The sequence below is a fragment of the Rhamphochromis longiceps genome, linkage group LG7, assembly GCF_057381845.1.
Source record: "Rhamphochromis longiceps isolate RC_006_pf linkage group LG7, R_longiceps_female_GT1.1, whole genome shotgun sequence".
Taxonomy (NCBI): Eukaryota; Metazoa; Chordata; class Actinopteri; order Cichliformes; family Cichlidae; genus Rhamphochromis; species Rhamphochromis longiceps.
In genome coordinates this window covers 6,325,064-6,469,242 of record NC_140563.1, presented here as the reverse complement: position 1 = coordinate 6,469,242, position 144,179 = coordinate 6,325,064, and the positions used below count along the sequence as shown (strand labels likewise).

The window sequence follows — 144,179 nt, the reverse complement described above, 5'->3', positions numbered from 1 at the left end:
TATAATGTCCTCGTAAGTGGATATCAGGTCCTTGTAGAGCAAAATTTAGTATTTTGGTGTAAATAACCCAAAATGTGATGTCCACATATGTGGACGCCAGGTCCTAGGAGGTTAAAGCCCACAAAGGTGTCAAGTTTCCAATTATTCATGAACCATTCCAGTTTGGGCACAGTGTTGTAAAAGTGATATCTCCCACACTGATTTTCAATGCTAAAATAAACCTCTAAAGTTACAACATAGTTAAAGAAGTTAAATAACTCATCTCAGACTTAACCCAGACAGCATAAACAATTCTACCTTTCTAAATGTTTTGATTATGCAAGGTGGTGTGAGACCTTTTTCTGAAAGGAATAAAGAGTTAAAATGTCAGAAATGCTAAAATAAAATTCTCCTATTGATTCCATTGAAAGACAAGACATTATAGAAATATAAAGTAAGTAGGTCAATATTTTACTTTCACAAGGCATCGTGACACATCCTCAATTTAATGTTTTTGCCTCAGTGTAGCTGATAAAGACGTATAGTTACAGTGTTCCAGACCATGGGCTATTAATGATTCTGTGGGACTGTCAAACAGCAACCTTTCTCACTCTGGAATTTGAAAACAGATTTTTCTTAAACTCTGTCTTTCTGTTTATTTATCAAGATTTCTTGCTTTCATGTACAATTTTTAGGGTTTTTTTTTTATTTAGATTTTTTTTTCTTTGCTCAGCTTCAACAGGACTCTATGAGAGAAGGCTTTTCACCCCTCCATAGGTCTGGCTTGCCTGATCGAGTACAAGTAGCATATTTCAAACATGATGTCAAAAACTGGCTTTGTAACAAGTTTGTTTTCAAAGCCAATGAACTTTCAAAATTCACTGGCTACAAAATACCTTTGAGATGAGTTTGCGATCAATGGACTGATCTTTAAAGAGTGGGATTTGACTCATGAGAGTGCTGTTTGCATGCTGTTTCCTGTCAGTTCAAAGCCCTTGAAATCCATAAATCCCCTTTAAGCTGATCTGTTAGGGAATACTCTAGTTTGAGTGGGGACATAGTGATGAAGCAGTGCTTAAGGTTACTGTTTCTCTGACAGCATGTGATAGATCACACTGAATTATCATTGAAGTTACTGTACATTTAGATAAATATGGTCTTTGCATTTAAAGCTTATTAACCTCTTAAGCCCCAATGCTCCCTGATACGGGGGGAAAAGGCAGGAGATGAGTTAGGCTTGAGGCTTAAGAGGTTAAGCAACAAATAAGTGCATGTGGCGTAATGCAAGAAAAATCCCAAACGCAGAGTGCTGACCAAGAATTGTCAGGTATGAGGGGTTGGTGGAGCACTTTTTCAACTGATTTGAAAAAGTGCTCCACACTTCTGCACACATGACTCAATACAATGATTGCATGTTTTCAGTTGAGGGACCCTTTCGGTGTGTATGCAGCAGCCCACTAGCTTGGAAACAGAAAGGCATTTGTGTGAGCAGCACTAATTAGTCTCTACAAATTCTATTTGCAGCTTTGCCACCATGGATGTGGAAAAGTAAAGACTAATTGAATGGAAATAACAGAAATACATTTTTGATTTTTAACACAGGTAGTCTTAATTTTAATGTTTCGCTTTTCACATCTTCAAATTGAAAAGTTTAGGGAAAACTGAAGATCAAAAAGAGGGATCTGCTGGAAAATTCAATGTAAACCAGAAAACCATCAAAGTTACACCAAGACTGTATCAGTATTATCTCTTCTATTGTGTAGATATAAAAAAGAGAGAGCAGACAAGAAAAGAAAATGTGTCTGGGGTGTCTGATGAGCAGCACTGCTGACAGGAACAGAATGAGCGGTATGGACAGGGTGATAGCTTTGAGAAAAATAATAAGAAGCTTGTCTCTTTGGGAGAGCCATTGATGATATTGACAATCGAGGGGCTTACCGCAAGAAACTCACCAATCTTTCACACATGCATCATGTAGATTATCTGCAATATGGTATTCTTCCTTTTGAAATTAGCCCCACTTCTACTAGCTGTGGGCTGTTGGTTTCTAGGAATGCCATTTATTTGAGTTATACCTATGTAATGTAGGAAGGCATGACAGTGCATAGAGTAAGGGATTCCTGGCTTAAACTCACTAGCCAGCTAATGCCCATCTGTGTGGCATTGCCAGTTATCTCCAGGTATTCAAGGTTTCTCCTTTAGTCAAAGATATGCATGTCAGGTTAACTTGTCCATAGGTGTGATTGTGAGTGCAATATACCTTATAGAAAATAAACAAACTCAAAGGCTTACTCAGCATTAGGAATGGCCCAAAAATTGATTATCCCGAGTCATATTTGGTATGGTTATCTTTTTTCTTGACACAGCCTAAACTCTCTTAAGCAGGCTTTCTTGTACTTCCTTAAAGTATATGAATCGTTTCCAAGTTTTTTGAAGAGAGCCTTTTTGCTGACTTTTTTTCCGTTCTCTGTCACGATGAAAACATGCTGCTTCAATAATGTACTATTGAAAAGGTTCCTAACTCAAGGAATGAACCAATGTTGCTTCAGCCAAATCTATGAAAAATGCTAATGATGACACAATTAGTCCAACATAAAATATTATTTTTGCATGAGTGATGTGATTCCTAATAATCTATTATTTGAAAACTTAGCATATCTCAGGATGGAGTACTGTTGTGTCCTTAAAATCTTAAAGGAAAGTGGACGAGAGCTTGGAATTAAATTTTTTTCCTTTGAATGTCTCTTGTCCTCTCAGCCTTCCCACCCTGTCCTTTTAACTTGTCTCAGTCTGGGTCTTACATTAAGAATTTCTTAAGCTGCTTGGTTTTCACGTACAGATATTTCTGCACAAATCTGTTACCCAAGATTACTCGACTGTGACTTCAGTGTGACCTCAAGGAATGACATATTAGCTAGTTTATGGAACAGTTTAAGTAATTTATTTTTATTTATTTGTATCATGCTTTAAACACAATGATTTGTTAACTACCCTGTACACAGTATTGTATTGACCATTTAGGCTGAAGCTGAAATAAGATTTGATAGAGATAGCATGGTAAGTTGTGAAGTGCAACATTGAGTCAATAAGACAAGTAAGCGCAATTCAGCTTTCCATCTTTATGCATCTATTATTGTTACAGATACAATAACAAAAAACACAGAAGTTCAATGTTTGCACTGACTGACATGTAACTGTTGTAGTGTGTGGACACTGCAGTTTAGACTGAGTAAATCATAAATACAGGTGGAAATTACGGTTTAATTAATAATAGTGTAACATTAGCAAGATTTGTTTTAAATATTGACAAACATTTTTCAAATTTACCTTTAGTACCAGCAAATAAGCTTTATGACTGAGAGCTAGGGAGGTCTATGAGAAAAATGTGAGGAGCAAAGCTTGAACTGTAAATGCAGAAGACATTTCTGGACATTACAGAAGAAGTCCCATTTTGTTATGACAACAATGCTAACAGTGGAGTATGTGGGCATCCTTTTCAGCTCAAAGGCTTCCTCTCATGCTGAGAAGCAAGCACAGAAAGCTCATCAGCCTAACTGGGAAACTGGATCAACACCTAAACATTTTCTTTAAGTCTGGTGTTAAGTATTTTACCCCTCCGGCTCTCCAGTGTAAACTATTTTCTCATGGTAGCATTTTCTCATCATTATCCCAGTACTTTGTTCAGAGCTACACCTCTGTTCCCAGGCCAGTCAGCTTATGGTTCAACGTTGCCTGTGTCTCTATTGATGATGCCCTGTGAGCTTACAAGGGCCTGTGAACAGACGGTCTCCCAGCACAAGTGGATAGGACTGTCCTCTGGGAAACATGGGACTATTGCTAAGCTGTTGTTCAGCTTTGGTAAATGGTTGAAGAGAAAACAGAAAGTCTTTGATAGAAGATGTTCCTGTGAAGAGAAAAAGGGAATTCCACCAGTTCGGCATTCCAGTTGTGACCTTGCATTATTAATATCTCCTGTTGAACTGTAAAAGGCCAAATAGTTTTTGAAAAGTAATAAGTAGATGTTATACTAAACACAAACGTGTTTGCTAAAACATTATATTGGGTGGAATGACACAAAGCAATTGCAGCCAGCTGGAAATGAAAGCTCAGGTCATTTTTGTCTATGCTGTAAGACTGCAGTGTTTCACCAGCTTCCACCGTGTGCATAAATGGAATAAAACTACAGTAATGCATTGCTTACTGTCCCGTTTTCTAACTCATTATAAGCTGCAGGTCTTTTCTCTATGCAAACTCACTTGGAAGTTGTATAATGGAGAAAAGTCACAATGGAGGTAATTGATTTGGGAAATGATCTGTGAATAACTTGTTATGTTTATGGTTGTGAAAATGGTGCTGCTCTGACCCAGATTCATTCCATTGTGTACTTCATGAAGCAAATATAAGGTGCTTTTTCAATGTACCCGAATCTGTCTATGGAATATATTTGTCATAAAGACTTTTACACCGTGTGAAAGGATAAGAATAACCAGTCTCATAAGCTTCACCACACCAACCTTTCCTTTAATAAAAATGTCATGATTTTTCTCTTTCAATAAAATATGTACATCTCTGGAGTCACTTGAATTGATATAATAATTCAGTACATTACAACATATATACATAACAGAGGTTACAGTCTAAACCATTAACAGTCAAATACTCAGATGAATGATTTTCTTATCAGTTTCAAGTGTTTAATCTCAGGTTGAAAGACCTGAACACTAAAGTCTTCAGATAAAGGACCGATGCATCAGCACATCTAATGTGCTAGCACCCCCTTCAGTTTGAGCACTGTGATGTCCAGTGTTGGTTCTGCGTTTAGTAGGAAAATGCCCTTGTGCATAAAAATAGATTAGACAGAATGAATTCACTAAAATAGAGATTAAGCAGAGGAGAGGACTATAAGATGTTTATTTCATATTGCTCTCAATCCAGTCTTTAAAGCTGGCTACATGTGTGTAGACTGTGTAGAGGTCAGGATCACACTCCCCTTGGTCATAGCCAAAGCTCACCAGTCCCAGGAGTCTCCACAGCCTTTTGCTCTCCCCTTGCGCCTGTGTATAACCAGGCTTTCGGTTATCATTGACTTGATTCTCAGAGAGGGCAGGGAGGACAAGAATTCCCCCAGTGTCAGAGGGACATATGTTAGATGGTCCATAGTCGGGCTTTTGGCTGGCACACAGCATATTGTCTGTTACACTGACTGGCACACCATTACGAGCATATTGCTGCTCACATGGGACTACATCAGCAAGGTGAACGAGCCCAACCCTAGCCTTCTCATCAGGGCCTAAACTTGACTCGGGCATTGGAGACCAGCCCGTCACAAGTCCTTGAGTTGATGTCAAATCTTCTTCCTGGTTTTCTGACAGGCACAGAGGCAGGACTTTTTCTCCAATCCTTGCCTTGTCCAGTAATTTGATCACAGCAATGTCAGAGTCAAGAATATTGGGGTCATAGTTTGGATGAATAACAATGGAGGCCACCTGAAAGGAGAAAAGACATGCTTAGTTTTATCAAAAGGGATTGTGTGAATAACAAGACTTCCAAGTGCTTACCCGCAGGTGTTGAACACCTTTGGTTTCCCTGTCATCATCACGATAGTGCTTCCCCACAACCACCTTTATTGTGGCAGTGTCCAGGGGAAAAACCTTGCCCAGATCTGTCACACAGTGAGCAGCTACGACCAGAACCCTTTGGTTAACCAGAGCTGCACTGCAGACCAGCTGCCAGTGAAAAGCCTGATTGTGTTTGCCAGTTCCTGCTCCACCATCCTTCTTCAGGGACCCTGTCTGGCTGTCTGCCTTGGTCACCTTGGTCTCTGTACCCTTGGTGGAGCGGCGGTAGATGGCAGCCAGCCAAGGCCAGTGAGCCTCTTCTGGCCTCTCTGTGTCAAAGGTTGGATGCTTCCCACACACTGCCAAAGAGGATGAGAGGTGAGACCATTAAAAACAAGACAGGAGAAATTGAAATTGCACTGAGGTTAAGTCAACATTTTGAGCTGTGGGACTGCTTTTATTTAAAGTAGTAGCATTGATGGAGCAGAATATAAAACACTTAAAGGCTACAGAGCCATGTGAAATGTGACTCCCTGAAAGAAGAAGTGAGAAAACGTCATCTTTAAGTACACAATTTGCACATAACATAGAATGGTACCTTGTCTGTATACACTTAAACACTAAACACTAATACCAATTCACCAGAATTACAAAATCAGACCAAAGAAGCAGACTATTCAAGGATTTTATTCATTGATCTGGTGTTGTTTCTTAGCTCAGTACCATATAGCACCATATAAAAATGAACCTTCCTCCAGTATTTATTGATGTGTTTTATTTAACAGTGCTCACAACATTGCTTTTTTTCACATTAGTAATAAGGAAAGTTGTTTTAAAAAAAGGGCAGTCCATTTTGTGATTGTTACCGTACAAATCTCATATCCCATAGAGAGGGAATTCAATTTAAGAATGCAGTAAAGAAAATAAAGAGTAATAATCTTGAATAGTAAGATAATAAGTTGTTTATATAGGCGTATATTCACTATATTCAGTATTTAATTAACAGCTAGAAATATTAACAACTTTAATAATGCATGATACATATATATATATTTAATATAACCAGCTCATCTTCACTGTTTAATATGATGAAATAATAATGTGTAGATAGCAACATTACATCAGCTGTGTTTTAACTTTGCTGTTATAGTCTTCTCCACTCTAACTGTTTATGGAAACAAGAGGCATTAGTGCTACATCTGACGTCTTTTATTGAAAATTCTGTCATTGCACCGATGTCACAGCTGTGCTGTACATACCAGCTTATGAATTTGAGCTTAGCTTCTTAGCAAGCTTTCACTGAGGAGTAAAAAGGCTGTGCAAAAATGCTTTCATCAATGTCAGCAATTAGAGACAAGAATGCTTTTAGAAGGTGCTTTTGTATATGATCATCAAATATTACTTCATTATATAAATTGCCATCAAAACGCTATGTCTAAGTTACCACATCATCATTTTTAATGTCTGCACAGGATTGTTATGTGGGTGTAAATCACTGTATTAAAAATGTCTGACAACTAGTGGTCCTCTGCTGCCCTCACCTGGTGAACAGGAGACATGGCGCCCGCTCCATTTCCCTGTCTTCAAGCAAGTCCGACGTGGACTGCCAAAGTGGTGGTAGTACTGAGATGCACACTCATATTCTATATGTGTGTAAAGATGATGGAAACCCTGGGGCAACTGCGAAAGCACCAGGGGGGCTTTAGTGGGACTGTGCAACTGTGGCTGCTGGCCCATGACTGAGGAGTAGAGCTTGTGCACGGGTGTCTTTCTGAGGGGGAAAATATGCCAAAGGTATGTAGTAAATGCATTATATGAGTCCTTAATATTAATTCTTCAGCTAAATGGCATACATACCTACACAATACTATATATTTCTGGTTGTCAGTTATTCTATATAAGATGATGTTTTAATAATCATACCTGGATGGTACCTGAGGGGGCAGAACTTTTTGTTTCACCAGCTCTGAGACTTTGGGCTCACGACATGCTGCAAATAAACAAATATGTTTAAAAAACCCATTCATATGAAATATGCACAAAAAATTCGGAAAAGTGACACTACATGCAAGCCAACCGGCTGCTGGTTGCAGTATTTTTTCTGCTAAAGATGCATGTGGAATCTATCTGTATATGTAACACTTAGCCAAAAATAAAATAGGAGCTTTTCCCACAATGTTAAACCATCTTCTTAGAAATTCATTTCTAAATGCTTTTCACCTAAAAGCCTTTAAATCGTATTAATAGAGGCATGTTTTGCATGCTGTTTCACATGGCCTACTTTGGCTGTGCTTGTTTCTTTAATTTATTCATTAAAGCTGTGCCAGTGGACAGTTTCTCCACTTACCTCTTGGCAAAGAGCTACAGGGCACCCAGGCCAAAATCTATTAAGAACTAATTAATATTTACAGCTCTAGCCCTGATGGATCATTTTACTGCCAGAACCCTTTCATTAATAACATTTAGCATTAGCGTTTATTCAGCATTTTCAGATTATTGACATACAAGCCTGTATATCTACAACTTTAATAGACTGATATAACATCCACAACCATCTATTAACTGTTCATTTTGTTCTCAAACACTACAGTGTCCTCTAATGCTTCAATATGTCTGAAACCTACACACCAGTCCAGTAAAAAAAGAAAGAAAAAATGCTGTTTGTATATGCTTAAAATTTTTTTTTTCACAAATCTCCAAACAACAAAATCTTAATAATTAATTCCATAAAAAGGCAAAGCAGGCACTGGTACCTCTGACACAGAGGGGCTGTTTGCCACTCCATGTGCCATCCGGCTGGCATGTGCGTCGGTCATCACCACTGAGCGCATAAGATTGATTGCACTTGAACTCTACTGTTTCAGGCTCCAAACCTGGCACCACCTGGTGGTAGCCATGGTAAAGGCGAGGTAGAGTTGGGCAGCTTTTTTCTGGACAACAGAGAGTGGGTGAGAGTGAAGGCCAAATAAAAGCAGATAATCATTCACTCAATTATTCATAGTGTCGTCATTGGTTCTCTTACCGGTGAAGCTTTGGTTGTCTTCTCGCTCCCTTTCTTTCTCTTTTTCTTTCTTCTCTCTTTCCACCTCCTTTGTTTTCTCAGTTGAATCCTTCTCCTTTTCATCCTTCGCAGTTGTTGATTTTTCCTTCGGTTTCCCACTTTCGGCTCTGTACAGGGTGATGTTGACACGAGTTGGAATTATTTTCCTCCCTGGCGGTAGAGACCCTATGGTATTATTTTCTTTACTTGTGCTCTCGGTATCATGTGAAACAGTGTTGTTCTTTGTCATTTCCAGTTCAGGCATTTCCACTGTGTTTTCACCCTCAGATATGACCGTCCTGAGCTTGGTGTCATTGGGGCCCACTTTGTCAGGATCTCTTTTCCCATTCACCTGTTTTTCTTTTCTTTCACTTTCTTCCTGTCCTTTGTCTTTTGTCACAGGGACCTCTGTAACATCTGTCTTTCCCTTGTCAAAGTTTGTGTCTTCTTTTTTTTCAGGTTGTTTTGGTTCTTTCTCTTCAACCATGTAATCTAGGCTGTTATCTGGGCTTTCGCTAGTCACTTTATCTTCCCCACCTCCAGATGGCTTCTCTGGGCCAGTATTTCTCTCATCTACCTCTCCTTCATTCCTGCCCTCAACCACAGTTTTCCCAGGAGTGGTCCCATTATATTTATCTTCCCCGTCGACTGCTGTTGTGTTCTCCTGCTCAGTGTTTACATCTTTTCCGGCAACACTTTCGTTTTCGCTAGTTGTGTTCTCTTCTTCTTTCTCTTTAGTTTTACTTTTATCTTTGTTACTGTAAATATCTGTCTCTTTGCCCTTTTCTTTTACTTTGTCCTTTTCTGCTTCATTAAGAGTGTTATTCACTGTGAAGAAAAACATAAAAGAGATTATTAAGAGCTCATAGTCATAGCTATTCATTGTACATTGGCCTGTACAATGAATAGCTCTAAGGCATTGAGTCATTTTCTCTCATCTATTAACAGCTTACTATTAAAAACCCCCAAAATGACTCATCCATCTCCAGTCTACAGTTATTAAGACATATTTTCCAACCTTTAATGCAAACAGGAGAAGTCCCACTCCAGGTGTTATTGGGGAGGCAGGTTCTCTGAGAGCCCCCACTGAGTTCATATGGCTGGTGGCACAAGTACTGTAAGGCGATGAGAACATCATTGGGCCCATAAACCAAGAAGTGGTCCCCATTGGCTGGCTTGGGTGGCAGAGCACAGACTCTTTCCACTGGAACTGAAGGAAGAAAGGAAAAAAAATCATATTTATTTTCCATGAGCTAAACCATTTTTGAGGCAATATGTATGGCATCCAGATGCAAGCTAAAGACACGCATACTGTATGACTTTCCCAGATATGAAATTGTAATTATTTTGAAGAGGGAAAAAACCTATTTGTATTATTATCCTACCACAGTCTGGAGCAGGCGCACTCCATGTTCCGTCACTCAGGCAGATGGCATGACGAAACCCCTTCAGCTCAAACCCAGGGTCACAACGAAAAGTGATGCGTGCACCAGAGTGATGAAACAGACCCTCTGTAGATCCGTGGGTGGGCACCGGAGGCCTGCGGCAGCCCACCACTGACGAGTAATACAGACATGTGGGGTTTATTTATATACACACAAAGTTTCCCTTTTTCCGAACTAAATGTCCAGTCATCAAAATTACAACGCATAGGAGGCATCTCAAACATACCTCAACAATCAGTTAAGACCCCACAAACAGTTTCAGCAAGTTCTTTCTTTTCCTATCTATTTACAGGTCAGACAGGTAGTCCATAAAGCAAAGACTCAATTTTTCTAATTCAAAAGTTTCCTGAGATTTAAAAGCACTGCCTGCTACCTCAGAGACTCATTAATAAATAATTTCACTCATCATCGCAAAGTGCGAACAGTTAACAGCATGACTTTAACACATGGCTTGTAAATAAGGAAGAAATAGATGCAATAAAAGCCCTTTTAGTCAAAATGTTCAATTTTCCACTGCCGTAAAAGAGATTTTTAGGAAGTCGGATAGTAGAGACTGGTAATGTGTTTGTGGAATACTGTGTGCAACTGTCCCATAGAAGAACCTCTTGCAAAAATAAAACAGTCTGGGGAAAACTCTTCTGCATGTGCACTGTAATCCTTAATCATTAAGCACACAAATGTTGTGATAAAGGCCTGCGAATGGGTTCGCAAAGCATGTGTTAAGACAACAGTTATCATATCTCTATGAGGCTGTCTTGGGAGATTTGTTATGTTGTTGACTTTAAGTGGGATCAGATCCATGAAAGGCACTGTCTGTGGTTTTTAAGCTCCAAACCAAAGAACCCTCCCTATAATCTTTATAACTGAACGGCATTTCCAACCTTCAGTCTTTTAGGGGATAAGGAATGCGCTTGGCAAACCAAAAGTAGAGAAATAAACTGTAGCTGACCTCTTTTGAATATGTATAACAAACCATGAAGTGCCCAGAGGTGCCGTGTGCATTGTTGCTCTTTTCCCATGTCTTTTATATACGAATGTTTTCAAAGACAAATCAAAATAAATGTGGAGTCATTAGAGTGGAATGCTAACATATTACACATCACAACATGTACTGTAAGTAAATCATCGTTTCTTTCACAAGTTCTCTGGAAACTGAGTTACTTACTGCATACTGAAACTGATTATTGTCAAAGATAAATTCAACTGACGCTGAGAGGGAAAAGAAAAAGAAGAGAAAGCATTTCCTGTTTTTTATGATAAAGTGTCACACTGTCTCGTACCAAATGAGTTTTTAGCTTTCGACAGATGACAGGGTGATTACAGAAGGCATAAAATATGGCTAAGGTCAGGTTCATATTTGAAATTCTCCATCTGACTCAGGCAGAAATACAGACTACATTATCACCACAAAATGTAAGGCATTAACGTTGCTGCAGCTCTTTTCCATTCAAATTAACAGCTGAGGATTCCTCGTGAGAATACAGATGAATGCATGCTGTGTGAAATCAAACAGCCTTTTTTTTTAAAAAAAATGGGTGTCTCCTCCAGTGGAAAATACTCTCTGTTGTTATATAAGTCGAATTGTTTCACCATTAGTTTTATGGACTTGAATGTAGCCCTGAAAAACAACACCAAAGGAAAAAATGTGGAATTCACCAAGTCTGCTTTTGCAGAATCTTAAAAGAGGTGTATTGAATACAAAAACACACCAGACATCTATAACTAAAAGACCTTGTAGTGCCTTGTAGGCAAACTTAAGGTTTGGTAACTTAGGTGGTATAAAGTGGCAGTACAGTAACAAAATGTCTTGACAATAACCACTCGACAAAACCTATTCTGTGTTTCTTCTCCTTGTCCACTTCCTCTTGCTGCCTTCTTTCCTCAGTTAGTTTCTTGTCATTTACCCTATTTATCTGTCAACAGAAGAAAATTGCTTAATTTTGCACATCTATATGTGTTAGGTGGCCATTTGGGTTTTGCTGTTTCTTCCAGTGAAACTTGAAATCAACACATATGAACACAGACAGTCCTGACCGTATGACTGTAGCAGGCAGCTGGCCTGATCTCAGTCCAGACCACAAACCTCTCCCTTGTGAAAATGAATCACTGCCTGCTTTGGGGCAGCAACAACAGTAAAGAAAAGCCTCAGGGAAGAAATCAATTCTCTGTAAATTTGTTGTGACTAGGCGTGCCGATTTTCAGATGAAAATTACTGAAATAATTTAGGGATTTTGTAAGCCTCAGTACATTAAGACGCATGTCTTTCCAATGCCTCATAAGATGGAAAATAGACTGGTTTAGTCTTTCCTGTGATTAAAACATGCATGGATTTTATTTTAATTTCCAACTTTAATATATTTTCTCCAAAATATCAGTATTTTGCTCACCAAAGTCCCCTATTATGTTACAGACTCACCATTTTCACACCTCTTGCCTGTGTAGCCAGCCAGACAGGCACAGTGGTAAGAGTAAGAACTGTCTAGGATACATGTCCCATCATGCAGGCAAGGGGAAGAGCTGCAAGCTGTGAACATACAGACAACATTAGGGTACAAACAGAAAGACTGTCTTTATCAAAATAAAAACATAGAAAGCTGAAATGTGTGGCTGCAGACGTCAGGCTACATCCAGGAATCATACTCAAAGCTGAAATAATTAAAACTTCATTTCCAAAGCCCACTGTTTACTTTTACTACATCTGGCTTAGGCATTGGTAACATGTGTGTGTGTCTGTTTTTGAGTTCTAGACCTTGAGAACGAGGGCATTTCTGTGAAGTGAGGGCATTTTGGTTTGTAAACAGGCTGTTAACAGACTCAACACCCATGATAAAGTCTTTTGCCAGAAAATGTAGGTGCTAGTCTTGCACTATTAGGAGCTTTTATTAGGTACTGGACACTAAATACCATGGAAACGTCTTTCTTGTTTGTATTTGTTGTGATTCCAAAGAACCCCATTGTTCATGAAGGGTTTATAAACAACTTCTTATCTATTCCCTATACAAAAGCAAAGATTCCAGGTCAATCTAAATATCAAGATTTTGTTTTAGGTTTAAAGAAAATAGTTTTCTTTCATGACGACTCATTTAAGAGGGCTTAAGATTTGCAGCTGGGAAGTATGGTACATTGGCAAGGGTACTTTAAAGCAAAGGAGAAAAGCACTGTTCTTATAGTAGAAGAGATATTACTTTGTTATGTAACCTACCTGAGTTCTCTTGGAAAGTGGCAAAGAATCCATCAAAATTCTTGTAACCATCAGACACAAAGAGAACATGCAAACTGTTGCCAGAGCTGTGAACTGGTGCAGGTCTGTTATTCCCACAGTATCTACCGATAACACGCGAGTGGATACTGTCTCCATCTCGGACTTCCACATAGTCATAATGACAAGAATGGTGAAACTCCAGACTCAGCATCATGAACCTGCAAATACAAGAATCGTGGCAGATTGAAATGGCAGAGAGTAGAACAAATGACCCAAGGCTATCCAACCATCTATTCTCTACTGCGTATCCAATCAAGGGTCGGGATTTGCTTCAACATTAGACTTAAAATTTGCTATTCATTATTTTTGTCTTGATGCTATTTGTGTCCACATGATGCTGATGATGTGAATAAAGTTAACAAAATAATTACAGTTCTTAATGGTTTTCCTTTCCATCTCACTGAATCTTATATTTACAAGGTAGCACAGCATTTAGAAAGCTAGATTTCTGAACTGTTTTTGTTTTGTTTTTTGTTGTCAGATGCAGCTAAGTCAGATTAAAAAGCTTTGTTGTAGCCAGTGTTGGATTTAACGTTTTCCAAAGTAACACATTACTGTGTTTTACATTTAACTTTTCATAAATACAGTAATTTAACGCATTGCTGTACTGAATTCAGTAATCACATTACAGTTACAAATCTTGCTACTTGTGTTACAATCTTGTGTGAAAAATCTTCTTCAGTTATTTGCATGCCCGGCAGATAGAAAGAAGAAAAATCAACCAAACATGCTTTTTTCTCCCTGCACATTTTTGCTACAGTCAGCTGATATCAGGACCAGAGTACAACAAAAATAAAGTGCAAACCACATCCAGGGCAGAAGCAACTGCATTGTACTGCTAACAGAACTTCAGCTCTTTGCGAGCTTCTGTACAGACAGCATGCTAACACAAAGCTAGTCAAGAACCCAGACTGATGATAAAGCTGAGTGCGTGCTGACCCCAGCCCAGCAGCCAGAGCCTGAACTTCAATAGGCAGCAGAGGCAGCAATGAGCTCACAGCCTACATTTCTTCCTGTTCATTTTTATACAGTAGAATCACTGTGGCATTTGCTTTGAATTATCTTTAGGCTAGTTTTAAAATTTATTTTTGTGTTTTCATCTTTGTGTTCATGCATAATAACTAAAAAAAGATTTTAAAGTAAAGGGATCACTAGAGGTCATGTCGGATACAGGCAAAAGCAAATCAAATGAGATGCCTATTATTAACTTTGTGGTTTGGGTGAGCCTTGAAACCTCTAAAGAATGTTTGAAATAGTAAAGTTCAGTGTATTGTGAATGCTCATTATTTGCATATATCAGTGCCATTTCATTATTGTAATAGGCAGGATGTATTGCTAATAAACAGTGTAACCCATTCCATTTCAAATCAACATACTGTTTTGGTCAGGCAGAAACACATTTTCCAACAGTCGGTTTAAAAATAGAAACGCACTTTGGTTAAAGTTATTAAAATGTGACAATGGCTGCACTTATATTGCCCTTCAAGAAGGATTTGGCCCTTCTCTTTAGTTTGTCACATGCATCATGGCTGTAAATTTTAATGAAGCACTTCATACATAGCTTTAAAAAAAATCCTTGCAATCATTAAGTCTCTTTCACACACACTTCAAGCCCAGACATCAGGAACTGCATGCTCGGTCTGAACCTAGCTGTATGGAGCTTTTGTTCTTCTAAAAACCTGCACAAACACTTGCCCATAAAATCTGTATGTGTAATGGAGAAAATAACAGAAATAGAAATTTATCACAGGACTGAGAGGCCATAATCTTACCAAAAAAAATGGTGTTATGGTTTCCAAACCTCCAAACTCTTTGCCATCAATCCTCAACATACATCTTCCAGCTGAGTGGAAATTTGACTTAACCAGGCCAGTTGATAATATTTACTGCAGATGGACAATGAAGATAACTGAGGATTGAGAGCCAATCAGACTTGACTTGACAGACTCAAAGCTTTTCTGTATTTATAATCAATGGTTAAATTGATATTAATTATTTTTTTTACAAGCTGGTGTGCAACAGTAGGATGGTTTTCCAAGGACTTTCAGGTAGGAAGCACTTCACTACTGTTGACAATCTGAAAATTATTCATAATAACTGGGTCATTGTTTTTTGTTTTGTTGTTTGCTATTTAACACCTTTGCTTTTGAGCCCTTAAATTTATTATTGTAGCACTGCTGCAGGCTGTCTCTAGGAAGGGTAATTATGACCCACCAACAATCATCAATTCTAAAGAATTTCATTTAAAATGTATTACTGTGCTTGGCACTAATGTTGGCACATCATACAAATTTTAACTGCTTAAAATCAACATATTAGCATCTTCACGATAAAAATGTCACTATATTTATCAGATACAGTATTTATGGAAGTGAAGCTAAAACCAGGGCCACCGGTGGATTTACAGGTCATTATTTCAGATGAATAAGACTGCCATCACAAAATATAATCACAACCTATCTGAAAAAGTCTCGAGCCACCCTTTAAGTGGCTAGAAAAATGGAAAATAGGTGCTGCAATTTATTGAAATTTGTACAAGTGTATAAGGAAATACAGTGTATAAGGCAAAAACAATGAGAGTAGTTCTCCAGGCTTCTTGAAAGACACTTGAAAGCTTTTATTTTATTCATATATATATTTTTTTGATGTTGGCTACCTTTCTCTGTCAAGATGATCACATTGCAGCAATAAAATTGAGGTCTGGGCCAATCTGTGACTAATAGTGTTTCTTTGTGTTTTATCCAGGTATGATTTTACTGTATTGATTCTGTTTAGGAAAAATGCTCAAAACAATTGCCAGTCAGATGTTTTCCACATTCTGTTGCACGTGTCTGGTCTTTAGTGGATTTGTTCTTATCCCTTAAGACATGGACTTTCCAGATACTTTTCATCTGCTGCAGAGAGATTTCTTTTTAGGCCTGCCACTTCTTTTGCTGCCCTCCACTTGTCCAGTTTCCTCATTTTTTAGGACACACTGCATCATGCTGAGGTTTGCCAGGTTTTCTGTAAACATCTCATAGTTGATTCTCAATGAACCAACTTCTAAACCAACTATAGTTGGTTCAGAAGCTCTAGCTTATGACTGGAAAACTGTGTTATCTTTGACATTTTTCATATATTCAATTAAATAAACCAGTTGTGTGTTTTTGCAGCAGGTTGCTAGTAGGTGCCATAAGATACGATTTAAAAATGTTTTCTTTGCTAAGTTGTCTGTTATAGATAAACACATAACAGACAACTTGAGAAAGGCACCAGACGCATCTCTCGAATCTGGTGCCTTTTTATACTTGAATGATTCATAAAAACATTCCTGTGAAAATTAATCCCTGTCTCTCTTCCGCAGCATGTCTTCTATCCTGTCTTCCTTCTCTCTCCCCAAATGGTTGCAGCAGATGGCCCCGCCCCTCCCTGAGCCTGGTTCTGCCGGAGGTTTCTTCCTGTTAAAAGGGAGTTTTTCCTTCCCACTGTCACCACTCTCATATGATTGTTGGGTTTTTCTCTGTATGTATTATCATAGGGTCTATAGGGACAATGTAAAGTGCCTTGAGGAGAATGTTGTTGTATAAATAAAAACTGAATTGAACTGAAAATAGTTAGGTCGAGTGACTGGACCGAAAAAATGAAAAAGTAGCCAATGTCAAAAGAAAACATTGAAATGATCATCAGAAAGCCTGAAGAACTTAGCCACAAAATACAAAGAAGAGTAGCTTAAGGCTTTTGCATAGTTCTATAACAAAGGTACTACTAACTATTCTAAAATAACACAGAGGAAAATGAACACCAGTAACTACCTACAGAGGAAAGTATCTTAATATCTTACCTGAGTTCAATAGTAAATGGCCTGTCCACCTGTATGGTCCACTCACACCTAGCATTGTTGGGGTAGCTCTCCAGGACCAAGTGGCCCTGTCGTTTATGGATCACCCCTCCACACTCTGGAAAACACAAAGTTAATTTTGAAAATATTGATTTGGGCAGCTACTTCAGTTGCTTTAATTATTGTTTTGAAGAGCCACTTTCAAATGCTTTGCTTAGCATTAAGACAACAGTAATTGCATTTAGACTTTCAAAGTCACTGCAGAGAGCCTACAAGCAACATAAATAAGGATGATCACAACACACACACACACAAGTTGAACAAAGGCATTCAGCAGCTTTGGAAGGTTTCTGCTTTTAATTAAATGTATGTTTGTTGTGCCCGCTGGTAGAATATTTGCATTTAAAAGCTAGACCCAGTGTCCAAAACCAACATCGTAAATAGTTCTATAGGATTCCTGACTTGTCATTTAGCTCCTTATGGAAAACCTCCTGGGCATGACTGCATTCCAAGTTGGCACAGCTTTCCCAAGATGGAGATAAATCAGCAGAGATGGAAAAACCATATAGTACGTGGTATTCATTTCACTTAAAGTAAAACAAATGATTTAGAGTGAAGCCGTAGGATCTGTTAATGGGAAGGATGAAAAAACTTACTCATGCAGTCTCCACCAGACCAGCCAGGTCGACATTCTGCGCAGTATTTGCCATTAATGAAGAAATCATCCCTGGGGCCCCATGTCCCATTGTTGCAGCGTTTACAGTTCTCAAATATGCTGCAACCTGAAAGACGAGAGCCAGAAACAAAACTACAGTAAAGTAGAAGATAAAGGTGGATAAATGAAAGCAAATAACATTAATTATCTCCCGAAGATGTGTTTGTATGTAAGAATAAAGAAGCCTTTATCTGAATGGCTTATGCTGTATTGTTGAATTTTAACAAACCCACCAACCCCTAAAATGTTCCCTTTGCATCAACTCTGCTGAACTCGTTAAGGTCCTCTTTCACTGCAATAGAATGTGAAAACATATCGCTGCTTCCTGAAATAGAAATGTGGAGAAAACCTGTTGAAACAGTTTTCTTTGAGGCTGGATTTTCACTTAAGAAGCTGTCCCGTCCATGGGGTTGTGAAGAGCAACATCTGACCCAAGCGGAGGCATGGATTTTAACAACGCACGGGCCGGGGATGTGCATGTGGAGATTTATGGTCGTACGCTGAGGTTGGAACAGTTTTTGTGTGTGTTCAACAGTTAAAAAGTAATGTACAGGCATCCATTTAATTCTGAACAGCTGCTTTCTTCCCCATAAAGGAAAAACTCTGCATGCTTGAACTATGAAAAAAGGCATGACATACCTCTACAGGCAAATGGCATGTAAGGAAAAAAGAGGATTTGGAGCTGCAGCAAATGCAAACTCATCTATGTGAATAAAAAACAAAAGGCTCTAGTCTGATTTCATTCACAAATCAAAGCTTTGAGTGTGCTCATTCACTCCTGAATCCTGTCAGCTTTCAGAGGATTCTGCCAGTCAGTCAAGAGAAGAAGCCAGTGTGAAGCTAGCCTGGAAACAAATTATTTTACACACAAATACAGAAGTTCTTTTCAGTCTTTCTGTCACGCTGTCATGCTACAGTGCAAACAGCTGCACAGATGATAGATAGCACTTGGTCTTGCACAAACAACATGGCAGATACTCAAGATATTCACGAAGGTCGCTCCAACAGATGCATACTTATAAGGCAATGCTCGATATTTTAACAGCTTCTTTCAGTGAAAAGAAATAATTCAAGATTTTATTAGATTCATAGTATTATTTAATCAGAATGACATTGGTTTTACCTGGGTGGATAATGCAGGGATCACACTCGTTGATGGCATTCCGGCAACAGGGTACTGCATAGCCTACTGGAGTCCCTTGGAGGGGACACTTACAGCGAATCACATCATACTCGCAGCATCCTCTGCACATAACATTCCACTCCGGACCTGGACAGTGGTTGTACAAGTGCCTGTAATCTAAAGAAGACGATATCTCAGCAAAAAGCAATTTGTTTGTGTAACCTTCATTTCATTAGCAGTGACGATGAGTCAAAATTAATAGTTCACCTTTTTGCAAAATGTGAGCAGAAAAGGGTTACTGGAAGGATTCAGTTTAGTGTTTATTTGAGCCACTGTCTCTCTAGTTATTTCCACTGTCACACGGTTTCTCGCTCCTTTTTAGGAAACCACAAAAGTCTCAGCAGTTTACCACCACTGTGTGTTATTACGTCAGACGACATGCCAAAATGGTTAAATCACTGTCATGGAAAACAATACCAAATCATTAATCAGAAAGTGATATATTAACTCCAGTGTAAACAACAGCCTTCTTCTTTGTAAAGTTTTTACCTAATAAATGTGACGTTTTATTGGACTGGAAAACACTGATTCAAAGACCTTTGAGTTAGAGCGGTTATGATTATGTAATAGTGGATTTAAATGCTGAAACAGACAAGTGGAAATTCTCTTGTGGCAGATGTGGAGAACAAACCAAAGCTGCACTTTAAACTTGGCACATTGTCACTACAACATTTTGTGCCCTCTCCCCAGCCTGCAGTCATAATAGCTTCTTTGCTCTCAATCACTGACTTTTTATTTATAAAGTGATAGCTGAACACTGGCTCTAATTGTTGTTTATATGTCAAACCGGGACTCTAATACACAGACCTAAGTGCACAGACACACAAAAGCAACTACAAGTGTTTAATCTCTCAGTGGCTGGCAGTCGAGAGGCAAGAAGCACAGATGTTTAGACTCGTCTCTACTTTCTTTTCTCTAATGATATCATAAAATGTCGCTCTGTCCATCACCGGTCTGGCTTCCTCTCCAACTAGAAGAGATATGGCATACATGGTGATATTAATCAAACAGAAAGCAGGTTGGGCAGTGGAATCCCAGCGGACGTTTTTAAAGGACAGAGTTTCATCTTTATAAAGCCATTGCAGTTTTTTGACTCTTTTATGTTTTAGTATATGGGCTCAGCTGGATTTGTGTATTAGAAGTGAAAGGATGTTCAAAAGTCCTGAAAGAACATGGTCTTCTGAGGCCTACTTAAACTGCTACAGATCTAAAAACAAAGATAATAAAAATGTTTGGGCCACTGGGCTCATTTTCAATCAGTCCTTTGATTGTGTTACCACTCCAGCTACCAATAAAGCTTTCTTGAGGAAAGAATGCCAAGTTCCATCCCTTCAACACTGTCCTTGTAAATCAAAGCTGATGTTTATGCGTGATCTTCTTTGTTTAACTTGGACTGTCACCCAGAGACAAAAAGAAAAAAATAGAAAAGGGGGAAAAAGAAAAAGTCTCCTTCTTTCCTCTCAGACTGACATGTTTGTGGATTTCTTTTGACCAAATGTGAGACCACAAAATTCATACACTGGGATTTGTCAAAGTTTAATGCCTGCCACGTGTAGATTAAGAGTTGCTGACACTATCACTCCCTCTTACAGGACAGCTTTTCTGCTTTCATGTTAAGGACAGTGGCCAAAAAGACCATGAAATCTGATTCACAGGACATAAACATAAAAGACACAGAAGCACTTATGAGTGGTCTTGGTAATGTCATTACATGGATCACTGCCATTTGTCTTGCCTTTGATATACTGTAGAAACGTCCGTCATCTGCCCTTAGCGCACTTTCACAAGAATACAATCATTTACAGTGGAATACAACAAAAATATTTTTTTATTTCTTCAGCCAAGTCTGGAAAACATTACTCCCTCTCACCTCAGCAGTCCAGTGACATCACTGTGCATGCATTTATGACAGGATCGGTTCCCAGATTTCCATAAGCTGTGTTCTTTCTGTGCCTACTTGAGGAAACTAAACTCGGGCAGCCATGTTTTCAGTGTTTATACACTGTGACTGAATTCAGTTTGCTGACCTCCAGCTCTGTTGATAAGGCTGTTATGTTTTCACTGAACCATGACTCCGAGGAATCTCCCGCGGCGGTAGGACACATGCTGGAAAGCATCGATATTTTTCTGGACTGCTATGTCCTTTCTTTAAGATGCATTTAGCAAAGCTATTTTTTACATGGCTCTGAGATGAATTTGTTCATTTTAGCAGGGAACCAAAGACTCAAGAGTAAAAATTTAATGTGTTTTTTTATTTTTTAACAGCAGTTTAGGAAGGTCTGAACAGGTTTGGAAGGGTTTTACTAATGTCTTCCATTGCATAATCCTGTCTCCTCTAGCTGTTTTACACAAACACAAGCAATGCATGTTGCAACATGCAAAGACCCCTATAATTAAACCCAAGACTGTGGTTATTTTATCTACCCCTAGTCTCTAATCACAAACTGTAGGTGATGACAGTAGTTGTCAGAGAGGGTAGGAAGGCTCAGAAGAAATCTATCTGAAAACAAGGTTTGCTTTTGTGTAATGCTTTAAGGCTGCCTTCCACAATTTTCATCCAGCGTGCCAAATATGTATTATGGTATTTTCGAACATTTCTACATTGTTACATATTTTCCCTGTGCATAACTAGCATTTTCTGTGACAGAAGATATGCAGACATAGAAAGACATTTTAATTTGTCTTTTCCATCCCATATGTTAGGCTCTTAAATGTACTCTCCAACATTTAGCGATGCTACAGAAATAAAAATAGTAATAGTTATAACAATAAACAGTCATAACTTTATGCGTCATATGGCACTTTCAAGTGCTTTGCATTTTCAAGGAAGCTGACTCTGCTGCTCACTGTATTTATGTGTATCCTTACAGTGACAGCAGTAAGATCAGGGGTAGAAAGCCTTCCTGTGACCTTGCGTCTGGACTTAATGCCCTGCTGGCATACTTACCTGAGGCTTATCCACAACAACCTGTGATTATTGCCACTTAGAAAATATATAACTGTGATGATATTGTTCAGTTTCATTCTATGTTTTATATTAAAAATATATTCACAGATTTTAAAATGCAGAACCAGCAAGACTGATGGCTCGCAAGTGACTCAGAAACCAGAGGTGGGACCAAGTCATTGTTTTGCAAGTCTCAAGTAAGTCTCAAGTCTTTATCCTCAAGTCTCAAGTCAAGTCTCAAGTAATGTCAGGCAAGTCAGAGTCCAGTCTCAAGTCACTGGTGTAAAAGTCCGAGTCAAGTCACAAGTCTGAAACTTTGAATTTCAAGTCCTTTCGAGTCTTTAAAAAAAAAAAAAAGAAAAAATAATGTTGCAGTTATGCTAAATGTAAATATTAGACCATGTAATTTTAAAATCTGTGTTTTTCTCAACACATGACAAAATAGTGAACTTAGAAAATATACACAAATTGTGAAATTGCACCTCTTTAAAATGCAGCTCAATTAAACCTAGCTCCAAGAATAGTTTTCACCGACAGTTCTGAGATAAGCTGCATGTTATTCTTGGATGCGGTTGTAGGACCGGCTTTAAAATCGCATGACAAAAATATCATACACATTAAAAAAAACTGTATCACCAACATAGCCTGGACAACATTTGCTAGTTAGATGAAGTCAGCTATCTCATCGTAGCATATTTATATGCATATTTATAATCATACGGTTCTTGGAGTGAGTGCACACACTCATGAAGTTTAGTAACTTCCGGTCACTGCAACAAGCCCAGGTACAGTTTACCGACAGATGGGTGCAGGACCTTGAAACGCACCGTGTCGAACGAAAGACCATCGTACGTATTGTAACGTGAGGGTTCACTAGATGGTTGGGAATCTCTCTGAATAATTAGGAACAGCAAGACGGAGACGGATAACTTTTTATGTACTGTCAGAAGTCATTGGCTGGAAAGCTAAGGGTCAGAAACCACCCTACTCTAGACTTACCTTTCACAATGGCTTACTCTGTCGTAAAGCTTTCAACCCGTCCCAAAAGTCAGTGTTGCATCAGTTGGTTGTTCCTGAATCTTTAAAAGACACTGTCCTACAGCTGCTGCATGGCAACCCAGTGTCCGGTCACCTATCAGCAGATAAGGTCCTGAAACGTGCTCAGCAGCTATATTACTGGCCATTCATGTCACGTGACATCAGAATATGGTGCACACAATGCACTCCATGTGATGCCAGACGGAATCCCACACCTCATCACAGAGCTCCAATGAAAACAATTGTTGCTGCGGAGCCATTTCAAAAGGTGGCAGCTGACATACTTGAACTCCCCATTACGAGTCGTGGCAACAGGTACGTGCTCGTTGTTCAAGACTATTTCTCGAAATATGTCAATCTCTATGCTATCGCAGACCAACGTGCCACAACAGTTGCAAAATGCCTGTTTGACAACTTCATCTGTCAGCACGGCGTCCCTGAAATGCTACACACGGACCAAGGACGTCAGTTTGAATCTGACCTGGTGAAACATCTGTGTCAGCTGCTAGGCATCCAGAAGACACGGACCAGCCCATATCACCCTCAATGCGACGGGATGGTCGAGAGGTTCAATCGAACACTTATTGACCAGTTAGCTAAGTTACTCCTTCAGCAGCCTGGCGAATGGGATGACTGCCTCAATCAAGTTGCTTTGGCTTACAACACCAGTCCTCACTCTACCACGGGGTTTACGCCATTTTTTCTCACACATGGACATGAGGCACGGATGCCTGCTAATATGCTGTTGCCTACCAACATGTCAGCATCATCTACTTCTGCTTCTCCTGCTGACTACGTCACCCAGTTGACTCAGAGACTTCAGTCTGCCTTCAGCACTGCTGCATGGAACAGAGATTGTGCCCACAACCAGCAGAAACAATTGTATGATAGGGGCATCAAACACACTCCTTATGTTCCGGGTGACTTGGTGTGGTTAAATGACCCCACTACAGCAAAGCAGAAACTTGCTCCACATTGGAAGGGCCCCTTTGAGATATTGGAGTGCCTTGGAACAGATGGAGAAAACCCTGGTGTCACGTACAGGATTCGCTACCTCCTGGACCAATCAGACAAGACTCAAATTGTTCACTACAATTGTCTCAGGCCGTACAAAGCACCTGTTCCTAAAGGTGGAACCAACTCACCTGCTGGTGACATACCTGTACAGCCCCAGATTCCACAGTTGACTGCATTATCAGGTGCGTTGCCCTAAGCCAATGTGAAAGGTCCTGCAGGCCCGCCCAACCATAGTCCCTGCAGTACTGACCAAAAACACATTCCATGCAATGACCTTCCTGATCCACGACTGCAGTGTGCAGCGCTATCTGTTTCATCCACATTTGTGCTTGAGCTGCCTGAAGATGATCTCAAAAGTGAACAACAAAAAGATCCTGTACTGTCAGAAGTCATTGGCTGGAAAGCTAAGGGTCAGAAACCACCCTACTGGCGTATGAAAAAATGCCCACCTCAGGAAAAAGTGCTATGGCATGAGTAAAGTGTAAAGTGTAAAATGTAAAGTGTAGAAGTAAATTTAAATCTATTTTGATATACAAAGAGGTGTTTACAAAGGTTATAAAGCTAGTTATGTAGCTATTTGGTGGTTACGTGTTTTGATATTTACATGTTTACATGTTTGAATGTTTAGACATGCATGTTCAAACCAGTAATAAGTATGTGTTATATCTACCTGGTTGTTTTCCCTGTTTTGATCAGATGTAACGTGAGGGTTCACTAGATGGTTGGGAATCTCTCTGAATAATTAGGAACAGCAAGACGGAGACGGATAACTTTTTAGCAGCCTCTTTACTTTTAGCACCCTGCAACAACAACCCACACTTCCTGTGTGCCGCCCTCATGAATACTTCACTGGCCTCTCAGAAGCCAGGAAATCTTATACTCAGATCAAAACAGGGAAAACAACCAGGTAGATATAACACATACTTATTACTGGTTTGAACATGCATGTCTAAACATTCAAACATGTAAACATGTAAATATCAAAACACGTAACCACCAAATAGCTACATAACTAGCTTTATAACCTTTGTAAACACCTCTTTGTATATCAAAATAGATTTAAATTTACTTCTACACTTTACAGTATCATAAGTTTACCAGTCTCACAAATCGTCGTCATAAATACACATTCCTTAACCGTTTATTAATAGGACCTTTGAGCTCAACGGTAATTAATTAGTAGTGGAAATAATTTCTGGTAGCATCACAGAAATGTAGCAGTGACAACAATATTGTATGCTGTAATCGTACTGGGCAATTAGTGATACAAAAAACCTGTTTTATCCTGTGAATAAAAGCATATGTTTTTGTCAATGTACCATAATAACAGAAGCGAAACGCAATATTGTGTCAGGACAATTCACTATTTATGCACAATAAACAAAGGAGCATAGCGCGACAATTTCTGTTCAGCGCCAGACTTGCTTGTAACCTATATCACCAATTATGTTATGAAAATAACGTATTAACTACTAAAAAACACTGACCTTCGTGGAAATGCTTGGAGCAGACTAACCTGTGAGCTGGAGGGTTCTGGGACGTTATATTTGATCTTTGAATGGCTGCAATCCAGTCGCCTCTTTGTTACTTCGGAAACATGGCTTGAACAATTTCTCTTCAACGACGTAATCCGATAACAACCGATCTCTTTACCCGTCGGCTTCCCGTGGCTGTCATGCGACCGGCTATTGCAGTTAATAATACAACAGCTTCTTGACATTTTTGTGTTTCTTTTTATCGCTGTATAACTGATTTTAATTGAAAGCCTGCGTGCGCTAGTACCGCTTGCCACGAGTTCCCAGAATCCTTTGCGGTTCTACCCGTGAATGACGTCACATTTTCAATCTCTATATAATATGCATGTTAAATTTTATATTTGGGGTAAAATATCAAGTCTTTTCAAGTAAACCGGTTCAAGTCCAATTCAAGTCCCAAGTCATTGGTGTAAAAGTCCAAGTCAAGTCACAAGTCTTAGAACATTTTTTCAAGTCAAGTCTAAAGTCATAAAATTAATGACTCGAGTCTGACTCGAGTCCAAGTCATGTGACTCGAGTCCACACCTCTGTCAGAAACCCCATCTGCTCTTAAACTGTTCCATGGTTTTGGAAGCATTTTCCTTTGACTTGAGCTAAAAATAAAAGCATCTGCATTTGTTGCATTAAAAGCGTTTCTTGCAGCACTTTTTTATACTCTCGTTGACATGAACAAATTAATTGCTGCCTTCAGAGTTTCAGATAACTTATCCAATAAAGATTTAATCTGATCTCAAGACACTATCATAGATGCAACTGGGCACAATGCTAGCTGTGGAATTTAAGCCAATTACTGTCTATTTTTTTCTTTTGTTTACTACTCTGGAACTCTTATCAGCTTGAGTCTTGCTTCACTCTGTTTTCATTCTAAACCAAGCAGGACCACAATACAGACGGGACACCAGTTGGGAACTTCAGGATGAATCTGACATGCTTAGGAAAATCATTGCATAATAATATGGGTTAGTCACATCTGTTATACATGGTATATCTTTACTCTCATGTTTTGACAGATTTTTTTTTAATAGAATAGTTTAACATTTGAGAAAATGTAAAGAAGATAGAATGTGCTGATTGTGTTTAAGGGTGACAGTATTAGAGTAAATAGTTAGTTTCCTCTTGACAAAATGGAGCTTATTTCACACGGTAATAACTGTTGTTTCTACTTCAGCTGTGAGTGTATGTGTATGTACAGTATTTGTGACTGTGTAATTCATTTCCTTACTGCCCACAGCAGCTGTCTTTTTTGTATTTTGAGGTTGGATGCATTAAGCTATCATGGAACAAGGAAACTCCCTGGGGAGCTCTGTGGTCGCTGTGACCTTGAATACATCCTGATCCTGGAGTGCTGATCCCAGTGGTCATTCTGGAAATAGCTTTGAATAAACTTTCCTATAATTGGAAACCACAACCCCAAAGAAATACACTATTATTCTATTATCAACAGTAGTTTCCTGAAAGTTCAAAGACATTTATAACTATACAGTTAGTCCTTTTTTTTTTACTGCAACTACAAAAAAAGATTTGACCATTACTTACCTAATCTAATTTAGCCCTCTCTGACAAGCCCCACTGCTTTTATTCTTTTATCCAGACAGCTGTGAAGGCATGCACAGGCAATACAGTTGTCAGGCAACCACTACCACACACACTGTATGGTACATGTGCAAAAAGGGTGGGTGTTGCTCATTTGCTCCCCAAACTTGCCCATCTCAGCCTGAGAAAGAACCACTTAATAGCCGACAGTGACACGTTTTGAACACGCACTTACGAATAGATGGATATTCTCCTTTTTCCAAATAGTTTTCTAAAATTGGACTCCTTGGGGTAGTTTTGTTGTAGTTTGACCTTTTCCAGCATGATGTAATTGGTAGTTTGTAGCACAACTCGTGCACTATAGCCCAATCCTGTCATCAACTGTGGTGAATGGAGTCTGAGGTGTGCACATTTGTTTTAAGCATTTAACTATGAAACTTGAATCTGACATGTCACACTAATTTTCCAAAGCCAGAGGCCAGTGTTTTTCATCATGTAATTTGAAGTTTGTGCCATATCCCCCCCACCACACCCCCACCCCTACACACACACACACACACACACTAATATGAGTTTTACAACTGCTTGCTTTCACCATTATGTCCTACTGCCCAGTACTCAGAAGCTCTTAAATGTTGTATGTTTTAGCTTAACACACAGTAAGGGGAGGGTGTTTGGTGGGCAGAAGATCCTAAACAGGAAGCCTTGCACAATTCAGAAACATTCAGAGGGAACGCCAAAACATGCGAAAATAAAAAATACACTCACGCACGCATGCGAGCATGAGTGTAAACAAACCACAAAGACAGGACTTGCATGCAAAAATCTTGAAATTATTTTAGGTTTCTCAGTAGAAAACATCTCTCATCAGCTGATTAGACACGATTATATAACAGGCCGTGCTGACAATGATTCAGCTGACTGACAACAACAAAGTTGGTAAATCAGTCAGTGGAAACTCTTTTAATCACTACAGCAGAATGCAGTTGCACTCTGCCAAGCCCTTTGCCACATTTACCAATATTACAAATTGAAGGGAGTGTTTTACTGCATGAGCCACGCAACGAAGAATCAAACAGAGGGCAGAGGTTTGGTTTCGGAGCCTTGGAGACGGCGTATGGTATACACATTACCACGGTCAGCATGATTGTCTCAAACATGACTCATGTCTTCCTGCAGCAGTTCAAGGGTAAACACGCAGAGTAAATCTCAGTCTCTAGGAGAACTCCCTCAGATAACACGTTAAAGGGAAGCTTTTGCACAAAGGAGAAAATGTTGGCAAGATTCAGCTGCTCTATTAGAACTGCAACAGTCTCCCTTCACCACAAGGAATGTGTGGCAACATGCAACTCTTGTTTTGTTTTGTTTTTATTTAGTAACAAAACAACAACCACAGTGAGAAGGAAAATATATGAAGACTCCTAGAGTTTCCCATTTTTTATGAGACAATAAACAAAGCCACACAGGACAGTGCCTTCCTCTGTATTTCATAACAAGAACTTTAAAAACAAACATTACACAAGCTGATCAGCTGTGTTTTTCTTTGCTTGCCTAAAAAAACGGTATAAATCACTGGGTTGCTCTCTGTCACTGTTCAACAAATGTTGCTGAGCGCCGCTGCACTCGGAAAGGAAGAGGGGATGGCAAGAGTGCTGATGCCGGCTTTTTAAGAACAAAGAGCCAAGAGGCTGCGCCAAACACAGAGATAGGAGAGGGAGTAAAACGGAAGAGTGGTGAAGGTAAATTAATTGCCATTCTTTACCGTAGGGCCAGGCTGTCCCTTGGGGCAAGGAGATGGAAATGAAGACAGAGATGAAGAGAAGCCAGTGCCCCTTCCCAAAGACAAAGATGGTGATCCAGGGGATTGTTTGGATACCCCCATAGGTTTTCCCCAGCTGCAATCTCCGTCCCGCAGAAAGCATGCTTCAGTCTGGAACTCTGTTTACTTTCTGAACTCAGCTGACATCACCTTCTCTCTGCCCTTCATTCCTCCCCCTCCCTCCATTCTTCTCTCTCTCTTTTTCTCTTAACTTTCTTTCTTCCTCAATTTCCCTCTCTCACTTCTCTTAGGCTTCAGGTTTCAGCCCAGCCTTGCAAGGAGTTCCACTACCAGTGGTCTCCTGAAAACTCCCCTCGCCGCACTTGGGAGATGACGTCACTGCTCATGAATGAAAGTGAGCGTGTTTTGCTCTTTCTGGTGGCATGAAATGTGACAAACAAAGTAGTGATCAGTTATGTGCTACAATTGATGTCAGCTTCACTCAGGCTCAGGCTTAAAAAATGTTGATGTCATTATTATCACACCTAAATAAATGGGAAAAACAGGGAGTGTGGGATTGTGAGTGTGAGGATGTGATTGAAGGGAAATTTCACTTCTGTGACACAATAATACCCTAAATATTCCAAACACAAGCATCCCATTTCTATGTTGTTTGGAATATTGGGCCCATATTAATACTGTTTTTGGGCAGGATAAATCTTGTTACACATTCCATACTTTAAACTTTCTGATTGTTGAAATTATTCGGAGTCTACTGTTCTTAGTTTCATGTGTTGTTTGGTTTTACATTCTCAGTTATTCCTAACATTTTGAGTTTTCAATTCTGATTATATTTTAGTACCATTTGCATTTGTTTCCTGAGTGTTTTCAGTCTTATCATGTGTCAGTTCCCCTAGTTTTAATTTATGCATCTACATTTCCTCTTTAGTGCTATTCTCACTCCTGGTTTTATTTTGATAGTCTTTTGTATCCCACCTCTTGTATTCAGTTTTACTTCCTCCAGTGTTTGATTGTATTAATTGCCTTCACCTGTGCTTGTTTGCCGAAGCTGTCTCCACTTCCATTGTTACTTTTATTAAGGTTTGTGGACATTTGTTAATGTGCAGCTGTCTTAATGTCCCACCACAGCATTTTACACAGGTTGAGGTCTGGACTTTTTCTTACAGAAATTCTCCTCCAGATTTGCTGGTGTGTTTCTGTGGAATACAGAAGAGTTAATGGTCAACTCAGTGACTACAAGGTTCCCTGGGCCTGTACTACCAATTCAGTGACACTCAGGTTATCTTTCTGTTATCAGGATTCACTTACCTTAACATTAGCAATCAGGAAAAACAATCACATCAAGCTCGTTACTAATGTGCTAAGTTGGCCCTGCGCATTCATATGAAATGGGTGGTGTTAGCAACGTCTAATGTCTGACAGTTTATACGACTCTTCTTCAACACAAAATTATACCTTTGAGTGCCACCTACTCCAACTACTGTCAGAGACATTGTTAGATGATGATAAAATTGAGATAAATAAAAAAGAGCAAAATGCGACAATGTTGCAAAAAGACACATTAATGCTACTGAAAATTAATAATCTGATTATTTAACGTACAGACCTGTTCAATAAACATTTTAATGAATTACTTATTTTATCACTGAGTGCCCTCTTGGCGCCGTTGTTTATTTCTGCGATGATTAGAGCTTTTAAATCTTTATTTTTGGATACATTTAAGCATCAAGGTTTACTATCCTCTGCAGTTTGAGAGTAAAGTTTAAATATAAAAACAGGTTTCAAAAATAGGCTTGGTGTACATACAAATTTGATATGAGGTATGCAAATACAGTATAGGTGCAGATACTTACAAAAGAGATCTTACAGGAATGGTGATGCTATTATCTGGAGAACTGAAGGTTATTTCCCATCTGGAACAGAGCCTACTCTGGAGCAGGTTAGGTTCACAGTATAATGACAATATACCTCAGTTAGAAGTGAACTGCCTTCTTCAGAGTTAACCCAAGTTACTTGGATGAGCCAGGCATCTCTACTTTTGTCTCATCTGGTTAAAGGACTTTGTCCCAGAAGTTTAGTGGTTTGTTCAAACTCAACTTTGTAAACTGAAGCCATGCTTGCATGTTCTTTTGAGAGACAAGAGGCTTCCTTCTGGCCACCCTTCCAAATAAAGCATACTTCTTCAGGCTTCTTCTAATTGCACTACAATGAACTTCAACATTTAACATAGTAATTGATGCCTGTGGAGTCTGAAATGTAGTTCTTGGGTTTTTTGCCGTTTCTGAGCTTTGCACGGTCTGACCTTGGGGTGAATTTGCCAGGAAATCTACTCCTGGTAAGACTGTAACATTGTGTTAACACACTTCAATGGTCCAGACCAGCAAACTGCCAAAACCTCTACTTTTACAGAGGTGGTCACACTTGCTGATGTTTAATTAATGGAGTGTATTTGATTAGCAAAACCTTGTTGTTACTTATTCTCTTGCTTCCTATAAAATCAGTAAGGTTGTAATTTGTTTTTTACAGGATTACTTAAATAAACTTTATTTAAATCAGGTTGCAAATACCCTTATTTGACACTTGAAAACAACAGAAAGGTAGCCAATGAAAACATTTTTTGTGTCTGTTTACCATTGCTTTTATTTTGTATCTATTTGGGTCTGCTGGGTGGGTGTGTTTATTTCTGCTGGATGTGACACTGGAATTAATTCATTTGTTGTTCTTTTCCCACATGGAAAGCTGCATGTGAGAGCCCTTGGGGAGCACAGATCAAACAACTCAGAGAAAGTGAATCAAATATCTCTGGCAGTTTCCTGAAACAGCAGGGCTTAAACCACAGAGTGCACACAAACTGTAGTCTATGTATTTCTTTGGTAGGAAAACTGAATAAAGACTGAAATGGAAATAGTTTGTGAAGAAAAAAGTATAACGGCAGTGGGATGAAGAGGGAAAAGTAGCAGAAGGAGGAAAGCAGGAGAAGAGAGTAAAAGGAAATGTATTTGCCTGAGTGCAGTTTCTATCCACCTTCCACCACCCCTCTTCTGTTTATCCAGATGCATAATAGTTTATTATGTGAAACCCAAGGCTTTGATTGTAGAGACCTACTACAGCTGCAGTCTTCTCTCTCTAGAGAGCACACACTAGATGTGGTATTTAAATTACTATTTTTTTACATAAAGAAAATAACTCAAGTCTAATACTGAATAATACTGATTCTGCAAATCATTATAACACTTTTGTGTGTTTAAGACTCACCCAGCAAGAGTTATGTTTGAAAGCTGTGTATTATTTTAGTTATAACTCTGTATTTTTGTAGTTTTTTGTTTTGTTTTTTAGAACAAACTATATATGGGTAGGTAACAGATAAACAGATTATCTGTGTTCTAGACAGTAACCTGTTCTGTGTCCACCGAATCCAAGTGACAAGTAAACGGGCTGAGATGGTTTAGATATGTGCAGAGGAGGGATAGTGGCAAAGTAGATTTAGTAGTCTGTCTCAGCTACCGCTGCTAACTCAGTCAGCTAATTTAGTGAAGCAGCTTCATTAGCTTATTCCATGTTAGCTTATTAACTGTTTGCTAACCGTATGAGAATGAGAACTGCTTTGCTTTGCTTTTCACCATAATGGCTTGGAAAAAAGACAAATCTAAAGAAAATTAGAATATTTACTGTGATACAAACGATGTCATTATTGGTCAACAGTGATGAAGACTGAGCCACCTGACAGCTGGTGTTTCTGGCTTTTCAATGAGTCTTTAATCCCACTTGCTCACATTTCAAAATCAAACCACGTGCAGGGCGGATCTTCATATGTGACTGGACATGAACAAAATTAAAAATCTAAAGGCCAGTTGATTGTTTTTACAGCTTGAAAATAATGCAGATTTTGTAATGTTTTTTTATTTTATTTATGTAATATTTCACAAAGAAATAAAATCAACCAAAAAGAGCAAAAAGAATTTGTTAAACTTTATGCATAATATTAGTGCAACAACCTGTGAGCAACCGATAAAAGACAAGAACATTTTACTTTTACTCTGTTGGCTTTTCTCAGAAGCTAAATAATGTCAGCTGTTATATCAGATCAAAGACAAATATCTTTTATGTTTGTTTATGATTGTTTATGTTTATGAGTAATAATATTTTTTAAGTAGTAGGTACTTAATATGCAAAATATTTGAAATTGATCAAAAATAATAAATTGAACTAACTCAAATGAAAGAAAATGTAAGATAAACTTAAGCTAATTGAGTTGGTAAGACTGTTTTTAAAAAGTTACATTACTTAAAAGTACTCTGAGTGTTTGGGTTTACAGTGCAGTAGAAAACATTTAAAATGTTTCCTTCTGTGCTATATCCTGTATAAACGTTTTGGAGTCTGAAACCACTGAAAAACTTTCAGTAAAAAATAAAATAAAATAAAATTTGATAAGGTGATATGTTTAATTTCATTTTGGTCACACTGCCTGACAAACAGAAGCCTGCTCCATCCGTCATGTTACTGTAGTCAAGGCATTTTCACAAAAGTAAACAATTTCTCATGACCTAAGTTTATTCTGAGCTGCATTTTTCTCAGGTAGCTCCACAGTGATTGTTGTTTATGAATGCCCACAGCACATAGAAAAATCTCATTACCAAGTACATAAAGGAAGCAGTGTAATGGGGGTGCTTTTTCTAGGGGGCATTACGAGAATTCCCATGTTGGCTGCAGTTATGTTACTAAATCTGTTCAATGTTATTTGTAAAAGTTCAGTCTCAGACTGGTGTCTAATTGGTTTATTAACAGTAGCATTAACTTGTGTTTGAGGTCTGAGGGTTCTCGTGAGGTCAGACATTAGGAAGGTGTCTGACTACGGAGACATGTGGTTTTAATATGAGCTGATTTAATCATGACATCACATTTCATTTCTATGGTTACGCAGTGGACAAAGACAGCCCTCCCATCCCCCCAACAATTAACTGTCTGGCCTTATCATGTCCCAGCCTGCCATGTCCATTACCTTACTTTCAGTATGTGGAATTTAAGCCATCTGCTTCGCAGGTAGGCCAAGATGCCAGTAGGAGCTTTTACGCAAAGCTAGTGACAATGTTTTCCAGTAGAATGTAATAATAAGGTGCAGTTTAGTAACTTAACGCAGCAGAACAGTTTGAGGACATGACCTTTTAAAAATACACTCTCATGTATTTGCTGAACTTTTTGTGAACTCTTTTAATGTTAAGCACTCTACTCTTCACAGCTGCTGTGAAGGAGCAGTGCCATTTCTGTTCTTTTCACTTATCGATCATTTCCTTTTTTTATATAATATATATTCAGCTAAAGAATAGGTGAAAAGTAACCCATGGATATTATCACTAAGAGGATGGATGGATGGATTAGTTAGCATTTTGAATGAATGAAGTGCCCTACCCATTTATATATGCTTATGTGTACATTTTCCTGATTTCACTCTCTGCTTGCATGAAGTCCATAAAGCCAATACTCTAATATCTGATCAACTACATGTGTGTCATACCAGATTCAGTGCTTTAATGTCTGTCAAAGTCTGATTCATACTTCAGCATTTTCCATGACTGAAATGCATACAAGCTATGTTAGACACATCTAACATACCTTTGACTCACACATTCTTACTTGTTGCGTTTAAGTCACTCTCCAAATTGTCACGGTCTGTTTTTGATTTACTTGAATCCATATTTCAGGTCAACATTTACACACGACTTTACATGAAGCTCTAAATCTGCCCTCTTTAGTCTCCACCCAGTGACGTTATACAGCTATAGCTGCTCTGTCTGTAAATGACAAAGACTTGGATTTCATCTTATTAATCCCAGAACAAAAGATCCATCTGTGGGATATTTGTAATAGCAAGGAACTACATTAAAGTTAATACCATTACAGCACACTTAGAGTCATCTATAGACAGAATGCTGGAAAGGTGGATGCCTGTCTGAGCATATGCATATGTTCCCATATGTGGGGGGGGGGGGGGGGGGGGGTGTTGATTTTTTTTGTTTTACTGAACGAGAACAAAGCTGAGCCGTACTGGTGATGTTTTTAAAAGAAGCAATTTATTTTAATGGAAAACAACACCATCTAAATTGTGGCATATGAAAAATATCTGCAAGCCTCAGCTTTCTGTGCTAACTCACGCAGAGCAGAATATAAAATCTGCTAGTAATTACTTATAAAGCAGCATTAAACATACTCTTTCGATCTTTAACTATTTATTCAAGATTTAAAAACTTGAAACCAGATGCTGTATATGCTCAAATAAGGGAAAATCTGGTGCAGCCTTAATAAGCTTTGGCTTTGGCTGAGCCCATTCATGTCCTTGGATGTGTTACATGTCATTAGATTTATATTATGTGAATATAGTGTGTGCTTGTGTGATACTAAGCATTAATTTTTATTATTATCCTTATTCCCCTCTTTTTTTAATAACTTACAGAATTCTATCAATCAGATCACCTCATCCCTCATTTTAATTACTAAAGCAAAGATGCTTCTTTTTAATAATAAATCTTTAGCTGACTAGGTTTCCACAAGGTCACCTTGTCTTTCTGCGCTCTGAGAGGGAGTTGTCTCTCAAAGGGCCGTGCACCATCATCTAAATGGCTCTCAAGATCATAAATCCTGTCCGGTTAAGTTTATAGGAAGGCTGAAGACGCTCTCTTCTGATCATAGTTTCATGTCGTGACAACTGAATTATTGAATGGGGAAGAACAACCGGAGCTGGTGGCAGTAGCACTGGAAGCTTATCCAGTAATTGCAGACAAAGCTCTCCTGCTTGGAGAGCTGGGATAAAGAAAAATAAATAAATTAAAAGAAATCATATAATGGAAATCTCAGAGGGACATGCAAGGAGAGAAAGAAGGAAAGTTTGGCATGCCGAAGGAAGGAATCTATTCTGGGCTCCAAGTGGGAATTTTGAAGTCTCTCTGACATCTCTGCCTTTTGCATTAGACAACTGCATTTCCTTCCCTTCATCTGTGTTTCCCTGGAGTGACCTTTGTCGTGTCATTGCCACTAAATAATAGCCACACAACTGTCTCACGCTGAGAGTTTGTTTTGGTGTGCCATGGAAACAAGGTTTCTGTTTTTATCCCCTTCCTGTCAGTGCACTCAGTGGAGCACCAAGTCTATGCCACTACGGTGGAAATAATTTGGTCAGCGAGATACAGGGGAGGCAAGAGAAAGGAGAGGCCAGACTCAAAATGTGAGGCTGAATGAGGTCAGCATGAGACACCACAATTGGAACCACTAAGCTACTTTAAAGTGAACCACAGCAACCCAGAACCCATTAAGAGACAGCCCAACATTTAACAGCACCTCCTCTCCAGCTTTGCTGCTTAGAGAGCAGTTTTTCCTTCTGATCTCTCAGTGTTTTGTTGTCGGTTTCCATTGGTTATAGTGCTTGAAGAGTCTCCAGACAGGAGCTCGTGATGTCAACATCTTCTCAGTGGCATAATTTGGATTTTATATAAGGAAAGGAACAACTGACAAGAGGAATTTAGATTTTTATAAAATATAACCTCTTATTGGGAAAAAGAAACAGGTGCTACCAGTCAGGGGGTGAGGTATGGACATGAAGCTATGCACTCTCAACACTTGATCTGTCGTGTGTATTTATAGAGGTATTAATTTGGCATTATGTTTTATGGGCGGGTTTGTTGCTTCGCAGCCATCATCATAACAGTGGACCAGGTTGGTATCTTTTTTCACTGAGCTAAATATGAACCTACCATGTATCATGCAAGAGCACACTTAAAGAGATTTAGCATAGGGAGAAAAATATTATCTCTGTGCTTACACACAGATATTCTACTATTAAACCATAAATTATGACTTTCATCCACCTAATCACTGTTGCAGTCCAAGCACATCACAAACAATAGCAACAGCACACCTTAATGGGAGCAGTCTCCTTCGGCAGGTTAATGAACCATGCCACGTCCCAGAAAGTGCTCCGAAGCACCCAAGAACATGACACAGAGCACAAGGCGTTGACCCGGCTTTCAAATGCACCAAATTTCTGATGTGCTGGAACAAGCCTGATCCAAAGAGGGCCCACCCACTCCAACACCTAGCCCAAAGGATCCATTAGCAACATCCCATTCCCAAAATCATACACAAGAAGAAGTGTTCTTGTTGCCATTGTTCTTTCATACAATATACATATATACACACCTTTTCATTTAATGTTTTTTTTTTCATGTCTATTTACTTTGTAGATTTTCACTGAAGGCATCAAAACTAAGAATGAACACATATGGAATTATGTAGTAAACAAAAAGTGTGAAATAACTCAAAACATGTTTTATATTTTAGATTCTTCAAAAAAGCCACCCTTTGCTTTAATTACTGCTTTGCACACTCTTGGCATATCTCGATGAGTTTCATTAGGTCGTCACCTGAAATGGTTTTTCAACAGTCTTGAAGAAGTTCCCAGAGATGCTGAACACTTGTTGGCCCTTTTGCTCTTGATTGGGTTTAGGTGAGGTGACTCTGGAGGCCAGGTCTATCTGGCACAGCACTCCATCACTCTCCTCCTTGGTCAAATAGTCCTTACACAGCATGGAGGTGTGTTTGGGGTCATTGTCCTTTTGAAAAATAAATGATTGTCCAACTAAATGCAAATGGGATGGGATGGCACGTTGCTGTAGGATACTGTGGTAGCCACCTTGGTTCAGTGTGCTATCAGTTTTGAATAAATTCCCAACAGCAAGGCATCCCCATCACACCTCCTCCTCCATGTTTCATGGCGAAACCATGCATGTAGAGTTCATCTGTTCACCTTTTCTGCATTGCATAAAGAGGTGGAACCAAAGATCTCAAATTTGAACTTATGAGACCAAAGCACAGATTTCCACTGGTCTAATGTCCATTCCTTGTGTTTCTTTGCCCAAACAAATCTCTTCTGCTTGTTGCTTTTCCTTACTAGTGGTTTCTTAGCAGCTATTTGACCATCAAGGCAAGATTCACACAGTCTCCTCTGAACAGTTGATGTAGAGATGTGTCTGCTACTGGAACTCTGTGTGGCATTTATCTGGGCTCCGATCTGAGGTGCTGTTAACTTGTGATTTCTGAGGCTGATGACTCGGATGAATTTTTCCTCAGCAGCAGAGGTGACTCTTTGTCTTCCTTTCCTGGGGCAGTCCTCATGTGAGCCAGTTTTGCAATGTTCTGGACTGACTAACCTTCAGTTCTTAAAGTAATAACGAACTGTCATTTCTCTTTACTTTGATCATTGGTTCTTGACATAATATGAATTCTAACAGTTGTCAAATAGGGCCATCAGCTGTGTACCAACCTGACCTTTAAACAACACAACTGATGGTCCCAACCCATTAAGAAGGTAAGTAATTCCACAAATGAACCCTGACAGGCACACCTGTCAAGTGAAAACTATATCAGGTGACTACATCATGAAGCTCATTGAGAGAAGGCCAAGGGTTTGTAGCGCTGTCAACAAAACAAAGGGTGGCTACTTTGAGGAATCTAAAATATAAAACAATTTAGAGTTATTTATCTTTTTTTTTTTTTGCTACACAATTCCATATATTTAGTAATATATATATTCATATATTTGATGTTGTCAATGTAGAAAGTAGTCAAAATAAAGAAAAACCATTAAATGAGAAGGCATGCCCAAACTTTGACTGGTAGTGTATGGACATGTCCACTCTTTTTCTATACTTATCTTTGCAAAATAAATAAATAAATAAGGAGCACAATAGCTTAAAGAGCAACTGTGTTCTTTAAATCAGTTTCTTGAGATACATGTGTGCAGCGGCCTCGTGTGGCCAGACAGGAAAGTGCACAGCATGCTTGTACTCGAGGGAAAAGTGTGTGTATATTCAGTGTGTACGTTCAGTTACAATGTAGTAATTCAGGAGATGAACTAGTGCCGTGTCTACACGTAACAGACAACTTAGAAAAATAAACTATTTTAAATTGTATGTTACTAACAGACTATAACCTAAACATAAAAAAACTCATAGCGTTTCCGATTTCTTTAGTTAAATCATCTAATAGAATTTTTGGACAATGAATGTTATTCCCAAAGACCTAGTAAATAAAAATCTATATACATAAAACATAAGAAAAAAAATTGTGTCAAATAAGTCCTTAAAAAAGAAGAAGAAAAAACCTTCGGAAACTGGAGGAGTGGGGAACAATAGGCTCTCCATTCTCCACTCAGAGAATTAAAACTGAATATGCAGATGAATGAACAGGGATAAAGGGCTGAGCTATACAAAGTTCTAGAAAAACCTGACTGAAAATCAGTCATGTTGACTCCAAATTAATACATTTGGAGGTCATCAAGAGAGAGGCACAGCAGTAACTGTCTGCATGTATCTATATAACATGGTGGAGACTCTGTCATATTTTGGGACAGCATTTCAGCTAGTCTCTGTCGTTGTGTCCTTGGGCAAGACACTTCACCCGTTGCCTACTGGTGGTGGTCAGAGGGCCTGGTGGCGCCAGTGTCCGGCAGCCTCGCCTCTGTCAGTGCGCCCCAGGGTGGCTGTGGCTACAATGTACCTTGCCATCACCAGTGTGTGAATGTGTGTGTGAAGGGGTGGATGACTGAGTGTGTAAAGCGCTTTGGGGTCCTTAGGGACTAGTAAAGCGCTATACAAATACAGGCCATTTACCATTTTACCATTTTGGTGTTGGGGATCTTGTGAGAATTCATTAAATTATGAAACTGGTGGAATTAAAAGTACTATTAAAAGTTAAAAGTACTATCATGGATTGATTGACAACAGCTTCATATGTTTTTAACATTACAGTCATCCCAAACATACCTGCATACCTGGGTAGAAAAACACATAATGGCTTCCCCAGAAAGTGCACCTCAACATTGTACAAAAAGTGTGGGATTTTGACTGAAAATGGAATCAAAGGCAGCCAGTATCCAAGGAAGAGCTTTGGAATATTCATCAAGAAGCCTGCAGAACTATTCCTAAATAAATAACAACACACCTCAGGCCTGAACTCAGAGAGTTCTCGCTGTGTTGAAGAATGAAGGTGGCAATACCAAATATTGACTTTCAAGCTTGTTAGATTTGTACAAACTGTTTTTTGTTTTCAGTATATACTGTATTTCTACTTATGTTTGCACATCTTCCAAAAAATTACTGCACGTATTTCACATTATCCTAGTAAAATATGAAGAATATGAAATGATTTCAAGGCCACCATTATTTAAATAAAAAGCAAGGCACATTTGGAGCATCTGTATTATATTTGTAATAAAACTGACATAACAGAAAGAGACAGACTGTGCTTGCGAGAGAGAGAGCCTGGTCAATTAAAAAAAAACAAAGGATCTGTGAGAACAATGAGGCATAATTAACACATCTAAAATCTAAAAATGAATCTAACAAAGAACAAAAAGTGTGAAAACGTGTGTAAGTTGCTGAAAAAAATGAAATTGCACTTCTATTTTCTAACGTTCGTACCTCTGCACTTGTAACTGTTGGTGTCATTCTACTATTTAACTTCAAAAGACCTTTGATCTTCACATGTGTTGTCTCTCACTGCAAACTTTGGAGAGAAAACTCCATAATGTTAAAAGGCTAGATCTAAATGAGTAAAATATCAGAAGATCACTTATCTATCATTGATCTTGGATCAAAATATTTTAAGACTTTTAAGACTTTAATCAAAAAAAGCACCATGATCCTGATAAACCCTGCTGATAGCTGAGGATCTGTTTCTCCCTAAAGTTATCCTTACAGACCTGTTACATCATGTGTTGCTCATGCGGCTGTCTAAGCTCTTACAGTGCAGGCAGCTGAAGCACAGAGCGTGCAACATCGGCTGTGGTCTGACTGAGCCGTCTGATGTTGATGCAAATATATTGTTTTCTCATCACTTACTCGGTTGTGACTGTGACAGCAAATTGACAAAAATGCTGCAAATAATCTCAAAGCATGACCATAGAAAAGGACATTTCAGATGTCTAAATTGTGCAAATTGAGTCACCAGTGTGGATGAGACTTAACTTATTGGTAGAATGCCACTGTGTCACTGAAAAAGTGTTTAAAATTAATTTATGAATACATTTTAAGACAGAAGCAGCTGCAAAAGTAAGCCAAACCCCCCAGAACACCAAGCCAATACTGAACTCAGCAGTAAACTGATATATTTTTTAAAGCACTTGAATTCTTAGCAACAGCATGTTAGTGTGTTGATATAAATATGAGTACAAAATAATTAATGTCCATCACAAAAATGTGTGTGTTGCTGTTAATCATCAGGGCCTCTAGAGGGAGTCAGAGCCTGCAAATCTATTTATTTCTTCTCCAAGAAGATGAGATCAATCTCAAGTAGCCCATAATAGGCTAACAGGAAATGTAGGGTGTTTTATTCTATTTATTTATTTTTTATTTTATTGTAACTTCTGCAGCAACATCACAAAAACCAGATCAAGGAGAGAAGAAGAACCAACATCAGCTTTTGCATTACACAGAAAACACATCCCATCATTCCTACTTCCATCTGTTATGGAACATATTGATTTGCCATTGCAGGCAGAAAAGCAGAATCACAATTTTGACTAAATGTCAGAGCGAGAGGGATGTAAGCACTAGGCACTGGACTGGAACGGGGCACCTCAACTAATTACTCTGATCTTATTTTCTTATTTTTATTTCCAAGCCTTGCGTGAGAGCTGTTTGATCAGTTCTCCACTTCTTTATCAGCAGCGAGCCACTGTGAATACCCACTGTGCTAAATTATTCAATTGGGCCTGCTTTGTTGTTAATAGCAGTGATCATTCTTCTTTAAACCACATAATGTATGTGCTGACAGCCAGCAGTGATACAAACCTGTCCTGAGGGACACAAATCTATCAGTGGTGGGTGCTATCAGCTACATTAGTGATTCCCAGCAGCAGTGAAGCATAGGCAAGTAAAATACACTGAGCATCAAGGCCTGTGGAAAAGACTCGCTCTGCAAGGCCACAGCCATAAATGATCAGGCTTTCACTCCATAGCCAGCTTCAGAGAAAATTGCCAGCATTTTGAGCCTTCTCTTCGTAGTTTAAAATGACAAAAACTATCTAACATCTCTTTCAGTTCTACCAAATATTTGTTGATGCAGCACATGTAAAAATATAGAACAAAGATTACAAGATAACAGTAAAGGGATTATTCCTGATTTAGACATCCTGTGCTGTGAAAAGTCTCACAAAACCAGCCAGTCCTTTGAGTCAAGTTGCAAACAGCCTATAATGCATGCTAATTTAGAGCAGAGGACTGAGCCAGCTTTGAGAAAGGTTTTCCATAGTCTTGTTGGCCTTGCAGCACTTGCCTGCTAGCCTTTTCCATGTGGCTTGTTTGCCTACCCTCCCCCACTAGCGTCCTGTCAACACTACCAGCCTCATGGGTAGAAAAAAAAAGGTCAAAATGCAAAGGGGTCAAGCTCGTGCCCGGGTATTTGGCCTTTTCCCTCTCTTAATGCCCCAACAGTACTATTACTACAGCTGAGGAACCATAAAAACAAGACTACCACTGGGAAACGCAAAACATAAGGTTGAAATAACAGAAGCTTTTTCAGATGTTACTGACCACAAGGTTTGTATTCAACTAAAGTATGTGCCTAATGTGCCTTCATTGAATCTGGCAGTTTGTGATCAGCAGATCTGTGGCAACCTCACACATTGGTAGCATATTGCAATTTTTCTTTCTGCCCAATGTCCAGCTGCTACATCTAATGTGTATTTTGAAGTGACAAGATGAAATAAATGTGCAAGCTATAGTTACTGTGTAAGTGTGTATGTGTGTTTGCAGTGTGCTCCATATGGTAAATTAATAACATTACAGATCTGCACTGTCCTGTGGACTTTAGCCTTTGAATTTGAGCTTAAATGTAATTGAAAACACTGTTTGTACTCTATCTGGAGTACAAACAGCTGAAAAGGTCCCATGTTTTTCATTAGTGGTTGCTTTAAACTGGTTTGAAATCCTGGGAGGGTGGGGAGGAGTTAGGAGAGAAGATGCATTTAGACCGCTGCACTCTTCCCTCACACATGCAGCAGATTCATTCCAGTGTGATATGAGAGCAAGCACTTCACGCTGTTTGCCCATTAAATTTGAAGCTGCTAAATTTTTCGCTGAAATGCTAGGAAGACATTCAACCTCCATCTCTAATCTTAACTGACCATATGACCCCCTCGAGCACTGGGGAGGGGAGGGGAACCAGATCGCAGCATCACATGCATTTCATCTGAAAAAATACCAAGGCTTGGAAAGTCATGACTTTGTAAATAATGATCAGATGTTCCTAAACCCTCCTTTTAGCCAATTGAAAGGCGGACCTCACCACAAGGCACTGAGCACACTTGAGTCAATAAGCCAGTTATCAGAAAGGAAAGAAAAAGAATTCAATTCTTGACTTATTTAATAGGGGATTTGGCATGGCAGGTCAGAGGGTGTAATCCAGGAGATTGGACACTGATTCTTTAATCAAGTGGCTCCACAGTACATCTCCTTCCTCCCCTCCTGATTTCACTCTTGTAAGAGGGTCTCCCTTGTGTAGCGCTGAATTTCAATGGCCCACTCCTCTGCTCGTTCAAATCTCCCCTCTCTAACTTCTGCTGCATGGAAGCCGGGCGGAGACAAGGGTGCAGTACATGAATAACCCAACCATCTTTTCTTCTGTGACTACTGGATAAATTCAGCATTTATTAACAATAACCCATTCATTATTAGCAAATGGCAACCAACCACTCTTTTAAAAACCTTGGGCCTGTGTATCAGGAAATTGGCAAAGGCAGGCTAGCGAAACTGCAGTGAATAGTGGAAAAAAGGCAGCCGTTTGGTGGCTGTGTGCCATGTTCAGCAATGCAGTGGATCGCTTGTTGTAGCAACAGCTTCAGTTTGATTCTGCACAGGCTACTTGTTTCTGCTCACTCCCTGTACTTCTGTCTAAATGAAACCACGAGTGAAACTGCTTTTAAAAATGGCATGATTCTGGGAAGACTCTAGCCGAGAATTAAGACCAGCAACATCTGCCGGCTAATTGAAGTCAGGATAATCTGCTGACGATAAAATCAATTTTGGGCAATGTATGCAGAATTCCAAAGCATTACTTGAACCAAGTACTGAGAAGATCTGTGTCTCCAGTACATAAAATAAATGTGTTATGTCTCTCTGAAGTATTCATTACAATACTCTGCAAAAATATTCTATATTAATGTGATGGGAGAGAAAGAGAAGACCATGTTGGGTTTCTTGAACAGATAAAAATGTGCCTCCTCCTGGATTCAAAGCTAGTATTGACACCTCACATATACATATACATTACATAATCACGTGAGCCTCTAATCCCCTTGGTATTATCTGCTCCACTCTCTTCTTTAGAATAAACACTTGTAAGCATACATCCACATGCAGACATCTCTGCACATACATAAACCAGGAGACACAAATTCATCCCCATGGATCTCCTCCGCCCTGTCCCCAAATCCCAGAGCATGAGTAATTGTAAGGCCTAGTGAAATAATCGTAGCTTTCAACACTAATGGAAGTCCTGCACATTCATTATTCAGTCCAGGAAACAGAGTGCCACAAAGTGTCAAGGGACCCATGAGTTATTACTCAGCATGAACAACCTAAGACTACGGGGGAAGTGATAGAAGCTCACTGCACTCTCTCTTCCACTGTCTCCGTCCCTTAATATCTCCTTTCCCTCCCTGCGTCCATCTGCGCTGGCAGACAGGCACCACACAGGCACCACGAGATTGTATCACAGCTGTGGCGTTGTCAGGCGACTAGTGATGGGTGTACTGTGTTGCTGCAGACAGAATGACAGACGGTCTGAGCTCTCCCGTGTCACTGCGGCACTTGACTACGGACAGCCATGACCAAGGGGAGAAAAGGTTTCCATAAGTTACAGCCCCCCCGGGACTGGTGTGGGAGGAATGCAGCAGCAGGGGGCATGACAGCAGTGGGATGTCTGTGTGTGCGTGTGTGTGGAAGAGGGTGGGGGATGGGGGTGTAATGAGGAGAGAGACATAGGGGTTAGGTGACCTGCAGATAACACATAGCAAGAAAACAGATAGGTTTGATATGTGAACATGCCCACACTTGTGCTCGGGAAAAGCGACACCAAGAGCCAGCCATTACTGTTAGTCCACACTCCTTTTAAGTAACAGCCATCAGACAAAATTCCAGCAATGCACTTAAGCCTTCTTCATTTTCTATGTCTAGACACTGAAAGTCTTAAATCTTGCTGTTACTCACTTTTCACGTGGAACTGAAGGGAAGTGGCAAGGTGGTGAAGGATTGTTATGACTGGAGATCAAAGAGAGAGATATTTCAAACTACTTCAAGGTACCCTTTCAACGTAATTATAAAGTTGTATATATTTAGCAAACCTGCTGAGTGCCCTAACTATCTGCAATCTCGAGCAATTGGCGGCATGCAATTAAGAAAGGCTAATTTGTTCTACACAGCAGGTGGAAAAGCCTCACTTTTACCAGGAGTGACTCTTTTGTCAACATGTCAGAAAAAACAGCCTCGTACCACTCACCGCTACACAACCATTTATTGAGACTGTTGCATTCATTATTTCCTCTTTGCTTGCACAGAATCGAGAGGTTTTTCAGTCTCTCTCCACACTGCTCCATCAAGCTGCAATGCAGAATCAAACATGCTCTCAGAAAGGAAATTATCCTGCTGATGTTAATGAAAGCACACAAGAAGCATGTCCCAATCAGAATCATTTCGCCTGCCTGTCTGTAGGAGTTTTTCTTCTATATAGGATTATAAAAGATAAATTAGATTTATTTATTTTATTATTTTGTAATTCACTATTTCTCTGTTCAAGCTATGATATAATATGAATGTCAGTGGAGATAAGAGTTTAAGCGCTCTGGGCATTTCGAGCATACATTAGTGGACATCAAGTTTACTGGCTGTAATTGAGTATTCTTGTCCGTGGCTGTCTTTTCGACTCAGGCGATTTAGCATGCCAGCATGTTGCTATAAAAATGACCCAATTAATTTGATTAGGAAACCAAGGTTCAAGATACAGAGAGTGAGAACATGAGTGGAATGGTATAGGTTGCAGTGGGATGTTAATGAGAGAGAATATTAGTGAGGGAGAAGTGTATAAAGGAGTTTATGTTACATCTGGTTTAACAAAAACCATGAACAAAGAGCAAACAAGCAGGGGTTCACTTTAGTGTGCCTTTGGTGTTCATAGGAGAATGGTCAAATGCTTAGCAGCACAAATTGAAATAACTGTGCTCTTTTTAAATATTCATCAAGAGTGGAAATTATTAAAAATACTGGAATAGTGTATTTGTATCTGCTATGCATAACTGAGCAAGTCTCATCTGCTAATAAGGACTTGGCCTTCTCTTAAGGGAATATTGTTAAAACTGTATGTTATAGAAACTGGGGGAACTGTAGCACAATTGAATTAAAACAGAATGTAAAAAATAGGCTCAAATTGTTTATTACTTGTGATTGCATTGTTCTTAAAGAAGGAGACTGCATTTGGCTCCCAACAAACTGCTTGAGTCAATAAATTGGAATATACTGAATCCTTTGCCAGGCTTTTCGTTTAAGTATCTGCTTTTTGTGTTACTCTGGCTCTTGGCAGAGAGGCAATCAAATCATCCTGATCAGATCATTTGGTTTATTTGTTCATATATTGTTGCTTAGTTTGTATGCTCTGGAACAAAGAGTCTTGTGGCCAATGTAGATATAGATACTCCAAAAAAAAAAGCGTTAAAGCTGAAATTCAGTACTGCCTTGACTTTAATCTGAAATCTGCTGAAAAATACAAAGTAAAACAACAAAGTAAAATATGATGACACGACTTAGTGGTTTCTCTTATTCATAATGACTCCTTAACGGACATAAATTAGAAGATAAATTCGAAAACAGTGAAAAATGCTATGCAAAAAGAGTGAGGTCTGCAAACTCTCTCGCCTGGACTCCATTCTTGTCTGCCTCGCCGATGCAAGCACAGCATACGGAATACGAATGTATTAAAATGCGGAGTATTTATACTCTGGATATCAATTATCATAATGGCTACCTTTTTTGTAATAACACACAATCGTCTGACATCACACAAACACATAAAACGCACAGCGGTGCACTTGCTCCGCTCCTCTTGGAACCCTCCTTCCCACGATCCGCCCACCATCTAGGGACTAAAGTCACGTGTCTCACCGCCTAGTGTGTCTCTGCTAACCGACTCCACCACAAATCAAACTCACCCAGCGCCCGGTGGAGAGATAAAGGCAGATGGGAAAGAGTGTGGCGTGCACGCACAGAAAGCCCTTACGACGCCAGTGGACTGTAACGGAGAACGTCCAATAGCGGCTATCGGGGTGAAGCGAAATGCGCTCATTTTTTTCCCACAGAGTAGGAATATGACAAGGCGTGTGAACAGGACGGGAGATGAGCTTCACACAGTTTCGGAGACCCTCTTCTCCTTGTGATCTTACCCAGTACGCCTTTGAGCCGCAGGGCTTCGGGCGTGTAGAGGACAGAAAGCGCACCGCACAAAGCCGCTCCAGCTCAACTGCGGATCGGAGAATTTTTTTTCTGCCTGTATCTTATTAAAATCTGCTGGAGTACTGTGTGCCAAGAGGAATGGTGGCCGTCACCATGAGGGTTCTTTCAGCGAACTTGTTTTCTCTGCTCCTCCTGTGCGCCCTCGCAAGTGTTTTCTACGTCTGGAGCGCACTGGAGGATCGTTTGGAGCGACACAAACGGAGGTTCTCAGTACCAGGTGCAGGGTCCTTTCACCAAGCTCTCCCAGTGGACCTTTCAGCCAAAACTTTCCGTGCATTGCTTGCTGTCCCAGCGGCACAGAGACTGCACTTTGGAGACAGACTAAAGACTCGCCTCAACCTCACCAATCAACCTGTCTCTGCAGGAAATCGAGATTACAATATGAATGGGGATAACAAGAGGTCAGCCCCGCGGGAGGGCCCGGTCAAGTTGTCCCCATTGGAAGACGGAATATTTTGGAACGAATGGCTGGAAGATACCCTTCCTGCGGGATTCACGGAGGAATATGCTCTGGCTTGGCAAAAGAAAGCGAGGACGTACCGGGTGGTGAAGCTGGAGCCGGGATGCGGCAGGATATCCAATCAGCTTGCCACGTTTGCAGACGGGACCAAAGCTTGTGTGCGTTACGGGATAAACGCGGACCAGGTGCAGGGTGAAACTTTGACTTATTACCTTGCACGTTTGCTTGGCATCACAAACCTGCCCCCTCTCGTACTGTCCCAGCTGGACAGTGACAGTGAGCAATGGGAAAGTGTGAGGACGCGGATAGATGGTTTACAGTGGAATGACCGAGCCGTGGTTTCTCTAACTCAGTGGATCTCCAACCTGACAGGGGTCATCACACCTGCGCCGCTGAGACAGGAGAGCAGCGGGCTGCATCCTGCGCTCAAGGAGCTCTGGAACAAGACAGCGGTGGAGCTGCTGGAGCTGATGCAGTGGACAGACCTGATCGTATTAGACTACCTGACGGCAAACTTTGACAGGCTCGTCAGCAATTTGTTTAGTCTGCAGTGGGACTCCCGTGTAATGGAGAGAGACACGAACAATCTCCTGAAAACCCCTCGCGGTGACCTCGTATTCATAGACAACGAGGCCGGATTAGTGCACGGGTTTCGAGTGTTAAACATGTGGGAGAAATATCACAATACAGTCCTGAGCTCTGTGTGCGTGTTTAGAAAAAGGACCACGCAGCGCGTGGCAGAGCTGCACACGCGCAGAGACTCCAGGCAAAGGCTGCTGGAGCTCTACAGAGACAGCGAGCCTTTGTCTCAGGAATTAGGATTTCTCTCAGATGAGCACGCCGGTGTTCTCCAGGACAGGATAGACAGATTATATACACACATTGTGCATTGCAAAGGAAAATACGGCCAGCTGTGAACATTCAGCATGCACAGGTGATGGATTTGTTGTCTGCCTGCACAGTAATGAGCTTTGCAAACGCAGCTGGCACACCTGTGCTAAGCTGATGCGCATTACACAGAAAAAAATGTCTTGAATATCCAGCTGAACTACCTCCTGTGAATAGAATGTGTTTCCTAGTTTATCAATGAATCAGTTTGACACGTTTATAAGCTGAGATGTTCACTGTTCGCCTCACTGTGAAGAATGACCCTGTCTTTACTTCACCCCTCTGATGTTCACCTGAATATGACTAAATGTAAAGAGTAGACTATGCGTGGTGGGTATCATAAACTACCCCTTCATGTGCGGTTTGGATTGTTGATTTGTGTTCAATAATCCCAATGATAAACTCCTAAGCCTTAATGTAAGTTGACTCTTGAATATTGTATTTCTGTTGACGTTCAGCTCGCTCTTTTAGAGAAGATCTTTTGCACACACATTGCCAGCACCTGCACTCTTGTAATTGTGTTTGGATAGCGTACTTAGCCTTAATTTCACAGGTGGAGCATATTCATTTGTGCATTTGTCTGATGTAAATACTGTCTGCCAACCTGTTTTGGAAATTTGATGCTAAACTAATTTAATGTGCTTTTTAACATTCCAAAAAACTCTTGTTTTTTTTTTATAAATATGCTGTAATTTAACTTCTCTGTTAATGCGTATTTTGTATGCAGTTTGTTCTTAACTGCCTTATTAGAACGCATCAAATATTTACCTATTTTGTGTGGAGTGCTGTTTTTTTTTCTTTTTTCCTTGTTTTTGAAGCCTCTGTTGCCTCTGTACTTTCCCATACAGTGCTCTCATTGTACTGTAGAAATATCTTGCACTGGCACACTTCCCCAGGAGCCATTCTGTCAGCCACAGGCACGCTACAACAGGCGTCTCTAATCCCCTTTATAATCTCACCCAGAATGATGAACTGAAGGAGACGAGTGACATTATTTGACATCACTTGAAAAGGAATTTGCTGTTCCCTAACTATATTATGACATTTCATAGCTATACCGTATATTGCAGAATATTTTTCGCATAATATAAATTGGTCAACCTATAAGCAGTCTGCCTTACTGGTTGCATGTGCTGCATGTGCTGTTAATGAGTGTTTTGCCCTCAGTGGAGAGACTTGTTTACGGCTTTTTATGGGTTGGAAATGTAACCGTGAAAGGTTTTCAAGAGAAAAACCTCAAGGCCAGCTGCGTTATTTCGCTGTATAGTTTGTGCTGTCACTTTACATCAGCACATAATTTTTTTAATTTGAACCTTATAGAGCCATACTTTTCTTATTCGTTCCACTACAGGCCTACTTCTGTGTCTGATCTCTGGTTCCAGACTTATGAGCACATCTAAGGGAAAGACAGTGATCAAACTTTTGACAGACTAATTCTTTCCAGCCTTTTGCTATCCTAGAGCCCATCTGGTTTCTTTTAAAATTTCTTTATATATGTTCAACTCCAGGACATGCCACAAACTGTTTGCGCGACTCCACGAAGAGAGATGAATGCACCTTGTAAAATAGTGGCTCGATCTTTGTACTTATACTTTATTTCATGGTTTACGGCATGTTTCAGTGAATTGTTCTTCTGCCTGCTAGGTCACTGCATAAAGGGAGACAGGCAGCAAAGGTGTAAATAGGTGTAACTGGAGGCATTCTGCTGTGCTTCAGCTGTAATAGGGACTTGGGGATCAATATGTGCACTGACTGGTGTGTAGGCGAAAGAAGGTCATGTTAATGTGCTGCCTTTTCAGTTAAAATAGGAACATGTGTTTCAAGGCCCTTGCAAAATCTACACTTGCAGCTGGGTATGGTGCTCCAGGCATGTCTGTTAATACCAAACACTGCAAAGAGATTTACAACCGGCTGCAGGCTCTGGGGATTAAAAACAATGCAAAGCTAAGGTCTGCATGTCGAAGACAGACTTGTGACCTTTCCTCCTTTCTTGCCTCGCATGATTTCCCCTTCCGTATTCCATCCACACCATGCCCATCTTTTTGTGCATCTGTCTTTGCTCTTAACATCACTGTCAGCTTCATTTATTACCTAAATTGAAAATGAAAGTTTCATTTTCCTGATTAGTTTTTTTGTGGATTCCTTTGCACAAGAAAGTCATTTTTTAACCCGGGTTTCCTGCCAGCTGTAATCACACTAATGGGGTATTTCAAAGAGGTTGTTGAAACACCCTTAACTGTTCACATATGTTCTTCCTTCACTCTTACTGCCTTGCTTATTTCAGATAACCACACAGACTTCATGAGGTCTTTTTTCCCCACCCAACACCAACAAAATCTTCATACAGATAAGTTTGTGTAGTTGTGTAATGAATGGAATCTGTCCTAGCTTGTGGCATCAGTGCAGCAGATTATTTTACTTACAAGTTAATACGTGTCAGTTTTCTTCTGTTTCCTGCAGATGTGTTCGTTTTTTTTCTGTGTAAGTACAGACAGCCAGGGGCTAACAGCACGCCCGAGCACAGACCCCAGGTACTCGAGCCAATCTTGTTCTTCTTTGTGCAAATTTCAAACATTCCTGAGGAGCTGAGGGAGGATCATCTCCACGGACACACCGGCACACACAGACACTTCTCAGGCACTGAAGCGTCCCAGCTGTGTACACAAACCGCTGTCAACGTTGACTCAGATCCTTTTTCATCTTTTTTTTTTAAAAATAAATTACAGCATGCTACATTTTATTAGGAACAGAAAGACATTTCAGTAGATGCTAATTATTGTTGCTTTCTTGCTGTAAGGTAAGTGAGAGTCTAGTCAGTTTGGCGTCAGGAGGCTATACAGCCACAATCTTATTAACTAAAAGGAAAATCTACTTATCAGCTCTTCTAAATCTCACAAATAAACCTTTTACTGTATCTTGTCTGCTGAGTCCATATACATTAAAGAAAGAGTAAAATGATGTGACTGTGCTGGTTTAATAAGATTTAAGATTAAATTTTTCTTTTGGCCAAGAGGAGTGACTCCTCCAAATTCTCAGCCAACTGCCTGGCGAACCTATGGTGACAACAAGACTATGACAACACCTGCCAAGAAATATTCTGGCACACACTACCCTGTAAATTTGCTTGTTGTTTCTACACTTGTTGAGCTGTGCATTTAAGAGTAAAAACAAGGCGTAACATATCAGATACTGACTTCTGGAGTTATTTAATAGACTTTAGATGTTTTTTCTATTTTATTTATTTCAAGAAAACAGGACTGCTTTTGTCAGACCGTGCCAAAAAAAGAGCATTTTCCCAGACACTAGGTGACAAACTGACTGGTGGCCCGTGAGTGGAAGAACACAACTTGCATTGTTTCACAGCTACACAGTACAAGGAACTTCCTGCGCATGACTGAATGATTTCATTATGAAACTCAGGAAGAGTCACTTAGTCACAGCTGAGTGGATTCGGGCCATGATGGTTAAACTGGGGGGGGGTTGGGGCAACGACTCGAGGGCCTTTGACAATGCAAGCACTGGACATGCAGGCTGTGGTGTGCCTGAAGAGCTGGCACAAAGACTGAATTTGTCCAATCCAGGGCTGGAAGTGCGAGGCCAAAGGCTTTGTGCATTCTTGTACAGCAGAAAGTAATGAGAAACAAACTAAGGCGAGAAGGGGAATGCACATGCATCATGGAGAAAAAATATGTCAAATATCTGAGAATGTGCAAATTAACTGAAGTAAAAGTTAAATATTATTTTATGTTATGTTGAACATTTGCTAGTTTTATCACTAGTTAAAAATGTCTTAATTTGCTCTATGATTTTGAAGTTCTTTGGGTAACAATTCATGAGACCTCAGATCCAAGCTATAACCCCTCTGTCCAGGTTTTCCCACCATTAAAACCATGCCAGGTTAATTTCTTCTGCCACTGTGCCCTTGACCAAGGCACTGACTTACAATTTGAGGTGATCCCTGGTGTCTCCATGGTGGCTGCACACTGCTACTACTACTACTTACTAAAGTTTACTGATCCTGCTTGTTGTTTTTCCACACTTTTAAAATACATTACCACTGCCATTGACCGCTATTGAGCTTTAGGCTCCCAGGTGCTGAAAGACAAGGATTCTTTGTCCCTTTCCAGTCATCTCTGTACTCTCCCGCAGCTGCCACCCGTGCAGATTGTCGAAGAGATTACAGCGAACTTGTTTTTTTCAATCACAGAAGTGTGTTACCGCTACTGCAAACATCTTTTTTCCCCCTCAATCTGTGATGACAAACCCTAAGTCAAATCTTTGATCTCAATAGTTTACGTAGACAGAAATATAGACAAGTCATTGTCTATATATAATGATAGTATAAGGCTTGGAGCAATGTTGTAGCCTACAGAACACAGATGCAGATCTGCAAATAATCCGTTAAAAGTTTTAGAAACAAGAACTGTTTAGCCTCAATTTGGTTTCCCTCTATTTTCCCTTAATGCGATTTGCTTCACGCTAGTCATAGGATACGTAAAAATAAATCCTGATTAATTTCAGCACTTAAATCCATCCTGTTTGTCATGCTGCGCTCATCAAGCTCTGTCTCCAGAATGTCACACCGTAGCCTGCAGACAGTCATAAGCTTGAGTTGATTTCATGTTCAACATTTCTATTTGATATCATAAACACTATGTCTACAGATATGAGAACAGGCAGGAAAGTCTACTGTCCAACATATCTACAGCACATTTATCATAAACGTTTCTTCCCTTCTTCACTTAGCAGATGTGCAAAATGGGAAAAAAGCAATTAAACTAGTTTCACCATGATGCTTTATGCCAGCATTTTAGCGAGTTTTGTTTTAATTTCGAACCAGGAAGTGAAACTTAAGATTTCTAATCTCTTTCGTTTACTTTGGCATGACATTGGCTCCCTTGTAGGGGGCCTTGTTGTGTTGAACTGTTTTGCTTCTCCCCTCTTGCATAGCATTTGATCAACATCCTTGATAAAAGTCGATATTAGTGAAGCTTGTCAGTACAGAAAGCGGACCAGTTTTAAGTAACATGCAGCTTTTCTCATTTGCATCTGGATTCATCTCTATCTCTATGTAAATGTGAATTAGTATGCTCATGGAAATGACTTCTTTCCACCCCAATCTCTTGCTAGGAAGGAATAACTGATCATATCCATGGGGTGATAATCTATCATTTTGTTAGTGAATGTGCATTAGCCTAGCTCAGGCTTTGACCATAATTAAGATATTTCTGTGCAAATGCTATAAATGGGGAGGCTATGAATCAACCCCAGCACCGGACTAATTAGCAAGCTGGACATATGTTTTGAATGGGAGGGATGACTTTTTCTAATTCTGCAAAGCTGTATGTAAATGCTGAAACACGTCAAACAAACTTTGTATCTTATTGTTCAGACTTTAAAGCGCATACTTACTCCTAAAGTAGCCGTTTCTTTTTTACTTTGTGTACTTTTTGTCAGTTGAGTATTTTAATGTGTTGTGACCTTGCCATAAGGGCTTTACAGTTGCCATGCCTGAAGCACAGGGAGAATCGATACGCAGAAGGGCACGAGGACGTGTGATACTTGATGACAAAATACCCACAACCTGCTGAAACAACACATTCCTTCCTGCTTGCTGACCACTTGCTCTCTGAATGTTAGTGTTAGCTGGAGGCTATACCCTGTCGGAGATCTGAACTTGGCTACTCACAGTAGTCATTTTGAATTATAGCACTTATTGCCTGTGCTGGGCTCAGTAATCTGGCCATTTCTATGTAAATTGGGCTTTGTGCCACCATAGTGGGCTTTTCTGTTCGCTTATGCAGCGGCTTGCCTCATCCCATAATGGTCCACCGTTACAATGAAATGATTAAAGCTAACTGTGAGAAAATGTCATGACAGTCAATCAGCTGAGTAGATAGGTCAACATAAGTATAGAAAGAAGAGGAAAGCACTCAGCCATGTGCCGTTGAAGACAGGTATAAGATTCAAGCAGCCATTTTTGGGTTGCATCCAGGTGCTTGCGTGTCTCTTTACATGGGGGAAGAGGGAAAAGCTCACTGGAGACAAACATTAGGGGAGGTTTATGGCTGACTCTGCGGTATCATTGTCATTTGCACAAGATTGGACATGCCTGAGCGAAAGAAAAATTACACTGTAGGTTATGTAGTGCTCCTGGCCATCTGGTACAGCCAGATCAGCTGTGAGAACATTTCACTCTCTTATTCTGTTTACTATGCTTATTATCACTTCTAGTTTTGCTCTTATAACTGCCTGGGGCCGATTTTCTTTCAGAAAGTTTTTATGTTTTTTGCATAAATTCTGATTTTTTTACTCTTTAATACCACCAAACACTCTTTACGCAAGCAAAGCAATCATGTCTCTTACAGATATTAACTTCTCTGTGTCCTTGACAGCAGTATCACTTAAAGGCATCACTATATTTAATTATCCAAAGAAAATTTGGTTTCTTTAAACTCTTTTCAAATCAAGCACAATGTAAATGAATTGTGAAACTTTTTTTGTCTCCTCTTTTTCATTGTCACTACTCAGTTCTCCTACCTGTATCCCACTCTACTAAAGCAGATCTTTTCAACATCGTGTTGCTCTGACAGACAATTTCAAGAACTGCCTCATACGCTAACAGCTTCCTATCGAAGATGATTTATTAATATTTTTATGTGAACATGTGGATCGTGTGGTTTGACTTTAACGGCAGCAAGTTAGAGTAGATTTGCTGCTGTTATTGCCTCTTGTGTCATAAAACTTTAATTTAAAAAGCCAATACAGTTCCATGCAACTACACCGTGATCACCCTGTCTTCCTCAGATATGCAGCTTTACTGATAGATTTTTGAGAAGTGTCAAACAGCCGCTGCCTGCAAAGGTGACTTCTTGCATTTGCTTGTGTAACAACATGAAACCAACAACCATTAATGCTAACATCCACATCCGCTGTGAAGCGACGGAGCTAACTGCTGCACTGCTGTATCATAACAGCCAATATAAGAATCATGAAGTAGCTGGAAAAGTGGACAAAATCAAGAGAATGGATGATATATGTATGTATATGAGCACTGAGAAATGTTTGTGTCTCTCAGAGATGTTTCTTTTCTTTCACACCTGTAATCTGACTCATCTCAGATAACAAGACGAAGGCATTCAGGCCTCCCACACATGCCGCAACAGCAATTATACTCTGACACAACTACAGGGTGAGGCTTGGTGTCTAGCATTCCACGACACCCTCAAATTACCCAAACCAGAGGGGAAACAATACAGGGTGTAGTGGTTCATGTTGATCCATGCTAAGAGGCAGTTCAAGTAGCAAACCTTTGTTTTAGCCTTACATTGTGCTATTCTGCATAAAATCAATCAGAACTGAAATCTGGAAAGCGGGAGGTTTCAAATATGAAAAAGAGCACTTGACAGAAAAGATGCGGTTATGTGAAATTCAGACAGACATATCGATTTTATGAATCAGCAGGTCTGAATTCATGAAAAACACACACAACAAAAGCTTTGATATAAAGATGTGGCTCCTGACCTTGTCCCAGTTTTTTCAGGGCTCTCGCTTTTCAAGTTTTCTTCTTTACCTTTTCCATTAATAACGCTATTTTCTCATCTCAGTCTATTTCTTCACATCTATTTGGCTCCTGCAAATATTGCCACTGTGAGATCCTCTGAGCATTGACTGACTGTATGTGGGGTCTAATCATCTGGGTTGGTTACAAAGACATCTTCCCCATAATCAATGCCACTGAAAGGGAAACTAAATCTTCTTAGGTTCCCACAAACCTTTGTAATATAGCACTGTCTACCACAGGGGGAATATCTATTTTCTCACATTTTGACTCTTCTTTTTTTTTCCCTACATCTTCGATTTTTGAACCACCTCATTTATTCTTTACATTATCCTTTAAAAAAGAAAGAAGGAGATTTATTGTATACTTGGGATTTGAAATACATCATCAAAGCATTGTATACTACATATGAATCAATTTTAATGGTACAAATTATGGCTTCCAACCAGGAAATAGAAAGGTACAGAAAACTTCCATCTACAGAGCGCACTCAAATGAATTTGGCAAATACACGTAGATTACTTAATTTGATAGACTACTCATACAGTAAAAACCTAGAAACTACAATATTCTCTTTAGACGCAGAAAAAGCATTTGACAGAGTTAACTGGAAATTTCTATTTGCAACTTTACACAAATTTGGTTTTGGATCCTCTTTCATAAACTGGTTAAAAATATTATATAATTCCCCAACAGCTTGTGTTAGAACAAATGACCAGACATCCTCCAGCTTCTGTCTCTTGAGGGGCACCAGGCAGGGATGCCCACTCTCCCCTTCACTATTTGCAATTTTTATTGAACCACTAGCAGCAGCAATTAGACAGAATTCAGTAATTAAGGGCATAAAATGCAAGAACGTGGAACATAAAATCAGCCTTTATGCGGATGATGTGTTACTCTTTCTCCAAAATTCACAAACCAATATCTCTGGGGTGATTGAATTGATAAACTCTTTTGCAAGAATATCAGATTACTCAATTAACTGGTCAAAATCTACAGTCCTACCGATTAATTGCTCCTTCCATAATTCCTCTTCTACACCACTGCAATCGGGAAATATAAAATATTTAGGTATTAATGTTTCTCCCAAGCTTGCAGATCTAACTAAATTAAACCATATCCCACTTTTAAAGAAGGTAGAAGATGATCTGGCTAGATGGAAATGTCTACCCATATCACTCATGGGAAGGGTTGCCGCTATAAAAATGATGGTCTTACCAAAAATAAATTATTTATTCTCAATGATCCCAACTAAACCGCCACAAGATTGGTTCAGATCTCTAGATTCATGTATGTCCAAATTCCTTTGGAAAAATAAACCCCCACGTATAAGCTTAAAAACACTACAAAAGACCAAGGATAAAGGAGGACTAGAACTGCCTAACTTTCAGCACTACTTCTTAGCCAACAGGCTTCAGTTTATCTCAGGATGGCTAAAACACACCCTCTTAGATGAACCTTGGCTAGATGTAGAACAAGCACTCTGCAATAATCTAGAGATCTCAGACCTACCATTTATCAGCTCAAACATCCAACGACATGAATGCTTTAAAAGCATCAACATCAGCTCTTCTCTGACAGCATGGTGGGAGTTTCTAAAATTGACGGCGTCTTCATTAATCCCATGCAAACGTACACCTATCTGGAACAACCCTGACATATTACAAAACAATAATATGATAAACTTTTCAGATTGGAGTGATAAAGGAATCAAATATTTAGAACATATACTAGAAGGAACAGAATTTATTTCATTTGACGGACTAGTTACACAATATGGGATCAACAAGAAAAGATTTTTAGAATATCAACAAATTAAATCCATAGTAAAAAAGAAATTTAAACCGGGTCAAGTTGAACTACAAACACCACCAAGTGTGGTTCAATTTCTTACTCTTAAACCCCCCAAATTACTATCCAAAATATACAGAATGCTTTCTAAAACAGATGAATCAATATCACTTCCTATTGCAAAATGGGAAGCGGATTTATCAGTTAACTTAGACCTAAACTTCTGGTCTCAGATTTGCTTAAAAACCTTTCATCTAATTAGAAATCCCAGTCTTCAATTAATTCAATACAAAATATTACATAGAGTACACTATACAGGTCATCGGATGTTCAAGATGGGCTTTACGTCTACCAACAACTGCTCACACTGCCAAACCAATTCACCGGACAATTATATCCACGCTCTTTGGTTCTGTCCACCAGTTCAGAAGTTTTGGCGCGAGATATGTGAAGACTTATCGAAGTGTCTGAAATGTAACATTCCAACTTCCCCCTTAGTGTGTTTGTTGGGCAGCTTAGATAATGTCACTTCAGAAAAGAATATCGCCCATATGGTTTTCACTGCCCTATGCATAGCCAAGAAAACAGTCCTCATGAACTGGAAAAATAAAAATAATCTTAATTCTAACCAATATAGAAATTATCTATTAGATTACATTAGTCTTGATACAGCCTCTGCCACCACATCAGATCAATTGCTCTGGGCTCCTTTGATCAGCTCCATCACCTAGTGGGGGTGGGGGGTCATAGTTTGGTCCCGCCTTCACTGTTGTGATTGGTGTGGGGGTAGGGACAGGCTTAGGGCGTCGGGGGGTTCCCCGGAGGCATCTTCCTTGGGGGGCTCAACCCGGGGTAGCGGTCATGTCCGGTTAGGGGCTCTGTTGGCTCTCCGGTGACTGTTTCCTCGCGGCTGCGTGCAGCGGGGCTAGGGGAGGGTCTGTGCTGACGGACGTGGGTTACTGACCTGGTAGCCTGGCTGGCCCTGGGTGGGTCCGGGATGGGCGTGAGGTTCTGGGGGCGCTCCGTCTCTGGGCTGGGACCCGGACTGGGCCTCGGGGGCTTGGGTCCTGGTTGGTGTGTTGCCGGGGTTGTGGGCGGGTGGGTGCATGGGGGCCCAGCCCTGGAGCAGGGTGCCGCCGGTGCGTCGAGCCACCTGGGGGGCTCTTCAACTGGTGGGGGAGATTGTCACATCTTGCAGGAGCTTTCCTCTCCTCAGGAGCTCCCTCTGCAGGAGGGGGAGATACAGGAGAGGTGGAGGAAGATCTCAGCCTGGGTGTTTATTGTCTTATGTAGTCTGGAAGATGAGTGGATGGTGGGGTGGGTGCAGTTTTCTCTGTGGTGGGGTTGGGTGGACTGTCCCGGGCTCTGTGGGGCCGGGCGGCGCTGCTGCACTGGGCCCGGTCTGGATGGGCCTGGGCCCCCTTTCCCTGGCGGGTCGCGGAGTATGGGGGTGCCTACTGGGGTCAGCGGGGGAGCTGGCCCCAGGGAGGGGTCACTTGCCCCTCCCTTCCTTCCCTCCCCATCTCCAGCTGCCTCCCTCTTCCCGCTCCACCACAACCACCCACACATGCAGGGCCTTGGAGTAGGGGTATGTCACCAGGGTGCAGAGGAGGCTACCCCCCCCCCCCTCTGTCCCCTTCTGGCTGCCTCTGCCTCAATTTTATCCCACAACTTAGACATTCACATTACTCACACTCTCATTACACATACATATAGGATCTTGGGGGTGGGCACGATACACGGAGTCCAAAGTACCATCAGGGTGTACACCCCACCCCTGGCATCGTTGCCCACCTCTCAATTTTAAATACACGTAGACATTGAGGGCTAGCAGGAGGGACCATGCGCTTACCTGCTGCTCTCTGGCAGGTAGCTCCATGCCCTCCTGGGTTTTAAATGCACCTTAGAACACACATGCATCAACATTACAATGAGCGGGTGGAGGGAGGTTTGGAGTCTTCTCTCACCCCCGTTCTCTGCGACCTGCTGGAGCAGGGGGGCTAGGAGGAGGAGTTGGCCGTCCGACTGCGGTCTGGAGTGTGGAGCCTTCCTGCTGCTGCGGAGTCGGGGCGGTCTGCCTCCCCCCACCGCAGGGAAAAGGGAAACACCACCTGGGTCTGGGTGCAGTTCCCCCCTCCAGGGGCGAGGGCACCTAGACCCGGTTTGTAGAGTACGCTTGGGGAGTGTGATCGTGTGTACAACGTCTCTTTATGTCTGTCTCCACGTTGGTTGAGTGTGGAGTAAGTGCATATGAGAGCATGAGGGTGGGAATGGATGTTTGTATCTGTGTGTGCCTGTATGTCTGTGTCTATATGTCAGGTTGGGTGTCAGGCGCCACCTCTCTGGGGACATCTCAGGCCCTCCAAGGTTTGGAGGCCTATCTCCCCCTACCACCACTTCCCCTGCCAGTGGCGGACCCCCTCAGACATCGGTGCGTTGGTGGTTCTTTGTGTCCGGGGATGGGCGTCCAGGTACACACCGGCTCACTCCTTGGCGGCCGCTTATCGGGGCCTGGAGCCTGGGGCTCGCTCGGGCCACTTCGGAGGTGGGGTGCCCCCGGCCTCTCGGCCTGGGGCTCGGTCACTCAGGCGCAGCTGGCTGCCGGCGGAGCTCACGGGCGCGTCACTGCAACTCCCCCTGGCTTCTGCTCCGCGGCTGCTGAGTGAGCCCTCATCTGGGACTCTCCTCAGCTCTTTCCGGGACAGTGGCGCAGCTGCCCCTCTGTTGGTCTTCCTTGGTCTCTTGTGTTCTGGGGGCCTCTGGATGTCTGGAGTTTTGATCTCCTCCACACCTGCTTCACGCCCTGGAGGACGGGGCTGTGGCCCCCCCACACCCTCTAGCAGATTATTACATGAAGGAACCTTTTAAAAAAAACAAGCGCGTCCATGCTCACAGGTGTACACACGGGTGATCACACCCACAAACTACACCCTTTTTGGCTCCTACCTCAAAGCACACTGTGTTCTGTTGATCTCATGTGCTGCACAATAATGTTTAACATTTAGTATTTACTGTCATATTCCCATATATCATTGTGATGTTGTTTATTCTATTACTCTTGTTCTCTTCTGCTTGCTTTCTTTTTTCTTTCTCAGCAGGTGATCCAGGTGATTGATATATGCATTTTTTTTCTCTGCCCGTTCTGTTGGTTTTTGTCTTTTGCCCTTTTCCCCCGTCCCTCTTCTCAGCTGTTTCTCTTTCCCTCTTTCTTTCTCCCCTTCTTTCCCCCAGTCAAGTCTGTCCCGTATTCAGTAAGTGAAAATAAAATAAACAATAAAAGGTGAATCAAATGGACCATTACGGCAAGGCTGGGATGGTCAGTTTGGTAAAGTAAATCCGTTGGGCATCTTTCTTTGCCTTTAGACAACAATTCTGATGGCAAAAGAGCCAAACGGGACAGGCCAAAAAAAAAAAAAAAAAATGAATTTGGCAATTAATGTGTTGACTTATCTTCTTCCTGTTTTGCCTTCTTGCATAGACGTAGAGTACACTTGTTATGTCGCCTGCAAGTTGTCGTTCCAGACCCAACAAACAAGGTCATGCATAGTAAAATGATTAGCAGATGAAATGACAATAAACTGACAACAATTTTGCTAATGAATCAATCACTGATGTCCGTTTTGATTTATGCAAATTGATGTGGATTGTTTGTCAGGCAAAACAAGCAATTCAGGGATGAGTTCAAGGAAGCTGGCTGTGTGTGGAACCCCTCCCCCAAACAGTGATTATCCATTCATAGGACAGCAGCTGTAACTGGGGCACGGCAGGTCTGTTCAGCTTTGGATCTCTCCATCTGTTGAGGGAGTGTGCGTGATCATGCTGTAATAAGAGAGATACTCAACATTTACACAATGTAAATGATATATAGTCTCATACAGAGTATATTCATATACGAATATACGAATTTTTATATAAATATATGAGTAAGGCATTTTTTCTACTGACCTTCTCTTTATTAACAAGTATAATCTGCATTCTTCCCAGAACAGTGTTACATGTTATCATGTTTAATGATTACCTCTCATTAATAAAACTTTGTCCTGAGGAATTACTAACCTATGGCTCAGCATGTTTGCGACACTGAACGTAACCTCCTCCTCCTCACGTGCATTAGTTACCATGATAATTAAGCCAAGTTAAAAGAAAGCCATCTTTGTGATATTAAAAATCCTGGCTTTAGGCTCATACATCTCACTAATCCATTAATCTTGCTTCATACTGCACCCTTTCTCCTTCATAATGATTGCGGTTAATTTCCTACAGAGATACATTACCACGGTAATTTAAGCTGTACACGTAATAACTCGCTAAGAAGCAGGTTGCATTTGAGGACAGAGAAATCACAATTCGCCACCAAATGAACATTCGCTTTTCAAAGAAAATAAGATCACCATTTTCACCGAGAAGACATCATGGGCATCAGTGCATTAATAATGCGAAGATCTCTTAAAAGACAAGAGCTCTTAGAGACTGACTTTGGCTTTCCCTGACAAGCATCTGTATAAGTGACATAGATTCTCAGGGGAGGAAGCTGCTGTTTTAGTGTTCTATAATCCTTCTCATATAAATATAACCCTAAATCAGAGACTCGTTAAAGCACATTATAAGATTTAAAATGGAGCCAAGAAACAAAAAACTAATGAATCATGCACATGCCTTTATGGCAGACCAGTGATTCTGATTAATTCACTTGCGCATTTGCCCAGTTTGATATTTCTTTCTATCCTTTCTGGCTTGAGCTGGCTTCAGCTTTTAGCTGACATTAAGAATTTAAACTCTTGTTTGCTTAGGGAGCAGCATGGTGGTCCAGTTGGTAGCACTGCTGATTCACTACAAAAAGGTTCCTGGTTCAAATTAAACCCACAGGTTGTATAGGGTGCTTTAGGGCATGCCCCTTTGTGCCTTGGAAATTTGCGTCAGTTGAAATGTATTACTCTATTAGAGTTGCACAAATTGTAATTAACTAAATTTACATGCAGTTTACATTAGCAGACCTTAAAGGGGCTTAGGCAGAGCAAGAAGGGCAACATTTGCAAAGCAGTAAGAAAGATCACTTTATGAGGAGCAAAGCACAAATAATTAACACTACAGGAGTCCTGCTGGGCAGTATGATTATTTGATTTCATATTTACTATACTGTCATTATTTGATAAATGAGAAGAACTGATTGTATTTCAGATCATACAGAAGCTGTTATCCACTGATATGCAGATGTGCCTTGAAATTTTGGCTTGCCCTTTGGTGTGCCTTGGGCACCAATTTTTTGAAACTTCTTGGTCTAAAGGCATGCATGCTAGGCTAATTGTTACTCTAAACTGGCTGCATACGTGGGTGAGGATGGGTGTATGCTCTTTGAGGAACGTGCAACATGCTCAGGGTGTACTGAGACCCAAAGCTGGACAATCAAATAAATGGGTGGATTGGAGTTTCTGTCTGCTATTCTCATGAGAAATATGCACAAATTTGTTCTTTGATAATTTGGGTATGTTGAACTTGTTTCGCAGTATTGCCCCAGGGCTAATTAGTTCTGTGTTGAATAACAAGAATGTTCCTATTTTCATGTCTTTTCCATTGATTTTTGGCCAGAGAGGGATTTGTAACTGTAGTCTAAATCTTCAGCATGCTGTTGAAAGTACAATAAATGTTCTCACTTTTTCACATTTTAAAATGAGCTAGCATTGTCAGGGAATTTATGAATTAACGTTAGCTTACTTTGCTGGCAATAACAACTGCCGAAACTAAAGATCACAGAGATGAGCCTTTTTTTGGATACTTGAAATGAGATGATTTCATACATGTTTATCATCATCATCATTCTAAATTGCCCATAGAGAATGAAAATTTGACAGGAATAAAATTAAATTGAATAAGCATTTTTTTTCTCTACCAGAGGGGGGAAAGGTAGGTAATGGTGGAGAAATCCTGGCTAAAAAAATAAACACAGATTCCTCAGTAATGCAAAAGATCAGCAGTGGTTCTAGACAAACAAATTCAAATTGTATTTGGTCACATATTATAGTATACCAAGGGAGACCTAAAGGCAACACATCTGGTACATAGATTAAAACAAATTGCTGCTCACATTGACACAAATGGAGGGCACTGTAGCGTCTCTGCTGGTAGACACATGGGTAACTCAGCTTCCAGCACAAGAACAACAGAGTTAGGCCAGGTCCCACGACCCCGGCCACGTTTCGTTTTTATAACCCCCAGCCTTTTCCAAAACACCCCACTGTCATCATTTATTTCCCTGCAACTTCTTTCCGTAAAAGGTTGCCGCTGGACATGGAAGCCTGTATCACACACCGTTGTTGTCATCTTGTAAAAACAGTAGCTGTGTGCATGGGTACAAATGTGCATGCTTTCAGCAGGCTGTTTTCCATGCATAATCCGGTCTTCAAAGGCATATTGCTTTACATATAACACCTAAGATCCGCCAGAACTAATGCATTAGCTTTGTTGGCTGTCAACACGTTGCCCCTCATAGGTAAGCATGCATGAACCCCACCCCCACTCCCCCACCCCTTCCTGCTCCCCTTTACCCCTCCCAGGTGTTCCCATAACTCACTCGGGCTCAAATCCTATATGGGCATTCCAGAACTTCAGAGGCACACCGGCAGATGAGAGCCTGGATTTATGGCTTGCTGATGGACATTGGAGGGGGAGGCAGACTTGCTGCTGGGAGGGTGACAGGGTCCACTTCAAAGAGGAGGAAGCGTTTGTTGTTTTACTGCTCAGTGGTGCACATGTATGAGCACTCTCTCCCTCTGAACGTCAGACAGCCGGAGTGTTCAGTCCCTAGTTTACACATTGTTATCTGTTCAGATAGCTTTCATTTAATTTTTTTGATTCCTGTATGAAGAGAGATGTCAGTTTGCACCTTTTGAAGTCCACCTTTCTCATCCCCACACATCGATAGGCACACAGAGCTCTGATTTAGCCTGTTATTTTTCATATCAAAGGTCACCCTTCAAAGATTGCTTCAAATCTTTTTTTAGTGCACCTGCATATAATATCTTGCACTTAAAAGCCACCTTGTTCTGCGCTATTAGAGTTTGCTTGTGTGCCTTTGATATAATACGATAGGTCACAGACTAATGGGTGTGTTTGTATTTGCGCGTGAGCACGCTGTCGTTCCCATCCAGCTAGTGTTACATCGCAGGGGCCCACATGAGTGAAGTTGATGGATGTGTGGAATACTGTCGTTTCTCTGAGCAGATGTGTAATGAACCCTGCTTTGCTTCCGTAACATTTGGGTTGACTGATTACAAACAAATGCCATTTAATATGCAGGGGTGCTGTCTCTTAACAATGCAACAAAGCTTCATAGATGAGATTATACATAAAATATGAGTAAAGACGCCCTGCTTTTGTCCACAGCGTGCAGCTTTTTAAATTAAAGCTGTGCCATTATCAAGTTTTCTCTCCACCCGCATGAAAGCACCACCCAGGATGAAAATGAAGCTGTGTGATGATTCATGTACAATTTTCCCATCTTATGTATTTCTTCAAAGCCACTTTTCACTTTTTATGGAAGAAAGCATTTCCAAGTATATTTATTGTTTCAACTTTAAAGGCTCACATTGTTGCTTCTTTTTCTCATTCCCTCTGACTTTGCTTTTCAATTTTTCTTCTTTGAGCATTCCAGTTCTATCCATTGTTAAGGTAGAAAAGCTGCAGTAAATTGTGACTGTTATTCCCAGTAACCAGGGTGACTCAAAAGGCTCCAATCCTCCCGCTGCTTAATCAGACCACTGTTTGTTCAATCTCCTTTTTCTCATGGTCCTGCCTGCCAACTAAAACTAATCAGGTATTATAAGAAATTAAAAACAGGCTCTTTATCCTCTCTCACACATGTGAATTTCAGACACTTCTACACACCCAGTATTCATTCCTATAGAGCCACATCATATATCCTGCTCCACTTTTGTCTCTGCACATGCTCTCAAATCATTTTTCATCTCTACCCCATGCTGGGAGCCTCTCTTACCTGCCTCATCTGAGTCAGTAAGGGGATCTGCAAAAGCCTCATACTAGATGTGTGCACATTGTGAGTGTGATGCTGGCCCTGAAGTGACACGGAGAGGGTATAAATAGAGCAGGCCCACAGATCACTGTGCCAGACAGAATGTGGCATCTGCTGTGCTGGGAGTGCAAAGTGTTTGAGAGCCTGTAAACTCCCCACCATTTCTCTTCCCTCCCCTCTTCCTCTCATCTTTCTTCCTCCTCTATATCTCTGTCTGTCAATTCCCTCCCCCTCTCTCCTTTTTCCGTTACTTTCTTACATCTTCTATGTCTCACCCTCCTTCTGTCTTATATTCCCTTTGCCCTCACACTCTCCTCACATATTGCTACACATCTGCTGCCATGTGTTGAGTGTTACGAAGCAGTCCCACTTTCAGGCTATAAGATCCTATTTCTAAACACAGGGAGGAAATGAGAGAGGGGGGCAAAGAGAGATAAACAAGCCTCGATTTCATATTTAACATGGTTTAAAGATTCCTCTGATGCCGTGCTACACATGTTCCTTAAAAAAAACCCAGTTAAAATAAAAAATAATCCCATGGGATTATGTGGTATATTCGCGAGGAAATTTTAAGCAAGACACGCAACTCTGTAAGCACAGGAGATAAAAGCAAAATCTCTGCAGGTTACTTCATTTCAAAAGTCGTCATCGATGCTTTGATTTATCAGTTTATGTCCCTGTTCTCAGTAAAGCTTTTATAAAGTGAAGTTAACCTGCACGGCTCTCTCTTTGTCAGAACATAATGTGTGAATATGACATTAATGCATAGCCTCTTCCAATGTCAGTCATACTTTACTCCTACGTTCCTCCTTTTACATCAACGCATCACACACAAAAAATCAATTAAGAAGAAATTTCTTGTAGTGCTATTGTAGGCTACTTGCTATATTCATTCACATACATCTTTTTTTATTATTATTTATTTATTTCCCAGCAGCACACCACTTAATCTCATAATCTGCTTTTACTGTGACTTAAGTTGTATTCCCTCAAAGGACAAACAGACAGCACAAGCGAGCACACATGCGCACGCACACATCTGCAGCATCAGCCAAATTATTAAGCGGCTTAACTGTCTTTAGAGTTCCATTTCTAAAATGATTCATCCATTCTTCCTTCCTTGCGTCTTTTTTTCCCCTTCCTTCCTCTTTCCCTCCCCTGGGCCATTTTCCTGGACCCTCTCCACGGTCTGTGACAGGTAGTCTTCCACAACTGTTTGCTGACTCAGCACAGGAGTTCATATTGCACAGTGGCAAAAGGACATTTGCAGCAACAAAGAGAGTTAAAGGGAGGAGCTGACATCAGGAAGATGGGGGACTATCCAACTGTCAGTCTGAGAACAACGGCGGGTCATCTTTTCATCCTTTTGTTTGCTCGCAGACAGTGTTCTCGCCTGTGAAGACGAAATTCAATCTTCATCCTTTCACTCACTGCTTTTCTGTCCCCTCTTCACATCATCCCGCCCTTTTGCTAAAACTATTCTCTGCTTCTGCCCTCCAACTTAAACTGTTTCCCCTTCCTTCTCTCGCTTTTCTTTCCCATATCTTTCTTATTCTTTCCCACCATTCTGTCACTCACAGCAGCAGCAGCACACACACTCATACACACATATTACACACACAAAAACCGCTTCTTCGTTTCACTGGCCTCAGGCACAGTTGTTTGAGTGAATCTCTTTTCGTCTTTAAATCTGTAATTACCTCAGTGATTGAGCCAAATGCAGTCTCACTCCCCAATTTTCCTCTCTGTCAGAGAAAGAAATAATAAGGTTTATGTTGCCACCTTTTGACTGGCAGGTGTAGTGTTACTGTACGTGGGGAGCAATGCTAGAATTTGATCAGAGGGTACAAAAAATAATGGGATGTGCTTTAAAGATTTATTTATTTTTGGTGAGGTTTCTTTGGGAAATACATTTCCTGTTTCCTTCTCCAAGCAAGAAGTGTGTAAAAACCATTTCAGTCATTATCAGCCCAATTTATCTACAAAATTATGCATTTCAGAGTAGACTTACCTTTGCTTGTTGCAAGATGGCACTTTTTAACTATTCAAAGGTGTTTCTTTCTTTTCCTCACTTGCTTTGTCTATCTCACGAAACACACTTACCTTAAAGCAGTTTTTCTTTCAGCATTTTTGTAAGCTGAATCCCAGACAATCAAGCATGAGTCCCAGAGGATACCATCTAGGGATTTGGAAGGTTTGAATGCATTTGGCACGAATATTCATCCCAAGAGCCTTCCAGGGCCACAACGATGCCAGGATGCCATACTTCAGGGGGCACAGAGGAGCATTGTCAATTGGCGCCCACATTTAGGGGCCTGCTGAGGGAAAAACACTGAATGTCATTGTTATGTAGCGCCAACGATCTGTTCTGTGTCCTCAGCTATGATGTCATGGCAGACACTAATCCAGCTGCGGCCAAGCACGCTTGACTATTGAAAAAGGTCATTAATCTTAGCACTCTATGATTATGCACTTGAATATTCTTGCATGCAAGCTACTTAATCAGATGTTAACATCACTTTGCAACCATATTTGTATTCACACAACTTCTTTCTAAGTTCTAGAGTTTGGAAAGTAATCAAAGTGGAAAAGATGCAAGTGGCGTGTGCTCTGCTTTGCAGAGTGTGACTCAGTGGCAAGCACACACTTGTTTGCTATTGATGAAGCACAGATGTAGCACAAAAATGAGCATGTTGTGAGTAAAGCCAAGACATAACAACCTCAGACGAAGCACCCGTTGTGTATGACACACTGTTTTCTTACATTTTGGTCTGAGCAAAGAGACAGAATGAGTGTAAGCACAGATAGGTAGGTCTACTTTATTAACCGCAGACTCTTCTATTAAGTACAGATAATTCTAACACATAGTAGGGAACCATCTAAATAAGAAAATGTAGCAACATTTCATGTGATAGAAATTTTTTTCCTTGTTGTTGCTTCACGGCGGAGGTCTGACTGCTTCCACAAAGTAAACATTACTGAGCATCTGTGTTTTCTGCTATTTTTGAGGCAGCTTGTGGAAAAGGCCAAATCAAACATTATGACACATGGAAAATAACCCTCAGAATTTTCCTTCAAGAACATAAATGAGTTCAAACTAAGATATAAATGAAATATGACAATTTATTTGCGCTCTCATGCACATGATGATTCATGCACGTCACTGCAAAGCTGTTGTGATCACCTTTTCCTGGTTGTGAAACCCTTTTACCCTGATGGGGTAATGCTCCTATCTGTAGGGCAAAGGGGAGGCTGTGATTAATGACACTTTGGTTTTTGCCTGAGCCAGATCCCAGCCAAGCTACACCTTTGGAAAATGCAGCTCTGTACTAACATCTTCAAAACATCACAAGTTGGGCGATCGTGGCTCAAGAGTTGGGAGTTTGCCTTGTAATTGGAAGGTTGCCGGTTCAAGCCCCGGCTTGGACAGTCTCGGTCATTGTGTCCTTGGGCAAGACACTTCACCCGTTGCCTACTGGTGGTGGTCAGAGGGCCCGGTGGCGCCAGTGTCCGGCAGCCTCGCCTCTGTCAGTGCGCCCCAGGGTGGCTGTGGCTACAATGTAGCTGCCATCACCAGTGTGTGAATGTGTGCGTGAATGGGTGGATGACTGGATATGTAAAGCGCTTTGGGGTCCTTAGGGACTAGTAAAGTGCCATTTATCTTTTTGAAGAACTGAGTTTCAGAGATGTGTAGATCCAATGTCCATTGAAGCCATTCTGGTACCTCACAAGGATGATTTGGTTTGTTTTTTTTCCTTTAATTTGTCACCAGGCTCTGTCTTCTATGCCAGGCCTCCTCCACTGTATGTTCACACTTGTGATTTCTTGACAAAAAAACCCTTTCTTAATACATGCATTTCTGTTCTCACAGTCCATTACCAAAATCCCTCTTTTGGGCATGAATCCAATAATAACTTCAAGGATGGTCTCCTCCTAAGATATGAGTCTCTACACAAATCACCTTTTCAGCCTTGCAGATTAAGTTTCTCTTGGAAGTTTCTTTTTCTCTGGAGCCCAGAGAACTTCAGCACTATTGCTTGTCATCAAATAGTTCCGTAATAAATACTGATGTACTGATATACCATTCAGCCATAAGCGTTGTAGCTGTTTCTATGCATGTATACAGGGGAATCGTCTGATAACATAAACATTAAAGATGAGGTCCTAGATGTTTCTGCAACATAAAATAAATGTATAGTATTGTAAGGTCAAACTCTTGCAGTGGAACAATTATGCTGACCAAATGAAAAAATACAAGGGCCCAGTGCTTTGGGAATGCAGCCGACACACAAGAGTGGACCAGCTGCTGACATATTTTATTCAGAGTTTTTTATTTTGAGTCTGAGAAAACTTTTATTTTTTCTAAACAACCAGAACACAACTGTATCTGTTGATTTATTTGAAAAGACAAAGACATCTAATATTTCACGTGTGACCATCACGAAAAGTTAAATTAGTCAAATACCAAAAAAAAAACAAAAAACTATGTAAAATACTTAATCAAGACCATTTGGCATAAACATGCACCACCTAAATTACCCAGTTAATTACAATGATTACTGCCTCTTTTTTTCTCTGTTCTTCAAGAGTATAATTTATTTTTCCTCTTTCTATTTTTTTTTTCACATTTATTATATTAATTCAACTTGGATTAAACAAATACAAAAGCGTGCATTACTCATTACTCTCTTGAAAGACAATGAAAGAAAAGTACAAAAACAGACTTCATCAAGTATAAATGTTGTTTTATATATATACCCTATACCATGTAACCTTCATGAGTCATTCTTATGTCACTCTAATTAAAAGAGGCTGATCAGGTGCAGGTGCATGGGGTTGCTGAGCTCTTTAGAGGTCCCAGCTGACACTCAAGCTGCTATAGAAACAAAACAAATTAAGAAAAACTAAATCCCTCTATACTTTCTGAAATGTTCTCCCACACATAGCAAATAAAGGACTAGTGATGTATGATACATTTCAAATTGCTTTAGGAATGAGTGTAAGCACAGATACACTAAACTGTGCATTGAGAATTCAGTGTCATCATATTAGCTGAGCTGGATGTTTGAGTCTGTACAACATTATTACCATCACCGTCCAGCGCAAAAGAAGACCTGGTTGCGCATGACTGCGCCGCTTCTATTGGTGTAAGACAGTAACTTTAGTCACAGAGCGTGTGTAAGAGGCTGATAAGAGCCAGGCACTGACAGTGCTTTGCTAGTTCAATTGCTTTGTGTGTACATTGCATAAAAAGGCAAGGAAAAAAAGAATGAGAGCAGTTGCTGACTTAAGTGTAAAATAATTTCCTTAGATTATTTAATAAGGCTCTGTGATTTTTTTCATGAAAAAGCCATATTCTTCTTTAAGAAGTTAAGCACTACTAATGCATTACAGGGGAATAATCAAGTAGTGTTGTTTTATTGCTAATGTATAATAATCCAAAGACTCCCAATTATACTTGATATAACCCATTGCTCTCATTCTGTCCATCTGCACCCAGTAATCTCGTCCAAGACAGGAAACAGGCTTGAACAGCAAATACGAGGCAGGAGTCCCATGCGATTATTGAATAAATGATGTATTAATGTGAGGCCGCAGTCTTGTAATTGTAACTATTTTAGGTAAAGTACTTGCATCCAGCTGGAGGAAATGCTGGCGCTCTTCCTCACTAACTAAAATATTTCCACTTTCAGGAGGGAGCCTTCAAAATATGTTTTTCTCCTTCCTCTTGAAATGAAATGTTAGTGAAAGTAGACAAAATATCTCTACCCTCTGTCTAAAAAGGAAAAGGGGGGGGGACAAAAATCAATGTAACACGTCCAACAAAACCTCAAAATTAATTCTAAAGGCAAATAAACACCTCTATAAAACAACCTCTACAAAACTAAACACTGAAGCCTGCTTAAATGTTTTCTTGTAGGGCTGATGTATTCAGCGCAGTCTGTTTTAGATAATGCTGCGTGAATGCCGTGTATTTTCACTGGCTTTAGAGAATGTGGTGTTTAAAGTACCATATTAAGATAATGTAGTTTTCCTTTAAACTGAAGCACATCGACAAGTTGAATGTTGGAATTGAGGGCATTTTGTATTCATGGCGAATGCTGTGAGCTCTTGACTGCACAATATTTAGGATGACAACACTTTTGAAAAATGCCGCCCGTTATCTCAGTCCTTCACACATATATGCGCTCTACTTGCACAAATTGTGCTTATTTTCATCTTCCCTCACCATATTCTCGCTCCTCGCTGCCTCCGATCAGTCGTGACAGGTGTCGCTCCTTTGCCCTGCACTCACGTGCACACACAAACACGCAGATGCACACACAGAAAATAAACATTAAAGAGTTCCTCCAATGGGGCATATCTCATAAAGCCGAAATACTAATTTAGCTGAAAAACTCTACTCGAATGAAAATAAAACTCCAATACGTCTCTTTTCACAGCAGTCTGTGTTCCAGATCAGCGTCGAAGGGGTTAGAGGTTTTATTCATGAACATTTAGCTGTCCTTCTTAATAAGACAGACTACAGGGATGTACAGACAACCTCACAAAACAGCTTATTGACTCTCTTTCATGTTTTCCACCTATGACAGGTGGAAAGAGTTGTGGCAAAGTCAGGAGCATCTAGGGAATGATCCAGAGGGCAAATGAGGAGCAGGGTGACAGAATGAAATATTAGCGAATAAGAGGGGGGCCATGGGGGAGGGGGTGCTGTTGAGGGGCGCTAACTCATTTTAAGAGTTCCTCCTCTGACAGACCAGTGCTGTTGCACTGAACGACATTTAATCTTAAGACCCAAGGCTGACCTCGTGCCAATAAAACAATGTTAAAACTGAGGCATTAGGTAAGTGTTTTCTGTCTGCTCTGCTTGTCTGCCAAAGCTCCTTCCTTCACTCTTGGCTGGCATTTCTGAGAGCTCAATGTGCCTTGTGTTTCCAGCATCCATGTGCAGGCTTTTCTGAGCTGCACAAGCCCATTTTAGGTAAATAATTTTAGCTCCTATCGCGTGTCACATTTTGTTTCACTACAGTTCCTGGGTAGAGAAAAAAAGAACAGATCTCTCTACCACAGACCCATATTGTAGTTATATTGAGTGCTTATTCTAATGAATTGCAAGTCAATGAGCCCTTTAATTGTTCTCAGTTTTATGCAGAATGCAAGATGATGCTGTCTTTTGCTGTGCTGCAAGACAGTAATGACGCCATTAAACTTCCCACTGACGATGCAGCGAGGCTCAGTCATATACACATTCATACAAAGCTGAATGTGATTTTGCTGTGACGTCTGTGCTAACAGTTACAAGCCTTCGACAAATCTAATCCCGATTATGATTAAATGGCCTCTGAAACACAGCTTCACTTTCAATCCTTATGTCAAGATGCCAAGGCAAATATGATTTTGCCAGTTAAATATATTTTCATTGAGACGAAATCTTTTCTGGTAACAAGATATATGGGATAAGAGCTCTCCTCGACAAAGCAGCTCACAAACTTTGGCAAAAACAGCAGCAGGATCCATACTGAGTGGATGCAGAAGGCTTTTTTGGAACACGGTTTATGGCTATTTGTGACATGCCATTCAAATCGGACTAACAGTCAACAATTATTTGCCAAATATTGCTTGTGTGAAACCCAGCTCAATAGCCTTTTTAGCTCTCTCTACAGAGAACAGCTTGTTTTGCATCATCTCGCTGTGTCTCTCTCCAGACCTCTAATCCGGTTCCATTGTCTCTCAGTGCAGTTTTATGGATGGTAAGGACATGAACAGAAGGGTAAAGCAGACATTATAATTAGAAACTCCCCATTAACACCCATGCTAAAATTCTCAATTTGTCTACTCTTCCAGCTGAACCTTTTCCTGTATTGTATAATGAATACATTGGAGTTTATAGCTTCCACTCACTTTTTTGTAATTTTTTTTACAAATGTATGCATCAGCTGTAAAGAACCCTTCCTTTGCTGCCCTTTAGATGAACAGGGAAGGCATCCATTCTTTCTGTTAACTACAAAATTAACTAGCAATGTCTTCTCATCGTCACACCCTATTTTGAGCCACTGCAAAGGATTACAATAGGAGCCAACTAAACACATAAAAATATAAGGTTGCTTTCAGGGGTTTTTTTTGCATTCAATTCATAATTTCAAGGCTACTGCTATAAAAATGCTCAGTTTTAATTAACACCTTAAAAATGTTTTTTACTTGTTGGAAAAATGACTTACATGCAAATGTGTGCATAGGCTTTCTTATCTTACAATACTTACAATACAACAACACTATATTTTGGTAAATATTTGTCATTTTAAACCTACTGCACCGAGTTAATTTTAGATACATTTATTTATGTGTTTAACTGATTTAACGGCTGAACTTTCTTGTGAACTAGAAGATTTTTGTGCAGCTTTAAGTTAGCATGTGGAGATGCCTAAAAGAGTCAAAGTTGTGTTAGCAGTATAATATGGTTGCTTCTATCATAGATGGAGTGTACCTATACCATCATGCTTGTCATTTAATGCAAAAAAGAAATGAATAAACATGTGAACATCGCTACTCCTCTAAAGTTGTACACATCCCACCATTTCTCCTTGAACACAAACTAACATCAGCTGTTTGTAGAGCGTAGGAAGAAAACAGCATGTTTGTGATTTCTCTTTCCCTTTCCATTCATCCTACGTTCAGGTAACTGAATCTATGTAATGCAAGTAATGACAGTGTGATGATTAAATTTAGTACAGTAACACATTACATTACTGAAAAATATAATGGGATTACAGCAATGCATGCATTACACGTAACCCAGAATTTGGGGCTTTTAAGTTTGAGTTCATATGAATTGGTTGGGTTCCTGGCACAGACCTTGCTTTTAAGTATAGTCCACAAATTTTCAATACATTTTATGTTGGGACGTCCAAGAGATTTATTGTCAGCCTGTGCAGCAATGTAAAACTCTCTTCAATGTGGACATTGATGTTGGGGTTCTTGCAGTTTCCAGTTCACGGCAGACTTGAGTATTGGTGGTTGCTGAGCTGTTCCTGAACATCCTAACCAACTTCTCATTTAAAGGTGGCAGTCTCTGTCTTCTCCCAGCCCTTGGCAGTGGTGACACACCCAAATAAGTTGTACTTACCGGTACATACAATTGTTTGAACTGATGAAGGCTCCAAGATAACTTCCCAACTTGTGCAAATCTCCCTCTCAGATCTTCCGTGAGTTCCTTTGACTTCCCCATTGTTCTGAGTTCACTTCAGTCCAGTGAGCGCTGTTAAACAAATCCTTTTGATGCTGGCAAACAGAAACTGCCAGTTGTTGTCAATTATGATCTCTACCAAGAAGTTAATGAGCCATGGCTTTGTGAAGTCATCACAACCACTTATTAAAATATTTACATTAACGTATGCATACATTTCAGCGCATGTGTATATTTTGACTCTTTGTGAAAGTCCACGTAGATCTTGTTTTGAAACCCCTTAAAGATGTATGCTGTGCAAAGATTTCACCACAAAACAGTATTTCCCTGAAGACCTCATCTCATCTAACCTCTTGACCGGTGATATATTAGCTACATGACAAGGTCATTGGCTTTTGGTGCATTTGTAATGTAAAAATAAATAGATAAAATATTTATATGAATAAATAAAACACGGAAAAATGTTAACCCAAACACAAAAAATGCGAGGCTTCTCTGTCTTGGTTTTACTCGTCAAACGAGTTTTCTCTCTCTCGCCTCTGTGTGTCTCTACCGTTCCCAAACACACAGGAGACTGCTAGCAGGAAGTAGAAAAAAAGAAGACAGCAGCTGACAAAAATAAGGAAGTAAACGTTGTCGGTTTAGAGCAGGAGCTCCCTTTGTGCTGTAAAGTAAAAGTAGATAAGTCGACAGCTCAGCAGCAGAATTCAAAGTACGACGGCTGCGCTAAGGAAGTTAGCCGTCAAGCTAATTCTTCACAGACTCCACATTAACTCAGAACAAGCCCTGGAGAGAAAACACGAGGGAAGAGGAAGACAGACGAGTAAGTACACTCTGCAGACTGCTGCAAACTGCCCTGCAGAATGAGGGAGAAAATGTCTGTGTATTTGTGTGAGGAGGCACTGTGTGAATGTGAGTAAGAGACAGAGAACTGGCAGAGAGGGGCGGTGGAAGAGCGAAAGAGGGGGAGTTTTCTCTCCATTACAGCACTTTTTCTGTCGGTTGTTTGTGTCAGCAGTGGAGAGAGTACACAAACAGAGCCCAAGAGAGGAAGGCTTCGAGGAGAAAGAGAAAGGAGACAAAAAAGTGTGTACCAGCCAGGCATGCATCTGTGCTCTTTTCATTCTGTTCAGCTTCACTCCTGCAGAGTGGTCTGAAAGGGGGTGGTGGTGAGTGCACATAAAGACAAAAAAGAACAAGATATGAAAAGGTCAAGGCTTGACGACATAACCAGGAAGGTGAAGGAAGGAGAGCAGGGGAGTGTTTGGTCATGCTGAGGGCACAGGAATACACACTCAGCACTTTCTGTTTGTGAGTCAGTAAACAATGTGAGTGTGTTTGCACACAAAGGCAGTTCAGTGACTGCAGATGTGCTGTAATGTGGCACTCGATGGCATTTCGTCTAGATGCCTGACAACATCTGTTTCGGGAATATTAAATCAGAGGGGATTAGTCCTGAGAATCTTGGACTTTCCCTTGTGCAAAGATGAGATGTGTTTACAGAAGGTCACAGCTAGTTATAACCCGTCTTCTTCTCACTGTTTCTCTCCTGTCAGACTTTGCTATCTGATACCTTGAATTTTTTCAGCCACCATGGAGCACAACGGAGAACCTGAGACAGGTTCTAATGAACTGAAACAAGAAGAGTTGCCGCAGATGGACGGTTCATGTGATGCGTGCGAGCCTGATGAGGCCCAGCCAGCGACACAAGTGTGCCCCATCTGCAGTTTTGCCTTCTGCCCCATCCATGCAGACAGACACGCCAGTAGCACGCATCATGTGCTATTGCCCTATAACCCCGAAGGCACCCAGGCTAATGGTCTTGGCACAAACAGGGACTCCAGAGTTGGAGGCGCAGCTGAGGATGAAGCTGTGGGAGAGATGGCAGCTGAAATGGGTGCAAATCGTGGGATGGCACCTCTTGGAGTGGCAGTAGTTAATGGGAATGAGAGGGTTGATCTTGAGGAAGGAGAAGGAGCCCATAACTCTCCACCTGTGGAAGCAGAGCTCGGCGAGGGAGCTGAGGGTGCAGAAGCAGGGCCAGAGGCTGGGGCTGCTGAAGACAATGGGAAGAGAAACACCGTGACAGTAGAGAGATTGCGTTGCAAGGAGCATGGCCAGGAGGGCTCCCTCTACTGTAAACCTGATGAAAAGATCATCTGTGTGGTGTGTGCTGTGCAAGGTGAGCACAAGGAACATGAGATCATAACTCTGCATGAAGCCTACGTTTGGCAGAAGGTGAGATGCACACTTATGTAAGGTTTATATATATATATATAGTGTACCTAATCTTTATGGCATGCCCCCCAACAATATCTGCTATGAAACATACAGTGTCACATGTCTAGTTTGCATTTCTAATTTTGTATTAGTTAGTGTGCCAATCATTGTCTTCAAGTTAATTTGAGAGGGCTATGTGCTCTATTTTAAATATATGTCCCATGATAACCCACAGTTCTTCATCAATAAATTAATTCTTACAGACACTTTGATTCTTGTGAAAGCTGTGAAAGAGAAATGAAACATTAAAAATACACCCCGATGTCCCTTTTGGTTTGGTGCCAATTATGGCTTCACCCTTACTTCGTTTTCCTAGATGGCCTTTTCTCTTCAGGCATTTTAAATAGAGCCACTGAGTCACAAGTTGTTTAGTGAAGCACTGCATTTGGTCTAGTAAGTCATGTTAATCTGTTGGATTTATGGGGGGAAAAAAGGTCCATCAAATCTGGGTTCATTTATGCAGAGCTTGGTGTTTCTGATTATTATAGTTTCATTTCAGGTCAGATGTTCAGCACACTGATCACATTTGGGCTGTGCTATTGCACAGAGGACAAGGTGATATGATCAGAAACAAGGGCTTAGTTTTGAATTAATGTTATGAGCATAAGAGGTTTTTGTTTGTGAGCGGTGAAATAAACTGATTTAGAAAGTCTGAGCAGAAGCCTTATTTTAAAATGGTCATGCAAAGTCACTGAAACTTAACTGTCTAGAACTGCAGTGTTGTCTTTGGTGGTACAAACAAAAGTAGAGCAACACACTTAACTGACTTACATTTACAGACACATATGGATTGATTACAGACAAAGAGGGTCAGACATACAGCCCAAGGCCACAGTGTTTAGTCTAAACACCCCTTAGCTTTAATCCTGCTTCCTGTGTTAATGTGCTCTTGTGGAGAAACTTTAACACCTTGTATATTGCATATCAAAATATGGAATATTGTAGTCTGTAGTCTCCTCAAAATGTTGTCATACTACCAGATGAGGTTTTTTTGGCACTGTCCTTGTGTAGAGTTATAAACTAAAATGTAAACTCAATGGTACTCTTTTGAATGAGTGCAAGATTAAGGTAAACAAATAATTAGCCTGCTGCATGTCTTGTTTGACTTGCACAAAAAGAATATCTGTGTTTGTGCTGTTTTTATAGTGGCCTACTGTGCTGTGTTTACCGCTTGTTTGTCTGTTGTATCTGCAGAGCAGGCAGGGTTATGACCTGCTGGGCTGTACACAACAGATGGCTGAGAAGATCAAGACCAAGTGGACCAACCCTGAGGTGAGTGCTAACTCCTGTGTACAGAAGCCTAACACTTGTTATACAGCAAAGAACCATTTTTAGAAAACCTCTCCCAAAAAAGGTGCACGCATCTGTTCTTAATTAATGAGCTCATACCGGCACCTATTTAAATGAAGTTTGAATATATTTGTGGTGATAAAAGGTGGTTTTAAATTCCATGCAAGGGGTGACAGGGCACCATTTGTATATTAATTTGGATTTTAGTGAGATTGTGCCATGTGTTTTGAGTTTGAATATGCAGATTATTTTTGAAGCTTACATTTAAGAGACAGCTGAACAATCAGTGTATTTAACATTAAGTGTCCAAGTGTTACAGAACATAGATATAAGAGGTTTGAGTTAGAGATCAAACAACAGTGTAGTTATACAAATAACCAGTTGCTTGAAGGTTTTTTACTTACTTGGGAGTGACTCCACAGTCAAGAAAATGATGGTCGATTTTAAGTCATATCCATGGACGTATTTAGGGCAAGCAGTGTCAGTCATCCTAACAAACTGAAGCTGCAGGCACTGGGCATTTCTATATTTTAAATGCAAATGCATATTTATGCTGGCACAGTTGGGATGTCACTGATATGAAGTCCTTGTATGCATTATTTCTTTGTCATGGCTTCTTTTAAAAGAAAAAAAAAAAGATGAATAGCGATTTAAAAAAAAAAAAAAAATCAACTAGGTTATATCTGTAGCAACAACTTGTTTGATTTTGTAGGTTCTGTAGCTACGATCGAACATTATTTGAAGCCCTAACAAGGAAAAAGACAAAAAGATATTAGTCTGTTACATCTTTTTGTGTGCAGTTATAAATATGATATAGACAGTGTAGTATCAGAAACGGCAGTCTAAAATAGAAGTAGATTATGTCGTAAAGGGATTCAGCATTGTGTATATTCATTGTGCTGCTCCATGCACAGACCACAGATATTCCCTATTGTGTTAGGTTTCTGCAGATAGAAGTCAGCTTGAAGCGTGGCTTCATTGTGTGATTACTGAGTCATGACGTTTTTAGACTTCGGTTGATTTCACTTTTTTGACTCAGCACTTCTGTGCCAAGTCAGAGGTTGTATTTTTCAAAGTGACTGTGATCTAGGCATTGTCATGTAAAAAAAATAAAGAGTGCTGAATACTGAATGCCCCGTAGCTGTTGTTAAACCCTTTTTGAACTGGGTAAGCTGACAAAAAAAAAAATCAAGTGTTCAGTCTTCGACTCAGAATATGCATATGGTGTAAAATACAATGTTGCATTGCAATGAATTTTTATTATTTTATAATTCATAATTAAGGCAATAAGGGGGACGAATTATCCAATATAATAATGAAGATCGTATCTTTACAGGACTGTTGTGCTATTTCACTACTTTTGTTTACTTGTTAAATCCACTCAAATTCTATGCAGGGCTGGCTTTGTGTACCAGCATCTTACTGTCGGTAGTGCCGTCTGCAAAGGCACCTGCTGGTGTAAGCATTGGGAGGTGGGATATGTGACATAGATTTGTTTCTTCTTCTCAGATTGTCTCAATCATCATGACACAGCTGTAACCTTACTTTACCATTTTCATCAAATCTTTTCCAGGTTGCCCTCCAAAAACAAACATGGTAACCTTTTTCTTAATGTCAGCCTAAACAAAAGCTATTCAAACTGAATTTTCATGACAAGTCAACCTTGAAAGCAGTTGCTGTATTTCCATTACAGATGCTATAGCGGGGGCATGTTCTGCCACTGAAAATAAAACCTGACCACATATGCCTAGGAGTTGTGCACTGAGAGGTGTGACAAACAAAGGCAGGATTGGGAATGTGCGTCCGCGGTCTCGGCTATTTACCATTTAAAGCTGCAGTACCTGTTCTCTCTCTCAACCACCTCTGCAGCCCTTGTTCTGCTGTATGCTCTGCTTTTATAACTGTGTCAGAACCCATCGGTGAGCCGTGGCACACGAGAGCATTGTTGAATACATGCAGAGATGTGACCCAAGCACAGTGGCGTAGTGTAACCGGTTAATTAGAGTGGCCTGTGAGAGAGAACACGTTTTCTGGCAGCCTACACCCCACCCAAGTTCATGTGTATTATCATAGTAAAATATCAGTGCCACCCCAAGGACTTCCTGAACATTTAGTCTGGGGTTGTTTCACTGTGGATTTGCAGTGTGCTTACTGAAAACCTCTTACCTGCTTGCTCACAGGGCACTGTGTTAGGGACTATTATGTGGTATGTCGGCATGTCCTCTCGGCTCTCTCAAATGTCAGCGTCGCTTATTATGCATGACAGGCAAGTCAGAATGACTACCTGTGCTGAGAAAAGTTGTGTGTGTGTGTGTGTGTGTGTGCACGTATAAAATAGAAGGTAAAGAAAAAGAGGAGCTGGAGGAGTTTAAATTGCATGGTATTGACATCTTAAAACACTTCAGAGAGAAAGAGGGTCTGAGTGGCTGTCTGTGTGTAGGTGAGAGGTGGATGAAAGATTTAACCCTTGGCTTGCATTTGCTTATTAATTCTAATCTGCTTATGTACTTTGCCACAGGCTTGGGGATTTTAATCTCTGAGCTCATATTGTAATTCTCCACAGGGGACTAGAATATAAGGGGGGAAAACAGTGATAAAGCTGCATACATATTAATAGAGGGCCAGAGGCGTAACATAATTTGAGGAGTAAAGATGGCCGTCTGTCAGTCAGCCAGTCACCTGAAGTTAACTATAGTAAGAGTGCAGGTGAGGCATGTTGGGGTTTCAAACCACAGCAGTACGTAGTCAGCATATTTACCTCGTCTCATGTTTTATTTACTTTTTACTTGTTTCTGCCAACCAGGATGCCGTCTAGGGCACATGCAGTCCACAGAGCCTCTCAGCTACAAAGAGAAGAGTCCATTAGCAGCACAGCAGTATCAGCCCAGTCACAACTGTGTATGTGTGTGCAGTGGCTACATCCATTTTCCCTGCCTCATAAAATCTACAAGAGCAGCAGACACATTAAAGGTGTCTTAGGAAGCTGAGGTTGAGGAATAGACAGGAGAGACATGAAAAGACTTGGCAGACTTGGTAGTGTTAGGTTTATTCACCCCTCTCTACCTTGTCCTATTCTTTCTCTTCCTACCTCCTTTTGCTCTTTAGAGCTGTCACTCCCATTTTATTTTGCCATTTTAATTGAATTTATCATGTATCATTCCCCAGAAAGTTTCTTGGCTGACATTCCTTTAGTCGAAAACAAATAAAAAGGTGTTGGAAATTGAAACTATGCTATTGTAAAACCATTTTATAACTTCCGCCACTTCCCTTTTTTCTTATTGTTTTATATGACTATAGCAGAGCTGTTTTTATTCAAATCAATTATCTGTCCCTTGCTTTGTTGTGTTAGAGGCTAAATTGGAAAATCTAGTTTCTGGGAGAGATAAAGGAGAGCGAGGGAGAGTAGTGTTCACTTGGAACAAGGCCACTGTTGCTAAGGGCAAGGACAGTTCAAATCCATTTAGTCCTAATGTTCTATTAATGCTTTTTAGGCCTTTTTAAAAAAGCATCACACCAAACAGAGCTGTGAATAGGCAGTAGAGTCTGCTGTGATTTGGAACAACAGAGAAACATATCTATCTGAACTCTGTCGCTTAAAATAAATCCCTAAAGCACAAACCTTTTTACCACTCCAAGGGCGATCGTGGCTCAAGAGTTGGGAGTTCGCCTTGTAATCGGAAGGTTGCCGGTTCGAGCCCCGGCTTGGACAGTCTCGGTCGTTGTGTCCTTGGGCAAGACACTTCACCCGTTGCCTACTGGTGGTGGTCAGAGGGCCCGGTGGCGCCAGTGTCCGGCAGCCTCGCCTCTGTCAGTGCGCCCCAGGGTGGCTGTGGCTACAATGTAGCTTGCCATCACCAGTGTGCGTGAATGGGTGGATGACTGGATATGTAAAGCGCTTTGGGGTCCTTAGGGACTAGTAAAGCGCTATATAAATACAGGCCATTTACCATTACAAAAAAAAAATGAGATGATTATTTTTCATCCGTTAAAAACAGGGAAAGTTTGAACCTTTGTATCAGTTGGTTAATTTTAGATGTTTTGATCATTGTGCTGATAGACCGTAGCAGTCTTTTGAAACATTTGGAGTTAACTACACATTAAAACGGCATTTTATTTTTATTTTTATTTTTTTTATGACGAATTTACTGAAGTTTCATTGTGGTTTAAAATGTTAAGATGAAAAACTCCTTTGTTATTAACACAGCTGCTGCTTTTATAATTCAGTCACTAATGGTGTAAAACATGGACGTAGCTTATGGGTCACAAAAATCAGCTAATGCGAAAGTGTTTTCAACTTACATTCTATTTATAGGCCACCAGATGGTGATAGCTGTAGTTCCAAAAAGACTTCGGATCTTTGGAAGTCTATGGAAAAACAGCTTTTTTTTCTCTCCCTCTAACTTTGTAAATCTTGGTAATTTTGTTTCAGAATTGAGGGTTATTCATGTAGGTTGCAATTTTACAATCAGTCCCTCTCCTTTTTTTCATGTATTTATTTGTTTGTTTGATTTGGATTTTTTTCTAATATCGAGGGTTCAAAATGGCACTTAAGAAACAAATGAATGCTCACGCTGTATCTTTACTCCAACTAGTTCCCAGTAAGCAGTGGACTGTTGTCCCTCCTGAGGCCTCATTTTGTGGCTTTAGTTTGCAGCATTGGAAATGAAGATTAGCACGCATGAGTGCTTCTTCCTTCTTCCTTTCCAATCGGGACAAATTCTCAGAGAAGCTTCATTGCTGAGTGAAAGGTCCAATGGCAGAGAGCTCTTGCTTCTCAACAAACAAAGAACTGATCCAGGATCACAGCCTCCATCTGCCTCAAAGGCCATGGGGCCTCACAGAGAACCAACAGAGATGGTTGAGAGAGAGGACGCCTAATTCCGTGTATTCATACCATAGCGTTGGCTATGGGAAGGTTTGTTCTTTATGGTTCCTCACTGTGGCAAAAAAGACTGTGTACAGTCCTTTTGTGTACAGGCATTTTCTCAGATTATTAGAATGTTTAAAATCGAAATTCTACAGTGAAAAACTTTCATCTGTCCATGTTTTTGCTCACATAGTTGTGAACCCCTGCCTATTTAGTCCTGAGGCACTCACTGTCTCAACTTTACTCTGTTGCATCTTTCCTGACATATTAAATATTTTGCCTTGTTAGAATTAACTTCAGTGTTTTTTGTTTTTTTTTTTTTTAAATAAAAAGTAATACAGCTTCTCAGTTTCAGCATTGGTGTGTTTCCTTGGTACTATTTTCTATAAACTTTAAATTATTTGAAAACTATTGCATTTTCTTTTTATTTACATTCCACAGAGCACACAGTTGTTTTGGCATTTTAGAATAAATGAACTCGGAGAGAGTCATGTAGTCAATGCTGGTCCTTTCTCTCCAGTAGTCTACAATGGGGGGCTTTGATACAAGTAGGTCTTGACAATGAATGAAACTTTGTTACTAGTCTAACCCAGTTGTAGTTTTTTGTTCTTTATCTGAGAGAAATACATTCATGGCATTGATTTTGGTGAAGATAAGAGAATGAGCAATGTGCATGTTTTTCTCTCCTCACACAAAGAAAGTAAATTAAAAGTGTTACTTCTTGCGCTTGGTTTAATGGGCAATTTGGAGAATCTGATTGCTTGTGCAGAAATGGCAAATACACGATAAAACTTTGGGCCCCAGGGGCCATGGCTCTGCCAACCTTAGTAAAGACTGATGATTCTTTGCTTCACTGGAGAGAGGGAGACTGAGGGGAAACAAGATTAAATAGATGGAAAGGAAGAGAGTGAAGTTCTGCTCAAGGGAAAACGGGAGACAGAGCAGCTGATGTTCATAGATTGAAGCAATTATATTCAGGAGCAGAGATCATGACAAGGGATTTTGGGTTATTTTACCTCATGACAGCATCTTCATTGGAGGTGGAGTTTTGTCTAGACAGAAGAACTGCAGGAACGAGTTTGTTTATTGAGGTGTTTTAATGTAATGAGTCATAGCTAAAGAGAGGCTCGTTGGGGAATGGGCAAAGGAATTAAAAAAGTATCTCAGTGAGCAGTTCTGCTGCCTTGAAAGCCAAACAGATGGCTTGCTGTGGTAGAAGGAGCCTCTGAGATCTCTATCTGCAGATGGGATGCATGGAGTTTGCCTTTGGGGAATCTAATATATGCTATCAATTAGTTAATGCATGACAGAGACCTGTAGGCTTGCTGGAATAATGTTCACATTTAAATGTATAAAGTCCCTATCTGACCCTCACATGCATTGCTTTTAATTGCTTTTCCCCCCGCATTCAGATTTTGAGTAGCTCATTGTGGTTTATTCTGGTTAATTTGTGGCGGCTGTATATCTCTGTTTTGTGGTGAGTTAAATTTGCCCTGTTTATTCGTTCTTTCTCATTGTTTCCTTCTTTGTCTCTTTGAACTCTTTCTACATATCTTAGATGTCTACTGAGGAACTTGAGGAGTATGTGAACAGTCAGTTTGAGGAGCTCCGCAAATTGGTGCTACTGGAAGAGAAGAGGACCCTTCACCTGGTAGACCTTAAAGAAGCATTCCTCACAGCATCTGCTGCTGAGAAAATCGCAGAGATCACTGTTGAGACTGAAAAGCTTCAGGAAGAAATGGCCAACATAACACACCAGCTATGCCTGCTGGAGCAGGCTGAGGCGCAGGCAATAGCTCCTGTAGTGGCAGTAGAGGCCCTTTTAGCAGGGCCTGGAGCAGCTCACAGAGTGCTGGTAAGAGTAGCATTCATAACATTTTATTTTTATGAGGGATGTTTACCTTCTTAAACCTTTTAAATGCAGTGGGGAATATAATTGTTTCCTCTAAGTTGGTGCCTTTTTAAACAAAATCTGATTTTTGTTAATTAATTAATTAAATTATTTTTATAGCTATTTTCTTTATGTTCTTAGACTTTTACGCTACCTATTTGTTTGACCAGTTAAGCAGGAACTATAGTGTTGCAGAGACTATATAAAAGCAGTCATTCCTGTTTTACTATAATGAAATCTGCCTGTGGGACACATCCCATCTTGATGCATTGTAATCCAAAGTCACCAGACGAGTCCACACAGTCTCAGACACTAACATCTACCTAGAGCGTTAAACTTACCGTCAAAATGTATGTCGTGAATTGAAGCATGCCAGCAGGCTCGCAGCCACAGAAACTATACCGTACCCAGTACACTGGAGCCTTTCCACTTGCATATTTAAACAAGCTTGTTTACTAACTAGACCTAAAAATGTCATTAACATACCAGTCTTAGAACATTAACCAAGTGCTCAAGAAATTTAATGAAAAGACAGTGTCTTACTTACATGTTTGATTGAACTTGGCACCCTAATTAGCAACATCACAGCACAAGGTCTGTTGAGAAGATTTTGAAAGAATGATTAACTCGTGTAACATGAGAACATGCTTGTAAAAGCAGTGCTATTGCTCTTATCTAAAAAAGGTTATAGGTAGTTTTAAGGTAGGATGAATAGAGAACAAGAACCGCAACACAGAACAGTTATCAGCGTTACATAAAGCTGTGTTTATTTGCTTGTGGTTAGGCCTGAAAATGGTCTTGCGCATGAGGTCTTTGTTTAAAGATGAATGCTGTCAGCCATGGGTGCTTGATTCCAGGTCGTCCACTTGAAAGGATTTTCTTCCAAGTACTTAAGAAACCTTCTGCAAACAGCAACATTTATAAGGAGAACAGGTGCCATCATACACAGCTTTGTTCCAAGTGAAAAGAGACACTGGATCTACAGTATTTATTCATTATACATTATACTTATATATATTGAAATTATGTTTTCAGAATGTTCTCTCCTCTGTTAATGTGATGCATGTAGATAGATGCAGATAAAGCCTAAGCTTTTGGCTGCAATGTAAGGCCAAATACCCTTTTGCTATAGTATTGGCAGTTATAAACACATTTAGTCTTTTTACATCTTGGCCCCTTGGTGAAAGTTTACACCTTGTGCCAAAGAACTGCACACACCTGCACATGTGTGCAACTACACTATATATTATAGAGGTTTGCATGTATGTGAACTCTTGCACAGTAAAGGGTTGCAACCCATCTCCTCACATGTGCATCAAACTCTGTGGCGCTTCACTGCGTGTCTCATTTGAAAATTGAAGAGAAGGCTTTTACTGCTCATGGCCCCAAATTAAAATATCGCATTGGTCCATTTGTCACTCTCTATATTGCAGTCACTGCAGTTAAGAGAGGAGGCTTGAGTGTTCTCTGGAGGTTCTGTGCACAACTAAGTAGGTTGTAGTAATAGCGGTAGCTGATGTGTAGATTGCTTTATGGCCCTAAATGAATGTCGATGGGTAAGCTGTTTGTTGTCATGTGTTAGTTATTAATGGAGTAACTAAAAAGCAGCATTATTCGTTCACTGGAGATTCGTGTCAGTACAGAAAGAGAAGTTAAGTAGCTGCTCACTTATTACGTATCTTGCTGTGTACTCAAGCGAATATACACTGACGCTATCACTCACTTGTTTATCTACAACATTTTGGTGTTCCCACAGCGCTTGTAACTGTTGCATGTTTCATGTAGTCCTCCTGCAGTGTGTTGGGTAACAACCTTTCATGTTGTCATGGATGAAACTAACATTTATGATGACTCCACCAATTATTGATAGCACTGGATGTTTAGGCAAATTTGGGATCAGTCTTTTTAAAGTTTTATCTAGGCTGGATGGGAGCCTTAGTACACAACCATTTAAGGTCCGTCTATGATGGCTGATGATAAATGGTATGTTGGTTGCTGGTCAGAATCTGGTTGGGTCACACTATGAATTTCATAGAATTTACCGAAAACCACACTTGTGTTTACTTGGTGCCTTAGGTAGTTTGTTAGATGTTGTGCTTTGGATCCATTATTTTCTTCCTTTTTTGGGACTAGTTTCCACACCATGATGCTGCAACCACAGTTTTCAATTGTGTGGATTATACTAATGAAGTGAGGCTCAGTGCCTGGTTTCATGTGGTTGGGAAATGTGGCCAAATGGTTCATTTCAGATGCTTTATAGCACTCCATCCCTCTATAAAAATCTTATTGGTGAAGGGCCGTGCTACTGATTGTGCTTCTGTAAGGATTTCCCGTGATGAATTAACAATATATTTCCATAGCCTTCCTTTGGTTTGACATTGTGGAGAATTACATCCAGACTTATATGGAAGAAAATGTGTTGAATCCATTTTAACAAGATTTGGAAAATTAGAAAGGGGTCTGAAAAGTTTTCACATGCTGTATGCGGTCCCTGTTTGCTTTTTTGGATTACTGTTTATTTCTCTTCTTGTAAAGCTCAATCTAATCCTGCTAGCCCGGGAGCTACAGTTCACCCTCCAGCCCTTTTGGAATTGGTGCTCTGAGTTAAACTTTTTACAAGAAAAGAAGGATTTACTTTTTCAGACAATTGCTGCTTTGTATGCATATCAAGGCCAAATACTGTGGCCATGTAACTGCAAGTCTGTGAGATATATAAGCTAGGATGTAAAATATATCTTGCACTTATCCTTTTAACATTCTTTGGATGAAAATTAAACAATTGGAAGGAGTTAGACAAAAATATTAAAAGTTACAGTCTGTTTGTTATCACATTGCTCAATTTCCATCTTTTCATTAAAAAGTGGCTGTAGGTACTCATTTATATCATCATTAAATTTGTGTTTACTTAAACAATTACTGATGATAGAGTAATTAAAAAAACACACATGCCCCTGGGCAGGAGTCTTACAGCTAAAAGGGCGATATGTGTCAGCTAAAATATCCATACAGATACACAGAGAGCACAGCAAACACTGTAACTGAACATGCACACTAAAACGACAGGACTGTAGAAGATGGTACACAACAGGTGCATGACTGTAGACTAAACACGGTTAATACTGTGTAGACAGAGTTTATGTGAAATGCTTAGCGTATAAGTACTGAATTGGATTTCGAAGTTCTCAGAAATATATCTTCGAAAAACAGACACAGAGCCTCACTAAGCTATAAAGAAGATGCAGCATGAACAGAAAGCTAAGAAGCCTCATTATTCAGGCAATCTGAGTCAGAACAAGTGACCTAACCCTCACTTAGTTCTGACCCAAGTCTGCTTTGTTCGGTTTTTATATTTTATACATGTTAGCAGGATTTTGGTTTAAACCATTTGAAAATGATAAGAAATAATATTTTAACAATAAGTTTTCTTTTTTTCACTTCATTTTTTCTATATCTATTATATATGACTGTACAAATGGGGTGTCAAATGAAATATTTTTTTTTTTTGCTTCAGATCATTTTTTACACTTTTCAGTTGATGCTTAAAGCTTCAAATACAATTAAGTTGTTATTTGAAAAACAGGTCATTCTTTTAGGATATTTTCGTTTTAAATTCTCTGACTGTGGTTTCTTTCCAGCTTTGAGAGACCAGTTTTTATGTGTGCACATAATAACTAAGTTGCCCCAGGCCATGTGAATAATGTAGGAAATGTTGAAAGAGAGATAATCCCATACAGTTTATGACAAAATTTAATCCGAAGTGATTGATGGCCCTAATCACGACCTTTTGACCTCCCCCCTCCCCCCCGGAAGTGTGTAATGAGCGTGACGAATCGCATCCGGAGAAGGGGGGGGGGTGAACCCCGGAAGCGCGCCATCTGTTGCTAAGCGTGTCGAATCGCATCCGGAGAAGGGAGGGGGGAAACCTCCGGAAGAGCGCCATCTGTTGTTGGGAAAAAAAAGTTTTTAGAGGGAGGGTCTGCAGCAGGGGAGGAGAATAAAAAGCAGAGAGGAGGAGTCCGTCACAATTTCTAAGTCACAGACACACAGGATGGATTTCCTTCTGCAGCCCAGCAGCGCTCCTGTGTCCGATGAGATCTGCTCTCCCAAAGAAGAAGGCTTTGAATATGACATATTCAAATACAGCATATTTACTATGGAAGGCCTCGATCCGGACCTTATGACCCTACCGGAAATACTCCGGAAGTGTCTAGTCATTTTCAGACCTGATGCGTCATGTTCCCTAAGCACAGCGGTGATGCAGCAGATGATTCTGTGATGTATAGAGAGACAGAGCGGCAGCTAGTTTTCCGCAAACTCATAGTCTGAATTCTGTTTCAATATTATGACAATTTTCTCTGTTTTTTTTTACAATAGCGGGTGTAATTTTACTTTCTTAAGCTGCACCGGCGTTTGTAATGGAAATAAAGAGTGACTTCCTGTAGAGATTTCAATAGTATTTTATTTTCCTATAATACAGACGCTGTAAAAAACCTTTAAGATACACCATAGCTTGTGATGAAAAGAAGAACTTTCTATCCGCTTGTAACCTACAGGCTGCCTATGTGTAAAAAACGAATAAATATCCCTTAGTGAATACTACTTTTCCTTTTGAGAGACTGAAAAACAAACCATAATTGCAGCGACAGGCGATCTTGTTTCACACACACACACACACACACACACACACACACACACACACACACACACACACCGCGGGTACTTTTACAATGGGTTTTCTCAATAGATAGAAAATGATGACGTTGAGGAGTCAACAGCCGATATTATCATTGCTTGTAACCCGGTAAATAATTTCGTACATCTCCTCCCCTAAAATAAGCCTTAGCGGAAAAAAAAGCTCATATTCGAATAAGTTTATTAAAGCACCCCCCTCTGTGGGAAAGAGTCAACCATGAGGCGAGTTTTGTCAACAGCAATTGTCCATTTGGTAAAACAAATATCCGTCTCAAAGTCGTATTTTACCGTTGCAGAATGTGGAAAACAGACGGCGTTCGCAAGAAGGCACACACACACACACACACACACACACACACACACACACACACACACACACACCGCGGGCCAAGGAGGAGTTTTTTTCTTCAATACTTTAACAATAAGTTTTCTCAATAGATAGAAAATGATGACGCTGAGGAGTCAACATCCGATATTATCATTGCTTGTAACCCGGTAAATAATTTCGTACATCTCCCCATAAAACAAGTCTTAGTGGAAAAAAGCTCATATTCGAATAAGTTTATTCCCCTCTGTGGGAAAGAGTTTTTTTCTCAGAGTCAACCATGAGGCGAGTTTTGTCAACAGCAAGAACAACTGTTGCCCATAAACAAATATCCGCCTCTAAGTCGTATTTTACCGTTGCAGAATGTGGAAAACAGACAGCCCTCACAGGAGGCACCCAGGGGCCCACCTCACACACCATAGTTAAAATATTTAAATTTCAACTAAATTTGTAGTAATGATCGGATTTCCTCACTTATCTACACCACACTCCTTGTCCTTGATTTCTTATCGTTTCTTATCGTTCCTCTGTCCCTTAATAGAAACCACATATATAGAAACTATCCTCCCTTTCAGTTGTCTTTTGCACTTCCATATCGCAAAGCAGTTACTGTAGGTTATTTTCTGCTTATGCATTAATGTAATTAATTAACTTATTTATCCTTAAGTAAGGTAATGACTTGAGTTCTAATGCTTTTTGTCTCTTGAGTTAGCTGTCAATGTGGGATTTTTTTCCCCTTTTGTCCAGTTAAAGCTGCCTTTCATTCTTCAACACAGCTTAAACTCTAATAGGTAAGCTTTCTTGTAATTTCTTAGTTCTGCAGTCTTCTTGAAAGACATCCGAGACTCTTCTTTGGATGCTGGCTGCCTTTTGTTTTGTTTTCTGTCAAGATGATCCCACACTGCTTCGATTATCTTGAGGTTCGAACCCTGGAGAGATCAATCCATGACTGATGCGTTGTTTCATCCAGGCATACTTTGACTACATTGGCAGTATGTTTGCGATCATTGTCGTACTGAAAAATGAAGTTGAAGCCAATCAGACACTACGTGGTATTACATGGTCGATCAAAATCTGGTGGAACTTTTCTACATTCATAATTTGATTAATTTGGATAAGAGCTCCAACAACACTGGCTGAAATCCAGCCTCAAAGCACGGTAGAGTATCCACGCTGTGTTAAAGACGGCTATAGACATTCACTGTTGTATCTCTCTTCGGACCTCTTCCATGCATATTTCAAATTTGGATTCATTACTCCATAAGACATATTACAGCTGATTTCTTTTTCCAGTCAATTTCTTGTGTAATTTGGCACACCTCAGCCTTATTTTTCTCTGTTCTCCTTCCTTAAGAATGGCTTATTAACAGCCACCCTTCCAACTCAGATAACTTTTGATGAGGTTTCATGAAATGTTTACAGCACTTGAGTTACTCGCCACGGCCATCCTAAATGCTAAAAACACTAAACTTTAATTCTAAATTACGTAATTAATGTTAACCAGAAAAAACAAGCCAAAGTCGAAATGTTGCTGAGCTGACCTGTGGTATGCTATGTCTTCTAAAGCACGTATAATGTAAACAGAACTGGTCTTTGCACAGAAGCCTGTGGAGCTTCATAATTAACCTCAGTGTGTGAAGAGGACTCTCCATTTAATAATAGCTGTAATAAAATGTTCTGGCCGACGGTGTTAAACGCTGCACTTGGGTCTAGCAGGGAAGATTTCAACTTTTCAATATGAATGAAGGCTGAAAACTGATTAGATTAATGTCTGATGATCTTTTCTGTGCTTCTTCAAGTTTGTAACACCAAACATATTAAAGGATGATGTAAGGCTCACAGGAAGAGTTTAATTAGACACACATTTACTATTTTTCTTTATACTCTTTCTTTCTTGACATGTTTAATATGATTACTATCAGAGGAAAAAATGAACCTTGTGTAGTCTAAAAACTTTTTTATTTAATCAAACTGTAATGTTGTTGAACTCTGACGGACGTGTCTTTTAATCTTGTCAACAAATCCTTAATCATCTAAATCTGCCATTTATCATCTTGTAAAATGTTCCCTCTGCTTCTGTTGCACATCTCCCCGACACTCTCTGCTTCACCAGCCCTGTGCAGCTGGTCCAACCCCTGCCTGCCTCCTTAAACTGGGGTGTTTAAATCTCTTTACCTCTGTTGTGAACTTCACACAAAGTTTGTGGTAACAAAATCAAACTGACGAGGATCTCGTTTGAAAAACACACACACTCACGAGACAAAATAAAAACAGACTGCTCAAAGCAAAAGCAGAGCCCTCACAGCTGGTAGTACAAACACAGTGACAACATGCGTATTAGATACCCTCAGTGCCAAAAGCATAAATATGAAAAAATGTGATCACCAAGAATATCCTAAAAATGGCATTGAGGTGGGTGTTACAGTAAAGAAAAAAAAAAGTAGCCAAATTTTCATCGGAAAATGTTGAATTTTAGTAAAAACAATGCTCTGTAGTTTGATACTGTCGTTACAGACAAAGCAGATGTTTAAAGCCTTTGGACGCACATTTGAAATGCACTCATTCTCCTTATCAGCTGGAAACATTAAAGCCGTAAAATGACTTTTTCAAACGGATAAAAACTATTGAACAGCAGCAATGTTGAGCCTGTTCCAAAATTTGAATGTACATGTGTTGAAGGTGCGGGTCTTGTTGAATTATTAAACATACTTTCTTTAATTTTTCGAGCCACAAAAACAACAACTTTTAATTTTCTTCTGCTTGAGTCTCGGCCTCGGGTAGCTCTACTTATCATTGCTCAGTCAGTCGTCTGTTTGTGCTACTTTTTTTCAAGGAGCAGTGGATTATTGGTAAGGGTGACTTTATGTGTTTAGCTACTTAAGTGGAAGTACTGTGGAAAGTTTTACCTTACATACATAGATCTACCAGTACAGCTTCTGAGGTAACTGTTTACAAAATGTTATAATCTATTCAAAGGTTCTTTGCAATTTTACATTGATAAACATTATCCTTAACACATTTGGCCCACATAAAGTACTATGGCCATCACACGGTCATTTAGAATTGTTTAAATAACTCGTGTCTTAAGTCCTTCCATCAAACAGAAAATTTAAAAAAAAAAAAACATGGTTCACTTTTACATCACAAAATGTTAGAAATATAAGCCGTTCATAACAACCTGAAAGGTTGGGAGTTTAAAATGCAAACCGATGGAAGCAGAAGTAGAAGACTATAATGTCTCAGAGCACACGGTGTCTATTAATGTGTAGACATGTATAAATAAGAGCTTAATAAAGATGCTTAATTTCTTAAGAAATAAACAGGTGGAGTGATCTTTATCAAAAGTGGATGTTGCATCTGTGGCTAAACCACTGTACCCAAAAAAACTTTAAAAATCTACTGTGTGTGAGGCTGTGTAAGTAAAGCTTGCCCTTCACACCTGCGTGTAATAAACCATTTGTTGGGGGTTGTGGATTTGGCACCTCAGCATTGTGAAAGTGGGGAAACATGTTTCTGGCTGTGCATAAGATTCCTCCTTACAACTTAGAATCTCAGTTCTAAATGAAATTCAGATGTTTTTTTAAGTATGGCTAATGTATTAATTGACTTCTAAGGCGCACACACACACACACACACACACACACACACACACACACACACACACACACACACACAAGAACAACACAGAGAAGAAGAAGAGGGGGTCGTTTTACTACACATCATAAAAACGCAATCATTCATCTTCCAACTGTATCTTTCTGTTCTGGCTTTAGAGTCATAGGTTGTTTACTGAGCCGTACTTTGGGAGTCATACTGTTGTGATACTGAGGAGAAAAGGGTAAGGTTTGATAGACTAAACCCTTACACACATAACTTGAAAAACCTAAAGAGTGTGTGAGACTGCTAGCTGTGTTGTTCAGCATTAAACTCATCTACAAATGTGTTAGTAAAGAGCGACTTGTACTTCTGTCCCATTAAGCAACGGTTTAACAAATTTCACTGCAAACTATAAAAGGAATCTGGATTTATATAGAACATAGTAGTGATGGATTAAGTGCAGGAAACACTAGTATAAGGTGTCTATTGAACAAATCTCCTTCAGCGTTCAAAATGACCAAAGTGAGGCCTACAGGCGTTTCTCTCGGTTGGTTGTGTTCAGGGAAAAAGCAGCTAAATACACTGAGACTGCTCCCCATTGTTAGTGAGTTAACTCTGGATATCTGTAGGTTTTGTCAAACTTGGAGTGAACAAAAGCAGAAAAACAGTAAAAGATGCAGACAGTGAAAGTCTGGTTTATTTCATGAACACAATGAAACATTTTACAGTCCACAGAGCAAAGTAGCATACATGATAAATAGATACACATAACATGAGAAGTAAAACTCGTCGTCTTACCACATGTTATATTCTGTAAACTTAAAATAACCACAGAAATTAGAGTTTAGTGTTTTAAAGTCATTATTAAAAACATGAGTCAACATTACTGAAGTGACGCTTTAACGATGCGTCTTATCACCGTGTTTATGATGATAAAACATGTTCTCTCGTTAGTAGTTGTCTGCGCTGTCACTTGTCATGAAAATGTCCAGAGCCAGGGTTCCTCTTTAATCACCATTGATCATTAATAAGGTCACAAAAGATTTGTCACATTATCCCCATAAACAAAATGCTTTTATAGAAATCATTGTGATACAAATATTTAGATTCTTGATTCACAATGTGCACGAACTCAAAATCTTTAGAGGTTCATATTTATAAAGTATCGCAAATAATACATTTATACCATTGTATGAGCTACTTCTTGTAAAAACTGATTGAAAAAAGCTCCTGTCGTGACCTTCCTTCTGTGAGGACACACACACACACACACAGAGAGAGAGAGGGGGAAGATCATTAGGATTGGAGGCGTTTTTGGATTTTCACTTATTGTTGGCTTTACAGTCACATAAAATTCATTCCAATTTTTTTGCCTTTGCTTCAATTAAGGTGTTTCTTTAAATCTACAGCAGCTTCCTTTTCAAAAAGTTTACTGACATAGTAAGGAAGTAGCTAGGGAACTCAGTAAGTATGAGCAACAACAGCTTAGGGACTGTTTCTACAATAAAGAGGAATTCATCATCATCCGCAGTTCATCAAAAAAAAAAAAAAAAAGTGCCATTAAAAACAATTCAGCAGATCCTCAAAGTATGGATACAATCTGTTTTCAGCTGTAGAGGTACGCTTCATGTACTTATCAACATGCAGTTTAGAGGCTTGCATTAGAGTGCTTTGGTACTTGGGCCTCTTTTATTTAGCACGGTTATACCATTGTGTATTTAGCTATATAAATATGCTCAAGAGTCTATTGTATGTTTGTCATGCAATTAAAAATTCAAAAATATAATTTTTAAATCAGTAACTTTGCAAATTTAGCGCGGACCCTCACCCCTCCCTCCGGCTCCCACGGCCCCGCTGTCACTGTAAGACTCATACTCTTCCCCCACGTATGCTGCTATTTCCCCGCGCCCCAATAATTCTTGTCCTTTTTCTGTTGCAGCCTCCCACAGTCCCGTTTTCGGCGTTCCTGCGCGACTCATCTCCCGGTCCCTTGGTTTCTCGAGTTTCACGCGTGTTTTCCTTCTACCCTCCCGGGACACCTTCAGTTAAAATAAAGTTTATTTTCTCGTACTCCTGTGTGTGTTGGCTCTGCTTCTGGGTCCAGCTTGTGCGCTGAACTTTGGTTCATGACACTAATAGTTTTAAATAGAGCACCACAAACAACAGGTATTCCTTTAGAAATAAACTTTTCTTGTGTTACTTCTAAAAACTACAGATTCTTAACTCTGCAACAGTTAGACAGAGTTGGTTACAGTTAGGCCCTCAACAGTCAGCAAAACAAGTCATAAAACAATAAAAGAGGCTCCCTTATCAAGAGCATCCCAGCACTGTAGTTCCATTACAATCAGTTTCCTTTATTTTATCTTATCATGTCAGAGGCCAACTGAAACCAAGTCCACCTATATAAAAACACCCCATCAGACACACAGTAGTTTCCTCAGCACTTCACAACTGCCGCAAGGTATAGCGTTTTAACTTTTTATTTTTTCGGATCCCAGACACAGCGGTGTGAGGTAGTTAGCACACAGTTTGGACGTGTAGAAAACATTGCTTGTTTGGAACACATCAGCAGAGAGGTAGAGTTCATAGCTGTTCATAAGAGTTTAATTTAATCAAACCTCATTTTACGGATCTAAGTGGCTCCTCATCACTAGCCAATTCACCATTTTATTTAAATATCTGAATTTTCGGAATGAGGATCCAAGCGGGACACAGAGGCTGCTTTAACGCACCAGAATGCAAATATAAATAAAAGCCTGACTATCCTGAGAGCCTAGCTGCAGCGAGACCTTTCTTTCACACGGATTCCTGGATGTGCGTCGGATCCGACTTTGCTACCCGCACAGAGCGTTTCTGACAGTCGGGCGCTGCTTATACAATAGAGAAAAGCAACAATACACCGTGTTTCTCTGCTCCAAGGTAAGGATGTCTGTTATACCCAGCGCATAAATGTCTCTGTGTTAACGCTGATTATTCAAACCCTGTTGAAAATGTGACACATTTGTTATCCAAAAACATTTCCTCTAAATTTGCAAAGTTACTGATTTAAAAATTATATTTTTGAATTTTTAATTGCATGACAAACATACAATAGACTCTTGAGCATATTTATATAGCTAAATACACAATGGTATAACCGTGCTAAATAAAAGAGGCCCAAGTACCAAAGCACTCTAATGCAAGCCTCTAAACTGCATGTTGATAAGTACATGAAGCGTACCTCTACAGCTGAAAACAGATTGTATCCATACTTTGAGGATCTGCTGAATTGTTTTTAATGGCACTTTTTTTTTTTTTTTTTGATGAACTGCGGATGATGATGAATTCCTCTTTATTGTAGAAACAGTCCCTAAGCTGTTGTTGCTCATACTTACTGAGTTCCCTAGCTACTTCCTTACTATGTCAGTAAACTTTTTGAAAAGGAAGCTGCTGTAGATTTAAAGAAACACCTTAATTGAAGCAAAGGCAAAAAAATTGGAATGAATTTTATGTGACTGTAAAGCCAACAATAAGTGAAAATCCAAAAACGCCTCCAATCCTAATGATCTTCCCCCTCTCTCTCTCTGTGTGTGTGTGTGTGTGTCCTCACAGAAGGAAGGTCACGACAGGAGCTTTTTTCAATCAGTTTTTACAAGAAGTAGCTCATACAATGGTATAAATGTATTATTTGCGATACTTTATAAATATGAACCTCTAAAGATTTTGAGTTCGTGCACATTGTGAATCAAGAATCTAAATATTTGTATCACAATGATTTCTATAAAAGCATTTTGTTTATGGGGATAATGTGACAAATCTTTTGTGACCTTATTAATGATCAATGGTGATTAAAGAGGAACCCTGGCTCTGGACATTTTCATGACAAGTGACAGCGCAGACAACTACTAACGAGAGAACATGTTTTATCATCATAAACACGGTGATAAGACGCATCGTTAAAGCGTCACTTCAGTAATGTTGACTCATGTTTTTAATAATGACTTTAAAACACTAAACTCTAATTTCTGTGGTTATTTTAAGTTTACAGAATATAACATGTGGTAAGACGACGAGTTTTACTTCTCATGTTATGTGTATCTATTTATCATGTATGCTACTTTGCTCTGTGGACTGTAAAATGTTTCATTGTGTTCATGAAATAAACCAGACTTTCACTGTCTGCATCTTTTACTGTTTTTCTGCTTTTGTTCACTCCAAGTTTGACAAAACCTACAGATATCCAGAGTTAACTCACTAACAATGGGGAGCAGTCTCAGTGTATTTAGCTGCTTTTTCCCTGAACACAACCAACCGAGAGAAACGCCTGTAGGCCTCACTTTGGTCATTTTGAACGCTGAAGGAGATTTGTTCAATAGACACCTTATACTAGTGTTTCCTGCACTTAATCCATCACTACTATGTTCTATATAAATCCAGATTCCTTTTATAGTTTGCAGTGAAATTTGTTAAACCGTTGCTTAATGGGACAGAAGTACAAGTCGCTCTTTACTAACACATTTGTAGATGAGTTTAATGCTGAACAACACAGCTAGCAGTCTCACACACTCTTTAGGTTTTTCAAGTTATGTGTGTAAGGGTTTAGTCTATCAAACCTTACCCTTTTCTCCTCAGTATCACAACAGTATGACTCCCAAAGTACGGCTCAGTAAACAACCTATGACTCTAAAGCCAGAACAGAAAGATACAGTTGGAAGATGAATGATTGCGTTTTTATGATGTGTAGTAAAACGACCCCCTCTTCTTCTTCTCTGTGTTGTTCTTGTGTGTGTGTGTGTGTGTGTGTGTGTGTGTGTGTGTGTGTGTGTGTGTGTGTGTGTGTGTGTGCGCCTTAGAAGTCAATTAATACATTAGCCATACTTAAAAAAACATCTGAATTTCATTTAGAACTGAGATTCTAAGTTGTAAGGAGGAATCTTATGCACAGCCAGAAACATGTTTCCCCACTTTCACAATGCTGAGGTGCCAAATCCACAACCCCCAACAAATGGTTTATTACACGCAGGTGTGAAGGGCAAGCTTTACTTACACAGCCTCACACACAGTAGATTTTTAAAGTTTTTTTGGGTACAGTGGTTTAGCCACAGATGCAACATCCACTTTTGATAAAGATCACTCCACCTGTTTATTTCTTAAGAAATTAAGCATCTTTATTAAGCTCTTATTTATACATGTCTACACATTAATAGACACCGTGTGCTCTGAGACATTATAGTCTTCTACTTCTGCTTCCATCGGTTTGCATTTTAAACTCCCAACCTTTCAGGTTGTTATGAACGGCTTATATTTCTAACATTTTGTGATGTAAAAGTGAACCATGTTTTTTTTTTTTTAAATTTTCTGTTTGATGGAAGGACTTAAGACACGAGTTATTTAAACAATTCTAAATGACCGTGTGATGGCCATAGTACTTTATGTGGGCCAAATGTGTTAAGGATAATGTTTATCAATGTAAAATTGCAAAGAACCTTTGAATAGATTATAACATTTTGTAAACAGTTACCTCAGAAGCTGTACTGGTAGATCTATGTATGTAAGGTAAAACTTTCCACAGTACTTCCACTTAAGTAGCTAAACACATAAAGTCACCCTTACCAATAATCCACTGCTCCTTGAAAAAAAGTAGCACAAACAGACGACTGACTGAGCAATGATAAGTAGAGCTACCCGAGGCCGAGACTCAAGCAGAAGAAAATTAAAAGTTGTTGTTTTTGTGGCTCGAAAAATTAAAGAAAGTATGTTTAATAATTCAACAAGACCCGCACCTTCAACACATGTACATTCAAATTTTGGAACAGGCTCAACATTGCTGCTGTTCAATAGTTTTTATCCGTTTGAAAAAGTCATTTTACGGCTTTAATGTTTCCAGCTGATAAGGAGAATGAGTGCATTTCAAATGTGCGTCCAAAGGCTTTAAACATCTGCTTTGTCTGTAACGACAGTATCAAACTACAGAGCATTGTTTTTACTAAAATTCAACATTTTCCGATGAAAATTTGGCTACTTTTTTTTTTCTTTACTGTAACACCCACCTCAATGCCATTTTTAGGATATTCTTGGTGATCACATTTTTTCATATTTATGCTTTTGGCACTGAGGGTATCTAATACGCATGTTGTCACTGTGTTTGTACTACCAGCTGTGAGGGCTCTGCTTTTGCTTTGAGCAGTCTGTTTTTATTTTGTCTCGTGAGTGTGTGTGTTTTTCAAACGAGATCCTCGTCAGTTTGATTTTGTTACCACAAACTTTGTGTGAAGTTCACAACAGAGGTAAAGAGATTTAAACACCCCAGTTTAAGGAGGCAGGCAGGGGTTGGACCAGCTGCACAGGGCTGGTGAAGCAGAGAGTGTCGGGGAGATGTGCAACAGAAGCAGAGGGAACATTTTACAAGATGATAAATGGCAGATTTAGATGATTAAGGATTTGTTGACAAGATTAAAAGACACGTCCGTCAGAGTTCAACAACATTACAGTTTGATTAAATAAAAAAGTTTTTAGACTACACAAGGTTCATTTTTTCCTCTGATAGTAATCATATTAAACATGTCAAGAAAGAAAGAGTATAAAGAAAAATAGTAAATGTGTGTCTAATTAAACTCTTCCTGTGAGCCTTACATCATCCTTTAATATGTTTGGTGTTACAAACTTGAAGAAGCACAGAAAAGATCATCAGACATTAATCTAATCAGTTTTCAGCCTTCATTCATATTGAAAAGTTGAAATCTTCCCTGCTAGACCCAAGTGCAGCGTTTAACACCGTCGGCCAGAACATTTTATTACAGCTATTATTAAATGGAGAGTCCTCTTCACACACTGAGGTTAATTATGAAGCTCCACAGGCTTCTGTGCAAAGACCAGTTCTGTTTACATTATACGTGCTTTAGAAGACATAGCATACCACAGGTCAGCTCAGCAACATTTCGACTTTGGCTTGTTTTTTCTGGTTAACATTAATTACGTAATTTAGAATTAAAGTTTAGTGTTTTTAGCATTTAGGATGGCCGTGGCGAGTAACTCAAGTGCTGTAAACATTTCATGAAACCTCATCAAAAGTTATCTGAGTTGGAAGGGTGGCTGTTAATAAGCCATTCTTAAGGAAGGAGAACAGAGAAAAATAAGGCTGAGGTGTGCCAAATTACACAAGAAATTGACTGGAAAAAGAAATCAGCTGTAATATGTCTTATGGAGTAATGAATCCAAATTTGAAATATGCATGGAAGAGGTCCGAAGAGAGATACAACAGTGAATGTCTATAGCCGTCTTTAACACAGCGTGGATACTCTACCGTGCTTTGAGGCTGGATTTCAGCCAGTGTTGTTGGAGCTCTTATCCAAATTAATCAAATTATGAATGTAGAAAAGTTCCACCAGATTTTGATCGACCATGTAATACCACGTAGTGTCTGATTGGCTTCAACTTCATTTTTCAGTACGACAATGATCGCAAACATACTGCCAATGTAGTCAAAGTATGCCTGGATGAAACAACGCATCAGTCATGGATTGATCTCTCCAGGGTTCGAACCTCAAGATAATCGAAGCAGTGTGGGATCATCTTGACAGAAAACAAAACAAAAGGCAGCCAGCATCCAAAGAAGAGTCTCGGATGTCTTTCAAGAAGACTGCAGAACTAAGAAATTACAAGAAAGCTTACCTATTAGAGTTTAAGCTGTGTTGAAGAATGAAAGGCAGCTTTAACTGGACAAAAGGGGAAAAAAATCCCACATTGACAGCTAACTCAAGAGACAAAAAGCATTAGAACTCAAGTCATTACCTTACTTAAGGATAAATAAGTTAATTAATTACATTAATGCATAAGCAGAAAATAACCTACAGTAACTGCTTTGCGATATGGAAGTGCAAAAGACAACTGAAAGGGAGGATAGTTTCTATATATGTGGTTTCTATTAAGGGACAGAGGAACGATAAGAAACGATAAGAAATCAAGGACAAGGAGTGTGGTGTAGATAAGTGAGGAAATCCGATCATTACTACAAATTTAGTTGAAATTTAAATATTTTAACTATGGTGTGTGAGGTGGGCCCCTGGGTGCCTCCTGTGAGGGCTGTCTGTTTTCCACATTCTGCAACGGTAAAATACGACTTAGAGGCGGATATTTGTTTATGGGCAACAGTTGTTCTTGCTGTTGACAAAACTCGCCTCATGGTTGACTCTGAGAAAAAAACTCTTTCCCACAGAGGGGAATAAACTTATTCGAATATGAGCTTTTTTCCACTAAGACTTGTTTTATGGGGAGATGTACGAAATTATTTACCGGGTTACAAGCAATGATAATATCGGATGTTGACTCCTCAGCGTCATCATTTTCTATCTATTGAGAAAACTTATTGTTAAAGTATTGAAGAAAAAAACTCCTCCTTGGCCCGCGGTGTGTGTGTGTGTGTGTGTGTGTGTGTGTGTGTGTGTGTGTGTGTGTGTGTGTGTGTGTGTGTGTGTGTGCCTTCTTGCGAACGCCGTCTGTTTTCCACATTCTGCAACGGTAAAATACGACTTTGAGACGGATATTTGTTTTACCAAATGGACAATTGCTGTTGACAAAACTCGCCTCATGGTTGACTCTTTCCCACAGAGGGGGGTGCTTTAATAAACTTATTCGAATATGAGCTTTTTTTTCCGCTAAGGCTTATTTTAGGGGAGGAGATGTACGAAATTATTTACCGGGTTACAAGCAATGATAATATCGGCTGTTGACTCCTCAACGTCATCATTTTCTATCTATTGAGAAAACCCATTGTAAAAGTACCCGCGGTGTGTGTGTGTGTGTGTGTGTGTGTGTGTGTGTGTGTGTGTGTGTGAAACAAGATCGCCTGTCGCTGCAATTATGGTTTGTTTTTCAGTCTCTCAAAAGGAAAAGTAGTATTCACTAAGGGATATTTATTCGTTTTTTACACATAGGCAGCCTGTAGGTTACAAGCGGATAGAAAGTTCTTCTTTTCATCACAAGCTATGGTGTATCTTAAAGGTTTTTTACAGCGTCTGTATTATAGGAAAATAAAATACTATTGAAATCTCTACAGGAAGTCACTCTTTATTTCCATTACAAACGCCGGTGCAGCTTAAGAAAGTAAAATTACACCCGCTATTGTAAAAAAAAACAGAGAAAATTGTCATAATATTGAAACAGAATTCAGACTATGAGTTTGCGGAAAACTAGCTGCCGCTCTGTCTCTCTATACATCACAGAATCATCTGCTGCATCACCGCTGTGCTTAGGGAACATGACGCATCAGGTCTGAAAATGACTAGACACTTCCGGAGTATTTCCGGTAGGGTCATAAGGTCCGGATCGAGGCCTTCCATAGTAAATATGCTGTATTTGAATATGTCATATTCAAAGCCTTCTTCTTTGGGAGAGCAGATCTCATCGGACACAGGAGCGCTGCTGGGCTGCAGAAGGAAATCCATCCTGTGTGTCTGTGACTTAGAAATTGTGACGGACTCCTCCTCTCTGCTTTTTATTCTCCTCCCCTGCTGCAGACCCTCCCTCTAAAAACTTTTTTTTCCCAACAACAGATGGCGCTCTTCCGGAGGTTTCCCCCCTCCCTTCTCCGGATGCGATTCGTCACGCTCATTACACACTTCCGGGGGGGAGGGGGGAGGTCAAAAGGTCGTGATTAGGGCCATCAATCACTTCGGATTAAATTTTGTCATAAACTGTATGGGATTATCTCTCTGTTGAATCTGGGCTCATTCAGACCTTGAGGGATATTTTTGTTTCTATTGAAAAGGTAACCATAGTCCTATAGCTGAGATCTTCTTTCAAACTGCACATTTCTTTTAATTTTGTTCCATTAAAAACTCTTAATTGGACAAAATAAAAATGATGAACACAGCAGTGTAACACAAGCCTTGTTTGTACTCATAAACTGATCTAGTCAAAACAAAGAAATGCATTATGTGTTATTAATAACACATAGTGTTGGCCTGCAATGAAAAAAAGACTTGCATGATAAGGTGAAATGTGAAACGGACATGAATATGATATATTTTACCTTTAACAGCCAGTATGCATAACCCTATTAGGCCTTTTTAAATAAAACTTCCATTTCATAAAAAAATGAAATGGAAGTTTCTATTAAAATGCGATTTACCTCATTAAAAAGCCATATTTGCTTTAACGGCACAGACAAAACAAGATTACCAGTGATTCATAAGCACCTGCCATCTACAGAGGCAATTTATCATTTTGTATATCACCGCAGTAGATTTTAAATCAGACAACCAAGATTCGATTAAATTGCAACATTTCAACTTTAATTTCAAGGATTGATACAAAAAACAAGTTTTGTATTAGCTGTTTAGGAATTACAGCCATTTTTATACACAGTCCCTTATTTTCAGAGGCTAGAAATTAATTGACTTGCAGTCAGTTCCAGGCTTGTTCCCTCAGTATTGCATGACAAATTAAGGGGATAAAAGATCTAGAGTTGATTCCAAGTTCTGAAGTTGCAGCTGTTTACTGGAGCTTTCCATATGAGGTCCGAAGAGATGTTGATCATTAGGCTGAAAAATCTAAATAAACCTATCAGAGAGAAAGCAAAACCTTTAGGAGTGGCCAAGTCAGCGATCTGGTGCGTTATTAAACAAAAGGAATATTGGCCAGTTAAGCAACACCAAAATGCATGAAACATCACAGAGGACAACAAAAATGGTTTTGGTGGGGGGGGGGGTTATAAAACATCTAGCCAAGTCAAGAACATTTCAAGGAGGTAGGAGTGTCATTGTTTAAGTCTATACCTTCATCAATGTATAAACAGGAGTGTTCAATATAAGCACATGTATAAACATGTTAAATTCTGACTGTAAAGATTTCATGTCTACAGTCCAGCAGTAATTTAAATGTGACAGATTTGCTTCAGGAAATAATGAATTTGCATCTTCTAGGATTGGATGAGATTTCATTTACTTTGTTGTTATTCACATAAAAAAGGGATTTTTCTTGCAATGATGATATGAGTGTTCCACGCCGGCAGTGTGACATTGAGAAATCTTTTAAGCTCCAATCAAAATTAAATAGAACGGCCTGCACATGACTAATGTTTGCAGCTTTGTTCCAGTTTGTTCCTTTAAAAGCTCATGAATATACATGAGCACAAGTGCAAAATGAAACTAAAAATTAATGGGTCAGATTTTAAGCCACACCATCTGTGGACTGCACTGATTTAAATTGAGTTATTTTTTTGTTACTCAAAATGCATGCAAAAAGATGTCAAATGTTTTGTTTTTAAATATGTTTTTCTTTCTCCCTGTCTCACTCTTTTCTTTCTCCCCCTTTCCCTCCATTTATTATTTTCAGCACAACATTGAGGCCAGGCCAAGGTAAGACTGCCCGTATGATTCATGTTCAGCTTTTTATAGCAGAATAGTTTAACTGTGACTGAAGACCCCTCTGTACCTCCTCCTTCTCCAACATCATCCACTATGACTCTAACTAGCATTCATCTCACATACAGTCACACACCTTACAACTTTTTTTTTCTTTTTTTTTACCTTCCCTCTAACAACCTGTCATTTCCTCCCTCAAACATCACCCAAACTCATACACATCAAGCCATTCCATGCCTCCAAACCTATTCAGTCACATGCAAGTCACATCTGTGCCCCAGCAAGGCAATTAGTAGTCCTCTTCTGAGTGTCCCCCTGGAATCAGAAGAGGTGACAGTCTGCCTGGTCCAATAAAAGTGCTCAGAACAGCTGCTGGCAAGATGCGTGTGTGCATGTGTGTGTGCATATGTGCATGCATTCCCTCATCTGAGCCATTTCAAAAAGCCCAGAAGTGTCTTTAAAAAAACAAACAAACACACAATCTTTAACATGGTTCCTAACTAATGTCTGGATCCATAGTTAATCCTTGAATACAATATTATCAGTGATAATTTTAGGGCGTATCGGCTTGCATGCATTTCTGACAGGATTGCTGCATCATCAGCAGGATCAAGTCTCACTATCTTATACATCATTGTATTTACATCTCTAATGTCTCAAAGCGGGTAAGGTGTGCCTACAGACGTGTAGAAGGGAGATTTCTTTCTCAGCTACTATGTGTCAATTTGCGTGGTGGTTTGTCTATACTTTCTCTTTCACCATTCTGTCTGTGTGTGTCAGACAATCTGAAATGGATTGTCTCACACTTATTGATCTGTTGACATGAAAACCTCTCCACCTTCTTCCACCAGAACAGGAGCACTCCTAACACCATCTGTTGTCTCTGCCTTCCTGCTTAGCTGTCTCTGTGGGCTTTCATCTCAAAAGCACTCCTCCCCTCTACAGACACAGACAGATACACAAATACACACAATACACAGATTCAGACAGTTACAGCAAATGCCAGTTGATCTGTCTTTAAAGAAAAATCATTTCTGTATTTATTTAACATAAAGGCTGAATATAAATATAGAAATAGTCATGTGTCGTATAATACACTTTTGATGGACAATATCCTTGTTTCCAGCAAATAGAACTTTAATTTTTAATTAAACTTTGTACCGCTGACATTTGTGCTGCCTGATTGTGGGAAATGTACTTTATTTTCTCCCTGGAGTGTAATGTTCTTTTTAATAAGAAATGAACACATTGGCCAGGGCTGGTGCATGGTGCCAACATGCAGTGTTATTGATTGGTCAGCCGCTATTATGACCCTGAAGTTCTAGACCAGATGGCGGCAAGCTTGGACTCGAGGGTGAAATGAAGCTAATAGTTTGCCTTTGGTCAAGGTTAACCTCTACATCTCTGTGTGCGCGCGCGCGCGCACACACACACACACACACACACACACACCCTGATATAATTACTCCGACATATTACACTAAAACGCAGTGTGTGCAGAATTTATCATGGCTGGTGAAAAATGGCACCAAGTTGGAGAGAAATGAAAGGAAAAAAACAGAAAGGTGTGTTTGAAAGAGCTTGATGTAGGACTGTGTTTGTTTGTTTTGGGGTGTTTTGGGGTGTTTTTTTTGGGGGGGGGGGCTTACTCATCTTACAACTTGAAGGTGAAGCAAACAAAAAGGTAAGCAGGAAAAAGAGATGAAGTGGAATAGGTGTAGGGAGGAAATAAAGAGAAAGAGAAAATAGATTTTAGAGGATCAAGCATGGAAAGGATGTTTAGGGTTATGTGCAATGGGATCCAGACAGCAAATTGATTATGGAGCAGAAACACTAATCCGCTGTGTGAGCCCCATATCGCTGCCGTAGACAGAGCATTCCCGTAGGACCACAATCCTGCACCCACACACATCTTTCCTGGTCTTGCTCATCAATACAAACCCCTGCCTCTCCCCAAGCCGCTTAACATAGGTACTCCATGCCTGCCAAGATTTGTCCTCCTCTGAATATAAATCTTGCTTCGCTCCCTCCTCCTTCTCCCAACCATTTCTCTGCTGGCTCTAATATGATGCATTGCAAATTTCACTCTTATTCCTTAGCTTTAGTCTGAGCGCCTCCATTCCAGCCCTTGTTCCTGACTTTTAAGTTTTTACATATGTTTGTATATGTGTTTGTCTGGTGTGGATTTAAAGGATACAAAGCTTTTTGAGTGTAATGTTTGTATGAATTCAGATTTGCGAATGGGAACATTATTTGTTGTCATTTATCTAATTTATCTCTTAGACTCTCTTCATGAATAATTTTGGTGGTTTTATATGCTGCATGTGCTCATAGATAAATGCTTAAAGGTGGAAATATCTCATGCTTGCAGCCTTTGACATTTAATGTATCTGTTTTATAAATTTAATTTTACAAGTATTTATTAAATTAAAGCTAATAGGCATTTACCTCCCTTTCATAGCTTATCTATGTACAAACTGGAAGAAAAAGTTTGCAAACCCTGGACAATTAGCAGAATTTCTGCATTGATTACTTCTGCAAAGAACCGTATCTTTTCAGCAGTCGTTTGTCTTGCCTGTTGCAGATTTTCATGAAAAGTGGGAGAGCATAGGGAAAGTGAAAGTATATTCACTTGTGCTGTCTGCATTTCCACCATTCTTGCAACACAAAATGGTTGAAGCAGAATGAATGCACAAAATTACAGTGTTTTCGATTTTGTAGAGATTACTGTAGGTGCTTTTTGTCGTTACCCTTGCCTACCCCATTTCTTTCATGAGAGCTGCAGCTGTTCTGTATTTCCATCATTTGTTGATTTTGTTTCTCTGTGGATTGATAAAAATCCATGTCTTACAGGGTGTTTTGTGGTGGTTTTTTTTCTGTAATGCTTCGTCTATATTACTGCAATTGAGGTTCAAAACAACTAGTCATTTTTAGAGAGTAGTCTTTACCAGTAGCCAGTTTTTCTATTACTTCATTTGTAGGTAGTGCATCTCTACAGTCCACTCTCTCCCAGCTCAGCAAGTAGCTGTTGAAGAAGCTATTAGCACTGAACTTTTTCCAGCTTGCACTGGACTGAGTCCAATAAAGACATGAAAAGTATAGTGGTGTGTTATTAGTTTAGTCAGTTTCTTAGTGTTCAGTTTTGAGTTCCATTTATGATTAATCAGTGAAGATTCCAAAGAGTTCAGAAACTTTCTTGCAACTATGTCTACTTGCCAGTGATCATAGACGTGTGTTGCATGCTGTCTGAACACACAAACACGCATCCACAGTCAAGGAAAAGATGGGGAGAAATGGATTTACTAGTAGATTTTCGGTTCCTGAAAGGCACTTTTAAGTTGTCTCCTGAGGTATTGCTTAAGAGAGAAATGGAAGAAAATAAAATAAGACATTGACAGAAAAAGATTTTACACTAAGGAATTCTACGCATTTGCATTTGCCTTTCTGTTAGACTTTTTGGAGGCCTATTTTTAGCAAACGCGTAAACAGATTTAACTGCCTTTTGGCTTGTAGGACTGAATGTGTTTTTGAGTGAGTGGGTTTTTGGAGCTCCGCTTGCCAAAAAGAAGTTAGTGGGGCACCGTTCATGGGATTATTTCATTCTGCTCTGTCACATTATCAAGCCTCTAAGCAAGGGCAGAAGTCAGCCTTAATATGACTGTCGCCTGCACATACTTGTGATAGATTTGGCTGATGGATGTTTGCCCTGTTTGGCTTTAGTTTTAACTTAGTTGTGTCAGAGATGTGAATATCTAATGAACACACCTCTATACATAACTTGCTAAAATAGGTTCGGGATAGTAACTGGTCCCAACACTAGGCCTAATGCCTATATTTACTCTGTCAGGTGTGTTTTTGCTACATTTCTTTAATAAAAAACTTACCCAAGCATTTCTGTAAAATTCTGCTTCACACTTTCTAGTGTGACAGTTGTAACTCTAAGTATTTTTGAAAGCTGGCCCATCTTTAAGTTAGGTCCTTTCAGAGAAGGCAGGTTTCTGTTTTCTTTGCTTCCCACAGTGAGCTGTACCTCTGATTTAGCCTGTCATCCTGGCCATATACTACAGTACAAATACAGAATATGAGATGGCTTTAAGAGAGGTATTTTGGGAAAAATCATGCATCAGTGTTGACTTACAATTGTGTCTATATAATAGGTTTAAAAGCTTTTCAAGCCACGAAAAGAATTGTACCCTATTCAAACAAATACATTGAAATCATATCTTAATAACAAAAGTGTTTTAAGTGTGAACTTTAAACATTTGAACTTTGTATTATTACAATGGATATTAATGAACCAGTGGAAATAACCAACGCTTAAAATCATCTATGTGTTAATGTGTCACTTAATCAAATGTAATTAAATTCTGTGTCTATATTATGTGTGAAAATATCATTCCTACTAAACATGTACTTAGATCTTTGGTAATAAGAATTTTGTTATGTATAGAGGTATATTTAAGACTTTGAAACAAAAGTAATTAATACATAAAGTTGCATTTGCATGGGAAGAAAGTCAGATCCAAGGATAAAGGGCACTGAAAAGCAGCAGAATCCATCAATAATGGACAAAAAGAAGAAATACACACAAATAAGGAAATAGGATTAGGACACTGGAGGCTATAGTTGTCTTTAACTACATCATATTGCTCTGTCATAGCTGCTGATAATTGGGTTTGTTTCTCAGGTCAGTATAGGCAAAGAAAATTTTTTTTTTTAAAACTGATCAAGGCCTGTGAGCTTATGATTCTCATGGTGCAATTACACAAAAAAGGTAAAACTAGCAGGAGAGCACAGCACTTCTAATTCCAGTGTAAAATTCCCCCCATTCGTTGCCTTAATCAGTCACGTCTCTCTGTATCTCAGAAGTCCCTTTGCTTTGCCTTGCTTCACTTACTTTTTTTAATGCATTTCGCATAACACACACAGCTGAAAGTAAAGATTCTCTCTCTGGTTCCTTCAGTAATCTTTTTGCTTTTGTCTTACATAAACACAACCATCGCACTGAATAGCTACCATGAATTTACTCTAATGTATCAGTAATGTACTTTCCAATGTTCCATTCTTTATTTAGTCATTTCTGTACATTTTATTTGTTTTGTAATTTTAGATAGTCTCTGTTTATAATAACATCACACTAGATATAAATGAGCTCAGAAAAATATATGAGAACTTAAAAGATTTAAATGGCCAGAGCACGGTGGGGATTATTTTTTTATTTTTTTTACTGGTGTGTGGGACTCTTATGGGGGCCATTATCCTCATTGTGTCGTCGGTGTCTCACAGCGATTTTGGCAGCACATTGTTTGTTGCACCGGTCAGTCATGGACCTCTCGGTTTTTGTAACCTGGCACGTTGCACCACAGCCGTCACAGCTGGACTGAAAATACGAGCATACGATCGTGTTGATTTTTACAACCATTATACTTATATTCCAGTACAGAAGCTGAGAGACATACAAATATACAGAGGGAGATGTTGCAAAACAGGAAACTGTTGTTTAGGAGAATACTGCGGCAGCGTCTTGCTCCTTAATGGTAGATATAAATAGACTGTGAGATGAGGGTGTGTCTGTGACTGAAGTGACCATTCTCTACTGCAACATTCAGATGTAGGGTCAGAATTTGCCATCATAATAATAATAATAATAATAATAATAATAATAATAATAATAATAATAATAATAATAATAATAATGATGATGACTGTATTTATATTCCACTTTTGAAAACAAAGCACAAAAACAATACAAATTGCTTTGCAGTTCAAATAAAGTCAATATTAAGTGTACTTATTAAAGCAGACAGACACAGAATCAGCCATACCGACAGACATGCATGCATGGTTGTAAACTCTGGCCAAAAATAAAAAGGAAGAAGTTAAGAAAACGTTAACCTAAAAATTATTGGTCTTTTTGATTTCATTTGGAAAGATAATTTGCAAAGTCATTTATTTTTTAAGAATATATTAGTTAACTAATCGAAAACTGTCAAGAGAGATACAAGATCATTTTTCCTTGGATTTCTGTACAATTTGATTTCTTTGCATTAAAGGTAGTTGCCCCCTGGTGGCTATTAAAAAGAATTCAAGTTTATTGCAAGTTTACTGTTGCTGGGTTAGCTTTAAGCCCAGGAGCTTTTTTATATATATACAGTCTATAGGAATGACAAGGCACAGCAGTAAACATAACTGTATACAGTAAACACAGTATGTCTGTTATTTGATTTGGCAGAAATCTGTCCAGTTTCCTGGTATTTTGGACAGTTTCATGAGCAAAAATTTATATTTTGTTTGACAAAGGAAACACTAAAATACTAAAAGAGACATGTGGTCACCATTTTCAGAGTTTATTTCTATTCTTCTCCTTATTATTATCATTGTTGTTGTTGTGGATTTGTATTATTTTCCTGTTTTATACTCCTTTTTTCTGTGTTTGAGTGTTCTTAAAACACTACATCATCTGTCATTGCACGGTGACTTATCAGGCCCATGGCAGTCAAGTCAAATATCAAAAGAAGGATTTTCTGTTGGAAAATACTTTCAGCGCTGTCATGTCTGTTTTCGCAAAAATACATTCCTACCTGTCTGGACTATTTCGCTTTTTTGACAGGTGGTGTGCAGTCATGATTCTTGCGACTCTAACAGATGATTCAATTAGACAGTTTGTGTTTGCTGACAGAAGTGTGAGAGAGATGGGGGGGGGGGGGGAGAAATCACACTGCCTCACTATGTGAAGGCTGCAGACCACCCAAAATCATGGCATTCATTCACATGAACACACAAATCAAGAAAAGAGGTTGATGTGGAAGCAAAGCGGGTACTTTGGGACACAGCTTATCTGTCTGGGCTGCTTGCCCTTCGCTGGGTCAAATAGATGAGTTGAGTGAAGCAAGAAGGTGTCAGGGGAGCATGGCCGGAGGACACAGGACAGAATGGTAAATGGAAAATGGCCTGTATTTATATAGCGCTTTACTAGTCCCTAAGGACCCCAAAGCGCTTTACATATCCAGTCATCCACCCATTCACACACACATTCACACACTGGTGATGGCAAGCTACTTTGTAGCCACAGCCACCCTGGGGCGCACTGACAGAGGCGAGGCTGCCGGACACTGGCGCCACCGGGCCCTCTGACCACCACCAGTAGGCAACGGGTGAAGTGTCTTGCCCAAGGACACAACGACCGAGACTGTCCAAGCCGGGGCTCGAACCGGCAACCTTCCGATTACAAGGCGAACGCCCAACTCTTGAGCCACGATCGCCCAGAGATGAAGGCACGGGGAGAGAGAGAGAGAGAGCTGCATTTCCTCTAATGAAAAATTTACATTGCTTTCTATAAAAGGAGCGCCTACTGGTTTTATGCCATGTGTGTTTGTGTGCGCATATCAACATGCCCTCATTTAATAATTAAAAATGTTTTAGCTAGATGCATCTGTATCTGTTTTTTCTGCATGTGTGGTTGTGTGTGTGTGTGTGTGTGTGTGTGTGTGTGTGTGTGTGAGGGGTAAGGCTCTGCTCTTTTTTTTTTTATGGTTTCACCAGATCCCTTCTCCCTCTTGCTCTTTCTCTGCATCTGCCTTGCTTTCTCTCTGCCTTCTTGTCCTCTTTCAGTCTGTCTTTAGGCCATCACCATTCCACAGGGGTGGATCTGAGGCCCCCAATGAATGCAAAGCACACACAAACCTTCCTGACAAATGGATAGACATGCATTTAGATGATAAGAGACTATAAGCATGCATAATTCATGCCACAGGCACAATTTTCCTCCAATTTTTAAGATGTCATTCATTTGTGTTTGAGTGTGTGGGCACATGAATACTGTCAGCATAGCATGACTCGCATCCAACAGTTTTTGGGAAGCAAAGGGAGAGAGGTGTATGTGTGCATGTGTGTACATCTGTTACAGGTTAGTCTGTTATGGGAGCTAATGACTCTTTGTTTTTCCTGAATCATTTTTCTTTTATATAAAATTAGTTGATATACCTAGAGGAAAAACACCTCTGATGATGCCCATGTAGTTTGCTTTTGCCTGTGGACACACATTACAATATGGTGGTTCCGGATCAAGTAGGGAAATAGAAACTGTCTAATTGAATCATCTGTTAGAGTCGCAAGAATCATGACTGTACACCACCTGTCAAAAAAGCGAAATAGTCCAGACAGGTAGGAATGTATTTTTGCGAAAACAGACATGACAGCGCTGAAAGTATTTTCCAACAGAAAATCCTTCTTTTGATATTTGACTTGACTGCCATGGGCCTGATAAGTCACCAGATAAGTCTGATCTTACCTCAGGAATTTCACCACAACTCTAGGGCACTTCTGCTGGATATTTGTAGTTTTTCACTGCCTATAGCCCTGTAAGGACCAGAAGCACAGCGTGTTTAGGGGTACTTCTAGTATTGATCTGCTGTGTAGATATACACGAGTGCTCTACAGAGCGCTCTGGGCTCACAGACAACACACAGAGAGCAAAGAGTCTGCATTAAGTGCTTAGGATTTGTCCAGGGTTAATGTCGGATTATTGCTCTGTTTGTGTTGATACTGAGCCTGAAGTGTCCATGAATAAAATATTCTTAATCCATGTATGTAAAATACATCCATCTTCCACTCTCCCCTTTGTTCTGTGTGTGCCAAGGTGTGTTTGTAATCTGATATTGTTCTGACTGCTCTGTGTGCATCTGCTTTTCTTAAAAGATCCTCATCAGCATACTGGTTTGAGAAAAGGAACGGTTGTCAGTTTTGATTTGCTAACATTGGGTAACTGTAAGAAAGAGATATTTAGCAATTTAAGGAGCACCACTGAACTGTTTAAATATTCATATCTGTTAAACTTTGCCTTGAAGTATAAAAGATTGGATTTAACAGAAAGAAATGGTGTGGGAACCTTTGCAATTTTTCTAAAATAATAAAAGTTTTTTGTTTAAAAAAGGCTAGTGTTGTTCTGCAGAGCATCTTTATGAAATTTGAAAGTTAACATCAGTCTAATATGTCTAATAGAAAAACACGTGCATTGACCAAAGCTGTATTATAAGCCAATTGTAAAATACGGTTTGTATTGGTACATTGTGCAAATGAAATTTAGCTGTGGTAGTGTGTAACCAGGCAGAGATGAGATGAGCAGAAGGTGAAGTCTGTAGAGATCTATTTCCACTCTATCAGGGAAGATGTGGAGCGACTACTGAAGAGGAAAAACGAAAAAGAGGGCGTTGAAAACGGCAGAATTACTGTAAGACTACTGAGCAGGTTGGTTCTAGAGAAGGAAAAGGTGGGAAAAATGAAAGAAAGCATGGCAAATCATATTTCAGAAGGCTCTGTTGCACAAGTCTGCAACAGTAGGTTAGTCCAGCTGCTACTACCCACCTGCCTGAAGGGCCGGATGTGGAGCCGCTCGGCCCGTCAGAGCCATCATCAAAAAAGAAACGACGATCACGCCGCCAGCGCGCCACCCCACAGCCGGACATTCAGACTTGTACATCGCCGGCTGTGGTGAGTAAGGACTCTTTTTCTGTGTCGAACCGTGGGACTATTCGTTCAGGGGCTGTGTTTTGTGCTACGGATGGTAATGTGAACAGTTTATCAGCTGCCCAGCCTCCTGAAGCTCTCTTAGCTGCCCAGCTACAAGCTGCGTCTCCTGTGTCCCCGCTAGCACAGCCATTAACTCCACCACACGCTCCATTTTCACCTCTACCATCGCTTCAGTCATCAGTTCGGTCTGCCACTCAGTCGCCCTTAGTTCCGTCATCCACACTACCACCTGTTTCCCTTCCACCACCACCATCACTACACCCAGCCATTCAGGCTGCTACTCAGTCAGACATTCAACCCATAGCCCTGCCGTTAATATGCTCTGTAGCTGAGCCACTAGCCGCCCGACCCGCAGCCACTTCAGCCACTCCTCCACCCGTCACACCTCCACTACAACCATCACTGCAGTCTCTAGCGCAGTCTCCTGCAGCTCTGCTTTCCCCAGTGCAGTCTCCAATGTCCCCAGTGCAGTCTCCAGTGTCCCCAGTGCAGCCTCCTGCAGCCCTGCTTTCCCCAGTGCAGTCTCCAGTGTCCCCAGTGCAGCCTCCTTTAGCACAGTCACCCACTCAATCACCAGCTCCACTTTCCCCTCAACTATCACTACCACCTCTAGCTCAGTCTCCTGTGCACTCACCTCTGGTTCATTCTCCTGTGAAGTCATCAACTCCACTGCCTACTCCACTCTCACCACCTCCGTTACAACAGACATCAGTTCAGTCCCCTGTGCCAGTGCAGACGCCCTCAGTTCAGTCTCCCGTGCAGTTATCTACTTCACCACCATCAGTAGCTCAGCTCCCACTCTCATCCGTATCTCCAGTAGCTCAGCTCGCACCTGAACCATTGGCCCAGTCCCCGATAGCAATACGGTCTTCTGTTCGGCTTAACATTCAGCCAGGGGTCCCTAACCTCTCTGGCTCTACATCAGCTCCTGCTGGAAGCTCGGATGAGCTCATCCAGGACTCCGCGGCTCCCACGCCGCCATCTACCTCGTCCGCTGGGGGTTCCAGTGAGCCCGGCCAGCACCTCCTCGTCTCCGCTGAAGGGTCCGAGGGGCCCGTTCAGCCTCCTGTCTCCGCTGGAGGGCCCGAGGAGCCCGTTCAGCCACCTGTCTCCGCTGGAGGGCCCGAGGAGCCCGTTCAGCCTTCTGCCACGTCAGCTGGAGGGCCCGAGGGGCCCGTTCAGCCACCTGTCTCCACTGGAGGGTCCGAGGGGCCCGTTCAGCCACCTGTCTCCGCTGGAGGGTCCGAGGGGCCCGTTCAGCCACCTGTCTCCGCTGGAGGGTCCGAGGGGCCCGTTCAGCCACCTGTCTCCGCTGGAGGGCCCGAGGAGCCTGTCCAGCCGCCACCTGCGACCGCCTCGTCATCGCCTGGTCCAGCCTCTGCCTGTGCTTCTGTTACGCCTGGGCCAGCCTCTGCCTGTGCTTCTGCTACGCCTGGGCCAGCCTGTGCTTCTGCTACGCCTGGGCCAGCCTCTGCCGCTGCTTCAGCGTCGCCTGGTCCTGCCTCTGCTTCAGCGTCGTCTGGTCCGGCCTCTGCTTCTGCTACGCCTGGTCCGATCCCAGCCTCTGCTTCTGCTACGCCTGGTCCAGCCTCAGCCTCTGCAGCTCCGCCTGGTCCGGCCTCCGAGTCTTCGTCCTCGTCTGGTCCAGCCTCCGAGTCTTCGTCCTCGTCTGGTCCAGCCTCAGCCTGTGCTTCGCCTGGTCCGGCCCCCGCATCGCCACCGTCTGGTCCTGCCTCGTCTGGTCCTGCCTCGTCTGGTCCTGTGCCCACCAGGCCATGGCCAGCACGCCTGAGACTGGAGGGCCGCCGCTGCCTTCCGCGCGGTCGGCCCCCTGAACTGCTCCGTTGTCTCCTTCGCCGCCGCCGCTGCCTTCCGCGCGGTCGGCCTCCTGAACTGCTCCGTTGTCTCCTTCGCCGCCGCCGTTGCCTTGCGCACGGCCGGCGTCCTGAACTGTTTCCACGTCGCCGCCGTTGCCTTGCGCACGGCCGGCCTCCTGAACTGTTTCCGCGTCGCCGCCGTTGCCTTGCGCACGGCCGGCCTCCTGCACTGTTTCCGCATCGCCGCCGTTGCCTTGCGCACAGTCGGCCCCCTGAACTGGTTCCACGTCTCCGCCGTTGCCTTCCGCATGGTCGGCCCCCTGAACTGCTCTGTGTTTGGGTTGTTTTCTTGGGCTCCGGTGTTTGCTGTGCTTTGCATTCTTTTGTTTTCTGTTCCGAGCCCTCCGTCCTGGGCCCCCGCCGCCCGCCCTGGGTTGTTTTCTGTTTGGTTTTGTTTTTCTGTGTTTGGGCTGTCTGGAGCCAGCCCTTGAGGGGGGGGTACTGTCACGGTCCTGGGTCTCCTGACCCAGCGTTTTTAGTTCTTTGTGATTTTTGTATTATTGTACTTGTGTGTGATTTATTCTATGGCTTCTAGTTTTGATCCCTTGCCCTTCATGTCTCTCTGTGTCCCCTCTGTTCTGTGTAATTGTGTGTCTTTGCATGTTTGAGTTTCTTGTTTTCTGTCACTCTGCATTGTGCATTATGTTCTCATGGTTGGTTTTTTGTTACTCTCTCTAGTCTAGTCTCTTGTGTTCCCAGCTGAGTATTTCCCTGTGTATTTTGGTTCTTAGACCTCTGCCTTATGGTTTATGTCTCTGTATTTCTTAGTTGCTGTCTCCACTGTGTCAAGTTCGCGTCTCTGTGTGATACTTCCTGTTTTACTTTGATGGTCCGTGTCTCATGTGAATGCGTCCTGCTTTGCTTGTCTCGTCAGTCCTGATTTCTCCCAGCTGTGCCCTCCTTCTGTGTCTCATTCCCCTCGTTACTTCCCAGTGTATTTAAACCCTGTGTTTCTCTGAGTCAGGGTCGCGTCGTCCCTCATGCTGTGTGTGGATCTCCCTGTGAGTTTTTAGTTTGTGGCTTCCCAGTTTAGTTTAGTTTAGTTTGTATGTTTGTTCTACCGGCAAATAAAGCTGTGTTTTGAGTTCATTCCCTCGAGTCTGTGAGTCCTGCATTTTGGGTCCAACTCCCGCCTGCCGCACAGCGATTCATGACACTGACCTTCGTAGCACAAAGCATTTTTATCTCTTCCAGTGGACCATATTTTGTCGTATCTGCTTCACCAACTACCCTTCCTGATAACCTTGCACTACCTACTGTAGCTCTGTACTGAAGATCAAAATGAGTCACTTACACTAAGGAACCACTTTCAGTTTCTTCAGGTCTCACCTTCCTTTACAGTTGCTGTGGCTGTAAATTGAGCCAGGACATGTCATCTTTATGTCACGTCATAAAGTGTGTTGATGTGTTATTATGTACTTCATTATTTAGGAGTAATGGTAAAATGGTAAATGGCCTGTATTTGTATAGCGCTTTTCTAGTCCCTAAGGACCCCAAAGCGCTTTACACAACCTGTCATCCACCCATTCACACACACATTCACACACTGGTGAGTACAGAACAGTGTTTCTATATATGCTGCTTTCCCCTTTTTCATAGCCTGCTCCCTCCCACCGCATCCTCTCATTAAATTACTCGTCGAGACATCTAGCTATTTTGTCTGATAATCACATTGTCATAGATGCCACACAAACTCGGGGAAAGACCATGAGGAATTGGTATCAGAAATATTTTTTTAAAAAAAGAAAGAAATCCAATTGTGTTAATGGCAGCTTACTTTCTCCCATGAAACTAGATACTTGAGTGATTGTCTGTCTATTCTGCAGAGTGTGAATCTTGGTGTGTATCTCTGCATGCATGTAATTATTTGAATAGGAGAAAGCAAAAACAACAAAGAAGTAATGAAGGTGATTAGCGATGAACATCTGCATATTCTCCTTGTTCGTCCATAACATGCCGCAGTGGTATAAAAATAACCTTCTGTTTTGGATTTTGTTGTTGTTGAGGAATATTTTATTGTCTGGTAGATGTTATAGGGGGTTTTTTTTAAGCTCATGCTTTACAGTACAGTGGTCCCTCGCTATAGCGCGGTTCACTTTTTGCGGCCTCACTGTTTCGCAGATTTAATTATTTTTTTGTGCCATTTTGCATGCTGTTTTTTTTAGTTTGTTTGTTTTTTAACAGCGCATCGTGTTCTGCATCCTGATTGGCTGTAGACCATTGTCTGTCAATCTCGTGCCGTGTCTCCTGTCCAATACAGAATGCGTAAAGCTTTTTAAATTTACAAGTGTGAGAAAAGTGTATAAAGTGTGTAGTGAGGGGTTTTACAGCTTTAAAACATCTATAATAATTGTAAAAAAAAAAATGAAGTTGGCTACTTTGCGGATTTCACCTATCGCTTGTTACTTTTGGAACATAACTCCCGCAATAAATGAGAGACCAGTGTAGAACGTAATAATAAAACAAATAATAAAGAACCTAGAACCTAGAACCTAGAAGGCAAACTTGAAAGGGATTTTAAATTTTCAACTAGCAAAAAAACAGAAACGCATTAGGTACACCGACCGCCGGTTAAACCATAGGTCATAACCACATGCACATTTGAAACCCTACATTGTAACCTACACCATAACATGATGTGCAGTAGGTCTGGGCTATATCATACCGTTCACGGTAATACTGGTGTAATTTTGGGCAACGATAGGAAAATGACATATCGCGATAGAATATGGGTAAAACGCGCATGCGCAGTGCCTATGTTTACATACGCACATGGCGGCGACGCAGAATGAGAAGAGCGAAAGCGGATCGTTAAATGAAACGGATGAACCAGAATTGGTTTGTAAAAATGCTGCAACTTCAGTGGTGTGGAACTGGTTTAGCTTTCGTCCGTCAGATACACAACAAAGCACTATTTTTGGTAGAGCATGCTAGCGGGCCGTTGTTATTACCATGTTGTTTGTAAAATACGGCACACTTAAAATCAATCCTTTAATTTTTCTGAAAATCTACAGTGCCCCTTATAATCCCGTGTGCCTTATGTATGAATTCTGGTTGTGTTTACTGACCTCGAAACAATTTTAAGTTGTACACGGCGCTCAAAAATCTGTCAAATGTTTTAGTGCGACTTTGCTGAGCTACAAAGCCGCACCGCTTGATGGATTGTCGGAGCATTACGGCTATATCGTAGGCAGGCGCCTCGCGGAGTGATACGTACTGTGCTTCAACATATTACCGTATTGTGTGTGTATAACCTCTTTTTAAGTTTTGTGGATATTATACATGGTTATGCTGAGGATATGTCGGCCAATTTCAGCTGGAAATGCCTTTTGGTTAAACTGTCAGCAAGGAATTTGCATTTCCACTGTTATATTTTTATATAACTTTAATGCACATAAAAAACAGCTGCTTGTTTAAGTGAAAATACATTGATGGGGGGATGTAAAGTATTTTATCTAGTGTCAATTATATCGTCAGTTATATCATTATCGCAAATTTTCAAATGTATATCGTGATAAATATTTTTGGTCATATCGCCCTGCTCTAATGTGCAGCTCACTAGAAATGTAAATACATGTCACATTTATACAGCGCACATCAACTGTGATAGCCTCAATATAAGGACTCACAGATGTTGCCAAATTCCTGGAAGGACATTAATGAATTACCAGAATAGACGTGAGAGAAAGTACAAAGAAGTACCTATAAAGAAAAAAAGGAGCACAACAAAGGGTGGGGATTGAGGAAGGAGCAAAGTCCCACCATTTTATGTGTTTTATGTCTGAGACACAGTAATTAACAGATAATGCACCACACATGCTGGCAACAGCATCAGCCACTTGCACAAGTTACTGTATGTCATAGGCTCCTGGAGATTCACTACACAAGTCTAAATCAATAATAAGGCTTAGGTATAACCTAAACACTAAGTGCGCTTGTGTGAACGTCCCAATTTTCACTGCAGTGTATTTAATAAACATGTCACACAATGCGCGATTACCTCATTAATTAGCATTTGCCATATGGGAACAGTAAATGGCATTACTTTACTGTGGACAACATAAAAGTTATTGGAATCACTAAAATCATTATGTTTATTTCTGTAGTGACTGGGAATTTTACAAAGGGGGGAAAAAAGTAGTCCCAGCTGATGGGCAGACGATTGGCTACACATTAATATCACCCCAACTGGTCACAGCAGATGGCCCCGCCCCTCCCTGAGCCTGGAGGTTTCTTCCTGTTAAAAGGGAGTTTTTCCTTCCTACTGTCGCCAAAGCACTTGCTCAAATGATTGTTGGGTTTTTCTCTTTATGTATTATTACCTTACAATATAAAAATTATTGTAAGGTAGAATACAAAAATACAAAATTCAGTACATCCAGGCTTTCTTTGCATTAGCTGGCTTGACAAAATGTAAAACTCCAGCTTCAGTCTCTTATGACTCTTCCACTCAAAATGGTTCCTGCGAGACCCGCCTACTACAACCACAGATGTTATCAGATAATGATGATAAAATAGGGATTAAAAATCACTACAAATCATGAAACATAAAAATAAATACAATAATGCAAGATTGTTACAAGTAAGCACAAAGAGTGTTAAAATAAACATTTTAATTCAAGTTAATTATTTTAACAATGCAAGCGCTGTGGGTACTGATGAGTATTTCTAACGTGAAGCTCAGAAACTTTAAAATCAATCCCTTTACTAGAGCCATCTCTGTGTCTCTTCCACAACACAACTTTGTTCTATTTTCCTCCACTCACCCCCCAACCAGTCAGGGCAGGGCCACCCCTTCCTGAGCCTGGTTCTGCTGCAGGTTTCTTCGTGTTAAAAGGGAGTTTTGGGGTTTTTTTTCCTTTCCACTGTTGCCAAAGCGGTTGCTCATAGAGGGTCATCTGATTGTTGTTCTTTTTTTCTGTTTTCTTTGTATTTATTGTAGGGGCTTCACCTTACAATATAAAAGGCAACTGTTGTTGTCTTGTGCTATATGTGCTATATAAATAAAATGGAATTAAATCAAAGGTGGCTCTCCCATACTCTTATAAAAGAGATGTGAAAATCACTTTAGTTTGTTGGAAAATGACAGTGAAATTGATTGTATTGATTGAACAGATATTCTTGGTGTGAATTCTGTTCTGCAATTCCAGCAGTGCAAAAGTGGCTTAACGGCAGATTAGAATTAATTATAACAACATTTATGTATTTTCTGCATCACCAAACACGAACATTCCCATGACAGTGCGATGCACAGTTTGCACTGTGGTTTTAGGTAGTCATTGCTTAACAACTTAGACATATAAAATCTGTTCCCCAGCAGAGAATCTATAACACACTTTAAACATTTATTGATCCATCTATGCTGTAAATAAAAGAATCAGTAAAAGCTGTCACTCCCAGTCAATTTTAAATCAAAACTCTGAACACATAACCCGAACAGGTTATGTGTTCAGTATAAGTTACTGCAGTGATTTAGCCAGGTAAAAAGAGAGCCACTTTTGTGACACAGAAATCTCAGAAAACTTTAAGATCGACACGGCTCGCTAAGCCATTAATCTCACTTTATAGTATACCCCTCTGGACTATAAGGGTTTTGGAAATGTCAGTGAGACTGAGAAATTGACCAGCCAGATAATAATTAGTGGATTGGGCATGTAGCATATTCAGTCTAGTAGTGCTTGGGAGTTTTGTTTGCTCAAGAAAATAAAATGATTTGGCCTTGGGAAGGCAGAATTGACATACTGTACAGGAAATGGATTAGGCAATTAGAGTTCCTCTTCTCCTGTCTTGTTCTTGTCAAAAAACTTTTCCCATTTACAAATAGGAAAAATAGGCTCTTTGTAATCTATTTTCTTATTCTCTCATGCACACACACACACACACACACACACACACACACACACACACACACACACACACACACACACACAGTCCCTGTTTGAGGGTTCTGTCCACAAGGCAGATTGTCATATTGGATCTGATAAGACTTGGCCATGCACCCTTTTGTGCATGCAGTGCTCATGCACACACAGTAAAATCTCTCAAAAGGTGTCACACTCTGTATAAACATTCATTATTCATTCTAGAAGCCACACAAACAACACTCAGACACACACACACTCACATGGATGAGGTAATTAGGGAAGAGACGAAAAGAATGAGGAAACCATCTCTTCACTCTGTGAAACCATCTCTTCACAGAGTGAAGAGATGGTTTCTTTCACGCACAGAAGCCTTCCTCGTGCTGTCTGACCCATGTCCACTTTAATCAGAAACACATGTACACATGCGTATCACATCGCGTTACTCTTCGGGTGAAATTACAGGTCTGATTTCAGCTTGGTGAAGATGTAGCAGGGCAACAGCAGCAGGCTCAGCCAAGGGGCTATGAATCAGTGGCTTATCAAACGCTGGCTCTAGGTATGAACTGTCATCGCAGAAAGTGCAGTAACCCATACTCTCACACTTCTGGAAAACATCTCCCTTCCACATTTGGACATAGGAAACAATGTCACATCACACACAAGGCACTGTGCCTCTTCCAGTCCCCACTTTACCCCTCTGATCAGTTATTCTGGCAGTGAGAGGAAGTAGGAGTGTGCGACAGTTGGCATGTTTAATTCAGCAGCCTCACGACAAGCCCTGTCACCATGTAGATTTATAGTATTGGGTAGAGAGGAATGAGGAGATGCTTTGGATTTAACTACCTCAGGATTCTAATGGGAGATTTAGCATGCACTTTACAAAATCACCTTAATCCAGCATTATTCTCTGAGGGGAGGGATGTGAACGAAAAATTAATAGCTTTTTCTGAAGTCAGCCCCATTTGCCCATCCTCATTTCCCCTTCAAACGATTTGTTCATAACTGCTTTTTTGTAGGTAATTAACACGCAGGGGTTTTTTTTATGAATGTTGTTTATCATATAGAGAGTTGTGCATGTAAAGCAGACATTAACATTTTTATTCACCTGTGATTACAGATAAAGGTCTAGCTTTCAAAAACAAATAAATAAATAAAGTTAAATAAAAAAGGAAATTGCTTCCCGTTTGCTGATGATGAAGTATGCAATAACAGCATGTGACCTTCAAAAGGCAGAATTTTATGACTGATGTTTTACAGGATGCATTAGTACACATAAAGTTTTTATAAGTCAGGGGACACTGGGGAGACTTTAAGCCCCAACACTTTGTATTTCACTGTGTGGAATTTCTGCATCTAACCGTGTTGCAGGAGTAAAAACAAAAGAATTGTGTCCAGGCTAGTCTTAATTTGTTAAGCACCATCTTTAAAGCTCGATGTTAATCTTAGGCATCGTTGCACCAGGTTTGCATTTGAAATTTGAGCTTTAAAGTCAGTTATGTGGTAGAGATCACAACTGTTAATCTTTTTGTTTGTTGCAAGCGAAAGATCTTCTTGCTGCACTCTGAGGAAGTCCTTTAATTCCACAGTGTGTTTAACATTCAGTGGAGGAAAAAAAAAGCGGGGAGGGCCGCATGAGGCATATGAGACTTTTATCTGGCAAGATGAGCGTTGTGACAGTCTGAAGCCCAGGTTTTCTGGGCTGTCTGTCTGGGTGTCCTTCACAGTGAGGGCTTGGATGCAGGGGAGGGGGAGTTTTGAAGCGACAGAAGGCTCTGCCTAATAGCCAGTCTGTTCTCCAACTCTGGCCATGTATCTTGGTCTCATAGACACACAATTTTTTTTTTCTCCATTGCTTTTTCTGTCCATTTGTGTCCATGACATCATTTCGTATATGAAGGAAGAGATTGCAGCCACTATGATTGCTGCAAATCTAGTGTAAAGAGGATTTAATTTTCAAAATCTCTCCAGATTCCAGGATAGCTCATTGGGGCACCTGAGCTCTCCACTTATTAAGGAGGCGTCAACATTCTGCTGTTAAAGAATGGGGTTGTTTAAAAAGAGGCAACAGAGGGCAGCCGTGCCAGCCTGCCAAATGTGTGGGCGCTGCTTTGACTAGTCAGTCTTCATAATGGCTGTCTGCCTCTGGGACAGAGCCAGCTCACTGGTCATATAACAGACTGTATAAATGAGGCAACCAAGACCTCCCTTCAGAAACCCTGGCTCAATCTTACTGTAGTTCCTTTGCAGTCAGGAACACAGGGTGGAATCTGACATAGGATATAATAAAGGACAGAGATTGGACCAGGAAACATAACAGCTATGCTGGAGTCAGAAGCACTAGGGAGAAGAAATGCAAGAAGTTTTAAGTAAAAAGGAGAGTATGTATATTGTAACCTGTCACTATTCATTACCTGTAAGGTGATGCTGCCTTCTTGAGAAACAGATAAAAGTTTATCTCTTCAGTGTGTTTTTCTCTCCTATTTTCACTCTTGTGAGCTTTAGATTCAAACTTCAAAGGTACTACTGGAATTTCGATTTAAACCAAAGTCTGCATTTAAAATTTGCATACATGTTGATTCCAGAAGTTGCACAACTGTTAGGCTCGCCCATCAGTTAGTCCAGAGCCATGCTGCCAGTGCAGTGGTGCTCTTGCAGGATTGTTTCTTTCACAGTGAAACAGCAAACAGCAGTGTTTGCATTTTATCACAAGACTGTAGGTTAGATCACAGTGAGCAATTTATGATAAGTACCCTTACAGTTTAGAAATGGAACCTAGTTTTTTGGTGTTATAAAAATGAATACCGGCATATTTGTAATAATGTAGAAGTGTAGAAAATGGCAAATTATAATGTCCTCAAGATCAACCCACATCCAGTACAGTTGTCCTCGTATACCGCTCCCTTTGTTAGACATTGGAGAACCATTACGGTGATTCTGTTATCTACTTTTGCGCTCCTCTAAGGGATCTTTTTAATGCCATTCATTGCCATTTAATTTGTGACCAAGGGTATAATGGTTGTAGAAAATTGAAAGGAAAAAGCAGGGAGCGATGGATGAGGCATACAAGCCTATAGGGGTGTGCTATTCAAGGTAATTGTTGACAGATTAAAAACCCCATGGTGTAGAAGAGCTTTTAAGAAAGTATCCCTTGTCTGCACACAGCTATTTACCTAGCAAGTGACAAGATGCTTCTCTTCTTGTTGAAGCAGTTTTAATTCACCATTAACACTAATCAACAGTTTTATGTTTGTGGGCTACGGGATTGGATTGCTGCAGTTCTCCTCGATTAATTTCTCAATTGCCCCCGTGGTCACAGAAATTTCAAACTTACAAAGTGAGCCAATGTAAGATAGAGGCTCTACAGTGGTTTAATGCTCTTATCTGAATGGCTCTGCATTAATTCCTCTGTATGATTAACAGCAGGTAGCTGTGTCGAAATGATCAAGAATTTAGTTTATGGGATAATGGTGTTCATCCAACTTCTTATACGTGCTGCAGCACAGACAGACCTGTGTGATTGTTCTGATTGGCTAGGCGTCAGCACACCATTTTATTCTGCTTCACCCACCTTTTCTGTCTCGCTTCGTGCACTCTCTACACAGGAGAAAGCATCCTTGGCAACACATGCATCATGCGGTCGGTTGCTTGCACGCACTCCTTGGTTGGAGTAGTAAGCAGCACACTTCCTGATGTATATTTAAAAAAATAATCGCATGCATGAACATGAGTTTGAACGGGTTCTACTTAAGGCGATACATCTGGTGGATGATGAGATGGATTTTATCCTCGCTGCTCCCGTTTTGTTCTGATGAATAAGCTGTGGTGCTCACAGAGGGTCATTTTAAACAGCCCCTAGCTCCCTGTCCCCTGTACCATGATTCATTGCCTGTTATTGTGCCTTGTCTCTTGACTTCCTTTGCGAACTGATTAAGTCTTTGGAGCAGCATGAAGACACCACAGGGTGCTGCAATGTTTATTGGGGACAGACAGTCCCAGCGAACAGTATGAATAGACCAGTGACTCTGAAAGAGGCAGACTGTCATTGTTTATAGCAATTAGTCAGTCTTTTCACAGTTTGCATCATATTAGTCGGTTTTCTCTTTGGTCTACAAGTTTGTTTCACTCTCTTCCAGTGATCACCAGAGTTTAAATATGAATATTTAAAGACTTTTATCTCAAAATAAAATTTAATTAGAAAAAGGTTTGTGTGCTTAATTCATAACTGATTGGATAGAAGATTATGAATCCATTTCTTGGATTGGAGCCGTTTAAAAATTAAATAATTGTATAACAGTATTTTCTTACAGTTTTGCAGTCTGCTGCAGTCTAAATATTGTGATGGTACCAGTTATATTTCCTGGGGTAAAGAATCTTTTCAGCTCAATAAATCACGATGTAAACAAAGCCGAAATTTCTACAAGCATTGTTCGACAAGGGTTAGTGCACACATGCAGGCGGGGTCGCTATGTACGGATTTGTCATTAAACTGCCCGGGGAGTTTTAACAGCCTTGTAGATGATCTCCCATCTCAAGGAGGAATAACAGTGTTGTGGTTATTTTATTTGTGTCAAGGCAAGACTCTAACATCATGAATTTTTTTGTAGAGTATCATAATGTGTTACTGATTTCGATATGGCTACTAATGTTTTTCTCTGGGAACCCGTCTCGTTGTTGTTGTGCTTAAATCCTCAGTGAATTAGGAAATATAAAGCAAAATGGAATATTTTATGCCAAAATAAATGAAACCATCCAGACCCACCCAGCATGCCACCTATTTGCGTGTCATTATGTTAAAGTGACTCTCAAATAATACAATTGCAAAGTGTATTTATGCTTTTTCGAATATGAAATGCAGTGCATCAGTCAGTGGTTTAAAAACAGATGAATTTCCAGCTGTGACTCATCGATTCTGATATCCACCTCTAATGCCTGCACTGCATGTCACACCTTTGCTCAAACAGCAGCCTCTCGATTACTGTTCTCACACTCGGAGGTTTTATTTTTCTGCCATAACAGACAAAAACCTTGTAATATTGTAGGTGTTTTGAATTACAAATAAAACGAAACTGCAGAAAGAACAATATTGGAGACATAAAAAGGTGGCCAAAAATATGCACATAAAATGAATTGTTAAACAGTAGATAAAGGTAAGTACTTTACTGACCTGTATAGCCTGATGTTGGGGTGCGTTGTTCTGAATTTTTAGAGCTCTCAGTGCAGAAAATAGTTAGCTTTTCTCCTCAGTCTACTTGGCCAAATTGGACAGATTTTGTCTGAAGGTCAGAATATAGAAAAATCATTTGTTGTCAAAAGAAGCAGATGCAGTCACACTTTGAAACTAATCAATGAAGGCATAGAAAGTGATAGAAGAGTGAGGGGAAAATGCAACTGTGCCTTTTAGCCGGTAGAATCTATATTTGCGCGCACGCACGCACACACACACACACACACACACACACACACACACACACACACATCATTTAGATATTACTGGGCATACCATCAGAGATGTTTTGGTTGTTTCCCCAGTTTGAATTTCCATCTTGTGCCATTGCCATCAGACCAGAGAGATCTGGGCATCTGATACTAGTATTTCCTTTCCCTTAGCAGTTGTTTCTTCTTCACTATATAGAGGTGTTTTTAGTTGTACTGCCTCTGCAGTTGCACTATGGTTTTTGGGAACTGCTCGTAGTTGAGCTGCAACTCCTCTGGGTGAGGGTCTCGAGGATCTGTTCTTGGGTCCTTGAATCCATCTTCACCTAGTAGAAGTCGGACATGCTTTGTAGTGCACAGTTCCAAACAAGCTGACTTCTTCGTCTTAATCTCATGCTCCCACCACATCCTCCTTTTTTTTCACCCTTACTCTGTATCCTATATATAAAGGTTTAGTGCTGCTATCTGGGCCAGCCTTTTCACTTCCACCAGAACACCATGTCTTACTCATGACCCAGTGCCTCCGAGCTGAATAAAGAATCCTGAATTTTTCAGGCTGTGTGCGAGGGAGCTTCATTTGTTGTTCAGAAGATTAAAAAAAACTGCTTAGGAAAGGCTGCAGATAATAGGGCCTGTAATGTTGGTATGTTCAGGGAAGAAACTTATTTTGTAAGCATGACTTGTTCAAACCAGCAAGCCTGCCTTTGATTTGATGCCAGGTCTCTCAAGGTGCAGCAATCACCTCTTTATTTGTTTTTGTTTTTTTAGTGCATGGATAATTTCTCTGTGACCTTTCAAGTGATCTTTCCTTTCCTCAGCATCAGGGATTTGAATTTCGCTGGCTTCACTGATTCATCCAGCCCAGGAGGTCTGCTCCTCAAGGCATTTTAGGATGCATCTGCTCCTAGATAGATGCCATTCTCACAAGCATTTATCTGGAAAAGAAATTCCTTAAAAAAAAGAATTAGTGTATTGAATTAAATTAAATTCAACTCCTAATTAGCCACATGCCAAAAATCAAGAAACATCAACGCATCTAGATTTAATCTTAAAGAATAAACCACATAAATTTCTGTCAGTGGTGCTTGCCTTAATCTTAAGTGATCATGTTCTAATTTTACACCTTCGAGACAAACTAAACATTTCATTACACAGCCAACAAAACAGTTTGTTGTTGTTCCTTAAGGATATTACAAGAAATGTCTCAGATGTTAAGGATAGGGGAAAATAGCACCTGAATGGATTGCCGCCAGGACCTTAACAACTGTGTCAGGGCATTTAGAAATGCTCACACTTATTTTGTTCTGCTGATTGCGAAATTAATCCAGCAAATTTTAGGGGACTAAGATCAATAGACTTACTTAATTATGGGCATGCTTTTTCCCTACGCAAGCTTCTTTCTATAGCTTGTGTCCTTGTTCTTGGCAACATTCCTATGAGTGCTTGACTATGCAGATGTAATTTATATGGATACTGTTGTCCGTGTTCTTAAGCCCCTCGATACATCGCTGTTCTCTTAAATTTATTAAAGGAAACAGCTCTAACACCCTTCACTGTATCTTATTTGAATAGATGTGATGGCCATCAATGGAACATCTTATTTTTTTAATAGAAAAAGACATTTTTAATAAAGTATGGTATCATTTATTGACTTAGAAATATTGGATACTGCACTCAAAGAATGCATTATGTTGAATGTAGCACTTCGGATTTCCTTAGGTTAAACAGATTTTTTTTCACCTTGAAACAGTTTTAGCTTATCTTCAGGTACTCTTTTTTTCCTTAACATGTCTGCTGTGCTTATTATATTCCTTTTTTAAATGCACTGCCTTTTGAGCTTGTATTATAGCCTGCCAAAAGCTGTTGCCGTTTCGTGTGTAGTAAATAACCTGAAGAATGTGGACTAGTGGAACTTTAAAAGAAACGCTTTAAAATCTGTTATCCATACCTTTCACTCTTATTTATTACCACTTCCTTCCTCTTGTCTCAGCAGCACACATTTAAATCAAGATAATATCGCTTTTCTTCCATCACTCTGGCTCTCCTTTCTTTGTTCTCTGATATTTAGCGTTCCGAAGCTCGACCGAATGGTCTTCCTTCACCTTTCCGTGTCACTCCTTTTCCCTCCTCTGACTTGCCCTTACATTTCTCCTCATTAGAATACATTCATATCTCAAATTCTAGCTAACAGGATCATCACAGTGCAAAGTGCTGGGAAGATCACAGGGGTGCTTTTAATGAAAGGTGTGTGTGCATGGGCCATTTCTAAATTACTCATCCGTAGACAAGGTTGTCAGATGAAAGGAAAGAACATAAATCCACGGAGAGAAGATGGATGTTGATGACTTGATGGCAAAAGAGAGAGAAGGATGTAAGCCTCTCTAGGACTATTAGATCAAGCAATAGTGCGTAGATGGTAGATTACTCATAATACTCGAGTCTGTCTTTACTTTTTTACATTATACGTTGCCATTTACATTTTTTTCACCATCTTCCTTCGTTATTTCCTTAATGTTCTGCTCTCCTTTCGCTCGTCATCTCTTGTCAGAAATCTGTTTTTAGTGTTAAATCATCCTTCAGAAGCAGCGAATTTTACTTCATTAAATAGTAGCAGAGTGCACTGCTTGACTGGAGAGTAAGGGTAAGAGTCTGTCCTCATGGGCTCTATCAATAACCATTAAGGATCCTCTCTCATTAGACCAAACCTCATAGACCCCCAGGGCTTGAGGAATGGGCTCAGCCATCTTATGTGATGGGGTACGCTTAGATGGCATCACCACTGTTTGGAAATGCAAATTGCAATAGTTATTTCCCCCTCCGGATGATTGTCATGAGGACTATGTACATAGCCTTACTCTTGTTCAACCTCTTTGCTTAATCAAGGAGAACCTCACTCCCCTATCAGCGACCTGCAGTTTGCTTTTCAGCTCCTCCCTTTTCTGTCTCTCTATTTACACACACACACACACACACACACACACACACACACACACACACACACACACACAGCATATCCAAGCTACTGCAGTATGATTATTCATATGGCAATGAGGCTGGCTCAAGCTGGCAAGGCTGCCACAGCAGGATGGGACTCTTTCCGGATGATGACTTAGGAGTCTCGCAGCTCCTCTGCCAAGAGCAGGGAATTCAAACTTAATCAGGGCAAGGACCCCTCCCTCCTCCATCTACTAGAGAGCTCCCTAGGCTATGGCCAAAACAAAAAAAAAAGATTAAAAGAGACAAAAGTCAAAGTATAGGGATCATCACATGCTTGCCCCCCCCCCCCCCCCCCCCCCTCTGTTTTTGTCACAGGGAGACAGAGGTTTTCTCTAGTGAGCGATGGAGTCACTCTGGTTCTACTGGTGAAACTTTTCTTTGTCACTCAGAGAGGAAACATTAGTAAGATTAGCTTTTTCCTACTCGATCAATCCTATCTAAACCCGTATCTCTTTCTCCCTCACACACACACACACACACACACACACACACACACACACACACACACACACACACAATGCTTATTGTCCATCCATCACCCAGAAGCATAGCCAGCACGTTACACTGAAGACCATGCCTGCTCTGTAGCAGCCCTCTCAGCCTTCAGCTCTACTCTTATCCGCTGGCCATGGTCACATAAAGAGAAGGAGGCAATGATCAGTCGTGATCAATAAAACATCAACTGCATTAAGGCTTTTGAATAAGTCATGTTGGTCTAGTGGATAAAAGCACAAAAGGTAACTTTGCCAAGAATTTGAGTTTACGGAGCTGTGGAAGAATTAATTATTTTGACGCTTAAGTGAGATTGTACAACTAAATAGAAACTTACCCTGTGCTATTTGTCTTGTTGACTCTAATATCATTACTTTTGGCAGTCAGTAAGTTGGCGCTGGATGCCAAGGTGTGTGTGTGTTTCTGCATGATTATTATAGCTTCTTGGTTTATAGTGTTGTTTTACAGTTTGACCAATAACTAAACTGGTGTGAACTCATTGAGATCTGGAAGGCTAATATGGTTCTAATTACAGGTCATACACATAGGGACTACCAGGTATTCTTGCATGTCATGGTGTTCTTTGATCAGCTTCCCTGTTTTGAGTTTCTATTGTGATGATCTGCTCCTCGAGGAGGTGCAGAAAGGGAGAGAAATCAGTTCTTTGTTTCTGCCAACAAAAGTGTGTCAGACAGGAATATTCAGGGAGCAGTGCTCTGAAAGGTTTTGCTTCCTGGTAACAAAAATTGGGATTTTTTTTTTCCCCCTCAAAGATTGTGGTATAAATGACATGGACAACAAAGATGGAAGAAGAAAGGTGGCAAGGAAGCTTCAGGGAAGCAGAGATCGAAGGAAATGTATCTATAACAGAAAAATGAGGTAACATTCACAAAATAAGGTCTAGAATATATTTATTAGTTTGCTGCTTTTTTGTTCTTAGATGAAAAGTTTCAGTTTAAAAGTGTCAGGACGATGTAATATCTTACATCGTCCTGACACTTTTAAACTGGTTATTGTGTCTTGTCAAAACATCTTAGTGTTAATATCTTTAGTATTCACTGCGTCAGTGTTTCGGTGGTTAGTATGTAGTAGTAGAACTGAAAATAGCATTTGGGTCAATATCTTATTGAAATAGCTTATTTCAGTTTTCTGTGTTTTAAGATTGTGGCTGGGTGTTGTATAGAGTACTAACTGTAGCTACCCACAGGTAGAATACTACTACGTGATGTAATAGTCTTTCAATAATATATTAAATTAGTCAGTGAGATCCAAGCTCTGGGGAGACCAATCCATGACTGCTAGTGTTCCATTGTATGTTTTTCTATCCAGACATGCTTTTACTAAGCGTGTGTTTGGGGTCATTGTCACACTGAAAAATGAAACCCAAGATCTGATGGTACTTTTCTGTATAATAATTCCATCAACATTGTCAAGACATCCCTGGCTAAAATGCAGCCCCAAACCATGATATTCACACACATGGGGTTAGATACCAACTTGGAGTTAGTAGCTTGCCCATGGATATTTGTATTTGGCATACAGCCTGGAGCAGCCAGAGGTCGAACCACCAACTTTCAGTTTAGTAGACGACCTGCCCTCCGTCCTCCATCACTCCATAAAACATACTGCCACTGATTTTCAGTCCGTTCTTCTGTAGTTTGGCATACTTCATTCTTTTCTTTCTGGTTCTCTTCCTTAATAATGTCTTCTTGACAGCTACCCTTCTGCTGAGACCATCTCTGATGCGACTTTTTTAAACAGTAGATGGATCAGCTGAAGGGTCCTGAATGACTGACTTTTGGATACTGTTCATTTCCTGTAGATACCTTTTTTAGACCCGTCTCTTTTTTTTCTCCTCCACTTGTGAGTTTCCTAAAAAAAATTTAAGAACATCATGTCGAGATACAAGTTTTCTGCTAATAGCTCTTCGGGAATCATCTTGTTGGCTGTCAAACTGTGTTATTGTTGGTACTTTTTGTACATTGAACTAAAGAAATGGGAACATGTTATGTGTTGTTGTGACAGGCTGCTAGTGACACAGTGCCTAAAGGTACAATTTAATACCGATTCTTTGCTAAGCTTTCTGTAATGTATAGATTCATCGCTTGAGTTTAGTGCATAGATAAAAGGATTTCCACTGAAAATATTCAGGTATAAGCAGTAGATTGGCTACTTTTTCAGTCATTTTCATTGTCTAATGATTGAATGAAGAATAACAAAGAATAGCTCAAGACTGTTGAACAGTCTGATTATAACAAATCTTTCCATCACATCTCCTATACATCAACTTACATACATTTCAAGACATCAGAGAGAATGTTTTATAAAATGACTTGTGTTGCACCCACATCACACTAATATGTTCTACAAACAACTGTTACTCGCATTATAACTGTTTTGATACTATGTGCAGAAGCTTTCCAATTATTAGTTCCTGCACCGAGTGCTTGTCTGGGAATATATTCATTTGTTTTATTAACTATCATTTGTAACCATTTGCGTGGAAGAGATTATTGATTAAAATGTACCTGTTGCTGTTTGCTCGTCATTAAACCTCCAAATGTAAAAACTGAAAGATATGAAAAAAGCAGCACTGTACCAATACAACATACTATTGAGAGTGATAAAGAAAAGGCATTAAAAGCCTGGCATTCATGTACATCTTTAAGTATGCAGGCAATCAAACCTCCATAATAGTTTATTTGTCCTTCTACTGTAGTTTGTGGCCTGCAAAGTAGAAAGTCAGAGGTTTATTTGAACTAAGCTCTTCTTTGCGTATTCATGCTTTGATAGATGAGTGTAAATTCACATATATAAATGCAAACTACCTGCCCAAGGTCATAGAAAGCGATTGCTTTGAATTGATGTATTTGAACGGTGAGATTAAATGGCATAGCCCTAAAGTGCACTGAATCTCTGTGAATTAAATAGCTTCCACATACTGTGAATAAATGTGTGTATGTGTGTGTGTTTAGAAAAAGATGCTGACATGTAGTCTTTTAAAAATGGATGTTGGCCTGTCGATTTAGATGGAAAATCATAATGAGAAAGATCGGGTGGGAGAGAAGTTACAGGAGAGTTGCTTATCTGGCATCACCAGTGCTCCGTCACCCTTTCGACATTGTCCAATTAGAGCATATGATTAGTGTAGACTGTCTCCAGTGAAATTGAATCTATCAGCCAGGCTCAAATTACAACAGGTCCCTGCAATTTAGCTATCACTTTGTCTCTGTCAGCTCAGAGCTGCTGATATAAAACCGACAGAATGGATGATTTCTACTTAAGGCGTAGCTTGATTGAAGCTGATTACATTTCACAAAAGGTTTATTATATTTCCATAACATGCGTGAGTGTTGAACTGTGTGGGTGGCACGGTGCTGTTTGTGTGACAGCTTTCAGATGTTTGCGGAAAAAGATAAAAGAGAGGAAAAGCTGGAAGACTGGATATGATATAACATGTGTGTTTTTCTGTCATCTAGGCTGCCTGAGCCACGAGCAGAGCCCATGAACCCACGGGACTTTGAAGACAATGATTCTGGACCATCAATGGACCACGCCCCCTGATACAAGAAGATCAGACTCTTATTACGTCCACCTGTCCTTCACTGTCTGCTTCAGCCAGCCATCAGCTCGCTTGAGCTGTCAGGCTGGCCCTCTCTCTGTCAGCCATCTCCCTGGGACCTCGCCCTCCCCTTTCAGTGCCTGCTGGCAGTAAAGTGACCTTGAAGAAAGCTACTGTGACAAATATGGATAGCCACATCTTTTCTACTCAAACTTTTCTAATTCCTCACTAGCTACTAACTTTCTTTAATTGAAGCACGCAAGTTATGTGCAATCAATTACCATCAGGCTCAATTTTCACAGCCAGTCAGATCCTTGGCTTACTGGTGAGCCTGGCTGACTTAGACGGTAGCCTGGGTAGGCAGCCGAGCAAAGCATATGTTAAGCCCAAACTGATGTCAGCAATAGGAAATTCTTTGACACGGTGCACTTCACTCTTCATTTATTTGCAATATCATTTTGGCTCTGCTGTCTTGACAAACCCTCTGAACACTCTCGGATATAAAAAGGGAGCATTTCTCAGATGCCACAATGCCTTAGATTGTCAAGAGAATTTATTGTTCTGGGTGTTTTATGTTGATTGTATAAAAGGGGGAGGGGGAAAGGAAACTGTCATATGTGCTTTATATCATCCTGTTGCTTTCACCTTCTCTTTTCCCCACATCCTCTGCCCTACCCTGTCTCAGAAGGCTTGTAGATTTGTGCCACTTCCTCATGTGCTTGTCAGATTTATTATCAAAGGTGGGGGGACATTTTGACATCTATCGATCGGTGAATGTTGCTGACTCTTTGTTAGGTGAAAATTGAACCACATTTTGCGCAAAACAGCTCTCCAGCAGTTATCACCTTTTATGTACTGTAATGTAAAGGCTCATTACTCCTGGCCAATCTGCACCGAGTCACAGATTACATTCCAGACAAGTGTATGCACCTCCTACCTTGACCTGCTCATCCATACCTTTCATTTATGATGTACTGCCATGCGTCTGTCTGTATCAGCAGTTTGTTTTTAATGTGATTGATTCTGTTGCCTTAAATCCACAATTGAAAGCTGTGTCACCCATAATATGTGGGACAAGTTTGACAACAACATGACTTCACCACTGTAGCACTACACTAAGATGCACTGAGCGTATACCTTCCCAAGGGAAATGTTGGTTTGTCAACAGTCTATTTAAAAAACTGAAAGCGCTTTTTTTTCTTTTTCCTAGTATAACAGCACACAGGAGTCTGGCTATCTGATGTTTTCACTTGTTTTTATTTGTCTATTTTTGTCTTAAATCTATAAATAAACTGCTTGTTTCTTAGATTGGATGCAGATAATGACATTCATATCTCCACTTTAAGAGCAATTGTTTTTATCTCTTGCAAAACTCTAGAAACATATGAAGATCATCAGTCAACCAAGTCACCATTATCAGAAAACCTTACAGGCATGTGAGACTTTTCCTTTTTCTGATAGATAGAGACAGGAAACAAGATGAAATGCCCTAAAGAGGGAAATCGGGAAGTGGAGAATCTTTTTCCATTAAAATTCAAAGAAGCAACACATTCAGAAAGTGCTGGGAATGGGAGGTTTGGAAACAAGAGGGGGTGATGGAGCAGGAGAGCTCTTTAGGGTCTCTGCTTCTCCACAAATGCATTTAAATGCACACTAGCTTCATGCCTATAGTCTCAGATGAGCTAGAACCCACTTTGATCAACTCCTAACCTGAATCTGAAAGGCTTTGTCTCTCCGTCACTCGTGTTCCTTTCTCACATTACTTTTCAGACACACCGTGTGACGCATTTCACTTCACACCCAGTTTCTCCCTGAGCTGCTTCATCAAGCCAAGAATGCTTTCTTAGAGCATAATTGAAATATTGACTCAAACAAAACACTGAGACATTGACTCTGACAAACTCATTTAGCCTCTGGTTGCTATCTAGATGATAACATCTAGTTTGGTATTCTCTAATTGGTTTAACTTTTGATCTTCCAACATTTACTAAGCCATTGCCTCCTGTCAAAGCCCCAGAGCACTTAAACCCCTTTAGAGATTCTCTTTTGTTGTGAGCGTTTTAGTGTCTGCGGCTAAATTGATTTAAGTTAGTTAGGCGTGGGCATAGTCAGATACAAGCTCCTGTGTTATCAAATGGAGGCTGGTTTTATTATCCCTTCATGTGCGTTGCTTATGTCATGGAGCAATAATGACAAACCTGAGAAGGGAGGGGAGGGGGACAATGTGCCCGTTGTCAGGGGAGAAAATGCAGAGGAAACGATTGTCGGATCTCATTTAGCTGGGAGACCACGAGGTTTCTTTTTTTCCACACCCAATTACACCTGCTCTTCCTCGTACACTTCACCGAGCATGATCACACACCGTCACAAAGGTGTGCAAATAAACAGAAGCTCAGTCTTAAGACCTCCACTTTTCTTATGGGGCAAGAAGAAAAAAAGCTGTTTGTGTATTTGTATTGACATGAATTAATTGCTTCATGGGTTGTGAGATTGAATTAGCTACGTGACAGGCTTGCTAGTGGTGGGGATGAAGCTTTGATTGCCGCCATTAATGGAGCCTGTTTCTCTGCCGTCATTTTAAAAGGCAGTCAGAGTCTGTGGGTTTCCCAGTAATGGAGCAACTCCGCCACTCACCAACCCACCAAAACATGCCCTAATGATTCTGTTTATTAGCGTGCAATAGCGGCAAGAGAAATAGGAAATTTCTCTAATAACAGGCTCCACACTGCGCTGAAATGTATCTTGCACGTGCACACTGTGTGTTTATTTATGTGTGTGCTTTTTTAAGTATTTGTTAGGATGTGCGTTTGCAGAGACCCACACCTCCACCCTCGCCCAGTTGGCATGTATCTTTGAGTAGAATGTATTGCTTCTCTCACAGTAAATGCACTCTCTTATTCATCTTTTCCTCTGGTCTCTTCAGACACACACATGCACACACATGCGCACCTGCACAAATACAAACAAGCAAACAGGCATCGGTCTGAGGTTGCTAGTTGAGATTTATTTATTTTACATTTTCATCAGTTGGCTTTCGGTTTAAGCACTCTCGCTACAACCAGATATGACTGCTATAACACCTGACGTGGTGGTGAAAATCAAAGCTAGTGTCACCTTGAAAGCCAATATTTTCATCACCTGTGTCGACTTATAAGGGTTTTCAATCTACACCCTACAGAGAGGGAGATGAAGAGCAGTGGAAAAATTTGATTAGGTTATTAGGGTTATTTTTTTTTTCCACTTTGACAGTTGAAGTTTTCAGGACATTTTTAATTCTGTAGCAAAAATTGCAAATTGTTTTGCACATTTAGGCAAATGGGTAAGCATAATTGTCTACAATCTGAGTAATTAGCCTATTATTTCTGTCTTTGATTAAACTATATTTCTTCTTTGTTGAATAGATTTTTTATATCACCAAAGTATGCTCATATTCACACATATAAAAGCCAATTTAGGTGTGAAAATCCACAAAACTCGCAAGCGCACATCATAAAAGTTGTGTGAACATATTTATAAGACTTAAATGTACTTTGTTACCATGGAGGAGCCTGTTTCACCATCCATTAAAAGAGGCAAAGGATGTGTGGCAATGCAGCAAGAGAACCACAACAGAGCAGAAGATGCAGAAGAGTGCAGCTAATGGTTAAGTCGATGAGAATCAGTGGCCAGACAGATAAGGATGTGTACTGATTCCAAACACCGGTTTGCTACTGTGGTATCTACACATAGTACTCTACAATCTCAATATGAATTAAAGAGTGGACTTTCACATTAAGATATCTTTACTAATCCCACAGAAGGACTATTTGTTTGCAGCTTACCCAAACAACCTATTATATTTGTTCTACACTGGGGTTCAAGTTAGCAGCAACCTGAGAGCAACTTCCTGAACTCAGATGGCAAAACGTGGTCAGGAATGTTAAGGATGTATTTTGCCTCCTTTATCCTAACCATCCTAAGCATGTTTTATCATCCGAGTTCAGACAGTTGCTCTCAAGAGTACTATAAGAGTACTACGGTGCTTTGCTACTGGAAACTGAATTTCCCGGAGGAACACCCCTGAGGGATTAATAAAGTTTCATCTAATCTAATCTAATCTCTACTTTATCAGCTAATGCTACAATAGTTAGCTTGGGTAGAAAGCTAACTATTCATAAACTGTATCAGTACAACACATGGGCAGGTTAATCAATGCTAATAAAAATTACAGCATTACACTCACCAAAATTGAAGCACATATGTCTCAGATGGTCTGTGCTACAAAGCAAGACCAATTTTTTTGTCAGATAATCAATTAAAAATGCTCCAAAGGGCACTGACTGCAAACACACACAAAAAGTATGTTTGGGTCAAAGTGGTGGATGAGGCCTAACAGACCTAAACGTGCTGTTTATCTAGGCTGGTGAGTTATTAAAAAACCTCTCAGTCAGAGTCGTTATAAAGGGGAAACTATCCATGGAGGTAAATATGCTATAAAGCAGGACTTTGTGGGGACAGACGCCTGTTTGGAGCCATCCTCAGTTGGTACCTAGAGGAACTACAGTTTTTGCCTCTTGCCTCTTTAACACTTTTCAGCTGTAAAAGTTGCGCCTTGGTTTCCACACTACATCTCTAGATGGATAGATTGCATAGACATAGACACTCCACAATTTTTGTTGTTTGCATTGCTGTGTGAGTTTTTATTTTTACTTTCATTTACAGAATTGGCTTCAATAGTGTGTCTGTTGCAGTAAAAGTATGGTTCCTTCACATAGCATTTTATGAATGATCTGTTTACAAAGTAGACATTATGTCCTCTTTAAATCAGATTCTGAAATATATACATTTAATAATTTTCTGATATATTTGGTGTCATTGAGAGCACTGGACAAAACTAAGACTGTGAGGAAAGTAGAAGATGAGGAACACACTTCTAGAGTCTATTGTCTTTCTGATAAAACACATTTTGGCCTCCTCGTTTTGCACCATTGCTTTTCAGACTCTGGGGCACAGAGCAAGTGCAAATTGGTGCAAACAACCAGGCGAAAATCATTAAGAGTAACTAAGGCAAATTAATATTGAAATGCTATAGTGTTGACCTTCTATGAATTTTGTAAATGATTTTAGTGTTTGATAAAATTGTGTGGTGGAGTCATGCCAGAAAATGTTTGCAAATCACTGGTTTACACAAATGATCTTTTTTATTGTGGTGGGAATGAATCGATTAAAAAAACAGTTTAAAACAGCTTTAAAGGTTATTTATGACCTTTGTCTGCATTGGTTGTTAGTATTTTATGTCACAACCTGCACCTAATACCTCTAACTTGTCTCTGCTTCATATAAAGTGCCTCTGGGAAATAGTAACAGGGAATTAATCAATCTTTTCACATTCATTGGGGGTTTTTGGGGCTCATATGAGATCCAACTGGAGCGAGAAGGTGATGCAGATCGTGGACCATCCCAGACTGACTGACAGCAGGCATCTGTCACAGGTGGCAGGTACAGACAGCTGTCTGGAAAACCTAGCTCATGAACAATGACTGGGTGGAGACGAGACAGGCCAGAGAATCCATCTCTCCTTTCGACGGTCTCCATCACTCTTTCATCCCAGATTCAGCTAAGACACCTTTAGGGCCCTCAGTCTCCCACCTTTATGCAATATTTTCCTGTCAAAGTTTCCTGCCTGGAAGAGTAAATGAATGAAAGAGTAGAAAAGGTTTATACCCAGGTATGTAATAAGGAATGAAAGTTTCAAATTAGGAAGGCAATTAGGAGTCATAAAACTGGTGGCTGGTGGCTTGCAAGGTAACAGAAATGATGATTGTGATGGGCTGGTTTCCTCTGGCGGATAAAGGAATGTGCCCATGAATAAAATGACATTTCACCTAGATAACACCTACTGCCTTTCCTTCTGGGGGCTGTAACACATTTTAGTCTCTCTGCCACAGCTGTGATGAATCATTTTCACAACAAGCATGAATGCAGAATGCAAAGGAGATAGAAGCGTAATATTACATTTTTGCAGGCTCACTCCACAAAGCCTCTCCCTGAAGTTACATAAAAGCGAAAACAATACATACAGGGAGTGCAGAATTATTAGGCAAGTTGTATTTTTGAGGAATAATTTTATTATTGAACAACAACCATGTTCTCAATGAACCCAAAAAACTCATTAATATCAAAGCTGAATGTTTTTGGAAGTAGTTTTTAGTTTTAGCTATTTTAGGGGGATATCTGTGTGTGCAGGTGACTATTACTGTGCATAATTATTAGGCAACTTAACAAAAAGCAAATATATACCCATTTCAATTATTTATTTTCACCAGTGAAACCAATCAACGAGCTCAACAACTTTTATGCTCGTTTTGAGCGAGGGAACCCCACAACCACAACCAAAGCAGACATGACGCCAGACCACCAACCTATGACTCTCTCCCCCACCGATGTAGGAGCGGTGCTGAGCAGGATCAATGTCCACAAGGCTGCAGGCCCTGATGGCATCCCCGGGCGTGTTCTCAGAGCGTGTTCTGGGGAGCTTGCAGGAGTGCTCACAGACATATTCAATCTGTCCTTGGCCCACGCTGTGGTACCGGCCTGCTTCAAATCCACCTCCATCGTCCCGATACCCAAAAACTCCAACCCATCTTGCCTCAATGATTACCGCCCAGTAGCACTCACCCCCATCATCACTAAGTGCTTAGAGCGACTGGTCCTAGCACACTTCAAATCCTGTCTCCCCCCCACCCTGGACCCCCACCAATTCGCATACCGCCGGAACAGGAGCACAGAGGATGCAGTCTCCATCGCAATGCACTCTGTCCTCTCACACCTGGACAACAACAACACCTATGCCAGAATGCTGTTTATAGACTTCAGTTCAGCATTCAATACAATCCACCCCTCACAACTCATCAGGAAACTGACAGACCTGGGTATCAGTTCCCTCATCTGCAAATGGTTACTGGACTTCCTGACCAACCGCCCCCAACATGTCCGGCTGGATAACCGCTGCTCATCTACCATCACAATGAACACCGGTGTACCACAAGGCTGTGTGATGAGCCCTTTCCTCTACTCCCTCTTCACCCACGACTGCAGACCTGCTGATGGTTCCAACACCATCATTAAGTTTGCAGATGACACCACGGTGATTGGCCTCATCAGTGACAACGATGAGGCCGCCTACAGGGAGGAGGTGGATCGTCTGGCTGAGTGGTGCGACAGAAACAACCTGCTGCTTAACACCGAGAAGACCAAGGAGCTCATCGTGGACTACAGGAGGAATGCTGACCCACATCCACCCATCCACATTAAGGGGACGGCTGTGGAGCGTGTGAGCAGCTTCAAGTTCCTGGGAGTCCACATCTCCGAGGATCTCACCTGGACGACCAACTGCTCCAAGCTGGTCAAGAAGGCTCACCAGCGCCTCTTCTTCTTGAGGACTCTGAGGAAGAACCACCTGTCCTCAGACATCCTGGTGAACTTCTATCGCTGCACCATCGAGAGCATCCTGACCAACTGTATAACAGTCTGGTAGGGAAACTGCTCTGCCTCGGACCGGAAGGCGTTACAGAGGGTCGTGAAAACTGCCCAGCGCATCGCCGGAGCACCACTTCCTGCCATAAAAGACATCTACAGGAAGCGGTGTCTGAAAAGGGCTGGGAAAATCATCAAAGACCCCAGTCACCCATCACATGGACTCTTCACCCTCCTGCCCTCTGGGAGGCGCCACAGGAGCCTCCGGACTAAGACCACCAGGTACCGGAACAGCTTCTTCCCCACAGCTGTCAGACTCCTGAACTCTGCCTCCTGACATCTGACCCACGTTAAACTCATGGACTGAACATACACACACCCACAATGGACAACTGTACCCTCAAACACAATAATAACATGGACTGAACCACCACTCACAACCACTAGCACTTTATATAGCCTCTGTAGAAACTATCTACACCCTCACTTATCTTAACTGCACTAATGTAGAGCTCTGTGTAAATAATCATTCTGTACATTCGATAATCTTTAATCCTACAACTGTTTACAACTTGCATAGTTCCCATTTCTGTATAGCTGTATATCCCAGATTCTGTAAAGTTATTTATTTCATATTCTGTATAGTTTTTCATATTTATATCCTGTTCATATCCTGTACATAGCTTGTACTCACTACAGCCTGTACATACTTATAGTTATAGAATATTCACAACATACTTCATACCGTGTACATTATAACATACCATAATAGACCCATTTCTGTAATATACTCACATATCTATATTATTGCTAATACATATTGTAATATATCTATATCACTAAAGCACTTCTGGATGGATGCAAACTGCATTTCGTTGCCCTGTACCTGTGCATGTGCAATGACAATAAAGTTGAATTCTATTCTATTCTATTCAATATAACATCTCCACATTCACAAATATACATTTCTGACATTCAAAAACAAAACAAAAACTAATCAGCGACCAATATAGCCACCTTTCTTTGCAAGGACACTCAAAAGCCTGCCATCCATGGATTCTGTCAGTGTTTTGATCTGTTCACCATCAACATTGCGTGCAGCAGCAACCACAGCCTCCCAGACACTGTTCAGAGAGGTGTACTGTTTTCCCTCCTTGTAAATCTCACATTTGATGATGGACCACAGGTTCTCAATGGGGTTCAGATCAGGTGAACAAGGAGGCCATGTCATTAGTTTTTCTTCTTTTATACCCTTTCTTGCCAGCCACGCTGTGGAGTACTTGGATGTGTGTGATGGAGCATTGTCCTGCATGAAAATCATGTTTTTCTTGAAGGATGCAGACTTCTTCCTGTACCACTGCTTGAAGAAGGTGTCTTCCA

General features: G+C 40.4%; 4 protein-coding genes and 1 long non-coding RNA gene across 10 annotated transcripts; 4 read left to right on the top strand and 1 right to left on the bottom strand.

Annotated features, from left to right (window-relative positions):
* Window positions 1-4,239: 4,239 nt before the first annotated feature.
* On the bottom strand, window positions 4,240-29,103 carry pamr1b (peptidase domain containing associated with muscle regeneration 1b). Of its 4 annotated transcripts, none has more exons than XM_085411824.1 (15): window positions 24,672-25,991; window positions 24,130-24,246; window positions 18,940-19,116; window positions 17,758-17,883; window positions 17,105-17,219; window positions 13,225-13,442; window positions 12,439-12,546; window positions 9,963-10,133; window positions 9,596-9,787; window positions 8,560-9,405; window positions 8,291-8,467; window positions 7,461-7,527; window positions 7,079-7,308; window positions 5,538-5,896; window positions 4,242-5,465 (listed from the first exon to the last, which is right to left on the bottom strand). In XM_085411824.1, the coding sequence occupies exons 2-15, from the start codon at window positions 24,140-24,142 to the stop codon at window positions 4,890-4,892; spliced, it is 3,375 nt and encodes a 1,124-aa protein (XP_085267950.1). In that variant the 5' UTR covers window positions 24,143-24,246; window positions 24,672-25,991; the 3' UTR covers window positions 4,242-4,889. The 4 variants fall into 4 exon arrangements, with proteins under 4 accessions (XP_085267949.1, XP_085267950.1, XP_085267952.1 ...); XM_085411826.1 differs by having other exon boundaries at window positions 24,145-24,246; XM_085411823.1 differs by lacking the exons at window positions 24,130-24,246; window positions 24,672-25,991 and adding an exon at window positions 28,832-29,103 and having other exon boundaries at window positions 4,240-5,465.
* Window positions 29,104-47,061: 17,958 nt separating this feature from the next.
* fjx1 (four-jointed box kinase 1) lies at window positions 47,062-49,516 on the top strand. Its single transcript, XM_085411822.1, has one exon. The coding sequence runs from the start codon at window positions 47,476-47,478 to the stop codon at window positions 48,772-48,774; it is 1,299 nt and encodes a 432-aa protein (XP_085267948.1). The 5' UTR covers window positions 47,062-47,475; the 3' UTR covers window positions 48,775-49,516.
* Window positions 49,517-75,876: 26,360 nt separating this feature from the next.
* trim44 (tripartite motif containing 44) lies at window positions 75,877-136,650 on the top strand. 3 transcript variants are annotated; one of them, XM_085411821.1, is made up of 6 exons: window positions 75,877-76,130; window positions 76,896-77,545; window positions 78,782-78,859; window positions 85,303-85,599; window positions 105,563-105,585; window positions 135,262-136,650. In XM_085411821.1, the coding sequence occupies exons 2-6, from the start codon at window positions 76,901-76,903 to the stop codon at window positions 135,344-135,346; spliced, it is 1,128 nt and encodes a 375-aa protein (XP_085267947.1). In that variant the 5' UTR covers window positions 75,877-76,130; window positions 76,896-76,900; the 3' UTR covers window positions 135,347-136,650. The 3 variants fall into 3 exon arrangements, with proteins under 3 accessions (XP_085267947.1, XP_085267945.1, XP_085267946.1); XM_085411819.1 differs by having other exon boundaries at window positions 75,879-76,130; window positions 76,864-77,545; XM_085411820.1 differs by lacking the exon at window positions 75,877-76,130 and adding an exon at window positions 76,190-76,393 and having other exon boundaries at window positions 76,864-77,545.
* Window positions 92,804-98,412, top strand: LOC146664622 (uncharacterized). The gene is made up of 2 exons (XR_014912501.1): window positions 92,804-97,168; window positions 97,841-98,412. It is a non-coding gene; the product is annotated as an uncharacterized LOC146664622 (long non-coding RNA).
* On the top strand, window positions 112,501-118,234 carry LOC146664621 (uncharacterized). The gene is made up of 3 exons (XM_085411469.1): window positions 112,501-112,526; window positions 114,754-114,859; window positions 114,931-118,234. The coding sequence occupies exons 1-3, from the start codon at window positions 112,501-112,503 to the stop codon at window positions 117,529-117,531; spliced, it is 2,733 nt and encodes a 910-aa protein (XP_085267595.1). The 3' UTR covers window positions 117,532-118,234.
* Window positions 136,651-144,179: the final 7,529 nt, after the last annotated feature.

Excerpts from the sequence above, each read along its gene's own strand:
- pamr1b (XM_085411823.1), bottom strand. The coding sequence starts at position 28,991 with ATGCTTTCTGCGGGACGGAGATTGCAGCTGGGGAAAACCTATGGGGGT. Across the intron at positions 17,884-18,939 it reads TCCCTGCATTATCCACCCAG|GTTGCAGCATATTTGAGAAC; the intron begins GTAAAACCAATG and ends CTCGTCTTTCAG. Across the intron at positions 12,547-13,224 it reads CACTTTCCAAGAGAACTCAG|CTTGCAGCTCTTCCCCTTGC; the intron begins GTAGGTTACATA and ends GTATGTTCACAG.
- fjx1 (XM_085411822.1), top strand. The coding sequence starts at position 47,476 with ATGGTGGCCGTCACCATGAGGGTTCTTTCAGCGAACTTGTTTTCTCTG.
- trim44 (XM_085411821.1), top strand. The coding sequence starts at position 76,901 with ATGGAGCACAACGGAGAACCTGAGACAGGTTCTAATGAACTGAAACAA. Across the intron at positions 85,600-105,562 it reads GAGCAGCTCACAGAGTGCTG|CACAACATTGAGGCCAGGCC; the intron begins GTAAGAGTAGCA and ends TATTATTTTCAG. Across the intron at positions 105,586-135,261 it reads AACATTGAGGCCAGGCCAAG|GCTGCCTGAGCCACGAGCAG; the intron begins GTAAGACTGCCC and ends TCTGTCATCTAG.
- LOC146664621 (XM_085411469.1), top strand. The coding sequence starts at position 112,501 with ATGGCCGGAGGACACAGGACAGAATG. Across the intron at positions 112,527-114,753 it reads GGAGGACACAGGACAGAATG|GGAAGATGTGGAGCGACTAC; the intron begins GTAAATGGAAAA and ends CCACTCTATCAG. Across the intron at positions 114,860-114,930 it reads TGGTTCTAGAGAAGGAAAAG|GTTAGTCCAGCTGCTACTAC; the intron begins GTGGGAAAAATG and ends CTGCAACAGTAG.